Source organism: Akebia trifoliata, chromosome 8 (assembly GCF_017979445.1).
Source record: "Akebia trifoliata isolate Shusen 1 chromosome 8, ASM1797944v1, whole genome shotgun sequence".
NCBI classification, from domain to species: Eukaryota; Viridiplantae; Streptophyta; class Magnoliopsida; order Ranunculales; family Lardizabalaceae; genus Akebia; species Akebia trifoliata.
The window spans coordinates 30,241,842-30,386,020 of NC_141382.1; the positions used below are offsets into that span (position 1 = coordinate 30,241,842).

Consider the following 144,179-nt stretch of genomic DNA (forward strand, 5'->3'; position numbering starts at 1 on the left):
AATCTTCAACAACTCAAGAATCTCCTTTCAATGGCCAACTCCACAATAGCTCGTCAAAACTTAGAATTAGTAAATCTCCGTGATGAAAATAAAGTTCTTAAGTTTGACGTCGATGAACTGCAAAAACAAAATACTAGACTTGAGTAAAACTATACTCATGGAAACTTGGAGTTATAAAAACTTCTAGAAGTGCAAAAATCTTATAGAGATAAAGGAAACTTAGGCAATGATAGGTATACTTCCGCATCACCTCCATCTCCTCTTGTGTTTGGGCATGGAGAGTCATCAAACACTAAGAAAGACTCCAAGAAAGTTATCACATGCAATTTCTGTGGTGAAACGGGTCATATGAAATTTGAATATATCAAATACAAAATCATCTATCACACAACCTCACAGATCTCTATTGGTAAATCTTTATCGGTTGAAAAGAAGAAGCATGATAAGGGAAAGAATACATTGGTAAATAAAGTCGAATAAGCAAAGAAAGAAAAGTCTCCAAAATGGAAGGGAACAAAGAATTCATCTCCTCCCAAACAAAGCAACAATATTGGAAAACTCTTCAAACAGATTACCTACCTAAACCTAAAAGCTAAAGCTTTTGCTGAATCAAGTAGAGGAAATCAAGGTGGAAGAAGGTATTCAACGAAAAATTCTCCTTCAAAATCACCCAAGAAGGGTTGGTCCCCTAAGAAAAGCTCACCTATTAAGGAGAACTCACCTCCAAAATAGAATCCTCAACCCCCCAAAATGACTTTACAATGGAAAGTCAAATATAGGGATAACAAGTGCCTTGTAATTCACACAGCCCTCAAGGCAAGAAATTTTTCGCGATGGTATCTTGATAACGATTGCTCCCGACACATGACGGGCGACCGAAGTCAATTTAGCCACTTGGTTGATTTTGACGGAGGGTCAGTAACTTTTGGTGATTGCAGCATCGCTAGGATTATAAGGCGAGGAACTGTCAGTGACAATGGATTGCCCACAGTGGAAAATGTATTGTGCATAGATGGTTTGAAACATAACCTTCTTAGCATATCCCAAATTTGTGACAAGGATCACCGAGTGAGCTTCAATCGTGAAGTTTGCGAGATCTCCACCCCGACTGAAAAAATTATCATGAGAGGTCTTCACAGTTCTGATAACTGTTATGTTATCGAAAACTCAGGAGAGACCATTGTAAGCAACATGGCTCAAATTGATGAAGTCCAGTTATGGCATCAACGTCTAGGTCACGTTCACTACAAGAACTTGTTTCGACCTACCTCAAAAAGCTTAGTCAGAGGATTACCCAAACTGAGAAAACAAGCAAGAGATGTCTGTGGGGAGTGTCAAATTGGTAAACAAATTCGAAGTACCCACAAAAAGACAATCACTCTTGCAACCTCAAGACCCCTAGCACTTTTACACATGGACCTTGTGGGTCCCACTAAAGTACAAAGTCTAGGTGGAAAGAAACATTTCTTGGTAATCGTTGATGATTACTCTAGATTCACCTGGGTTGCGTTTCTAAGAGAAAAATCTGATACTTTTGATGAATTCAAAAAGATTATAAAGCGTATCCAAACAGAAAAGGAATCTGTTGTTGGTAGAATAAGAAGTGATCACGGGGGAGAATTTGAGGATAGTCGATTCACACAATTCTGTGATGAACATGGAATTCGACATGAATTTTCAGCTCCGAAGACCCCTCAGTAGAAGGAGTTGCTGAGAGAAATAATCGCGTTCTTCAAGAAATGGCCACAGTCATGCTATATAGTAAGAATCTTCCTAAAAGTCTGTGGGCCAAAGTTGTAAACACTGCCTGTCACATCATCAATCGAGTATATCTTCGAGCAGGCCTAAACAAAAAAGCATATGACCTATGGAACAACAAAACTCCAAGTGTCAAGCACTTCAAGGTCTTCGGTAGTAAGTGTTATATCCTTAGAGACTAGGAACATTTGGGGAAGTTTGATTCAAAAAGCGACCAAGCAATCTTTCAGGGATACTCTTCAAACAATCGAGTTTTTCAAGCTTTTAATCAGAGGACCTCCACAATTCAAAAATCCATAAAATGTGGTGATCGATGATCAACCCATTAAGGAGAATGGTCCCTCTGACGCTGAAGGTGAGGACGAGGGAGTGTTCCCTCCTACATCCTTACCACCCCCAACGTCTCAGGTTCCAAAAAAACTACTTGTTATCAAGGATCATCCCGCCAGTCAAATCCTTGGAGATCCTCACATCAGAGTAAAAACCCGACGACAACTTGAGACGTAAAATAGTCATCTCTGCTTCACATCCAAGTTAGAGCCCAAAAATATTGATGAAACCCTCCATGATGAATACTGGGACCAAGCCATGCAAGACGAACTTCTTCAATTTCATCGAAATCAGGTGTGGCATCTTGTACCAAGGCCATCTAATAAAAATATCATCGGGACAAAATGGATTTATAAGAACAAATCTAATGAACTAGGCAAAGTTGTCTGAAATAAAGCTCGTCTAGTTGCTCAGGGATACTCTCAAATTGAGGGGATTGACTTTGATGAAACCTTCGCCCCAGTAGCAAGACTTGAGTCAATTTGGATTTTGATGTCCATTACATGTGTGATGAAATTCAAACTATTTCAAATGGACGTTAACAACCAAAAGGATTTGTTGATCCCAAACATCCTCACCAAGTCTTCAGACTGAAAAAATTTCTCTACGGTCTCAAACAAGTCCCTCGTGTCTGGTATGAAAGACTGACTCAATTTCTACTCAGTCATAAATTTGTAAGGGGGAGCGTTGATAAAACGCTATTTGTTCAAAAAATTGATGGTCACACTCTTATTGCTCAAATCTATGTGGACGACATTGTTTCGGGTCCACTGCCGAAGGATTGGCAAACAAATTCGCCCACCTTATGCAATCTGAATTCGAAATGACCATGGTTGATGAACTCAGCTTCTTTTTGGGATTGCAAATTAAACAACTCGAGAATGGCATGTTCGTTTCCTAGACTAAATATGCGCGAAACTTGGTAGATCGATTTGGTTTAAAGTCTGGTGAACTCACCATACCCCTATGAGTACCACTCTTAAAATTTTTAAAGATCCTTCAGGTAAGAGTGTAGATGAGCATCTCTACAAGAGTATCTTACAGCCAGTAGGCCTGATATCTCTTACAGTGTAGGAACCTGTGCCCGGTTTCAAGCCGATCCTAAGGAATCTGATCTCCTAGCTGTTAAGAGAATTATCAGGTACGTCGTCGATACTACCGAAAATGGTCTCTGGTATCCGTTTGATTCCTTATCCATCATAGTTGGGTACTCAGATGCTGATTGGGCCGGCAACATGGATGATAGAAAATCTACTAGTGGGGGTTGTTTCTACATCGGGAACTATTTAGTTGCCTAGCATAGTAAGAAGCAAAGTTTCATATCCCTTTCCACCGCTAAGGCTGAGTACATTGCAACTGGAAGTTGTTGTGCGCAACTTCTATGGATGAAGCAGAAGCTTGCGGACTATGGGATATCTCAGGATACGATAAGCCTCTTATGTCATAACACCAGTGCCATCAATATCTCGAAGAATCCGGTCCAACACTCTCGCACTAAACACATTGATATTCGGCATCACCTCATTCGTTAACTTGTTGAAGAACACATAATCAGGCTGGAATATGTACCGATTGAAAGTCAACTTGCTGATATTCTCACTAACCCATTAGATTCCTTAAGGTTTGATCACCTTTGGAAATCCATCGGGGTCTGTTCTTTATGAGCTGGGCTTTTCCGACATAATACAAGAGTGCTTGTGTGCACTCGGGATTCAGGATTGCTTCCCACTCTCGCTCTTCATTGAACATTCAGTTAGTTCCTTTTATTATATGCCCTTATTGGGAAATTTGATAAATGTTAGTCTCACAACAACAACAAAAATATGGGAAAGAAATCTATCGGTGGCAGAATGAGCATTTTGTCGGTTCCACCGCCAGATTACTCATCTACAGATGTCGGTAGCACCGACAGAATCTGACGGTCCGACCAACAGCACGCGATTCGTCGTTTTAAACCTTTTTTTTCTTTCCCATTTTCTCTTCGCGCCCTTTCATTTTCCTTCACTGTTTCATTGCTTCGTCTCTCCCTCTTCCTTCATCTTTCTCTGACTTCTCTCTCTGCCTTCCCTCTTTTGTTGATCGCCACCATGATGATTCTCTTTGCTCTCCTTGTTCTGATCTCCATTGGGTTCATCATCGATCTCATGGATTGTCGTCACCAAGCGAGGCCCCCACCAGCCCAAAGGAATGTTAGAAGCAAGCGTGCTTTTACATCATCTGCTCACCCTTCCTCCTCCTCGTCCTCTTCCGTTGATGACGAAGACAATGATGAAGAGGATGTTGATCTGCTACCTCCACAGGGTTCTCGCCATCCTCCTACTTCGGATATAGGCATTGATGATGATCATCGCCAATATATAGAGCGATTGCAGTCCTTTCGAGACCGCCCAATTGTCTGTGAATGCCGCGTGGACATCGCAGTAGTGCACCCATTTGGCATCCTTGATTTACTTCATCAAATAGGCTGGGAGGCACTTCTGGACCTTAGAGGCGATGTCTTTCCTTCGCGAGTTCGTCGCTTCTATGCCAGCATTGTGGATTCTCGTGACTTCCCTCCTTCCCTTGATGTGGTAGCATTCGGCACGCCCGATCAAATCAGTACTCATGTTACAGCCGCCACCATTGCCTCCATCCTGGGAATCACGTGCACTTATGTTGGCCATCCTGATCCCATTTCCGACCTGGGGACTCGTCGAAACGCGTATATGGATGTACTATGTGGGTGCCGGGACATCTAGTGGGTCAAGGACAGTGCTATTCGTCGCACGGATCTCCTCCCGCGGTATAGACTTCTTTACAAACTGTTTACCTCTAATCTCTATCCGCGTGCCGGGAACAAGATCGATGTTGCGATGCACATAGTCGATACTATGTACTGTGTTGCCACCAGACAAGTCATGTGCCTTGCCACCTATCTCCTTCATACAATTGTCGGTTTTGCCCGCTCTGGTCGTACGCCTGGTAACCTACCATATGGCCACCTTATTTCTCAATTGGCCGTCTTCTGTGGTCTTCTGGTTGACACCAGTCCGGTTATTCATGAAGACCTTTTCACAGTCGCTACACTCTCCAAGATGCAGATAGCCCTTCCAGCCGTGCCTCCCCCACCTCGTCCAGCCCGTCGGGCCACCACTCCTCCTCCTCCGGAAGCACCCCTACTCCTCTGATTGCCCCCTCCGACCTTGAGTCACAGTTGGCTGCTCTGGAAGCAGACCAGCTGTACCTGGTACAAAGGCAAACTCGTCTAGAGTCGCGCCTTAAAAAGATGAATCGGTACCTCAAGACCCTTATTTGGGCTTGTGTACTTGGGCACGCCACCTTCAATGACAGCTCTAGCAGTGCTTAGTTTTTATAGTTATATTCTCCAACTGCTTTGTTGTTCAGTTGTATTTTGTCGGGTTGCTTCTGTTATGACATGTATTTATCTCTCTTTTGTACCTTGTATTGTTTATAATAAATATATGTTTACTTTCATTTTCCTTCTCACTGATGCATGCATCCTCACTCTTGGCATATTCACTATTGTGCATCTCTGTATTTGTTCACCCTGCTGTGTCTCTTGTTATTTGGTTTCCTTGTGTGTTGGCTTTTGGGTGGTTCACCCATTGTCAACGACTGACAAAAAGGGGGAGAAGGCGCCCCACCTGTGAACACATAATTTAATGTAGGCATATATGAATAATGCAAGGAGTAAAGGAGAGATATATGTTGTCGTACATACTATATCTATCTGAAAATGTATCTGTAATCTTTTAAGAGTCCTACTACTTTGTATTTATATATCTTGTGTAAGATCTTGTTGGGCTCTACATGTAAGTGATTACTTTTACAAATGGTTCACAGTTGGTAGTCTAGGATTGGTTTTGTCTTGTAATTGACAAAGAGGGAGATTGTTAGTACCATGTTTTGTCAATTCTAAGATTAGTCATGTGTTGTCATGTTGAAACTATTGGAAGACATTGTTCGTATGCATTGCATCAACGACAAATCTATAGTGTATCAAAACCAATCAAGGACAAGGGACATCTTCACCTATGGAGCATCAAGATACGTTTATCGAAGCATCTTGTGCGTATTCTAAGGTCATCCCAAAATCAGTTCTATCTCAAGGGAAACAGAAGCTGTCGGTTGGAGTGAAGGATCCACAGTCAGCCACCAACAAACTAAATGAGAAATCTTCTATCTGTGGTAGAAGCTCTAACCTGTCAGTTCCACCGATGAACAATTTATCGGATCCACCACCATCCATCGACAGATTAAAATGGGATATCTTTTATTAGTGGCAGAAGCACTAACATGTCGGTCCCACCGAAAGAATAGTCATCGGTTCCACCGATGAACAACTTGTCGGTCCCACCGCCAAAGCTAATTGAGAAATCACCCTTCGGTGGCAGAAGCATAGTTGTGCCGGTTCCATCGCTATAATGCTCATCGGTCCCACCGATGAATCTTGGAGGTTCCACCGACAGTGCTTAAGAAGAATCGTTAGGTGAAGTCGAAACCATGCACATCAAGTTACTTCATCTGAGTTGATCAAGATTCACTTACTTCATTCTTCAAGCATTTACTTTATAACATTGAGCTAGTTGAGGAGCTAAAGATTAAGGAAGGAGTAAAGAATCAAAGAATCACAAACTCACCTCATTACTCATAATTATGAGTTTGATTGTTTTGTTTTAATTTCAAAATACTCTTGTAATAGTTTATTTGATTTCTCATTCAAAATCAAGCACTTGATTGAGTTGCGGACTCAAGTTAAGTGATAAAGGTTACTGAGTTCCCAAAGTATAAAACTCAGACATTTTGAGTGGATGTGGTTCATTCAATCTCAGGGTAGCAGAATTAATCCCGAAAAATTCTATGTGCGGTTTAAAGTGAACCAAAAACCTCAGTTTTAGTAAACACCAAAGAACCATCAATTGGGGTTCTCTTGGGAGTGGACGTAGGCACAGTTGCTGAACTACTATAAATTGCGTGTCTCGTGTTTTTCTCTAATTTCCTTATCTTCATGCAAATCTGAATGTATATCATGACTGATCATAGCTTGCATAAATCTTTTGTTCCATGAATGTTTTGGTGAATATATCAATAAAACGAACTCATTAAAAATTCAGTCTTACTTAAGTGTTCGCATTTAGAAGAATTTTTAAATAGTCCTATTCACCCCCCCTCTAGGTCTATACATTGTCAAAGCATGTAATTTCAAAAAGATCCCTTTATTTAGGGTCCTAAAGAATTAAAATATAATTAGGGGGTTCTCCAAATGACTTAAAACTCTTCATTGTACGTAAGAATTAAAATCCTAATTCTAAACCCTAATTCAAGATATCTAATTAAACTTGCCCTTATCTTAAAGAGACCTAGTCAAACTGAAAAACATCCAAAAAAATTCTATAAAAAGGAGTCTCCACAACTTAATATTGTAGGTAAAGAAAAATCCTAGAAAAGAGAGGCCAAAAACTCTTCTCAGTCTTCCCAAAATTCTAAATCTGAAGACTCAAGTCCCTACCTAACACCTAAACCCCATTTTTACTCAAAAAACATATAGAAATCCTCAAAAAAATCTAGAAACCTTCAAAACACCTAGAACATCCAGAAAAATATTTAAATCTACGAGGAGAATACCTTATCTCGGAGATCGAAAACAGGTCTAATGACGGAGACATAAGTAAGAAGACTCATACGAGGAACGTACTCCACCAGGTTTGATGGAATTAACCGTCGTAATCATCTAGGTAAACTAGTTATTTATTTATTTTATTATTTTTAGGTCATTTTTCATAATATAATATTTTTGGGTATAGTAAAGATTGGTGTTCGTCGGGCAAAATTGATGCCTAACACCATCCAATCCCGTAACGTGATCCCCAGACTCTTTCTTTTCGTAGTTTAGAACTTTTGATTGATTTTGAGTCATGTTCTGGTTTATAGACCATAAGATAGGTGGCGACTCCAACCCGTGGAGCTAGGGTGCTTTCAAGCATCTAACAAAATGATGTTGATCTGGACATTTTTGAAAACTTCTAAGATTTTCCCGAATTGTTTACCTTCCTATTATCTTGAAGGTACTGAGGGAAGGATGCCTTGGGCACATATGTAGGGCCTAATGACACACATTGTGGTTCCTTGCCTTTCTTCTAATTTTCTTCTTCAAGGGCCTTGGGTCCCTATATATCAATGGGGTCACTAATGAGTCGTCCCCCGAAACAGCCACACAAAACCCCATGTCAGATCTCGAGGCATTAGATGGCGCCTCGAAATTTTAGCATAATCTCCTCTATTTATGTTAGCATTCCAAGGTGTAGACACGTGATTTCGTCATTACAATGACCACATCTACAATGGTTTGGAGTCGCCACCATTCATTTTTGTAAGAGGGTGTGAATGGTCACCCGATGTGCATTTTTTAGAAAATGTGAAATTTTTGGCATTTAGTAACTCTCGATGGATATGAACTAATTGAACCTTCAGATTCGGGATAAGCGGCTCGATTGGAGAAAATGGAAGGTGTTCGGCACCCTTTTCTCCCCACTAAATAGTGGTAACCTCAACTCAACTCGGTCATTTTGATTTAAAAAATACGAAAAATAAAGTGCCACGTGTTGTGCATTTGTACCCTAAATAGGGATTTATTTTTGGCTTGATTATACGATCATCCCATTGAAGGGGATGATCCTTATAAACCTTTGCCTTGAGAAAAGAGGAGGGGGACGATAGAAGAGGGAGGGGGAGAGGGTGTAGAAAAGATGGGGATTATTTTTGTTGCACCCATCTTGTATCTTCTTTCTTCTTTTATTCTTCTTCTTTGAGTCTTCTTGAGTCCTTAGTATTTTAAGAAAATACAACTCTTTTTTGGTTGAAGGAGTAGAGAAGAGATGATGAGAGAGATGAGTGTAGTATGTGATTTTTTTTTGTGAGACTTGGGGAGGATTAGTGTGAGGGAATTGATAAGATTTTTCTTAGTGAGAAGGGTGATAATTGTCAGTAGAGAGAAAGTCGGGAAGAAATTTTGTAGTGAAAGTTGGGGGCCATTTTTGGGAAGATGATGAGGGTATTTATAGATATTGAGGAGTTATTTTGGGGATATAATAGGGTAAAATGAAGAGAAATGGTAGAATGGTTATGACTTTGAGAGAGGAGTGGATGTAATTTGGAGGAGATATGAGGGTATTTAGGGAGGGGGTTAAATGGGTGAGTTTTGACCTAAATGGTTTGGATCCTACCCAACTTATTTTTGTGGAGTGTTTGGTGAGGTGAGTTTAAGATGGTAGTTGTGATTAAATGGTATTTGATTTAAGAGAATGGAGGATTTAAAGAGGTGGTTGATAATATTTTAGGAGGGTGAGGGAGATGATGCCATGTGTCAAAGTGGGTGGAAATGAAGGGTTGAGATAGGTTGATGGGAGAGGTTGAGTGTTTGACTTGAGAGGATGGTGTATGTTTAGGTTATAGATGTGGGTTTTGTAGGAAATGATGAGGGTAGATTAGGGGAGGTATAGGTTAGGGGTGTGGGTAGATGTGTTTGATTTGAGAGAAAAGGTGATGGGTTGATGTGTGGGTAGATAAGGTTTAAATAAAATTAATGGGGTAGGTAGTTGGGTGAGGGAGGTGAGATGGGGTGATGACATGTGTCATCTTTTGATGATAAAAGCGTGATTGGTTGATGTGGGTTATGGTTATGGGTTAGGCTTATGGGTTGGATAATGAATTGGATATGATTAATGATTTGTGGCATTTGTAGTATTGAGCTTGGGTTTTAGAAATGGTTTTGGGTTTTAGGCATTGATTGAGGGTTATTTTGGAATGGATTTTGAGGGTGTAGGTTGGTTTTAGATTTTAGGTGGTGTGGGATTAGGTTTAGGTTAGGGTTAAGATGAGGAAGATAGATTTTGAAGAATTGAGGGTTTATGGGCCTTAGGTAGGCTTAGGTTTTTTTCGAATTCGGAGATGGAGCGGTGAAGGGATAGGTGTGGTAGGTGTCCCAAGTCTCGTTTTTTAATTTTATTTATTTTTTTGTGATTTTTGAAATCATTGGTTTGATAAAAATGCCACGTGTTGGCAAATCAGACTTTTTAAAGTCCATCGGTAAATTTTATTGAGAATTTATTATTTTTTATTTCGGGAATGGTGCAGTAAATATTGGGAAAGCGTAGGGTAGGTCGATTCCTTTTGGTAGGCCTCTTAGACCATTGAGAGGTCTTAGGGGCCTTGGTTCGATCAAAATGTCACTTTTCAATGACTTGGGCCCTTGAGGCCCGTTGGCCCATTTTTTTGAAAAATCTGTATTTTTGGGCCCTTTCGAGTATGGGTCCGTTCAAATTGGGGTGTCTACACAAGGTATTCAACTTGTTTCACCTGATAAATAAAATCCATAATATCATGTATATACATACAAAAATAGAATAATAGTGAAAATCTATATATATCTAGCCACATAAGATAGATCAGAGTGTGAAAGGATAAACAATATACATATTTTACTGAAACTCCTCATTTTAATAAAAGTCCTAACGCTTAATACAAAATCTATAATACTCATGGACGAACTAACACCGCTAGGGGGTATAGCCCCAATACTCATCAGGTAACGGATTCTAGTCGTTTATCTAACCCACTAGATGGTCCCCACTCACTAATTCTACCCTCGTCTCGTCAACTGTAGGCCTTGAAATCAAAAAAAGAAGGAAAAGTTGAGTAACAATGGTTACTCAGTAGGGAAGCAAATTATTTTTCCCAATAACCTCTTCTAACATTAATGAACTAATATACTGAATCATTTGAACATAAGTAAATTTTTATAAAAGAAATTATGATTGGCTAGCACATATAGTCAGGGATGAGCAACTAAATATTTTAAAACTCACATTACATCAATTAGTAGTACTCACTATAGCATTTTCTTTTTATACAAATCTAATTGACCAAATGGAAATATTAAACATATATTTCATTTTATATATCAAAATAAGACAATAGATACATAATACACAATGGTGGAGTACTGAAATTAGAGAGTTGAGATTCACGATTGGATTGCTCCTAATCGGGACATGATATTACAATACTTTACTGACTTTCAGTTCCTGATTTTGTTGTCAATCGTTGCACTTACCACACTTAGTTGACCATTTATCCGATTCAGGCTAGCCATTTGACGTGACCGTAAGTAATGGGTCTCTTTTTGATATATCAAAACGTTCAATTACTATAAATTGTTAGTGATTACTGACTAATCATCTTCTTCTATGCCTATCAGACATGCACGTGATTCTTAAATATACAACCTCATTCATATACAACTACATTTACAGTATAAGTTCACTGGTAAAGTAGAGAGGAATAAACCCAGATTCTAGTTGTGACTCCATTCTCATACGCGTCCTATACCACGTAGGAGTTTAGTTGTCCCTACCGTACATCTCAAGATAGTATATCACTCCAGATTATATGATAGATTATCTTTTCAAGTATTCACAAGCTCTTTAACAGTTCACAAAATAACTATATATATATATAGGTCACATTCGACACCCAACATTTTGACCAATAATTTGCCAAACATGTTTTGTCTTACATGGGTTAGAAGTTTTGGAATAAACTGATTTTTTGTGAGGATGATCTCTATGGTAAGGAGATCATCTTCGCCAAAAATCAGCCCATTCCAAAACTTCTAACCCCATCACAAATGGTTTACAAAAAATAGACGGTCCACAATTTTTCAACTTGTAAGCATGGGGTTAGAAGTTTTGGAATGGGCTGATTTTTGGTGAGGATGATCTCTACACCATAGAGATCATCCTCACCAAAAATCAGCCCATTCCAAAACTTCTAACCCAAGTAGGACAAAACATGTTGGGCAAATTGTTGGGCAAAATGTTGGGTGCTGAACATTTCCCTATATACATGGGTCCTGCTCGGCACCCTACACTTTACTCTACGCTTTACCTTACGTGTTTCATCCTACATAGGTTAGAAGTTTTTGAATAGACTGATTTTTTATGAGGATGATCTCTATGGTGAGGAGATCATCTTCACTAAAAATCAGCTCATTCCAAAACTTCTAACCCTATCAAAAATGATTTACAAAAAATGGACGGTCCACCATTTTTCAACTCGTAAACATGGAGCTAGAAAGTTTGGAGTGAGCTGATTTTTGGTGAGGATGATCTTCTAATTGTAGAGATCATCTTAACCAAAAATCAGCCCATTCCAAAACTTCTAACCCATGTAGGACAAAACACGTACGGTAAAGTATAGGGTAAAGCATAGAGTGCCGAACATTTCCCTATATATATAGTTTTTCTTTTGAAAAAAAATAAGAAATTACATTACAGAGTTGAGAACGGATATCTAGTTTTTTACTATGCAATTATAGTCACACGGCCTAAAATAACTAACAGTATAGAAAAATAAATTAGTGCCTCGTATTAGTAGAAAGTAAATAAATATGCACGTCACTTCGTGAAAATAGAAAGTAAGTTAACCTTGGATATACATTCATCAACCCACACATAGTATTACAATGTAAAATGCAAACATCACCCCTCAGAGGTGATTCTTATATTTACCGTTTCACTCATTTTTTACTTTTTTCGATTCTTGCACCTTTTACTTTTTTAAACACATCACTCATTTTTTTATATTTATTCACTTAATATGAGTTCATTGAATATTAATTTTTTTTTACACTTTAAAATTCATTTTTATCATTTAAATTGAAATTATATAAAACTTATATCAAAACGGGGTCTGAGCAGTGCATACAACTCAACTGATGGAAAAAACCTGGTGAATACCTTACTTATGTATAATTTGTTATAAAATAAAATTAAAAACATCAAACATAAAGGTCTTAGCATGAATTTGAAATAACGAAAAAAATTCTACATTTTTAATCATATTACAAATTTTCGTTGAAAATCCTAAGTGTAATTTTCACAATCTACAATTACCGATAAAAATTGAGAATCAATACCAATCTCTATGGGATAAAATTGAAGTACATGAGCGAAAATCGATATGATTAGTACTGAAATCAAGGCGGAACGAATGTCGAGGATGATTTTGGGTAGAAAATCTCAATGCCGTCGTCTTTTCTCTCTTCTATAGTAGGGGACGGTTTTGACTTGAAATAGATGAAATTTGAGGTTTAAAAGTCGAAACTCCCATATCTCATATGATTGATTTTCAATGAAATGGGAATAAAGAAAATAGAAAAAGAAAATAAATTGGGTGGGTTTCGTAGAGGTCAATATTATGGATGTTTTTCCATTCTTTGTCAGAAGTCTACGCCAACTTGGTCGCAATGAATCTAAGGTTGAAAGTTGGGAAAAAATCAGATTTTTTAAAAAAGACGCTTGACTGATTTTTATGCGTTAAAAAAGAAGATGAATAGTGATTTTCTTTTTAAAAATTATTTATATAAATTACAGGATAAAATCAGTATTTTACATATTGTTTCGTTTGACGATAACTTGATCGTCCGGACTCCAAAAGTGATAAGTGAATACTCTATTTTATATAATTTTTCTTTTTGGATCTAATGGTATGGTCAATTTTACAAATTATATCTCTAATTTTTTTTTTACTTTTTTGACCCAATGGTATCCTAAAATTGATATCATTTCCATTTTTGACAATAATTCGATTCTCTAGGCTCCAAAAATGATGATTAAATAATCTATTTTCTATAATTTTTCGTTACGAACCCAATGGTGTGATCAAATTTTAAAAAAATTTACTCTAGTAAAAAATCATTATTTTAACCCGATCTGACTTGAAAATTGATGATTTTGCAATTTTTTTTTAGACTCACATTTGAGTATCCTTATAAGCTAATGTATGTTTTTTGAGCATTTTGAATCCAATGGTGAGGTTAGATTTCATTGATCATAAAAAATCTTAAAATTTTACTCTAAGTCCCACTTTCAAAATAATCTCAAATTTCAATTATTTTTTTGAGATACGAAAAAAAAAACTTAGGGTTTTACAACTAACTTGTTCATTGTTCTTTTTAAGAAATTGAACATGTCCAGATCTTATGGTGTGGATGGCTTGGATGGCCATGTGACCTGTGCCGGAGTTACTATTTACCTCATACTGACCCTGGGGTGTTATTATCTTATTGGCATAGCATCTCAAAATTGGTACCATTAGGCTTGGAAAATGATCCCTCTCTCCTTTCCTTATAGTTTGTGCCAACAGTTCTATTTAAACTTCAAACTTAGCAATGTCTTGAGTCTGATGATATTGATCTCACATCATTTTCATTTGTTGGGTCTTGCATTATCTTCATCATGTTAACTATTATGACTTTCATTGATGATGTATGTTGGGGGTAGAATAGTTAGGCATACTATTTGGGACGAGAGTTTTATATTGATTGGGTTGTTGAGTCTGTTCAGACTGATGTTGAGGAATTGGGCCCTTATGATTTTGGGAGGTATTTTTATGGAATCTAGGAAGCCCACCCTTGACTAGGATCATTTTGTTGATGGGAGAAATTACGATAATACCTAGTATTATGGTGGTACGTCTGACTATAGGAGTTAGACGTGGGTCCCTAAATGTACTGTATGAGTTTATGGCATTGGCCTACTTAGCCTAAATTTCGGAAAAGCTTAGACAGTACTCGATCGTATGTTCAATGCTTTCATGTAAAATGCATATAAGTCGATGTTCATAGCGGGGGGTTTGGACTCTTGGAACTAAAATCTGGTTGGAAATGACATATAAAAGGTGTCGATTTTTGAGTTAAATTCTAAACTCCACTAAAGAGATTGTCCATGATATTTTTTAATTCAATGTTGAACTTGACCTCATAGATACCTAGCCTTTGAGTTCTTAAATCCTCTTTATCATAATCTCCACCTATACTACTCTAGTTATGGGTACTAAAAAATCATAAGCCTCATTAGGGGTTTGGTATATGAATTTTTCTTTGTGCATGGACTCAATTAAGGTTTTCTATGTTGCTGGTAATCTCTTATAAAAGGAGTGTACTAGCTACATTTTTTCAAGCCCATAGCGTGGGCACTTAACTTTTAAATCCCAAAATCTCTCCCAAACTTGGGTGAATTCCTCATCGAGTTTTTCCTTGAAACTTTTAATAGCTTTTCTAATCTTTTCGATTTTTGCCATAGGATAGTATTTGGTCAAAAAACCTATTTGAGAATGCATTCCATGCGTAGATGGAATCTAGAATGAGTGAATAGAACCATGCAGTAGGATGATCGTCTAGTATAAATAGGAGTAGGCGCAACTTTACACTATCGTCATCAAAATTATTTTTCTTGAAGATATTACAGATTATTAAAAACTTGTTGAGATGTGTATAAGGTTGCTCATTCTCTACCTTGTGAAATTTGGGTAATATGTTGATGGTAGCTGGGTTTATTTCTAAATTGTTTACCTCGACTGGAGGCAAAACTATACAAGAGGAAAGATACGTCGATGTGGGAGCCAATAGTTCATATAAGGTCTGACCTTTTGCTAGCAGAATGTTTGATCTATCAACAGGGTTACCTTGATTATTTTCCATGGTTTGCTCAAAGAAAGTAGTAGCTAGGGTTTTACAAATCATAAAGAGAGTTTTTTCAATCTTAGGATCTAATGGTAGAATATCATCTCCAAGACTATGTCTTCCAACCATACACCAATACGCATAGAGATGGATCAAACAACTTAGTTGACTTATTATAAGTGCCTAAATCTAGACAACTCCTAACTATTTAAAAATAGTAAATCTAGCCTTCTAACCTAATTTTCTAAAACTAAAATCAATCGGTCAAATCTCCAAATAAGAGGTAGCGTGCAATGCATAGTATGGGTACTCTTAAATAACCTCTAGTCTAAAATAGACGTAGTCTATCCCCCTTGTACAATAAGGTATAATAGGGAAAGATTGTTCTTAAGCACTAATTAGGGTCAAGAAGAACAATTGGGACAACTCGAAACAGAACTCTTATATTGAATTTGAAGGTCCTAAGGTCCAAGTTTACTGAATTTTAATTATTAATTTGGTTGATTTGAGTAATTCAATTTAACCCTAGAAGACTAGGAACCAATGATGAAATATGATTCTTATCTTATCGAGTGTCCTTCCCATAGGAGTGCATATTTACTAAAATAGTGAATAGATGTGAAAATTGGAACAAGCAAAAAATAATTAGAAACTTACTTGCAATAGATTCATGAGTTTGTTAAGTAGGACTTACCTCCCATTTTAGACAAAGAATGACTTAGGTGAGTTGACTTTAGCCACCGACATTAGTTTCGATGTACAAACTCGAGGGGTCGAGTCAGGTACGTCACAGAAAAATAAATAATAAGTTAATAAACTAATTTATCAAAAATTTAAACTTAAATTAATCATAATGTATTTTTAAATTGGTTTTAAAGAAATTTCGATCTTCTTCTTCATCCCGCTTTCAAGATCTGTTTCCTACATACGAAGAAACTTTTAAACCTAAAATAAAAGAGAAAAAAACTAAAACTAGAAAAATTAAAAAACTTCCATGATTTTTTTCATTAAAAAAATTAATTATGCCAATCCCCTGCAACAATGACGATTTGTTTGTCATGTAAAGATGACTCTAATGATTAAGTTTCTCATTTATGAGTATTTGAACATATTCACTTTTTCACTTCATTGAATGAATTCAAGGGGAAAAAGAATCTTTAATGAGTTTCAAAAGGAAATACTTTTTGTTTCATTTTTTAAGCCTAACTCAAAAATCTTCATTTTAATGCTAGGGATCTAAGTCGGTCTTTATTTCACTTTCGATAATTCAAAATATCTTAGCTTTTAATCTGTTTGAAAGGTCATCCATCCTTAGTCTAAGAAGTTCAAAATTTTCCTTTTACACTAGGGGTATTTTCTAACAAAATACGTGCTTCATTTTATGAGGTCCCCCCCTAAAACTAGGGCCATTTTTTGTCTTTGGACCAAAATTCCTAGTCATATTGCACAACTCCAATGATAAGGTTAACTCGAGTTAGGGTTCACCATCTTGATAGCCAATTTAAAAATCTCAAGGTTCAAAGAAAGGTAAAATACCAACCTGAAACTTGCAAATTTCAAAGTTTTTTATTTATCTCGGTTTTTTGTTTCTTACTTTTCAACTTAGAATAGATAAAATAAGATTCCCTCAATTTTGGCTCCTTCTGCCTAGAGAGGCAAAGTAGGACTCTCTCCAAGTTTTAACTCCTTACTTTTTGCCCTGAATAAGTAAAATAGTTCTTTTATTATGCTCAGTTCACTGATAATGCTAAGTTCTTGCTTAGTTCTATGCTTAATTATTCTCAGTTTATATGCTTAATTTTATGCTTAGTCATTTTCTCAAATTATGCTCAGTTAATACACAATTTATTTTTAATTTCTCTCGAATTTATTTGAATTTTGCTCAGATTTTATCTCAATTTTATCTATATTTTAGTCAATTTTAATCGAATTTTACTTTATTGTTTCTTGGATGATACTCTCAAAATTCAAGGATCTAACACTTTTGACTAAGGAGAATTTACATTCGAGGATTTGATCAAATGCTAAAAAATTTACACAAGCATATCTGTACTTTGTTTTATATCTTATCGAAGTCTAGAATGCTTTTATCGTTTTCTGTCAGTAAGAGTTCACATTCCAGGACTTGGCATTTTTAGTATGAGGAGAACTTTACTCTCGAGGATTCAGATGCTTCCACAAAGTTGCCGAATCATGCCATAAAATGGAATGTCATTGACTTTAACATTCGAATGACACACTATCTATCAAAGAGATTTACCATATAAGTTTGTTTACACCCTCTGCCAAAGAAAGACATCTGTAGACACCCCATTTTTGTAATTGCATGATTTGACAAATCATTATCTATTTGCTGTAAAGTCATAATGATGAACGTATCATATATACAAGAGTCGAAAAAACTTGTGAGAGGTCACCCTCATATTTTTTCAATCCTAGGTTGATTTCTTTCTCAGTACTATCATATTCTCTCTTTATTTTCAGAACATGCAACATAGTGTAGACACCCCATTTTTGCATCCGCCTGATTAATCAACTCGTCAACCTGATCGCAATGATTCCCAATGATGGATGTGTATTCCATTGCTTTATTTTGTTACCAGATGTGTTTCAGAAATCCAGATGAGGTATCTCAAACTGACAAAACCTTAGAAACCACGCTACGCTAGGAAAATACGATCCCAGAAACATAGAAATCATCCTCTTGCAAACAAAAAGAAGCTTTACGATAAAAATCACTAAAAATTGATCAAATTACCAAAATACCCCTAACCTCAAAACAACCCTAGAGCCTACGTTACGCTTAGGAAAACTCTCTCAAACACATAAAACAACAAATCGAAATCAAATAAATCATTTCACTAATTTTAACAAAATTTGACGAAATTAGGAAAATGCCCCTCATAAAGTTCACAACCATTTCACACAAAAAATTTCATAATAACAAAAACTAATATTTCCATTGAATTCCTTATGAAAAATTGATTCTAAAACATCCTAGAACATTAAAAATCGACTTAAAACGTGAAAAGTCCTCTCTGGGGGCAAAACGATAATTTCACAATTTTCATAATTAAAAATTCTGAAATTAAAAAATAAAATATTAAATAATTAAAGTGAAATATTGATGAAATTAATTTAAAATTTTGAATTAAAAAATCGATCAATCGGGCTTTCAAGTAAAATTGTTGAGGGTTCGTGAGATATTTCTTTAAAAATCCCTCCATTTGGGGGTCCAAAGAATTAAAGAAATAATGGAGGGGGGTTCTCCAAAAATTAAAAGTAAATCAAGCAAGACTGAAGTCAAGGTATTAAAGTCAATCTAGTGAGACTAAAGTCAAAATTAAAATCAATTAAACAAGACTAAAGTCAAGATATTAAAAGTCAATCAATTAAGACTAAAGTCAAAACATTAAAAGTCAATCAAATAAGACCAAAAGTCATAATAGAGTTTTAATTAAATAATAACTCAATCAAATAGAGTTCTAACTTAAAAACAATTCTACCTAAAACAATTCTAATTAAAACACAATTCTACCTAAAACAAGTCTAACTAAAACACAACTCTAATTAAAAGAACTCTAATTAAATACTAACTCTATCCAAATCAACTCCTAAAAAAATCTATAAATAGAGGTGCCCACACCCTATTTTCGTATCAAATGATAAACCCTAAGAGAAGTAGGTCTAGAAGCCCCCATAGCATCCTATAAACCCTAGTTTTGGAGCCCCAACTCCTTACCTAACATCCCTCCTTCAATTTTAGCCTAGAAAACACCTAAAAGTCTTCCAAAAACATCCCAAAATTCACAACAAACTTGAAGAGTTCAAATCCAAAAATAAGGAGATACCTTACCTCGGAGATCCGAAATCAAATTCGGAGACAAAAAAAGCAAGAGAGTACGGTACAAGAAGCTATTTTTGTCAGATCTGAGGGAACAAAATCCTTGCTATCGAAAAGGTATAAAAAATTTTATTTTTATTTTTATCTAGGTTTTTAGCAATGTGATTTATTTGGGAAGTTAGTAGAGACCGGCTTTGACCGGGCGGAGTTGGTGCCTAACACCTTCCAACCCCGTAACGTGATCCCCGGACTCTTTTTCTCTTTCGTAGATTAGTTTGCCTTTTTTAGAGTCAGTTTGGTTCCTAGACCTTACCAACTAGGTGGTGACTTCTAAACCTCAAGGGTCAAAAGCGGATCCGCGCACCCCGCGGATCGAGGGCGCTTTCACATAGTAATTATGCACGCTTAGGAACACCGTACGTTTATACTTGACGTAGAAATTACGTACGATTAGGATCGTTACACATTTTGATGACCTAGAGACATCGCAATGCTAGGAAAATGAGACATTTAAATTTAAAAGAAATCATATTATGATTAAATAAAAATGTTTACTACAATTCAAAAAAAATAAAAAAATGATAAAAATACCCCTCATGAGTCCCACGCCTCTAAAATGACTCGAAAGTAATGTCATTACTCTCGAAATGTGATTTCGAGTCTAAAAAGACTAAAATCGATGAAAACAGGATAATTTACAAATAATTACAAAATAACCAAAATACCCCTTGACATTCGACCTCTAGCTAGAAATCTCGAATCCTAGGAAAATATGATTCAAAGTAAACTTTCGAAAATATTCACGTATATTGAGAAATTCTAGAGATTTCATGTTTAAGAAGACAAAAAATTATCACATAAATTGATGATTTTTTCTTATATAAAATGACGGATTTTCAGGTAAAATTTGTACATGAAATGACGAATTCCATCCCATGGAAGGATATTAATCATCACATGAAATGATAGAATACAAAAAATCAAAACTTGAAAATCGAAAATCTCAACATTAAAACATCGATCATTAAGTTAATTTGATTAATTCAATCACAAATCCACATTTGATAAATCAAATTTAAATTTTCTCCAATTAATCAAACCCATCAAATTAAACTAATCAATTGATCATTTTTGACCAATCGAACCAATTAAAACGATCACTAAACAAATTATTAATCAACCAATCGATACAAAATTTGAATACAATTAACCAATCAATCGAATTTAAAAATTACAATTTCCAATGATCGAACAATCAATTAAAATTTCAACTAATTAGACTCAATTTTCTATCAAACTTGAATAAAGTAAATGTCGACTACAATCAATCATGAAAATTCTAAACCATTGGAAAACCAACCAATCAAATTAGTTAGGGAGAGTATTACGATGCTTGTGAGAAACGTCGGATCATTGTACTAATGGTTCGGCCAAGCAAGTTTTCACCTTGTGCTTGACCAACAAGAAACAACAAAAAGTCTAAAAAATAAACTGATGGGAAAAGAGAAAATGTAAGAGAAGAGAGAGTTCCATTGGAACTCAACTCTATGAGGTTTGTCCAAGAGAGAGAGTTCCATAGGAACTTGACTTCCTCCTGTTGCAAAGGGAGAATCAATAATAAAAAAAGATCAAAAAGAGAAGAAAGAGAAAGGGAGAAAAATTCACCTTATAGTCGCAAAAAGCCCCCTTCTCCATCTTCATTTTCCAGCAACTTACCATTGTCTTTTCCATATTCGTTTTCCAGCAACTCACCATTGTCTTCTCCAATTTCATTTCCATCTTCGTTTCCTTGTAACTCACCATCGTCTTCTCCATCTTCACCAAACCTGCAACTCACCATTGGCTTCTCTATCTTCGTTTTCTAGCAACTCACTATTGTCTTCTCCAATTTCACCAAACCTGCAACTTACCATCGTTTTCTCCATTCGAACCTGTAGACACCCCATTTTTGCACTCGCCTGATTAATCAACTCGTCAACCCGATCGCAATGATTCCCAATGATGGATGTGTATTCCATTGCTTTATTTTGTTACCAGATGTGTTTCAGAAATCCGGATGAGGTATCTCAAACTAACAAAACCTTAAAAACCACGCTACGCTAGGTAAATACGACCCCAGAAACATAGAAATCATCATCTTGCAAACCAAAAAGAAGCTTCACGATAAAAAATCACTAAAAACTATCAAATTACCAAAATACCCCTAACCTCAAAACAATCCTAGAGCCTACGTTACGCTTAGAAAAACTCATTCAAACACATAAAACAACAAATCGAAATCAAATAAATCATTTCGTCAATTTTCATAGAATTCGACAAAATTACGAAAATGCTCCTCATAAAGTTCACGACCATTTCACATAAAAATTTTCATAAATGACACAAACCAACATTCTCATTGAATTCCTTACGAAAAACTGATTCTAAAACATCCTAGAACATTAAAAACTGACCTAAAACGTGAAAAGTCCTCTCTGGGGGCAAAACGGTAATTTCACAATTTTCATGATAAAAAATTCCGAAATTAATAAATAAAACATTAAATAATTAAAGTGAAACATTAATGAAATTAATTTAAAATTTTGAACCTAAAAATCGATTAATCGGACTCTCAGGCAAAATTGTTGAGGGTTCGTGGGATATTCTTTAAGGACCCCTCCATTTGGGGGTCCAAAGAATTAAAGAAATAATGGAACGGGTTCTCCAAAAATTAAAAGTAAATCAAGCAAGACTAAAGTCAAGGTATTAAAGTCAATCAAGTGAGACTGAAGTCAAAATTAAAGTCAATTAAGCAAGACTGAAGTCAAGATATTAAAAGTCAATCAATTAAGACCAAAGTCAAAACATTAAAAGTCAATCAAATAAGACCTAAAGTCATAATAGAATTCTAATTAAATAATAACTCTATCTAATAGAGTTCTAACTTAAAAATAATTCTACCTAAAACAATTCTAATTAAAACACAATTCTACCTAAAACAATTCTAATTAAAACACAATTCTACCTAAAATAATTTTAACTAAAACACAACTCTAATTAAAAGATCTCTAATTAAACACTAACTTTATCCAAATCTACCCCTAAAAACATCTATAAATAGAGGTGCTCACACCCTATTTTCGGATCAAATCATAAACCCTAAGAGAAGTAGGTCTAGAAGCTCCCCTAGCCTCCCATAAACCCTAGTTTTGGAGCCCCAACTCCTTACCTAACATCCCTCCTTCAATTTTAGTCTAGAAAACACCCAAAAGCCTTCTAAAAACATCCCCAAATCTGCAACGAACTTGAAGAGTTCAAATTCAAAAATAAGGAGATACCTTACCTCGGAGATCCGAAGTCAAATCCGGAAGCAGAACGAAGCAAGGGAGCACGGTACAAGGAGCTCTTTTTGTCAGATCTGAGGGAATAAAGTCCTTGCATCGGAAAGGTATTTTTTTTTTATTTTCTATTTTTATCTAGGTTTTAGCAATGTAATTTACTTGGGAATTTAGTAGAGACCGGCTTTGGCCGGGCGGGATTGGTGCCTAACACCTTCCAATCCCGTAACATGATCCCCGAATTCAGTTTTTTTTTTTGGTTTTAGATTAGTTTTATCCGTTTAGAGTCATTGATCGGTTCCTAGACCGTAATAACTAGGTGGCGACTCCCAAACCTCAAGGGTCAAAAGCGGATCCGCGCACCCCGCGGATTGAGGGCGCTTTCAGAACCAACTCACCAAACCCCAACTCATCACCATCTTCTTCCATAGCCATTTCAATTGAACTCACATCATCTTCTTCATTTGAACCATTCATATTTTTGCCATAGCCGTACCAGCCCCCAAGCTCTTCTCCTCCTTCGTTTTCAATTACACCCCAAAACTCCATTAAAGCCATTAAGCACAGACCATCTTCCTCTCTTCCTCACTCACCCAAAAAATTATTTCCATCCTTTAGAACGAACCCAACAGGCCTCACCTTGCTACAACCATTAATGAACCTATCAAACCTCACTTATTACAGACCTTCGTAGATCTTGTATTAACTCAGGTTCAACCCCCACCATTGACACCATCACATATCTTTCTCCATTATTGTTTTCAACCCACTTCCAAAAGACCTTCATCATTCGATTTTTAACACCCTCTCTTTCACTTCATTTTTCTATATTGCACAACACCTTCTCCATTCAAAATCGAACCAACACCACCTTCTACCATTAAAACTCATGTTAGCAGCACCATTTGGTCACCACCCATCCTTACTGTTAGCAGCTTCAAAGATCAAGTTTTTTTGTAGCACCAAAATAACCATCCATATAGGGGTGTCAATGGATAGTTGAAAATTTGAATTTGAATTCGAAAAATCGGATATTATTCAAAAATTTTGGATATCGGATTCAAATTCAGATAGTTTTATATATTCGAATCCTTATTGGATACAAATTTAGATACTAGCATTTCGAATCCTATAATATCCAATTTGAAATAATATATAATATATATTATTTAAGTTAAATTTTTATATAAATAATATAATATATATTATTTTATTTGATTTATTTATTATATAAATGGTATAATATATATTAAGTTTTTTAATAATGAAAAAGCAATTGGATAAGGAAAAATTATGTTTTTTTTTAAATTATGAGTTAACTCGGTATGATTTTTTTAATTTAATTTAATTTTCAAATTGACTTTGACCATAGTCTCTCCTAGATGACTTTAGGTTAACTTTGACCTTAGTCTCCCCCAATTAACCTTATAACATATCCGACCACAACAAAAATTTTCCTTCTTTTTGTCCATTATTTATTTTATTCTATTTCTTATTTATGAGTTAACTCGGTATGATTTTTTTAATTTAATTTAATTTTCAAATTGACTTTAACCATAGTTTCTCCTAGATGACTTTAGGTCAAGTTTGACGTTAGTCTCCCCCAATTAACCTTATAACATGTCTGACCACAACAAAAAAATTTCCTTCTTTTTTGTCCATTATTTATTTTATTTTATTTCTTATTTATGAGTTAACTCGGTATGATTTTTTTAATTTAATTTAATTTCAAATTGACTTTGACCATAGTTTCTCCTAGATGACTTTAGGTTGAGTTTGACCTTAGTCTCCCCCAATTCACCCTAGGGTTGATAATTTGACCATACTTTGACTATGGTCTCTCTCCATTGACCATATGATAGTCTTGGATCACAATAGAGACTGATCATCTTGATTGGGTGGGCTTGGTGCCTAACACATTCTAATACCCAGAATCTGACGCTTACTCATTATCTCTATAGTAAACTGAATTGAACTCCATTCAGAGTCATTTTATGATTCCTAGATATAAACTAGGTGACGACCCCAAACATTGGGATTTGTGTCATAACGCGGATTTTTTCCCGAGGGCACTTTCATGACCGATCAAGAATTTATAGGTCAACTTAATGATCGATCTATGAAGAATAAAAAAAATATAAGCAACTCTTAGGTTCGGTCGACCAAGAGATTCTCGGTCACCCCATGTAGAAATCTAAAAAAATAATAATAATAAATAATAATTTATTAAATTAATTTTTAATTATTTTAAATGGTTGATTTTTATTTTTTATATTTAAATTGGGGTGTAACAAATAAAGTTGGGTTGCCAATAATAACTTTATTATTATTTTTAATTATGTGAATAGTGAATTAGAGACATGAATAGTGATTTAGAGAGTGATACCCATTGGAGTTCGCTTAGGTTTAGAGAATGATATTTTCTCTAAAGTCAGAGAATATGCCAATATAAAAACAAAGAGTAGAGATTTGTGTTCGAGTTGATCTAAGATTCATGTCAAGTTTTTGCAAATAAGATCAATTAAAAAATTATTTAATGAATTTTGCAATTTCTTTCTAAAGACAACATAATTTTTTTGTCTTAACTTGATAGTGCATTAAGTAAACTCGTTCTTTCTTAATGACCCTCACCCCACTATCAACTGGTGAGATAGATTACTCAATGTATAAAAATTGATGTCTGAATCATTAAGCGATTGGGATAAACATCTGATCCAATCATCAATATCGACTTTTACAATTATCAAATTCCTCTCAAGGTTTGAGCATGAGTCATTAAGATCAACAAATCAAATTGTCAAGATTGATTTATTTACAATCATTGATCTCAACATTTGACCTTTAAATCATTGATATTGGTAATTCAAATTTTAGAAATTAGTAATTTGAATTGTTGATCCCAATGATTTGAATAGTCAATCTCCATTATTTCTGTTGCACGTTTTATCGAGGTGAGGGCATTAAGATAGAGAAAGAAACATTTTAGTCGTTAAAATACCGCCCTCTCTATCACAAGGCCAATTAAGTAATTTTTCATTAAGATTAAACCATCTATTACTATTTGATATCTTCTTCTAAGAATAAGGATAAATTAGTAACTCAACATGATGTCTTCGTAATTGATAATTAGCCTCGTTTGACTCTCTCCCTCCGAAAATGCTCGCATGTTCTTCTTTCTTCAGCCCTTCTCTCATGGATCTTCTCAACTTTCAAAACCCTAGTAATTCTGTTTCCAAAACGCTAGATTTCCCCGTCTTTGATTTTATACGCAGAGGAATCACGGCCACTGAAATGGCAGATATTGCCTTCGATTTTCTCGTCCCGTCATGGTGGGAGATCAAGATCACTGTCGCTGCAGCCATATTCGTGATCGGAGCGTTTTCGTTTTTCTCTACTAGAGGTGGAGGAGGAATAGATGATGGAGATAATGATTGTGCCCTTGGAGATGATTCGAGTGGTTACGTTCTTGATGATAAAGACAAGGTTAATTATCACATTGAATTCTTAATCCCCGTAGAAAAATTTGTTTTTTTTTCTTTTTTTTAGTTGGATTATCAATCGATTTATTGATTTTTTATTTATTTTATTTATAAATTTGATTCATACTTGGTTTAGTCATGGCGATGAGAGATGGCTATGTTCAGTTTTAACTTTTTTGTGGAATTGTGTATGTTTGGATTTTGTTCATCGTGCAGAATTTTTTGTAATATCTGTTTGTAATTTTTCCTATTGTAAACATGGAAGTTTTGACCTTTATGGGAAAGACTCATCATCTGTTTGAACCTTCAATGCCCACGTAATTCCCATATAAGTTAGAGCTCACATTGTATAAACTAAACATGAGAAGCTATGGAATAAATGATTTTCCCAAAGACTTGAAGTATATTTATCACTTTTGTACATTATTTCATGTTGGTAAGCTGTGATTATATGGGAACCATGAGACAACTACAAAGTTTGCTACAATAGCCAACTATATCCTATAATGTATAAATGCAATCAGGAAATTAAGGAGGCATGAAGATTCAATTACATTTTTAGAGATGGTAACTAATCTGCATACTGCAGCCCATTTCTATTCTCTCCAAATGTGCTTAGTCTAAAACCTTCATAGTAGAAGAAGCTTCAATGACTAGAACATAAATTGGTTACTTAACTACTAATAAACAATTGTATTGACAACAATAGAGGTGCTGTTTGGGGCTTGCGACCATAGTAGAAGTGCTGTTTGGGACTTGCGATCATTGCAGACCCCTTTCTTGGAGGCTGTGATTACTGCAGACCCACTTTTGGAGGCTGCGATCACTGCAGACTCATTGTTTGGAGGCTACAATCACTGCAAACCCACTTTTAGAGGTTGCGATCACTGTAGACCCTTTGTTTGGAGGAGGCTACGATCACAACATCTTGGTTCGTTCTTGGCTAGTTACATCTATGCAACCACACATTACGGTTAGTTTCATATTCTCCAAGACTGTAAAACAGATATTGGATTTCGCAAAGAGTATTTACTCGTAACGTCAAAACAATGTCTGGATATTTAATTTAGAGCGTGAGAGTTTTAGCCTTTCACAAGGTAACTTTCAGTCACCACCTATATATCACAACTACGTGTTCGATGGGAAGAGTTGACCTTCTACTCCTTATCCTATGCTTAGAAGGATTTTGTTGATGAGGTATTATATGTTTTAATTCTGGATAAAAATTCGAGTTTTTCAATTTTTAGTTGGGCTTTGGGATGAGTTTGAGTATGCAAGAGTTCATTTATTAGGTATGGATCCCTTTCTGTCTCTATAGACTGCGTATTTGTATGTCTTAGTTGATGAGACCACTCTGTTATACTTGCTCACATACCATCTCCACAGCCTTCCAGCAAATCTGTCTCTATGTCAACGATATAAATATGATCATTGTGGAAAGTTGGGTTACGTGAAGGCTCGTTACTATGCACTTCATGATCCTAATCAGCAGTGTTAACTGTTTGACCGATCCTTAGCTCATGTTGTCTCTTAGTTGACTACTGATCAAGCACTCCTTTCTACTGCTATCTTCTCATCGGAGTCGGTATCTATGTCCTAGGTTGAGTCTGACAAGTTAAAAAAATTCTTCAATCAGATGGAGATTTCATCTAAGCCGGTCTTTATTTTTGCTTACTCAGGTACCTTTTCATTTGTATACAGTGTTTCCACCACTTTCTCACCCTGGATCATTGATCCTGGTGCCTTAGATAACATGACTGGTACGTCCTCCTTCTTCAAAACCTATAGTATTTACTTTGGTTATCGCAAGGTTTGCCTTGTTGATGGTTCTTTATCTTCTATTGCTGGGCAAGGTCATTTTTCTATTACACTTTTTTATCCTAAACTCATACACCGCATGTTCATCAACTTACTACTAATCTTGTTTTTGTTAGTACCATTACCAAACATTTGAATTGCAGTGTAATCTTTTATTCCTCTCATTGTACCTTTCAGGATCTAGAGTCGAAGAGAACGATTAGCACTAGATGTGAAGTGAATGGCTTGTATCTCTTGGACATTCCTGCTTTACCTACCACTCATTCTGTTTCTTAGCTTAGTAGTAGTAGTCAGTCTAATAAGACACTTGTGATGCGTTGGCACGTACGCTTAGGCCATATTTCTTTTGGATATTTGAAACACATGTTCCCTACTTTATTTAATAATAACAATTTACTTGATTTTTCGTGTGAAACTTGTCAATTAGCTAAACATGTGCATCCGCATTATCCTATTAGTATGAATACTATTGCGCCTGCTATGTGTGGGGTCCTTCTCCTATCGTTATTTGTTTTTGTTCATCGATAACCACAGTTATATTACTTGGGCCTATCTTATGAAACACAAGAGTGAAGTATATGGGATCTTCAAGCAATATCTTGTTTTGGTTCATACCCAGTTTGGTGGTACTGTCAAGACTTTCTGTTCTGATCATGGTACTAAGTACACCTATAGTGAGGTATTAAAGATTTGTTTAGAGTCTGGCATTAAGTATCAGATGTCCAATGTTAAGACTCCTTATTTCTATTTCTATTTCTAATAGGATTTCTATTTTTACTTCTACTTCTAGTAGGATTTCTATTTCATAGTTATGTTAGGAGTACACTTCCTTATTGGTTTCTAATTTATTTTAAATTCGTTTTTTGTTATTTAGACTATAATTAGAATTGCTTAGAAGTCTCCAATTTGAGTTCTAATAAAATTAGAAAGTTAGTATTATGTTATAGATAGGTTAGTAATATTAATTTTTAGTATTTTATTAGGATTACAAGTTGTTTTGATGAAGTTATCTATATAAGAAGCTCAAAATCCAAAAATTAATAATTAATTCAATTATCTTTTCTCTTTTAATTACTTTTTAGCTTTATGCTTTATTTTTTTTCAAGTTATTGCTTGTTTATCAATTGAATCTATTGATTCAAATTGATTGAGTGTTCCATTGAATACTACCTATCGAATCTATTGATTCACACGCTTCCGCTACGTCAAGTGGTATCCGAACTCTTCCTACGATCCATATTCATGGTTGGTGAAGGAGAATTCATCACTAAAACTGAATTGGAAGTCCAATTCGAGAAGTTTGAAGAAGGTGAACATCTTAGTTGTATTATCTGCAACTTATTGCCACTACAACATGTTGATTCTTCAACTTGACATTGTTTTTTCCGAACTACATGTAAGGTTCAAGGTAAGTTGTGCCAATTAATTATAGATAGTAGAAGTTCGGAAAATAAAATTTCAAGTTACATGGTTGATGCACTCAAGCTACCTACTACGTAACACCCTACACCTTATTTTATAGGTTGGGTGGACGATGAATGCAAGAAAAATGTGACAAGCTAATGCTCTATTTCTTTTAACGTTGGGCAATATAAGGATGATGTTATTTGTGATATCGTCTCAATAAGAGCATGCCACATCCTTTTGGGAAGGCCTTGGCTTCATGATAATGATGTCACCTACCTATGTAAAGCCAACACCTATTCTTTCATGCATAATGGTGTCAAAGTGATCTTACACCCTTCCCATTCAAAGCCCAAGGCTACCCAACCAGCCAAGGAGAATGGAAAATGCTTTGTTTCTACTAACATCAATGAAGATTTAAAAGAAACAAGTCAAGTGTTCCCGATGGTAGTATAACCTTCCAATCGAGACCCTCCTACTCAAGTTTTTCATCAAGTGTAGTCCCTTCTTGATAAATTCCCTCGTATTCTTTGTTTGGAAATGTTGGATTCATTGTTTCCTATGAGGAATATACAATACCACACCGATTTGGTGCCCGATGCAAGTCTTCCAAATCTACTTTGTTATGAGATGAGTTTGAAAGAACATGACATATTGAAGGAACAACTGAAAAAGAACCTTGAAGCTTTTACTGACAAATATAAAATCGGTGTCGATCGAAGATTCAAAAGGTATGAAAAAGGAGACTTGGTCATGGTTTATCTTAGTAAATATCGTTTTCCTACCATAATTTGCAAGAAAACCAAGTTGAAGAAAATTCAACCCTTTCATATCTTGGAGAAGATTAACAATAATGCTTATGTGATGGATTTACCAGATGATATAGTATGGTCAATTAAATTATTTAAACAAAGTCTGAAGAACGGATATAACTGGAAGTGGATTAGAGTGAGAGATGAATGGAAAACAAGAAAAATAAAAAGCCTTCAAGAAAAACTCGAGGATGAGTTTTTTTCAAAGAAAGGGGGCCTAATGTAGGACATCTACAGTTTTAAGTAGTGTTCTAATTCTATTAGATGTCTATTTCTATTTTTAGTAGGATTTTTATTTCTACTTCTAGTAGGATTTCTATTTCATAGTTATGTTAGGAGTACAATTCCTTTTTAGTACTAATTTGTTTTAAATTTGTTTTTATTATTTATACTATAATTAGAAGTGTTTAGAAGTCTCTAATTTGAGTTCTAATAGGATTAGAAATTTAGTATTATGTTAAAGATAGGTTAGGAATATTAATTTTTAGTATTTTAGTAGGATTACAAGTTGTTATGATGGAGTTATCTATATAAGGAGCTCCAAATCCAAAAATTAATAATCAATTCAATTGTCTTTTCTCTTTTAATTACTTTTTAACTTTATGCTTTATTTTTTTTCAAGCTATTGCTTGTTTATCAATTGAATCTATTGATTCAAATTGATTTTAAGTGTTTTATTAAACACGGCCTATTGAATCTATTGATTCACATGCTTCCACTATGTCAGATTATCAGAAGACATTTGCTTTGGTTGCGAGGATGACCACCATTCGAGTTATCTTTTCTATTGCCACTATCAGAGGGTGACCTCTCTTTCAATTAGATACTAAGAATGCATTTCTCAATGGTGATCTTCAGGAAGAAGTCTATATGGTCCAATCTCCTGATTTTCTCACATTTGTTTCTCCTGCACATGTTTGTTGTCTTTGCCATTCTCTCTATGGATTGAAGCAGTCTCTTTTTGAATGATCTGAGCGCTTTATTAGGGCAATACATCAGTTTGGTTTCGATCAGAGTTCTACTAATCACACCCTTTTATTGTGTCACTCCAAGGACAAAACTGTCACTTTGATTGTTTATGTGGATGATATAGTCTTTACTGGAGATGATAGTACTGGTATTACCGAGGTAAAATCTTACTTAGGACGTCAATTTGAGATTAAGGACCTTTGAATTTCTTCACTATTTTTTGAGTATTGAGGTTACGCGGTCTCATTCTGGTATATTTCTCTAAGCGTAAATATGTCTTTGATTTATTCAGTGACTCCGGTCAACTTGGTTCTCGTCCTGTTGATACTCCTATTGAGCAGAATCACAGGTTGGCTGATTCTGAGGGGGAGCGTTGGTTGGATATTGGTCAGTATCAGTGTCTTGTGGGAAAATTGATCTACTTTACTATGATTTGCCTCGATATTACTTATGTTGTTAGTGTTATAAGTCAGTTTATGCATTCGCCTCGAACATCTCATCTTATTGCTATTTATTGTATTCTTAGATATCTCAAGGGGTGTCCTAATCGAAGTATTTTGTTTAGTAATCATGGTCATCTTCGTGTTGAAGCATGGACAAATGCAGATTATGCAGGGTCAGCGACTGATAGAAGGTCCACTTCTGGATAATGTACTAAAGTTGATGGCAACTTGGTAACTTGACGTAGTAAGAAACAAGATGTGGTTTTTCGGTCCAATGCTGAGTCAGAATATAGAGCTATGGCACTTGGAGTGTGTGAGTTGTTATGACTCAAGACCTTACTAACTGACTTGTGTCTTCTCATGATAGCCCCATTTTCACTATATTGTAATAATAAATCAATTATTAACATAGCAGAAAATCAGGTTCAGCGTAACAGAACGAAGCATATCGAAGTTGATATACATTTCGTTAGAGAGAAGATTGTTTCTGGGAAGATTTGTACTCCCTTTATTCCTACATCTCAGCAACTCATCGATATTCTTACTAAAGGTATTAGCAAAATCACTTTTGAAGGTGTCTTGTCCAAGGTGGGCATTGTTGATATTCATGCACCAACTTGATGGGGAGTGTTGAATAACTATTTTTATTTAGTACTTTATGTCTTTTATCTTTTTTTGTCTTTTCCACTTATTAGATTTTTTAATCTCTTTAAAGTCTAAGTAGGGCTTTGTAATTAAAAAGAAGTTAGATTTTTCTCAATTCAATTGGACCATAATAGAGTTATGATGTATTTTTCAATGCAAATTTTATTAAATAAAGTTTGTTTACTTTGTTAAAATTAATCAATTATAAGAGAATGTATTTTTTGCTAGAGATAGTAAGTGGCAATGGAGTAGGTAAAACATTGGAAGCATTCAATAAGAAAATTGATATTGAGTATAGTATATATAAATCAATATATAATGATTTGGAGACGTTCCACACCCTAAGATATTTTTGAACTTACTGCTCCTCGCTCCCGCTCTCATCCTTGTACTCGCACCCGCTCTCGTCCTTACACTCGGACCCGCTCCCGTCCTTACACTCGGACCCGCTCCACGCATTGGTCACTTGACTTGTGCCTATATAAGGCACTTAATTTTTAAGTAAAAAATGACATGTCCACGATGTAACCTAGCTGCGTCCTTGTCATACTCAGGTGACATAGACCTCACACTTCCATCCTTAACCCTTTGTTATTGAATTTTCCTTATACTCCAGAGTGGAAATTATGGTTGTTGCCACTTGCCATGACCTAGGAAATGTATATGGAGGATTATTATTGAATTTTGCCACTACTCAATTTTATGTTTTGTCACTTTCATTCAACTTCTTGTTATTTAAAAATCGAAGGGGTGAATGCACCACACACCAGTCAAAAGTTAGGACCTTTTAACTAGGTATTCATAAAGTGCCCATTATAAACAGCATTAATATTATTTTATTGTCCAAACAAGAGAAACACAAAAAGGTAAATGACTACTTGATATAATTTCATAATTGTGCTTATGATTAGAAACTCTTCAAAATCTCTACAAACTTCTGTATAGAGTAATTTTGTCAGTATTTTGGAAAAAGATGGGGTGATCTCTAAACATTAAAAAGAAAACAACTCTTCAATTAACACTGCAAAAATCCTCCTAACAATCTCCTTCTAAAATATTCATAGTTAAAAATTGTTATCATCATTGTCGTTGCCACCCCTAACCCTTGTCCAAACTATTTTGGATGGCTAAACAAATTCTTTCTCCACATTCCTTTCTATAGTCTTATTACCTCTAGGAGTGTTTATGCCCCCAAATTGTCTCTCATTACTTCAAACCACATTCTTTTCAGCTTTGCCCTTCTTCTCTTGAGGCTTTAATCTAGATCAGTTTTCACCATTGACGTAAGTTGTCTTAGTTGGACATGCAAAACCACCAACAATCAACTAACATAATTGGGATCCCCGACGACTCGATTTCAAAACTCTGTTTGACATCTCGTCTCATCCATGGATGAGACCGAGTTGTCTCGGACGAGTCAACTTGTCTTAAACGAGATAAACCCTTTAACTTGTTGTACAATTATTTACTAATGTATATTTTTATGAAAATAATTATTAACTTTTTTAATAAAATAATGTTGATTAGAAGATGTTTAATCATAAAGCATATTTTATTTAGATAATTTGTATTTAAATTATAAAAAATTTAATTATTTTAATTAAAACATACACAATCCCGGTTGACTTGGATGAGATTTACTGATTCAGACGAGATTTTCAAAATCTCGGCCCACTAATCTTGTTTATCTTGTGAGATTCTGCAAGCTGAGACAAATAAAAAAAACTATCTATCTCGTTCATGGACGATTCTGAGATGACTCGGGCAAGATTTAAAACCATGCATAACAATCAACATCTTATTCTAATTCCCCTTTTTCTCACCTACGGGAAGTATTGTGAGTCTCCTTTAGATGTGTGATTTAAAACCATGCGTGACGATCAACATCTTATTCTAATTCCCCTTTTTCTCACCTACGAGAAGTATTGTGAGTCTCCTTTAGATGTGTTCATTTATCACATAGCCATCTCAACATCCGTTTCCTAGACACTTGTTCTTACTGTCAATTTAGACACATCACTCATACATATCAATATTACTATTATTACAATGCTTATTCTGTACCTTAAAAATCTAGTTTTACCATGACGACAAATTTCAAAATAACAAATATTCATAATGTTTTCATTTTTCAATGCATAAGACATAGTAGCTATATAGAACAAACCCATAAGGATCAAAGTACTTTTAAAAAATGATTCTTGCATGAATTAAATGGACACAGGGAGAGGCTGGAGCAAAGTTGATTCTTAAATACTTGGGTATGTCACTGAAACAACATGGCTATAACATATTACCAAGGGCGGAGCCCAGATTTCTTCCTAGGGGTGGCAAATCATAGGTCATGGTAATGTTGAAGAGCTTGAAGATCACCGATTTTGGAGAGAAATTAAGTGTTTTTGGTTAGAGATTAAAGAAAAGGGTATTTAAGTCATTTCTCATTTGTTTAGGGGAGAAGACCCAAGTCAAGTGATGCAATGCCATTAGTTAAAAACCATAATATTTTCCAAAATGCCATGCCCCACTTAACCTTGGTCTTCTCCAATAGACAAATGCAAAATGACCAAACTACCCTCGTTTTCAATTTGAAACCAAAAACTGTTTGAATTATCTTCGCAAAATCAGTCATCTTCAACCTCTTAGATAATTTTTTTATATACCAAGTTTAACTAATTCAACCTAAAATCGAAGGAAAAAGATAAACTTTTTGAACTAGAAGATGATGAGATTTGTGATAGAAAACTCTTAAGGTATTATACGAGGAATTAAAGCAATGCTCAAATGGATGGATTGAAGAGGAAATTAAATAGATTAAAATTAATTTTCTATAGATGTTAAAGTGCTTGAAAATGAATGATTTTATGAAGTAAAAAAAGGTTTTTTTTTAATTACAAGTTGAAAATGAGTGTATTTATATATATTTTTATCATTCTAGAAAAGAAAAGAAAAATTAAAGAGGGAATGTCTTTGTCTTTAGCTTAAAACATATAATATCCAAATTTGATGAGGGGGTGTCTAAATCACCCAGAAAAATTGTGCGGGTGGGAATAAGGTGAAGGGGGTGTATTATCACTTTGAAAATAAATGTGGTGTGTCTTTAAATCCAACAAGTCTAGAAGGACCTCTAATCACCAAAAAAATTCAGGGGAAGGGGAGGGCAGGGGCAAAAATTGAATGAGGGATGGGAGAGGGAGAGAGGGAGGGGGGGGGGGGGGGCAATAAGGTTTCAGGGTGTGTGTAAAGATGTGAAAACATAGGGTGTTTCTCAAATTATCCCAAAATTACATGGTGTAAAAGTCAACGAAAAAGTTGAGGGGGGTGGCCCCCCACTGGATCTGCCCCTGCATCTTACACATAAGTTTTGGATATGTGTGGGTGTGTGGCTTCCATTTGAAATTTCTGGGTAACATAGGCCTAATCCTTGCATAATGTAGTGCATCTGCAGCTACATGCGTTTAACATAACATTGATTCATCAGTTGACATTACCAACCCCAATTTCTTCTTAGTCATTTGTTTTTTCTTCTTTTTGGTCTGAAAAAACTGTTATCCTCTGTGGTATTAACCGGATGATCTCCATTCTCCACTTGTTTCATTTCTTGTGCATTTTTTTTCTTCTTATGTTTATCTTTTCTTGATCTAATCATGGAGCAGTTCCTTGTCTTCTTTTGAATTTTGATGTTATCAAATGACCAGGTTCATGGTGCAGCCTTAATTTTGGTCGAAAATGTGATCTTCCATCACTAGGTCAAGGTTTTGATCACCTTCCCCTTCAGTTATGATCCATCCAATCATTCTTGAAGTTTGGACAAGTAGGAAACTTGGAAATCCGAATGTTATAAAATAACTACAGCTAGTTGGGACCCCATCATCAGTCCTTTCTTGCACCAATCTTTTCTATTTCTATATGAAAATGTGCATTATGTGTTGCTTACAAAAAAATTATGTTGTATATTGACCTGTCCTTGCACAAGGTTATGTTGTTTTGTCTTTTTTCCTAGTTTCATATCTCAAGATGTAAGCTGATATTCTTCCTTTTATGTTCGTTAGCGTTGTCTTCATTTTTCTGCACTCCAATCCCCTGCTCTGCTTGTATCTGTTTCATGAAGTGATTTTCCGTTTGTTTGACGTGCAGTTCTGCACTTATTTTGTAGATGGGCCAGTTTAAAGGAGATTCACAAAACAATTTTGCATATGTTATCAAGGTATTTCCTATCTTCTAGAAGATGTATTGGTCTCGAATTATTATGCTTGACCTTTATCTGATTTCACGCTTTTTATGATGAAAAATATTATCAGATGTGAATAGATTTCAATGCAGCATGCTCTTCACCTTATATACTAAGCTTGACAATGGAATAAGTTATGGTGGCAGTTCATTTAGTTAATGTTTTAACCAATTTTCTGTATTTCAGTTGGAACTATTAGCAGCCAAGAATCTAATTGGTGCAAACTTGAATGGCACGTCAGATCCTTATGCCATCATTACTTGTGGTGAACAAAAGCGATTTAGGTAACTGGATAGTAGTTCTCATAAACCTATGTCCATAATGGTTGATGATTTGATGCAATGAATCTAGTCTATCTTATGTGACCAACTAGTCCTCTCTCTTCCTCACACTCTCTCTACCTCTCTTTTGATTGGTGAAACTAAAATTTATTAAAACTGAATGCCAAACCAATAATTACTTTAACGAAGGCTGTTCTCTAAATAGGGAAGATAATATGAGCCGTAATAGTAAAAGAGAAATATTTCTTAAACTTTGGGCTTCCATCATAGAAATCTCCAACCCAACAAATATCCAGGATCTCACAACTATCCTTTCTTTTTTTGATAAGTCCAATATTTCATTTTAAGGAGAAACAATAAATTACTTCATTGGGTGGTTGAGAAGACCAACATAAGCCTCAAGACACAATCTACAATTCCCTAATGAAATGAATATTTCCTGCCACCGTACAAATAGTTGTACCACTTGACACAATCTTAAAAAATACCCCTTGAAAATCGTTGTGTAGCTTGGGCCACATGACGATGAGTGCTTCGATAATCATTGTGATATCCTTCACCAAATTCTCTTTTTGGTCGAAGATTCTGCCAATTTTTTTTTCTGTCCAAATATCCAAACAAACTGCAAGTGGTATCAATCTCCATAAAATCCTACCATCAGACAAAGGTTTGTGACTCCTTACATTGAAACACATTGATACAATGGATCAGAATCAGCATATATCGAAGATATTGCAAAATGGAATTGAATTTGAAGCTAGATTACAATGGATTGGGTGATGATTGATTAACTAAATGTACCATAATGAGCTCATGTGGTATTAATTCAATTGTCAATATCTTCTCTAAAGTGATTATCCAAAACAAGAAAGTTCACCGTAGAAGGGATTTTGACATCCCAGATTAAGAAGGCCGGATATTTATGTCCAAATTTAGTTCTCGTATTTCATTTTAATTGTGCCACCATGTTCTGATGGGATGCTTTCAGAGTCCTGTCGGTCTTTCGTGTTCCTATTCCAGGTTTTATGCCCAAAATTTTTGATGCTTGTTTACTATGAGGACTATATAGATGAAGAGGATTATGACAATGGTGGTGGCATGTTTTCGAAGTGTTTTGTTGCTTAATCTTGGATGATTTCTACAATAGAGTGCAGACATCTCGGTGGCATTTTATTGGGTGACAACTACTTCAGGACTCCTAAAGACATATAAGAATCCTTTGATGGATAAAGTGTCTCAAAGGAGTAAACTATGTGGATGGTAGATAGTCTATGAGGGATCTAATTCTTCTGGAAGCAAATGAAAGGTTTCTGGATTGCATTTTGGAGATTGAGCTATCGTTGGGTTTATCTTTCTCTAATAAAGATAATGAGCAATACTCTTTCTAAAATTGAAGTTAGAACATAAGGAGCTAGGGATAGTGTTGAGGAAAAGGATGTAGCCACTTCAACCATGATCACTTCTTTATCCCTGCAGGAAGAGTACATCCAAGTACCTAGATGTATTTCGAAGATTGAGCTATCGTTGGGTTTGTTTTTCTTTGATAAAGATAATGAGCAATACTCTTTCTAAAATTGAAGTTAGAACATAAGGAGCTAGGGATAGTGTTGAGGAAAAGGATGTAGCCACTTCAACTATGACCACTGCTTTATTCCTGAAGGAAGAGCACATCCAAGTACTTAGATGTCTTTCGTATAGATTTACGGGATCAACATTAGTCCAGGGTGATTGGTATCATCAATGTAAACCCTAAGGGGTTTTACATTTATCGGATAGGTCAGGAATGGAAAACAAGATGGAACATAAACCTAGCTACCTAAAGAGGTTCAAAGTCTGAAGAAAGACTTATTGGGGCTCCTAATTAGAGATGGGTCTTAAGAAGTAAAGGGAAGGTGTCTAATTTTGTGGATGGTGGTTAAATCTTTTCATGGAATGTTTGTGCATTGGATGACAAAGATCAGAGGACGGTGGTCAAATCAACGATTAAATAGAAACAATCTCATATCGTTACTTTCCAAGAAACAAAGTTAAATGAGATTATGGGTAGAGCCATCTTGGAGTTGTGGGGTGTAAGAAGTGTGTGGTTGCTTGCTTTTCCTTGGACTGTTTCCTCTGGGGATACCTTTGTTATGTCCGATCCTAAATTCATCATTGTATTTGACCAATTAATAGTCTTTTTTGTATCAATTTTATGTAATTATGTGCACGATGAATTTTAATGGGCTTTCTTTGGGATTTATTGTCACACCTTCAATTTAGGATCTAGATTTTTCCAAATCTTGAGGATGGGGCCAAAAAAAAAAAAAAATCAAAATCAAGATCTTCAAATCTTAAATACGATGTGAATTTCTTCCAAATAATTTTAATAGAGTTTTCCCTAAAAATTGGACTTATTAAAAATTTCATCTGTATAGAAATACATGTATAATCAAAACACATGTATCCACTACATCCTAACAAGCATTCCAACCACCATATCACATCGAATATATATATATATATATATCATTTCTAAAAATCATAATTATAAGTACAATCCAAAAGTGTTACATACATCAACTACACATATCGATCGATAATTATTCACAACATAAATTATTAACTCTCACTTTCTCGATTTATACATACAAGAAGACACAATACACATGGTACTAATATATACAAAAAAGTCCGAAAGTAGACAAAACTAATTTCACTAAACTCCAATCTCAGCTCACATATAACAAAAATAATGCTCATCATCCTGATCCTGCAATCCCTCTATATAATGTTTCTCATCAGGAAAAAGCATCTCGGTAGCTAGGACATCTGTAATGTTTTGTTTGTAGGGTGAGTAACATGAAAGTTACTAAATAGTAAACTCACATTTCAAATTAATAGTCCTAATATGAATGGATAAACAAGCTAATCTATTACAAATAATGCAAGTTTTTAAATAAGTAAACAAAATGAATAAAACCTGAAAACATGAAAATCTTTAATAAAGCAGTAATGAAATATCTCCCATCTCATAATTAAATTTTTTGTAAACATGCCATAAGAACATAAATTCTGGTGGTGTATTTGATAAAAAAGATGAGGTAAATGACCAATACAAAAGTATCGATCTGTATATCAATGTTGCAGTACTTAACCAATGTGGAACTCACCGTTAGTCCCTGATTTTATGGTCGGTCTGGCAATTTACCATAATTAGGTGATCGTGTTTTTCGGCTCAGGTTGGCCGTTGATCTCTAATGGAAATCAATCGTTTGACTACTATAGATTGTAAATGATCATTTGTCAAGCCATCTTCATCATATCTCTTATTGGAAATAATCTAGTTATTTTATTCTTAGTTATTATTTTAGTAATAACTTTTATTTATTTCTTATATGTAACGGTAGTTTTGTCTTTTGACTATTTTATTATTATAAATTCCTACCAAACTCTCAGATTGAGACTTGACGATTATTCTTTTCAAATTCTTCTTGGTATCAGAGTCACGGAATTTCGCTCTCTCTATTTTTTTCCTCTCCTTTTCCTCCTTATTCACTAAATCCTAACCTTAAGCAATCTCATTCGATCTTCTCCTCTTCGAGGGTTTTTTAATTTTCTTTTTTCCCTTTATCGCATGTTGTGATAGAGATTTAATCACATGCTGCGATAATTTTTTTGCGCTGTGTTTCTATCCCACGTTAGGGGTGGTTCATCCAAATTAAACAAATTTTTTTTTGCCCTACGATAACAACATTGGCTATTTTTAGGGTGTGCGATAACAACTATTAGCATCTTTCTTGCCCAACGACAACAGTAATTGCTGTTTTTTGGTGCTGCAACAAAAGTTAGCAACCTTTATGATTTTTTGGTGCTGCAACGGCTTCTATTAGTGCCTTTTCTATTCTATGACAACAACAGTTGCTGTTCTGGGTGTTGCAACAACCTCTATATTAGCATCTTTTCTGCCCTACGACAACAACAGTTGATGTTCTGGGTGCTGCAACAACAACTGTTAGCAACTTTTTTGCCCTACGACAGTAGTAGTGGCTGCTTAGGTGTATGTGACAGCAACTAAGCTAGTGCTTGGTGTCCTAAGACAACAGCAATGGCTGTTTTAGTGCTGTTGATAGCGATCATTAGCAGTTTGGTGCCCTACGATAGCAGCAGTGGCTGTTTTTTTGTGTTGCTGACAACAATCAGTAGCAGTTTGGTGCCCTAAGACAACAACAATGGCTGTTTTTAGTGTTGTCGACAGTAATCATTAGCAATTTTTCTGCCTTGTGATAGTAGTAATGGCTGTATACGACAGTAATAGAGGTTCTTGTTGCTGTCCTTCGATAGTACTAGTATGGGAGATCTCCCTTCGATCCAAAGTTTCTTGTTGTTCATAGTGCACAATGACGACAACTAATGAGACTACGGATTCTACCACAACCCTTGGGGAAAATTCCTCAGTCCAGTGTATAACCAATACCTTACTAGAAGGTCGGAATTTCTAGTCCTGGTCTCTGTCTGTGTGATTTATTTGGGTAGTAGAGGTAAATTTGGATGGCCTTTAGGCACCGTCACTAAACCACCCCTCACTGATCCAATATTTGAACAATAGGAGATCGATAACTGCACTATTCTTGGATGACTATTTAACTCAATGAACCAGCGGGTCTATATCATGTTTATGTATCACGAAACTATTCCATTTTATGGTTAGTCCTCACTCAGACATATGCTCACTCTAAGAATGACTCGAAGATGTATGAGCTTTATCTAGACATTGCCCAAGCTTCCCAAGGAATATAAAGTGTAGCTGATTATTTTGAATTTCTTCAGTCTCATTGGGAACAGCTCTCTTATTATGAGTTTATGACTGAGTTATCTGCAAAAGCAGCCGGGTTTGGGGTTAAGAGGATTGCTTGACAGTAGACATATCAGTTTCTCATAGGTTTACACCTTGAGTTTGAGGTACTTTGGACCCAGATCCTTAGTACCACTCCTTTACCTCCTTTATTTGAGATATTTGCCATTATTGATAGTGATGAGCGTTGTTGTCGAATTGTTCCTTCTCAAACTTAGGTCCCTGAAATTTTTTCTGCTTTAACTACAGATCAGATGGCTTTAGCAGCCAACTCGAGTTTTCCCAATTCTCGTAACCCTAAATCTAGAAATTGTGGCCGTGGCAACTGTGGTCGTGGTAAAGGGAGTAGTCTTACTTACAGTCATTGTGAGAAGGATGGCCATGAGAAGGCCCGCCTTCGGTCATTCCATCTTTGGGACAGTTTGCTCCCCATGCCGCTGCAGTGGAGTCATTATCTATTCCTCTCACTGATCTTCTTTCTTCACTTAGCACTATTGATTTGCAACAGTTATAAACTTAGATTGCCTTTATTATTCGAGATTAGATTCATGTTCACACTCATTCATCTTCGACTGTGGCCTTAATTACTACTCCTCTAGATACATTTTCTGTTTTTCATGTCACTCAGTTTGGCTCTGCTCCTCTGACATGAGTTGTTGATTATGGTGCCTCTGATCATATTACCGGTGAGTCTAGTCATTTTAATTCTACTTTTCCTACCACTCGTAGGGCGGTTCACCTTGCTGTGGATCTCTTACCTCTATCCACAGTAAGGGTATCATCCCCTTATCCTCTGGGATTTCCCTAGATTCTGTGCTTCATGTCCCTCACCTATCTCTTAATTTTTTGTTTGAGTAGTATTACTAAATCTCAAAATTGCCCAATTATTTTTTTTCTACTCTGTATTTTTCAAGACCCGAAGGACCCTCGATTTCTCGGACCTAGGCAAGTGGAATTGCCTCTATCCACTTGGTGAAGTAGTCGGTGGTGGCCAGAATGAATATCCAATTCCAGGAGCCTTTGATAGTGGTCCAATGATGTCCAATCCCCATTTAGCAAAAGGCCATGGACTAGAAAGAAGATTCAGTTCTTCTGCTAGCTGACGGATCAACTTCTTAAGGTGTCTCTTACACTTGTCACACTTATTGACATACTTCTATGCGTCGGCCTGCATGTAGGGCCAAAAGTTGCCCTGTGTGATAGCTTTGTGGGCCAGGGACGTTCCTCCTGAGTGGTTTCCACACTATCCTTCATTTATTTTATTTCTCCAAGGATCTGCCCAACTTCCTTGGGCCTCACGCACTTCAGATGTGGTCCCCCGAATAACTTCTGGTGTGAGTCCCAAAGGGTCCGAAGGAGAGAGGCTGAGCTAACAAGCTGGCTGAGTATATCGTGGAGATGCCCGCTTTGTGATTGAGCTAGCCGATAACTAGCTGATAAGTAGGATGATCTCTCCGGTCTGACATGAGCCACTCCATTCTCTCCTTAACAGCCAACTTACGTTCCTACTTCCTCAATTACATCCTCTTTTGTTGCGTAGGCACACATGGTGTCTCACGCTTTAGTGGAATTTTACATCAATTTACTTCCCTTCAAACTCAGGCCCAATAGAGGTGGATACCAAGCAATCTCATTCCGGGTTCGGGAGAGATCCAAACAATTGCTATTGAGTGCCCGCCTCCTTTACTTCATCCTCGAAACCGGATACGAAACGATCTAATTCCAGGTTTCTCTATTCGAATGCGGGCGATCTCACTCTAACTCGTAGTTGCTAGAGTTGTTATTGAGAAGCACGCCAGAGAAAAGACACTATATACGTAGTTTTTCAGTTGGGGCTTGAAAGCCTACATTTGCTACTGGCGCACTACGGCTTTTTAGCTGTCACTTGTATTTGTTTCTGGTTGGTGATTCCTTCTTTCATTCATTAATCATTCTTTCTGGCTTGGTTGAACTAGTCCTTTCCTTGGGACCCACTCCCCTCGTTCAAGCAAGCGATCCTGCCCTACTTCCTTCTTTCTTCCCCAACTCTGCTGCTTCAATTGCAAAAGAGTAATTGTCGCTAGTGAAACGCACAAAGATGGGGGTTTTCACTTTCATATCCCTATTGAAACGCAAAATGCATCCAGGTACATGGCCACGAAAAAAAGAAGAGAGACCTTCCCTGAGTATGAGGGGAAGCAAATTGATGTAAAATTACACAAAGCGTGGGACACCACGCGCTGCCCTCCTTGGAGGAGATTCCAAGCTGTATTTGCCATCAAGTGAAGTTGAAAAATGTGATAGACGTGCATGCTTACGCTTTGGCGTGCAACGACTTTTCTATAAGGCTCACTTAAACAACCTTGAGCGCTGCGGTGCCCTTTAAGTTTAGAGGCACCTATATTTACTAGCAAACAAAAAACAACCTGACGCACATAAGAGGGGCCTACGTTTGCTATTGGTGCGTTACGGCTTGACTTGACTTCGAGGAGGATTTTTGGCAAGGGGTATGAGAGACATGGGTTGTACTTGTTTGGATCTTAGCCTATTGCTATTCTGGCTTCTGTCCTCTAGAAGCCACACGTTTTCCTCTCAAACTTTAGATTTATGGCATGCTCGCTTAGGACATACCAATTTTCAGTACTTATGTTCTTTATTTCCTATTTTAAAAATTATTTGTAATGGATACAAATTTCAGTGCTTTGTGTGTGAACTTTCTAAACACACACACTTCTTATATTCCTCGTATGAATCACGTTAATGCAATATTTAATTTAGTTCATTCTAATGTGTGGGGGCCTTTTTCTGTTATTACTTTCAATGGTCATAAATTAATATTATGTTACATTTATAGATGATGACTATTTTTGTTACACTTGGGTTTATCTGATGCATTCTCATTCTAAGGTGCTCCTTATTTTTGTTAACTTTTTAAAAATGATTTAGATTCAATAGAATATCACTGTTAAATCCCTTAAGTTTGATAATGAGGGGGAATATATATCTGATGGAATTCGTTCCCATTTTCACGAGCATGGTATGCTTCACTAGTTAACTTGTCTTTATACTCGGGAGCAGAACGTGATGGCGGATAGCAAGAATAGCCATCTCATGAATATTATCCGCTACCTTTTTCGCAGAATGCATGTTCTTAAGACATATTGAAATATGGTTGTGTCCTCACTGTGGCTTTTTTTCTTAACCACGTTCCGAGTCGTACCTTGGAGGGACAGATACCTCTTCATGTCCTTCATTCTGATAGTCTTCTCTTTCCAATTATACTTCGAGTCTTTGGGTGTACATGCTTTGTTCAGGGAAGGACTCTCCATTGCACAAAATTGGATGACAAAGCTATTCGATGTGTTTTCTTGGGTTACTCCTCTATGTTAAAGGGGTATCGGTGTTATGATCCCGTTTCTCACTGTGTCATACACTCTCTTGATGTTACTTTCTTTGAAAATGTTTCATACTTTTATCTTACATCTATTTTGCAGGAACCGTCTCTTATAGTGCTGCCATCTCCAGTTTTTCCTCCATTTTTGTCGACACTTAAGGTTTGCACTCGTTGCTTTTGCCCCTCTACACCCTTGCCAACTTCCTCCTTAGATTCAGGCAGATCATCTCCTACCTCTACACATATACCTGATTTTATCCTTTCTATTTCTGACTCTCACTTACCTATTGCCCTTCGCAAAGATAAGTGGGGGTGTGTTACTGATTATCTTATTACCCAATTTGTTTTCTATCAGGGTTTTTATTCTTCTTATCAGGCCTATTTTGCAGCTATTGATTTTATTTGAGTTTCTTGGTCTGTATCAGAGGCTTTGCAAGACCCTTACTGGATTAAAGTTATGATTGTTGAGATGGATGCTTTATAGAAAAATAATACTTGGGAGCTACTTACTCTCCTATCTTGGTAGTGGACCGTTGGTTGTAAATGGGTCTTCACTGTAAAATATCTTGCCAATGGCATTGTTGATTGGTATAAGGCCCGCTTAGTTGTTAAAGGGTTTACACAGACTCCAGGAAAATATTTTGGTGCCATGTTTACTCTTGTTGCCAAATTCCCCATTGTTCGACTTCTTATTTCTTTAGTTGCTTGTAACTCCTAGCCACTTCACTAACTTGATGTGAATAACACCTTTCTAAATGGTGATTTGGCTAAGGTGATTTATATGGACCCTCCTCATGGGTTTAATCTTTAGGGAGAGTATTTTAAGAATGTATGCCGTCTTCTTAAATCCTTGTATGGCTTGAAGTAGTCCTCACGAGCATGGTTTCGTTGGTTTTCTAAGGTTATTTTATCTATGGAGTTTTTCAGATGCCACTCAGATCATACTTGCTTTATTTGTCGAGGAATGGATGGTCATTGCACCATTGTCTTGGTTAATGTGATTGATATTATTGTGACCGGAGATGATGCATAGTGGATTGATAGAGTTAAGGTGTTATTGGGTTGTGTTTTTGAGGTTAAGGATTTGGGTTCATTCAAGTACTTCTTGGGGATAAAAATGGTCCATTCTCGCCGTGCTATTTCGTTTTCTCAGCGTAAATACATGTTGGATTTCTTCAAAACAAGTTCGAATTTAGAGAGAAGAAGATTAAGGGAAAAAGAAAATTAAATTAATTAGCCCTAATTAGACTATATAAGTATTACATAATATGAGTAAAGGGAAAAGACCAAAAAGGATACAGACTTGACACAGACTTATTTAACATTCCCCCTCAAGTTGGTGCATGGATATCAACAACGCCCAACTTGGACAAGACATCTTCAAAGGAGGCTTTACTAACACCTTTAGTAAGAACATCAGCGAGTTGTTGAGATGTAGGAACAAAGGGAGTACAAATCTGTCCTGAAACAATCTTTTCTCTAATGAAATGATGATCAACTTTGATATGCTTCCATCTGTCATGCTGAACCGGATTTGCAGCTATGTTAATAGTTGCCTTATTATCGCAATATAGTAAGAAAGGGACCGGCACAGGAAGACATAAATCAGTTAGTAAGATCTTGAGCCACAACAACTTACATACTCCAAGTGCCATAGCTCTGTATTCTGACTCAGCACTCGACCGAGAAACCACATCCTGTTTCTTACTGCGCCAGGTTACCAAGTTACCACCAATTTTAGTACAATACCTAGAAGTAGATCTTCTATCAGTCATTGAACCAGCATAATCTACATCTGTTCATGCCTCAATGCGAAGATGATCATGATTTTTGAATAAAATACTTCGACCATGACATCCCTTAAGGTAACTAAGAGTACAATAAACAACAGTAAGATGAGATGTTTGAGGCGAGTGCATAAACTGACTTACAACACTAACATCATAGGCAATGTCAGGGCGAGTCATAGACAAGTAGATCAATTTTCCCACAAGACGCTGATATTGACCAATATTTGACAAAGACTCCTTAGAATCAGCTAACCTATGATTTTGCTCAATAGGAGTATCAGCTGGACGAGATTTAAGTTGACCAGAGTCACTAAGTAGATCAAGGACATACTTACGCTGAGAAAGAAATATACCGGACTGGGACCTCTCAACCTCAATACCCAGAAAATAGTGAAGATGTTCAAGGTCCTTAATCTCAAATTGACGTCCTAAGTAAGTTTTGACCTCGATAAGGCCATCGTCATCATCTCCAGTAATGACAATATTATCCACATACACAATCAGAGTAACAATTTTGCCTTGGGAGTGACGCAAGAACTAGGTGTGATCAGTAGAACTCTGATGAAATCCAAACTGATGCATAGCTTTAGTAAGCGCTCAGACCATGCACGAGGAGACTGCTTCAGGCTATAAAGAGACTGGCGAAGATGACAAACATGGGCAAGAGAAGCAGAAGTAAGAAACCCAGGAGGTTGGACCATATAGACTTCTTCCTGAAGATCACCATTGAGAAAAACATTCTTGACATCTAACTGAAAGAGAGGCCACCCTCTGATAGCAACAACAAAAAGGAGAATGCGAATGGTAGTCATCTTGGCAACCGGAGCAAAAGTTTCCTGATAATCAAGCCTATAAGTCTGAGCATAACCCTTGGCTACCAGACGGGCTTTATAACGAGCAATGGAACCATCTGGATTATGCTTAAGCATGAATACCCAGCGACAACCCAGAGCTTTCCTTCCAGGTGGAAAAGGAACAAGTTCCCAAGTTTGAGTCTTTTCAAGAGCAGTCAACTCATCAATCATAGCTGCTCGCCATTCAGGATGGATAATAGCATCTGCAACAGTAGTAGGAAAAGAAACAACAGAAATAGAAGCGAGGTGGAGCTGAAGGCGAGCTGGTCGGATATAGGAGGGATGGTAGTATCACGTGGACGTCGAGAGTAAACCTGCAATGGAGGAGGGGACGAACTGATGGGGGGTGGAGAAGGAGGAACAGGCATGGGAAGGGGAAATAAAGAAGGAAATGGATCATTAGGTGAATATAAAGAAAACCACTCAGATTGAATGCCAACGGACCCATTATAGTAAGGAGTATGCTAAAAAAAAGAAACATCTTGAGAAATGAAACATCGTTGAGAAGGAGGATGGTAACAACGGTATCCTTTCTGGGTAGAGGAATTACCCAAAAAGATATATTTTACGGCCTTAGGTTCAAGTTTAGTATGAGTTTGGTCAAGAATTTTAACAAAACAGATAATCAAAAACACGCGGAGGAAGTGGAAACATGAGACGATTTGGAAAAAACTTAGAGAGGAGTGTGACAAACTGAAGAATACTGGAGGGGGTCCAATTAATAAGGTAAACAGCAGTAAGAACTGCATCAGCCCAATAGGATTGGGGCATGTTCATGCCAATAGAAATGGCACGGGCTAATTCTAGAATATGGCAATTTTTTTTTTCTAATCTACCGTTCTGCTGAGGGGTCTTAACATTGGACATTTGATGCTCAATGCCAGATTCTAAACAAAGTTTCAAGACCTCACTATGGGTGTACTCAGTACCATGATCAGAATGGAAGGTCTTGATGGTTCGATCAAATTGGGTATTAAACATAGCAAGAAATTGCTTGAAGATCCCATAAACCTCACTCTTGTGTTTCATAAGATAAACCCAAGTGGTGCGACTGTAATCATCAATGAACAAAACAAAATAACGAAAACCAAGAGTAGATGTGACAGGGGAAGGACCCCACACATCAGAATGAATTAAGTCAAACATAGCAGGTGTAGTAGGATTCATACTAATAGGATAAGAAGAACGCACATGTTTAGCTAATTGACAAGTTTCACAGAAAAATCAAGCACATTGTTATTATTAAATAAATTAGGGAACATGTGTTTCAAATATCCAAAGAAATATGGCCTAAGCGTAAATGCCAACGCATTACAAGAGCCTTATTAGATTGACTACTAAAACTACTAAGCTGAAGAGCAGAATGGGTGCTAGGGGAACCGGGAACATCCAGGAGATACAATCCATTCACTTCACGTCCAGTGCCAATCGTCCTCTTCGACTCCAGATCCTGAAAGACACAATGAGAAGAATAAAAGGTTATATTGTAGTTCAAATTTTTGGTAAGATTATTAACGGATACAAGGTTAGTAGTAAGTTGAGGAACATGTAGTGTATTAGTTAATGATAAAGATGATGTAACAGGTAAGAGATCTTGACCAGTTATGGAAGACAAAGAACCATCAGCCAGGTGAACCTTGCGATGACCAGAGCAAACACTACAGGTTTTAAATAGGGAGGACGTACCGGTCATGTTATCTGAGGCACCAGAATCAATGGTCCATGGTGAGGAAGTGGTGGAAACACTGTGTGCATATGCAAAGGTATTTGAGTGAGCGAAGGTAGAAACCGGCTGAGATGAAGTTTTTATCTGATTGAAGAATTTCCTAAACTTGTCAAGCTCGGCTTGGGATAGAGATAACGAATCCGATGGGGAGGTAATAGTTGAAGGAGGTGCTAAATCAGTTGTCTGCTGAAAAATTACATGAATTGAAGATCGTTGAGACTATTGACGATGCTGATTAGGACGACCATGAAGTGCATAACAGCGAGCTTTCAAATGACTCAACTTTCCACAATGATCACACTTATGTCGTTGACGGGTAGGCAAAGACCTGCTGGGGAGCTGTGGAGAAGGTAGATGAGCAAGCATAACGGATTGATCTCTCGAAGAAAGGGGAAGGACAGCTACGTGACGACTTTCATCAGTCAAGACATAGGAATATGCAGTCTGTAGGGACGGAAAATGATCCATACCCAATAAATGAACTCTCGCATACTCAAACTCATCTTGGAGACCAACTAGAAACTGAAAAACCCGATTCTTATCCAGAATGGACGCATACAATGTCTCATCAAGAGGGTCCTTTCAGGCATAGAATAAGGAATAGAAGGGGGCATAGAATAAGGAATAGAAGGTCAACTCCTCCCATTGAGCACGTAGCTGTGATATATAGGTTGTAACTGAAGAATCACCTTGCGAAAGATGAGAAATCTCACGCTCTAAGTTAAAGATCCGAACGTTATTTTGACGTTACGAGTAAATGCTCTTAGCAGACTCTCATATCTACTTTGCTGTAGAGGAGAACATAAAATCAGTTGCAATGTGGTTGCATAGATGTAACCAGCCACGATCGGACCATAGAATCATTAGCAAACCAATGGGAGTAAGAAGTGTCGGTTTGTGCAGGTTCTTTGTCTGTCCCTGTGAGGTAATCGATCTTTCCCTTTCCACCAATGAACATTTCAATTGATCGCGCCCAAAAGAGATAATTAGGACCATCTAATTTTACGGTAGTAATTTGAATGCTTGGAAAATCGGTTGAGTGAGAAGGAAGGCCATTCGATCCATTACTAGTAATCGAGGAAGATGATGTCTCAGAGGCCATCAAGGGCTCCGTGTACTTTGGTTTGAAGGGAGTTCAAGTAAAAAACAAGAGGCATGATTGTAAAAGCTGCGAAAGCTAATCAAACACTGATGTGGGTGACCCGAGTTGTCATTACCGCAAGCGAGGAATCAAGGATCAATACTGCTGTAAGAACAGCACCTTGCTGTAATAAAAAAAATAATCTCTGTAGGTGTTAAAAACGACTGCCACCACTCTCGTATAACAACCAATGATGGTTAAAGATCAAAAAACAGTCATCTGTTGTGATCGCAGGGTTTAAAACAGCAGTCTGTTGTGTCGCACAAGCCAGAGCAGCCTCTTACGATGTAAAAAAAAAAAACAAAGAAGGTCACCTGCTGTGATCGCAGGTCTCGAACAGTCACCTATGATGATCGCACAACTCATACAGCCACCTATGATGGTCGCACAATACTAAAAATGCTACCTTGAGTGTCGCAATGCCCATAGACAGTCGCCATGGGTGTCGTAGGGCTTAGATACAGCTATTGCTGTGAGAATAGCCTGATTGCAGGCTTCGATTAGTTATTAACTCCCTATCGCATGATGCGATTAGGGTTTGTAGTGACAGAGGACCCTCGTAGGGGTGATATGAATTGAAAATGAGAGGGTTTGGGTGATGATTTAAGGAAGAATAAGTCAATGGAGTTTGTAGTAGTGGGTTTCGATGGAGGTAGAGAGCTTAGCTCTGATACCAAGTTCGAATTTAGAGAGAAGAAGATTAAGGGAAAAAGAAAATTAAATTAATTAGCCCTAATTAGACTATATAAGTATTACATAATATGAGTAAAGGGAAAATACCAAAAAGGACACAGACTTGACACAGACTTATTTAACAAGACACTAGGATACTTGGTTGTTGTCTTGCTTCCTTATGGATCAGAATCGTCTTCAAACTGACTCTGGTGATCTTTTATCGGATCCTTCTTCTTATTAGAAACTTGTAGGCCGTCTGATTTATCTGACTAACACTAGACCGGACATTTCCTTTGCGATCAGTCAGTTCATCATACTCCGCGTACTTTTCATCTTAATGCTGCTTATCGTATTCTTGGCTACTTGAAGTCGCATCCTAGTCTTGGGTTTTTCTACTTTTCAACTGCTCAGCCACATTTGTCTTGTTTTACAGATATTGATTATACTGATTTTCTCATAAATAAGAGATTTATCTCTGGTTTATGTATTTTTTATGGTGATAATCTTATTTGGAGATTGATATTCACTTTCTCAGAGAGAATTCGACCTGGTGATCTTCATACAATTTTCCTACCTTCTTCAAATCAGCTTGCCGACATGCTTAAGAAGTCTATTGGTCCTTTTATTATTAATTCTCACATTGTCAAGTTGGATTTTGTTGATATATTTACTCCAGCTTGAGGGGGAGTATTGAAAATAATTTAATTAATATTAGTCTTAGTTATTATTTTAGTAATAGCTTTTATTTATTTTTTATATGTAAGGGTAGTTTTATCTTTTGACTCTTTTATAATTATAAATTCCTACCAAGCTCTCAGATTGAGACTAGACGATTATTCTTCTCAAATTCTTCTACTCTATGGTATGCATGTGTCTTCAATCAATCTAGTCATCTACAAATCATCTTTACATCACAATTTGTTGTTTTCCAATAAAGATAATATAGGAATTTCTTGAATAGTGGGTATAATGGTATTCTCTAATGGTATCCCATACTATCAGAGAGAATATCAAACATCTATTATTTTAAATTAATTGGTTATTTTTGGAAAGAGCTATTGATTAATTGTATAGTCATTCATTATCCCCTTAATGGATAACAAAAATTATAATAATATTTTTCAAAATTCATTTGAAATAAATTAAAACAAATTTGCAAGTGTGATGACCTCCCAGGTATTTTAGAATTATAAACGTATAGCAGTATATCGAAAGCAATAAATCATAAAGAAGTAAACATACAAGTAAACTGTCCCACAGTTACTATCCATCCTAATTGCATCCCATGCTCTATTATATAATGCTCAAAAGATCTCTAAACTTGGAAATTCTTCAACACAAACTCATGCAGCCGAGAATCCTATTCTTAATTCCAACCAATCGAGAATTCCATTCTTGATTTTAAACAATCGAGACATTCATTCTCAATTTCAAATTTAAACTTAAACATTTCATTTTTTTATTATAAATTGTTATCTAAATGAAAATACACGTTCAAAACAGTACATCCTAACAATTTTTGAAATAAATACTCTGTGAAAATCAATTTATTTCAAATTGATTTTCCAGTTAAACTCACCCAAGTTCCACAACATTAAAATATCATAGAAAACATTTAAAATGAATTATTCTACAATTTGATGCATGGATTTTAAATTTAAATTATAATAAATTTGAAATTAACTATCAAAATGTAAATAAAATAGATTTTCCTAAAAGCTATACTACGAATTTGAAATTATAAGTTTCCTACCTTCGTAGCTGAGTTTTACTTGTCCTTGATATTAAAATAATTTTTCCCATTAATTTCCTCTGTGATTTGACAAAATATTTCGGTGACCAAGTAGATCTCGACGTCGTGGATATTTTGTTATTCAGTGTCGGATCTTAATTTACGTTTGAAATACGTTTAAATCTCAATCAAAGGTAACGTACACGAACCCACTCCTACCCGATAGGTTCAATCAAATCAATAAATAAGATTCCCACTTACCTGTGAAGGCTATCAAGTCGACGTTCCTTAGGACTTGCCCAGAAGGGAGAATCAATCTCTCTTTTTGATGCAATATCCAATATATGATGTGATTTGCTAATTTATCCCACAGGTTGGAGCTTGACTAATTAAGGCGAGTTTCTTGATTTCATACCTGCATTCGAGAAAAGCAGAGCCAATCGAGAGTATCAATAAGATATTCGATCACTTGTTAAATTGACATCGTACAAAAAGGATGACATGGAAGGTCATGTACAACAGAAGAGGTAATAGTTCCATCTGCACTTCGCGATCAGATGTTTCAAGATCAACAGGTCGTATGTCAACAGGACAAAGAAAGTTTCCATCATCAGTTGTTACAATAGAATCAGAAGTGATGTGGATTATTCAAGAATCGAATTAGGGACTGTTGATAATGAATGGGAAGATAGAAAAATTGGAAGAAGAAAGGATTTTTTGGTTAGACGCATGGAATTAGCTAAGCATTTTATTCGAACAAATGTAGAACCAGAACGGATGGTTTTGTGCCTATTACCAGTTCTTCCTCCTGAATTGAGACCGATCATTCAGATAGATGGGGGTAAACTAATGAGTTCGGATATTAATGAACTCTATAGAAGAGTTATCTATCGGAACAATACTCTTACCGATCTATTAACAACAAGTAGATCTACGCCAGGGGAATTAGTAATGTGTCAGGAAATCTAAACAAAGCGGTTCCGATAACCCTAGAATTTTTTTTTCTGTTATCTCTCTTGCAAGAATGAATTCGATGCCAGTAACATTATTATATTAAATATTTACATCTGGATATCAATTGTTAATAGAACACCTTTATAACTTATATTATAACATAATAATATAATATATAATAATATAATAATATATAATATAATGTAATAATAATAATATTAATATTAATTATATAAATTTTTTTTAACAATTTAATAATTTCAAATTAGACCCTCTTTTATGAATAATTATACTTAAACCCAATTTTAAATAAAAAATATAATTATTCATAAAAAATGGTCTAATTTGAAATTATTAAATTGTTAAAGGGATTTTGTATAATTAATGTTAGTAATAATATTATTATTATTATATTATATATTATAAATGTGTTGTGAACAATAGGTATCCAAGTGTTAATATTTTATATATTATAATATAATATAATATAATATATCATATTTTATTATAATGTTACTAATGTTGAATTCATTCTTACGAGAGAGAACAAAAATCAGAGATGAGTGGGTTTTGAGAGTGATTTGTGTACGTTACCTTTGATTGAGATTTAAATATATTTCGAACGTGAATTAAGATTCGACATTGACGAATAAAATATCCACGACGTCGAGATTTACTTAGTCACTGGAATATTTTGTCGAATTGCTGAGGAAATTAGTGGGAAAAATTACTTTAATATCAAGAACACGTAAAACTCAGCTACAAAGGTAAGAAATTTATAATTTCAAATTCTTAGTATAGCTTTCAAATAATTCTGTTTATTTACATTTTGATATTTAGTTTCAAATTTATTAATATTTAAATTCAAAATTCTTAGTTTAGTGACATTATTGTAATAAAAGAGTAAAGAGTATGATCAGAGTATGATCGATCTCTACTTTTGATGTTTCCTTTTGGAAACTTAGAAAGACTTAGCGTACTCATTATAGGAAGGGTGTCTTTGGTTCCAATTCCCAACCTACACCCACGTTGACTTTGAGGCCTCGCCCAAGCTACATGGCGTCCCTCGTGTACTAGATCACTAGTTGCTTGTAACACACCTTATTAGCTTTTGTCACGTGGTACTTCGTGTAATTGCATACTATATCAAAAAGTTGCCTCTGGGCTTTGTCTCATGTTTCCCTCGTTCTCTTGTATTGCTAGCAATGTTTTGTGTGCGTGAGATATTTTTGACAGGCTTGCAGGTTTTCACCTCATGCGCCGCACTACCTCGCTTAGAAAAAACACGACCATGACAGTTGGTATATCTAATTGTTAGGGTATCTGGCAAGAACACAATGGCTGCATCTTTTAAGGGAAAGTTTTTATGATGGAAGGATCAGTTATTTTTATTTTGAAGCTCATGTAATCTTGGAGCAAACTTTATAAAGAGTTCAAGGGGTTTTCTTTGAAGATTTTGTTGTGCGGTGGGATAGAGTTTGTTCGTTGCCGAGATAGTAACTTGTTCGCGTTTTGTTGATTTCTTTCCTTATTTTGTTGTGCTGTTTCCCTTTTCTTGTTGGTTTCCTTTGTTTGGTTGGTCACCCCGACCCCCTAGTTCTCTTTTTAATAAATTATCTTTATTGATAAAAAAAAAAAAAGTAATTTTCATAGAGTATTTATTTCAAAAATTATTATGACGATTTGTTTTGAAAATGTTTTTTCATTTAGATAATAATCTATAAAAAATGAAATATTTAAGTTTAACTTTGAAATCGAGATTGGAAGTCTCAATTTTTAAGAATCAAGAATGGGATTCTTGATTGGTTGGAATTGAGAATGGGATTCTTGCCTGTATGTGCTTGTGTTGAAGAATTTCTAGGTTTAGAGATCTTTTGAGCACTGTGTCTCAGAGCGCGGTATTAGGTCTGCATGGGATATAGACCTGCTCTATTTTGAAGATTTAGTTGATATCACAATTTATGATCCAAATATAGAAAGGGATCAACACCAATCTGGGGATGAGCTAAAGAATGTAGCCATGTATTGGAGTATACCATGATGTCTTGGAGGTGATTTTAATGTGATTTGATTTTCTTCCAAGAAAAAAGGAGGGCAAGAATCAAGTAGAAGAATGAGACTGTTTGGGGAGTATGTTAATCTTCACACGTTGGTGGATATCTCTATTTGTGCTAAGGCTTTTACTTGGTCTAACCACCAGGAATACCCAACGTTGTCTTGGCTAGGCTAATTTATGATCTCAACTTATTGGGAGGACCACTTCAATTTTGTGTCTCAATTATCAATCTCAAATCCCCAATCCAAATTTGGATCACATTCCAATTAGATTACAAGTAGGGTTGATGGCTAGTCGCCTTATTATGTTTCATTTCGAGAACATGTACTTAAAATCAGAAAGCTTCAAAGAGAGAGTTGGGTCTTGGTGGAATTCTTTCTCATTCTCAAGGAGGCTAGATGTTCAATTTAGATGTAAAGTAAAATTATCAATGAGAAGCTAAAAGTTTGGGGCAAGGAAACTTTTGGTAAACTTAAGGGAAAAAAAGAATTATCTCTGAGATCTCGATAATTGGGATATGAAGTAAGAAATTTCCATGTTGTTTGTTGAAGAATGGTTATAATTTTAGAAGTTGGCTGCAATAAAAGATGTTAGTTGGAGACATGAGTTAAGGGTAAAATGGTTCAAAGGGGATAACAATACCAAATTCTTTCATATAATGACATGCTTTTATAGAGGAAACAACTACTCAAATCTTAGAGTCAATGGGGAGTTCTTGGAGAATGAGGTTGTGATTTGGAAGGGAGTGGTGGAATACTATGAAAAATTGTATTTAGAATCATATAAAATCTGGCCATCATTAGACAATCAATAAGTATGTCTAGAGAGACCTTTTGAGGAAGATGAGGTATGAATGGGGAGAAAGCATTGGGACCTGATGGATTCTCGAGTTTTTTTTCAAAGAATACTGGGAGCTTGGTCATAATATCATTTTGTTTCATACAAAATGTTTTAGTTTTTCAACATCTTGAAACAAAACAACCTTTTTTTTGGAAAGTTAAAATTTTATTAATGGAAAAAAGGGACAAGATGACCTCGAAGTACAAACTTATGAAAATGAAGCCACTTAGGCCACCTCTAAGTTACTAACCATATCCCACCGAACAACAAAATCCTAGAAGAAAATTCCTTTAAACTCTTTGTACACTTCCCCCAAAAGACCAAAAGCCCCAGAATGGACAACAAGAAATCATAAATCAAAAGCTCCTTGCATTCAAAAGTACACCCATTCTTCTCTTTCCAAATACCCCAACAAATGACAAAAGGAAGAAGACTCCAAAGAATCTGTTTTGAAGCCTTAAAAGAGCAGCCCCATGAACACCAAGACTCAAAAAACCCTTTGATAGTACTCGGAAGGGATCCCACTAGACCCAAAAGGCCAAGAAAGTGAGACCAAACTTCTTAGGTTATGCCATATGAAAAAAACAAGTGATTCGATGTCTCCCCATTTCTCAAGCATATCAAGAAACAATTCGGAGTTTGAAAGCCTCTCTTGATTGACTGATCCATTGTGGTTAGTCTCTCCAATGCTGTTAGCCACACAAGATTTGAGACTTTCAAAGGTACCTTTGTGCCCCAAACTAACGATGTTGGGAAAGTAGAACTCAATGTAGGTAAGCCCGAAACATACATAGATCTCATTGAGTAAACCCGTTTCTTGTACTATCCCAAAGTCTTCGGTCTTCCCTATCTGCACAAACATTTATCATCTCTACCAACTTCAAAAGCCCCTTCACACTGATAAGTTCCTAGTCATTAAAATTCACCTGAAGCCAAAATCCCATGACTTCCAACATACCGCTCTCAACTAGAAAATTTTCTATTGGCCTCCCCTTATTGGTAGATATTGCAATAAATCAGGAAAGAGCTCCACCAATGGAAACTCCTCACACCACTTATCCTCCCAAAAATGGATTCTATTTTTGCTCCCCACTTTAAGCTTCAACTTCTTATTGAAAAAAGGAATTCTCTTTAAAATGCCTTTCCACATTCCACAACCTAATGCCCCTCTTCCCCCTTCACTTTCCCACCCAAATTCCTTCACCCCATATTTTTGTGTTACCACATCTTTCCAAAGACCATCATCTTCTTCCCCAAACCTCCAAAGCCATTTCTCCGATAAATCTGTATTCATAAGAGTAAAATTTCTAACCTCCAAACCCCCCATTTTTTTTTTTTTTTTGTGCTTTGGTAAACAAATTTTCTTCCAACTCACCATGTAGTATTTTCTATTGTTATTCTTATCATGACAGAAAAAATTCCTACAGATCTTGTCCAACTTCAATTCCACTTTGATGCAAGGAGAACAATGAAAAGAAGTAGTTCGGTATACTGGCAAGCATACTTTTGATTAAAGTTAACTTTCCCCCTTTTGATTGGTACTTTGCTTTCCACGAGCTCAACCCCTTTCCCCATTTTTTCAAGAACTGTATCCCAAATCTCCTTGCTTTTATCGAACGCACCAAGAGGAAGACCCAAATAAGTCGTCAGCAAAACTCCCACCCAAAAACAGATTGAAGCCGCAAACAAGTCCATCCCACTCTCTACATTTACCCAAAATTTTTTGTTTTTCTTCAAGTTGACTAGAATGCTTGACACCGCTTCAAAATAACCAAGAATACCCCTAAGGAATCTCAACTGAGCAGTTGAGTGGTCTAGAAAAATAAGAGATCAACAGCAAAATGAAGATGTGAAACAGTTTGACCCTGGCTCTCCACTTTAAAACCTGATATGTTCCCACTCTTCCCGGCTATTAACACCATTTTGCTTAGTGCTTCCATAATCAACAAAAAGTGGTAAGGTGAGAGAGAGGGTTCCCTTGCCTCAATCCCCTTGAACTTTTAAAGAAGCCTTCAGGAACCCCATTGACCAAGATAGAATATGACGGGGAAAACACATTTCATTATCCATCTAATCCAATTCTCCCCAAAACCCGTTCTTCTTAAGACATACTTTAGAAAGAATCAACATACATGATCATAACCTTTCTCCATGTTGATTTTACACACAAGCCCAATTTTTCAGACTTTATTTTGGAATTGCTACATTCATTAACGCTTAATGTTAAATAAGTCAGTAGGGATATTTTAGTCTTTTTCATTTATTTAGTTATCTTATGTAATTCCTATATAGCCTAATTAGGGCTAATTAATCAAAGTTAATCTTCTTCTCTCTAATTTGAACTTGGTATCAGAGCCAAGCTCTCTACCTCCATCGAATCTCTTAAAAAAAAAAAAAAAAAGTAAAATCACATTATCTTCCATTCCAAACCCAAATCGCATCATGCGATCAAGCTGTTTCATCTAATCGAAGCCTGCGATTAGGCTGTATCATCTAACCGAAGCCTGCGATCAGCCTATTCTCACAACAATGGCTGTATCTAAGCCCTACGACACTCAAGGTAGTGATTTTGGTAGTGTGCGATCATCGTAGTTGCTGTATGAGTTGTGCGATCACAGCAGGTGACCTGGTTTTGTGTTTTTGAACATCGACAGAGGTTGTTCTGGCTTCTGCGAAACAGCAAGTTGCTGTTCTGGTGTCTGCGACCATAGCAGGAAGCTATTTGGTGCTTGTTTTTGGTTTTTTGAACATCGTCAGAGGTTGTTCTGGCTTCTATGACACAGCAGGTTGCTATTCTGCTGTCTGCGACCATAGCAGGAAGCTATTTGGTACTTACGAACACTGTAGAGGGCAGTTTGACGACTTACGACCATAACAGAAGGCTGAGTTGAGGCATACGATCATTGCAGAGCTGCAGTTAGAGATCTTTAGTCACTGCAGAGCGTAGTTTGACTGTTTGCGACCATAACAAAAGGTTGGTTCATCTTTTTGAAGCCGTGTTTGAAGCCTGCGATCAGCACAGGTTGGTATTTGGATCTGGTTCGAGGGCTATCGTTAGCATAGAGGCTGTTCGGAGCCTGTACTAATAGCAAAAGTGCTGTTAAGAGCTTTTCCTTGTTCTCTTTGAACTCCTTTCAAACCAAAAATACGGAGATTTTTTATATACGTATTTAATATGGCCTCTGAGACGTCATCTTCCTCAGTTACTGGTAATAATAATGACTCAAGTGGTCTTCCTTCTCACTCAACCGACTTTCCAGGAATTCAGATTACCACCGTGAAATTAAATGGTCCTAATTATCTTCTTTGGACACGATCGGTTGAAATGTTCATTGGTGGCAAAGGAAATATCGGCTACCTCACGGGAGCTGATAAACAACCTGCATCGACTGATACGTCCTACTCCCATTGGTTTGCTAATGATTCAATGGTCCGATCGTGGTTGGTTACATCTATGCAACCACACATTGCAGCTGGTTTTGTGTTCTCTATAACAAAACAGATATGGGATTCTGCTAAGAGCATTTACTCGCAACGTCAAAATAACGTTCGGATCTTTAACTTAGAGCGTGAGATTTCTCGTCTTTCGCAAGGTGATTCTTCAGTTACCACCTATGTATCACAGTTGCGTGCTCGGTAGGAGGAGTTGACCTTCTATTCCTCGTCCTATGCTTGGAAGGACCCTCTTGATGAGACATTGTATGCGTCAATTCTGGATAAGAATCGGGTTTTTCAGTTTCTGGCTGGTCTCCGGGATGAGTTTGAGTATGCGAGAGTTCATTTATTGGGAATGGATCCTTTTCCGTCCCTATAGACTGTGTATTCGTATGTCTTGGCTGATGAGAGTCGTCACGCAGCTGTCCTACCTCTTTTTTCAGGAGATCACTCCGCTATGGTTGCTCGCCTACCTTCTCTACCTCTACAACCCTCCAGTGGGTCTCTGCCTACCCGTCAGCGACATAAGTGTGATCATTGTGGAAAATTGGGTCATGTGAAGGCTCGTTGCTATGCACTTCATGGTCGTCCTAATCAGAATCGTCAACAGTCTCAACGCTCTTCCGCTCATGCAGTTTCTCAGCAGACGACTGACTTAGCACCTCCTTCAGCTCCTACTTCCTCTTCGGATTCAGTATCTCTATCCCAAACCGAACTTGACAAGTTCAGGAAATTCTTCAATCAGATAGAGACTTCATATCAGCCGGTTTCTACCTTCGCTCACTCAGGTACCTTTGCATCTGCACACAGTGTTTCCACCACTTCCTCACCATGGATCATTGATTCTGGTGCCTCCAATAACATGACCGGTACGTCCTCTCTATTTAACACCTATAGTGTTTGCTCTGGTCATCGCAAGGTTCGCCTTGCTGATGGTTTTTTGTCTCCCATAGTTGGTAAAGGTCTTGTACCTGTTACATCCTCTTTATCATTAAATAACACATTACATGTTCCTCAACTTACTACTAACCTTATCTCCGTTAGTCGTCTTACAAAAAATTTGAACTGCAGTATAACCTTTTATTCCTCTCATTGTGTCTTTTAGGATCTGGAGTCGAAGAGGACGATTGGCACTGGACATGAAGTGAATGGATTGTATCTCTTGGACGTTCCCGATTCACCTAGCACCCATTCTGCTCTTCAGCTTAGTAGTAGTAGTAGTAGTAGTAGTCAGCCTAATAAGGCTCTTGTAATGTGTTGGCATTTACGCTTAAGACATATTTCTTTTGGATATTTGAAACACATGTTCCCTAATTTATTTAATAATAACATTTTGCTTGATTTTTCTTGTGAAACTTGTCAATTAGCTAAACATGTGCGTTCTTCCTATCCTATTAGTATGCATCCTACTACACCTGTTATGTTTGACTTAATTCATTCTGATGTGTGGGGTCCTTCACCTGTCATATCCACTCTTGGTTTTCGTTATTTTGTCTTGTTCATCGATGACTATAGTCGTACCACTTGGGTTTATCTTATGAAACACAAAAACGAGGTTTATGGGATCTTCAAGTAATTTCTTGCTATGGTTCATACCCAATTTGGTCGTGCCATCAAGACATTCTGTTTTGATCATGGTACTGAGTACACCTATAGTGAGGTCTTGAAATTTTGTTTAAAGTCTGGCATTGAGCATCAAATGTCTAATGTTCAGACCCCTCAGTAGAATGGTCGATCAGAACGAAAAAATTGCCATATTTTAGAGTTAGCCCGTGCCATTTCGATTGGCATGAACGTGCCCCAATCCTATTGGGCCGATGCAGTTCTGATTGTTGTTTACCTTATTAATCGAACCCCCTCCAGTGTTCTTCAGTTTGTCGCACCCCTCTCTAAGCTCTCTCCAGATCGTCTCATGTTTCCACTTCCTCCATGTGTTTTTGGGTGTGTCTGTTTTGTTCAAATTCTTGATCGAAATCGAACTAAACTTGACCTTGAGGCCGTAAAATGTATCTTTCTAGGTTATTCCTCTACCCAGGAAGGATACCGTTGTTACCATCCTCCTTCTCGACGACGTTTTATTTGTCGAGATGTTTCCTTTTTTGAGCATACTCCTTATTATAGTGGGTCTATTGGCATTCAATCTGAGTGGTTTCCTTTAGATTCACCTGATAATCCCTTTCTTTCTTTATTGCCCCTTCCCATGCCTGTTTCTCCTTCTCCACTCCTGGTCAGTTCGTCCCCTCCTCCATCGCAGGTTTACTCTCGACGTCCACGTGATACTACCATCACTCCTATGTCCGACCCGCTCGCTTCCAGCTCCGCCTCCGTCTGTTTCCTTTGATGATCGTCGTATTGCTACTCGTAAGGGTAAGCGCACTTGTACTTATCCTATTTCTAATTATATATCTGATTCAGCACTCTCACCCTCCTATCGGAGTTTTCTTGCTTCTGTTTCCGCTGTTTCTCTTCCTACTACTGTTGCAGATGCTATTGCCCATCCTGAGTGGCGAGCAAGTATGATTGATGAGTTGACTGCTCTTGACAAGACTCAAACTTGGGAACTCGTTCCTCTTCCGCCTGGCAGGAAAGTTGTGGGATGTCGTTGGGTATTCACACTTAAACATAATCCGAATGGTTCCATTGCTCATTATAAGGCCCGTCTGGTAGCCAAGGGTTATGCTCAGACTTATGGGCTTGATTATCAGGAAACTTTTGCTCCAGTTGCCAAGATGACCACCATTTGCGTTCTCCTTTCTGTTGCCGTTATCAGAGGATGTCCTCTCTTTCAGTTAGATGTCAAGAATGCTTTTCTCAATGGTGATCTTCAGGAAGAAGTCTATATGGTTCAACCTCCTGGGTTTCTTACTTCTGCTTCTCTTACCTATGTTTGTCGTCTTCGTCGGTCTCTTTATGGATTGAAGCAGTCTCCTCGTGCCTGGTCTGAGCGCTTCACTAAGGCCATGCATCAGTTTGGATTTCATCGGAGTTCTGTTGATCACACCTTGTTCTTGCGTCACTCCCACGGCAAGACTGTTGCTCTGATTGTGTATGTGGATGATATTGTCATTACTGGAGATGATGACGATGGCCTTATCGAGGTCAAAACTTAGGACGTCAATTAGAGATTAAAGACCTTGGACATCTTCGCTATTTTCTGGGTATTGAGGTTGCCCGGTCCCAGTCTGGTATATTTATTTCTCAGCGTAAGTATGTTCTTGATTTACTCAGTGCTTCTGGTCAGCTTGGATCTCGTCCAGCTGATACTCCTATTGAGCAGAATCATAGGTTGGCTGATTCTGATGGGGAGTGTGTGTCAGATATTGGCCAATATCAGTGTCTTGTGGGAAAGTTGATCTACTTATCTATGACTTGCCCTGACATTGCCTATGCTGTTAGTGTTGTAAGTCAGTTTATGCACTCGCCTCGAACCTCTCATCTTGTTGCGGTTTATCGTATTCTTAAATACCTTAAGGGATGTCCTGATCGAGGTATCTTGTTTAACAATCATGGTCATTTTCGCATTGAGGCATGGACAAATACAGATTATGCTGGTTCAGTGATTGATAGAAGGTTTACTTCGGGGTATTGTACTGAAGTTGGTGGAAACTTGGTAACTTGGCGTAATAAGAAATAGGATGTGGTTTCTCGGTCTAGTGCTGAGTCAGAAAACAGAGTTATGGCACTTGGACTATGCGAGTTGTTGTGGCTCAAAATCTTACTAGCTGATTTATGTCTTCCTGTGCCGGTCCCCTTCTTACTATATTGCGATAATAAATCAGCTATTAACATAGCTGCAAATCCGGTTCAGCATGACAGAACGAAGCACATAGAAGTTGATCGTCATTTCATTAGAGAAAAAATAGTTTCTGGACAGATTTGTACTCCCTTTGTTCCTACCTCTCAACAACTTGCTGATGTTCTTACTAAAGGTGTTAGTAAAATCTCCTTTGAAGATGTCTTGTCCAAGTTGGGTATTGTTGATATCCACGCACCAACTTAAGGGGGAGTGTTAAATAAGTCAGTAGGGATATTTTAGTCTTTTTCATTTCTTTAGTTATCTTATGTAATTCCTATATAGCCTAATTAGGGCTAATTAATCAAAGCTAATCTTCTTCTCTCTAATTTGAACTATTAAAATACCATCTAAAATTTGCCAACCTACCACGAAGGTTCCTTGGGAAGGGCTAATTACAAAGTGGACCACCTTCTTCAATCTTGATGCAAATAGCTTGGATAAAATATTATACACGGAGCCCACAAGACTAATAGTCCTTTGATCAGAAATCTCATCCGCTCCTTTTTTAGGGATCAAAGCCACAAAAGTGCAATTCAACCCATGATCCAACAAGCCGTCTTTGAAGAATTCATCAAGAAAAGCCAACAAGTCTAATTTGATTAAATCCCCACAAACCTTAAAGAAAGCCCAAGGAGAATCCATCCGGCCTAGGAGCCTTATTATCAACTAACCCAAACACTGCCAATCGAACTTCTTCATTAAAGGGTCTTTCGAGCCAAATCTTTTGCACATCTGAGATACTGTCAAAATGCAAATTCCCGAGAGTAGGTCTTATTGGAACTTCTCTAGGTATAAATCCATGTAGAACTCAACTCCTAATGTGGCTACGTCTTCATCCCCACTTCCATTCATCATTCACCTTTAAACTTGCAATGTTATTCATCCTATTGTGATAATTAGCCATTTGATGGAAAAAAACGAGTATTCCCACCCCCCCTCCTTTAGCTACTTCACCCTCAACTTTTGCTTCCAAGAAACTTTATTCATTACTGCCACTCTTTGAACAAGGACCCTTAAATCTTCTCTCTTTATCCTTCCTTCCCTATCCAACTCTCCTCTTTCCGCTTTCTTATCCAAATTGTCAATCTCACTCATTAATGCCTTTAACTTCGTGTCTACTTGCCCAAAAGGTTCTTTATTCCACTTCTTTAAGATTTCTTTCAGAGCTTTCAATTTACTATGAAAAACCACCCCTGCTTTTCCCACAAAATGCAATTCATTCCACCAAGACTAAACCAACTCCTTGAAATTTGGGTGCAACAACCACATGTTTTTGAAGCAAAAGGGAATCAAATGCTTACTAAGCTCTCTTGCCTTCAAGCAAATGCGACAGCAATCCGAAAACGTGTTTGGAACAAATTCTTGAGATACGCATTTGAAAATCTCTTCCCAGTTTGTAGTGATCAAGAACCTATCCAACTTTTTAAGAACCAGTGTTTCTTGTCTGTTAGACAAAGTGAATTGCCCTTTACACAAAAGGAGATCCAAAAGACCATTCTTGTCCACAAACTCTCCAAACTTCCTCATCTGGCTAGTTAATCTCGAATTGCCTAGGTTCCCAAAATAGAAACAAGTCACATTAAAATCCCCTCCAATACACCTAGGAACACTCCAACAGGCATTGATGTCATCTAGCTCCTCCCAAAATTGTGACCATTCACTATGGCTAGTGAGACCACATACTCCAGTGAGCACCCAGTGAAAATCCTCCCCCACTCGTTTGCAAAGAATTGAAACCGAAAAAACCTCTTAACATATCATTTTCCACCTCTAAGTACTTCTTGTTCCACATGATAATAACTCCCCCAGCCATACCTACAGAGGGAAGAAAGCTCCAACCCTTATCATGAATACCCTACAAATTCTTGATGGTAAGATCATCCATCATTTTGAGCTTGTTTCCTGCATAACCACCAGCTGAGGAGCTTCACAACGAATAAGAGCGTTTGCTTCCGCGTTTTTCGCTTTGTAATTCAAACCATGAACATTCCAAGAAATAATCTGAATAGACACCGTTCACCAAAGCCCTTCTCCTTGCCCTTCTTGAATATGTGAACTTTATTGGAAATTCCTCAACATCTTTTTGCAGTTCTCTTGATCATCTTAGGTTCTTTTTATCAGGCAAGCTTGACACCCTTGGACATTTCTTCTCAAAACTGGGCCCATAAGCTTTTTCAATGCCAATCTCTTGACAAACAATAATTTCTGTAGACATCGACAACGTGATCATATTCACGTTCTGCCAACAAGCCAGTTCCCTTTTCATACAATAACTCACTTCCCTATTATTTTTAAAAGCCACATTCAAAAGAGTTACAGTCTTGCTACCTTGCTTCTCCAAGGTGACTCCCACAATAAGTCCCAACTTCCAGCATATTTGGCAGGAAATTATTAGTCAACTCTTCAAACTTCTCTTGAATAGTATTACAGAGAGGCGAAGCATCAGCAAGAATAGATTGCTTATGTCCCTTCCCCTTCGTGATTTCTCATGATTTACAAATCTGAGAGAGAGAGAGAGAGAGAGAGAGAGAGAGAGGAGAGAGAGAGAGAGAGAGCGAGAGAGAGAGAGAGAGAGAGGTACTTCGGTGGATGGGTAAGGTCATTAGAGTTTCGATGGTTAGTTTCATCTTTTTCATCGTTTTTTTTTTTCCTAAAGAAATGAAGGTTGTTTTCAATGGATGACATGCCCTTCACTTTATTCTTTTCTGGATGACTGAGTTAGTTAGATAAGACTTTGGTAAATATTTGAGATACCCTGTGTTCTCTAACTGATGACATGCCCCTTGACCTCAGTCTTCCGTGAAAGACTTTTTAAAACATCAATTCAATGTATCAAATGTTTTGTAATGTTTTAGTATTATTTCGATTTTGAAAAAAAATCTAAACACTGAATCAGAATGAGGCTTTAAACCATGATTGGGAGGTTATAGAAGACAATTTAATGAATTGCATTAAGGACTTCCACGATGAAGGTTACCTTGATTGTTGTTCTAATGCCACTTTTGTTTCATTGTTCTAAAGCAAACACAAATTATGTGGGGCTGCATCCAAATCATCTAATTTTTTTTGCAACAAGATACAGTGGTTATTACATCAATTATTGCTCTAGAACAAGGGGCTTTTATTGGCGCCAAATTTTGGGTAGAATATTGATTGCTAATGAGTGCATTGATTAAAGAATTCAAGGAGTGTCAGGTGTGGAAATTTGATTGGGAAAAGATATGTGATGATGTTAATTGGGAGTTCTTGAGATAGATGTTCTCAATCATTTTGATAGATAAACAAAATATTCTATTGATAAATAAAGAGGAAATGGTGGTCAAGAGACCAGCTAAGCAACGTACAATACATTAGGAATTACTTGACTCAATAAAAATTGAATCCCATCCAAGAGAAAATCCTTGAAAATGGCCCTTTTTGAGCCCTTTGAGATCTTGACCAAAAAAAAAAAAAAAAATTAGCAATCCAAAGAATTCCAATAAGCATCTCATGGGGTGGATATCCATCAAATGAACTGTTTTTTTCCCTTCCAAACACCCCTAGAAATGGACAAAGAAGCTTTATTTATTATTCTTTTTGTGATAATGTAGGGTGCCCTTTTGGAAGAAAGACTAATCCCCTCGGATATGCCCAATCACCACAAATTGGCGTATTGGGTATAATCACAGGAGGAGATTCGATATCATGACCTTAGGGAGCACATCCAAGCTGCTCAATCAATATTCTCAATATTGATCAATGGTAGTCCAATTGATTTCTTTAGAAGCTCTAAAAGTCCAATAAGAGGTGATCTATTGTCACCCTTCCTATAACATGTGTTGATGGGCCAACTATATCATACCTTCAGCTTGCAAAGGGCACATTGGTGTTCTTTGATGTATCTCTACAGAATTTTAGATTCTTTAGAGGTCTATTATGCTATTTCAAAGCAGTATTGGGGTTGGCCATTAACTTGCATAAGATGAAAGTGTTCAGTCTGGGTTCAACCTGTAAGATTGACATTCAAGTAGGAATTTCAGGATGCCAAGTGGTTACTTTCTAGCTTCTAATCTAGTTTTTTCCCTTGGGGCACCCTATAGAAGTAAATCTATATGGGATCCAATTATTGAAACAGTGGGGCATTTCTTTAGCTCTTGGAAGGTTAGATACTTATCCAAGGTGGGGAAGGTGACATTGATAAGGATCACTCTTGTCAGTATCCTGATGTACTTTCTCTCGCTCTTCGGGATATTCTTTGGTGTGTGATAAGACCAGGAAACATAAAATCCACTTGGTTGGAAATATATTTTCAAGCCTAAATGAAAGGGGATTGGATATCTGAAAAATTAGGCAAACAAACGCGGCTCTATTAAGAAAAGGGCTGTGGAGAATCGGTGAGACTATCATTGTTTACGGAGAAGGGTCATCGAGACTAAATTTGAGGATAGGAATTTTGGATGGGAAGTGGAGAGACAAAATTGTGTTTTGTGTATGGGGTGTGGAAATGTATAACTAAGATCCCTCCGTTCTGCAGAAGGATATAGTTCAGGTTTGGGAAGGTGAGCAAAATGAGGTATGTGCAGATATATGGTGTGGCGTGTCACCTTTGCAAGAGTAGTTACCTAACTTATATGTATTTCATCAAAATAGCGGTTGCCTATGGAGAGATTCACGTTTCATTATGGGATCGAGTTATCTTGATACTTTGGCTTTAAGCATCTTAATGATTAGGAAACTCATTAATGGCTGCCCTTAATGCCAACTTTCTATGGTATCAATTTCCCCCTTCGAAAAGGATCTATTCATTTGGTGGGAGCAAGGTGAGTTTCTGGATAGATAGATGGTGTGGTGTGCCACCGTTGCAAAAGCTGTTTCTAAACTTGTACTCCATTTCATAAAAAAAGGATTGTTGATTGAAAGGTTCATTTCTCAAGATAGGAATGTGTTATCTTACTATTTAGGCTTTAGGATGCATCTTAGTGATTAGGAATCCCATTGATAGTTGCCTCATTAACCAACTTTCTATATTGTCTATTGTCCCCTTCGAAGAGGATCGATTGTTTGGGATGACACTCAGGACCATGTTTTCTCCATTAAATAATTTTATAAAAACTTAATGTAATGCTAGTCTCATGCAGAATTTCCTGTGGCTTGCTATTTGGAGTTGAAAAATGTCCATCCAAGGTAGCCTTTTTCATTTGGTCTGCTTCCTTGAATCGGATCCTAACCTTGGATAACGTCATTGCATGCTGTATTACGTATGTTAGTTATTTAATTATTGTAGTATGTGTAAGACTTGTGGTGAGTCGATTGATCATATCTTAATTCAGTACACTTGTGGCAGATGTTTGGTCTCACTGCATGTCATTATTTCACAATCTTGGTTGTTTCACTAGTTCGGTCATTTCCTTGTTTGAAAGTTGGCTTTAAAAGAAGTGATACCATGGTGTTTAACCCCCTTTGCCTTTGGAAGGAGAGGAATAACCAAGTATTTGAAAGGAAAGCACAACTGCTAAAGGAAATTATTTTTGCCATTCTTGGTTTGGTGTTACCTATTGGGGTACATTGTTGAAGGACTGTAGGGGTGTCTTATTTGAAGACATTTTATTGAGGTGAGATTCACTTTGTAAGTTGGTTGATTATGGTCTTTGTTTTGTAATGACCAGTCATCTCAACCATATATTTTTTTTAAATTCTTTATATTAATAAATACATTTATACCTTCAAAAAAATATTTATCCTGTTCCGAATATCTCTCCGTTCCCACTCCCATATGACAACCTCACTCTTCCCCTCGATGTTCCTGCTCCACGTATTTGTTACTGATACTCTTCGACATGCGTTAGTGGGTTCAACTCTAAATCTCTGAAGCCACTTGTCCATTAGAGCTAAGTTCTCAAGTTATAAATTTCTATCCCCAGCCCACCACCTTTCTTTGGGGAATAGACTTCCATTCATTCAAATGAAAATTTTAATTTCTTTGTTTATCATTCCACAAAACATTTCTTACCAATTTGTTAATCTACTTAACTATTGCCATCAGGATAGATTAAATAGGCATGAAATATATTGGAATGCTTGTCAGAGAACCTTAATAGGGACTCTCTTGCCACCTTTTGATGGAAACCTTGTCTTCAAGTTGCAAGTTTCCTTCTTCTTATCCCACATTACCTTTGACATATACCGGGTACCTAATGGGAGCCCCAAACTCCACAATCCTCCCAAAGTTACACTTAATTTATACGTGGAGCCATCCTCGGTAAGTTTTTTAGGGTAAAATGTTTTTGAAATATTTGTCGAAGAAATGTTTTAGGCTGCCTTAAATTTATAAGAGAATATCACCAAATGGCACCCAAGTTTAGATTTTCATCAATTCCCTTTTAACTTCCTTCAATATTGTAAAGACTAGTTGTCTCATGAACCTTAGACATGTTGTTACTACCATGATGCAACCAGTTATTGAGAGATAATGAAAAGCATTGAAAGCAAGAATATGAGTTTGAGGTCCTCAAATTTCCCTTTACAATCAATAGTATGGGGGATGGCTAGCAATTTCCCTTGTAAGGATTTAGATATTTATTTTTACCTTTATGACTGCAGCAAAAATGGTCCAACTTACATGACATAAGGGTGTTTCCATCTTTGCAATACTGCTCCTGAAATAAATTGGGGAACCTTGCCATATTATGTAGCATAATTTTCATTGCATTAAATCTGTTCAATATTTATGTTAAAACATATATCATTCAAATTCCTTTTGACTGCTCATAATTTTTTTTAAACTTGTTAGTGTTGGTTTTCTTGCCTCAATTATTGAATGATGCATTCTTTTTAAACTATGAGACTTTACACCTATTTCCCTAATGCATGTCTATATAGACCAGCACAGATTCATTTGAACAACTTAAACCCTACATATTTTGTTTCCTTTTAGCAACTTGACTTATCATATACTTTTTATTTATCACCTGCAACATTATGGAACAGATGAGTGGAAAGGCTAGGGAATATAATATTAGAAATGAAGCATCCGTGAAAATGTAGGAGTGGCTCCTGTAGATGATAAACTAAGGGAAAATTGACTGAGATGGTCTGGTCATGTGCAACAAAGACCGGTTATGCCCTAGTTAGAAGGAAATTGCAAGTTGAAGGTTCTAAAGATTGAGAGGAGGAGCAAAGGGAACATGAATTGAATTAGTGAAATTTGATATGTCACACCGTAATTAATCAAAGGCATCACTTTAGACATAATTGAATGGAGGAATAAGATTTATTCTGCCAGCCCAAAATTTAGGATAAGGATTTGGTGATTATGATAACCTGTGAACATCATGGAGATCTTTTGCTTGCATTCATCATGTTATTTATTATTTGTTTATTTCATCTTTGTTCTTATCAAATATCTTTTCACTCTTTTGGCTGCTGATGTAGTTCCATGGTTCCTGGTTCAAGAAATCCAATGTGGGGAGAAGAGTTCAATTTTTTTGTTGATGAGCTTCCTGTCCAGGTAGAGCTTATGGGGTAAAATATTCATAAATTGAAATGTTGAAATTCGAAGCGTAAAAAAAGTTGTAAATTTTTTTTTTCGTAAAATAATAATGTAAAAAAAAAGAGATTTATTGACTTTTGACACCTAAAAAATATATTGACTTTCGACACCTGTTTGGATGACCTAATCAAAAAGGGATTTCAATAGAATTTTACATATGGGCTTATATGGAAGTCTACTTACAAATTATAGAAGTTCAGTAAATTGAGAAAAAATCCAACCTTAAGTTTTGTGTCTATGATTGTTTAGAGACAAAATATGTCTACTTCAAAACAGAAAGAAAATAGGGTATTACTAATTGTAATCATTTCTGTAGTGTCAGATATTTATTAATAATAATAATATCTATTTTGTATAATGTGTAAAGTACATGCAATATTGAGTTTATTGAGACCCTAAGTAAACAATATTATATTAGTGCTTGCGTAGACCCTATTTTAGGCAATTGGGGTTTTGGCCGGGTAAAGCTTTGGCTAAGTTTGTAAAAAGCATACTCAATTTTTGTTTTTTGCTAAATAATTGTCTCAACTCTCAATTGTGCTATACATACTTCTTTGCCTATAGGGGAAAGCATTTACTTTTATCTTTCCCCACTCTTATGGAAAACATTAATTTGTAGCAAATAATTTTTTTGTTGTCATCATCTCAACTAGGCCTTATCCCAACAATTGGGTTGACAACATGAATCCTATTTCATCATTCAACTTTATCTTGAGCCATCCCCTCTACCAAGACATGTATTTTTCTATTTTACCATCTCTATCCGCATTGTTTTCTTAGTTCTTTCTCCCTTTCAGAGCTTTCAACATTCACCGAAGTGCCTTTTTCACAATATTTTTATTGGCCAAACAATCTCGTCGATTTTTCTTCATTTCATGTCCTGCCTTTATTTCTCATCGATTTAGTTATTTGAATCAAGTTGTATTCCACATTCAGATGGGGACCACATATGCCATTTAGATAAGGGTAAAACTTCTGAAAACTTATCAATACATGAAGCCAATTCCTCAAGGACAAGGAAAAAAAATCCTCTAGCACAACTCAGAAGAGCTTGACCAAGTGTTGGGGTGGCTTTGCTATTATTGCTTAAGATTCTAAATGTTGGGGTGGCTTTCTTTAGGCATCCTTTGCTAAGGCAACCTATGCCATCGTTGTGTAATCATTGTCTTCTTCGCCACTTTAGGTCTCTCTCTGCTTCCACTCTATTGATTCACTAGACTGCACAAAACAAACAATCTCTTAAACTCGAGAATTCTAGAGTTGGGCAGACTCTGAAGAATCAAAGAAGCCCGCAAGTGTTCGACGGAATGATTCAAAGCGATTCCATCACTTGGAACTCTATGGTCAATGGGGGCTTGATATACCTTTAGTCCAAACTTACCATAGCCTAAGAAGTCTTGACCAAAGCAATGAGCTTGGGTCCAAATGCACTAAAATTCAAGTTTGAGCTCATTCCTAGACACATATCTTTATGATTTTTCTGCCATAATGCGATTCTGCCTCTGGGCGATGTTGCCCAAGTGTAATGCCAGTGTTGCCCAATGCGATTCCGCCCCAGTGCAATGTTAATGTCGCCCAACACGAAGCCACCCCAATGCGATGCCAATGTTGCCCAATACGATTCCGCCCTAATGAGATCCCGCCTCCGGGCCATGCCTCCCTAGTGTGATGCCAGTGTTGCCTAGCATGATTTCGCTTCCAGGCAATGTCGCTCCAGCACGATGCCAATGTTGCCCAAGGCGATTTTGCCTTAGGTTGCTACTGCCCCAGTGTGATTCCTCCTCTAGGTGCTAACCACCCTAGCTCGATGTTGCTTACCTTTTCAATTGCTTGTTTTTGCATCATTTACTTGTGCGCCGTCCTGATTTGCACCAAGGATTACCCGCCTAGAGGTTGTCATAACCTCTACGCTGTGGAAGGGGCTAAATGTAGATGGTGCAAAATGAGAGGAGGGCATTTAAGTCATTTCATTCCCTTCTTGCATATAAATAATAAATTAGGGATTGACTGATTAGTGGATGACTTCTCTAACCCTAATTTGATTTCCCTTTCTCTCATCTTTAGCCACAATCTTCCTTCTACCTTGATTACCATCAACATCACCATCACCATCTAAGACGTTATCCATCTTCCCCATTTACAGCCTTAAAAAAAGGTCTCATATTTCCTTCCTTCAAGAGACTTGAAAAAATTGGGAAAGGAAGACATCCACTAATCAGTCAATCTCTGAGCACGATTGTTGGTTTCTAAATCTTTGTTGCCTAACCTTCTTGCATTGCGTGACTCTATATTCAACATCATTGGGTAACTAGAGAAGTTTCTCTCTATGCATAGCTTCTGATTCTTCCCTAATGTTCTTTTTAAAATCTTCTTTGAAATTCAACTTAGGTTACTAGTCTCGCCATCTTTATCTTATTTTTCAGTCGGACTTCTCCCCACTTGAATATGCAATTGTGTTATGAGATTTTGGTTTCTACTACACCCACCTATATCTGTTGTGATGTGACCATTTTTCCTAATCTCAGTTTGATCACTGACAAGCAGATTTCTTATTCCCCTCTCCCAGTCTTTGAGCCCCCTACATTACCAACGTCATTTCTTACTTAACCTTTATGCACAATATAGACAAAAGTAAGGAGAGCAGAGTCTCTCTCTTTCTTAGAGGAAAACAAAGAACCCTACTCTATCCCCATTCTCACAATATTATTATCCTGGTTTTGCTATTTGTAACTTCTATGCTTGAGCTGTAAACTTTTATGAACTCCCAGATTTTTCATTTTTTTCTGGCTATACACAGTGACATTATTTTTTGGTTTCCCATAACCTACTATTTTTTTTTTTTTCATAGATAAGCAGAATTTTACTTAAGAAATGGATGGTGGTCAAGAGACCAACCAAAATAGGGTAGGACCCAATCTCAATAGCTACCAGAATCAATACAAACAAAACCCCATTTAAAAAGAAGATACTAAATAAACACCCTCTCGAACTTTTTAAATGCTTTACACCTAAGATTAGCAAACCAAAATTACTAATAAACACCTCAAGGGGAGGCCGTTCCTTTCCATTTATCAAAAGACCATCTGGTTTCTGCCCTGCCAAATCCCCCAAGCAATGGACACAAACTCCTAATTCGATTGTTTGTATGAAAAAAGGCTTACATCTACCAGCTTTGAAATAAACATACTAATCTTAGTTTCAATTCCTTCATCTACATTCCTTTGAATAGTATTTGAACCCTGTTGGCCTAGAGTATGTGATCCTTTGTATGCTGTTCCAACTAATTGCAACCCACCCTTCCCCCACCCCCCAAAACCAAAAAAAAAAAGAAAAAACCAAAAAAGTGTTGTGACCCAACTCCGAAATGGAAAAGAAAGGATGATTAATGCCGAAGTAGGGTCAAACGAATCAATTTCTTTGTGGAAATTTAAAATTAAAGACACCAATCCCTGTTATGTATTTTAGATACCCATTATAGGAATGATAACATTTTTTCCAGAAGGTTAGGTATGAAAAAGATTTGGCATCCCTCTTGAACTGAAACAAGAGCTGAATATCAACCTTGTTCTTTCTCTAGGATAGGCTTTTGTAGTGATTGGAATACGTTGCATCCTCCTTATTGTGGGACCTCTACTCGTTCTTCCCCTTCTCTCTTTATTGCTTGAACTTGATCTTTGCATTCCCCTTTTCTAGATACTCTATCTACTTGATTCTGCATTCCTTTTCTGTTCCTAAAGCACCATGAAGGAGATTTTAATTTTTCACATATAAAGCAGACACACTTGCTCTCTCACAACTATTCTGGTTAGGGATTTGTTTCCCCAAGCTTGGGCGAGTGGAGGATGATTCCTTGTATCCAATTCTTATTATCTAAAAAAATTCATCATTGATTTTCCACCTGAAATCTTGTTATGAGAGTTCTTTTTCACCGCTACATTCTCTTCCTACTTCTAGTTCTCCGATCGATCTAAGGCATAGACCTCTCATTTTCCATTTTTCCTAGCTTGTTGTAGTGATTTCGGTGATTGCTGGACCTTGAACATTGATCCGACTCTTGTTGACTATTTTAAATATTTCATAACTGCCTTGCTTCTTGGCTAGGCCCTTAGGTGATATATTGTAGAGTGTGGAAATTCAAAATACTCTTGAACTTTCACCAAATGACTGCCACATGTTACATGATTGTTGTGTATTTTTTATGGAACTTCTTTTGAAATTATGGAAAGATCTAAAACCATTATCCTTTAATCACCTTTTGTAGTTCCAGTGGCCCTTGATGTGCATGATATTTTTCACCTTCCTGCACTCTTTTAGACACTTGTTAGCTTTAAATTGGAATGTGCCAGGTGTCAAAATTCTAATACTCGGTGTCCATCTAGCCCTCTTTGACCATCTGGGTTTATACTAAACTTATGTTCTTTATTTTTTTTCTCCATGGAGAAATGCCTCCTTACCCTCCATTTTAACGCCCTCCTTTGATTCTTTGGTAATTTGGACTTCTGATCGGTAAAGCATGTGGCAGCTCATGACAGTGTCTTATCTTCAGTGTTACCTTGGCCCTCCCAATTTTCATGTTTTTTCTATGTCGGCATGTCGATACGACACTTCATGGCACGATATGATGTCACACTTCTAGGCATTTTTCATATTCATGGTAGAACAAATTTTCCGTAATTTTTTTCTCAAATGAATTAAATTATGAATGTGGACCATGGACTCAATTAACTTGTGTAGTTATCTAACTCAAATTTTCCTTCATGTGCACAAATTACTAGATTATTTGTTAGAACATCTATTGTATAAGGTACCACAAGTTAATATTTATACGGCCATGCTGCCGCATTAGAATTTTTGGAGGTTGCTATGTTGGAAACCTTTGGACACCTTGACACTTTAGCTCCTTACCACGTGTCGGTGTAGCATTGCTTATCTCCCCTTTTCTTTATCTCTAAATCTGCCACATTAGTTAGATCCCTGTAGATTCGGGAGATCCTCTCATTTTTTGGATCTCTGACCGTCTTCCTTAGGTATCGAGGCTTTTTCAACAGGCTAGCATTTTTCCTTGAATGAGAAGTTTAGCTCAATTTTGTTCTAGTTAAGAGTTTTCCTGTTAATTCTCTTAGTGATTGCATTATCTAAGTGGCTTTTGTTAATTTTCAAGGTCTTTCAGGACTCACCTATGATTGCACTAGAAACTTTGTATGGTGATATGGATGAAAGAGATCTAGCACAAAACTTTTCAAGTATATATAGTTTGGATCTCTAATTTGTAGTTTATGCTTTCATTTCTGTATAATATGCATTATTTTCTTGAAGTATGCAATCTATACCATAAAAGGTACATATGTATAATATGCATTATTTTCTTGTGGCATGAGATCAATACCATACAAGGTACATTCCTTTTTATATTGTGTGTGCTTATATTGTCTTTCATAGAGTCTGGTTGAATTGAACTCTTTCTCAATTGCACTTGTAGATCAATGTGACAATATATGATTGGGATATAATTTGGAAAAGCACAATACTTGGTTCTGTGACTGTTCCAGTTGAAGGTGAAGGTCAAACTGGAGCAGTTTGGCATACATTAGATAGCACACCGGGGCAGGTAATTTTCCTCAATAATTTTTGTTATAATTGTAGGAATCCTTTCTGGTTTTTTCTCACAGTGAATCTATGTTTTAATTTGCCAGGTGTGTCTTCATATTAAAACGAGTAAACTCCATGTAAATTCTTCCAGGTATTGGCTGTTTTGATTCACGGTTTTATTTTTATTTTTTATACTTCGCTATTTTCTAATATGCTAGGAACCATTTGCTTACATTCAATAGGAAACCTTGCAGTTGCGGTTAACAAGACATTTCTCATATGTATGACATACTATTACTTCCTTGGTTCACTAACACACTTTTGGCTTGTTTGCTCAATTGATTGAAGTTTCTTCTTTTCCATCTAGACAAATAAGAACATCTCCTTTGATGGGTTTGGAGTGGTCGTCTTTCCCCTTTTCTCTCGTGTATGTGTGGCATGTGTGTTGCTTTTTTGGTCGGTGGTGGTATTCATGGTTGATGTTCAATGATTTTGAAAGGCATTTGAAGCCCATGCCTTGATATGCACCTCAGGTTGGAGATCAATAAAAACGTATTGAGACACAAGGAAGAAACTTAAAAACAACTGAGACATAGGCCTTAGACCAAAGACTACTAAAAGATTTCTTTCTTAATGTGAGGAGTGCCTAAGGCTTAAGCCTTTTGGCCAAGGCATATGTCTCATTTTAATTTTCCTGTTTTATTTTTTTTCCCTATTTTCATAGAAAATATATATTAACTTCTTTTAATTTTTTCCTCTGTTTTTTTTTTTTTTTTTTCTTCTTTTCCTTCTTGTATTTTATTTCTTTGCTGGTGTTGACATGTAGTATAATTGGAGCGTTTAAAAATAACTAATATAATTTTTTTTTAATCAGTTAATATAAATTATTTTTTAATATCAAATTGTAATATATGCAAGAAAGCTTGAATTGGTTCTGTTAATAAATAAAATTTTGCAATATTTAGTATTTTCAGAAAAAGTTATTGAAAAAACACTATTTAGTTTTATTATTTCAATAAACATAAAATAACTATTTACTTCATAAATTTTCAATTACTCGAATATAAAATATTTCCTTTTTATTGATGTATAAAATAGTGATATTTATATTATATATTATTATCATCATTCTCAATAAATTTTGTATTGCTAATGTAGGGATTAAAACTTGATATTCGATTATGTGAATTCGAAACTTGAAAATTGGAAATATGTGGCACCTACCTTAACTTCCCCTATTTTTCAATAGAAATTATTTATTTGTTTTATTCTTCATGTAAAAATTCCATGCATGTGAGACTTACTCCTCGAGTCGTTGGCAGTCAACTGTCTTACCTCATGGTTCAACATTTGGAAACATTGGTTGTGGTAGGGTCGGCCATGGTGGTATTCACAATGTAAGGAGCTCAATTCACCACCACGAGAGATATAATGGATAAGAAGTGTAGCCCTGTTGATTCTAAAGCTCTACCCACCTGTTGTATTATTTTACCATATTTTAACAAATGAAACTAAAAATAAATCTTGGGCTTTACATTTATCAAAACTATATCTGTGCCGAAAATTCACTAACTTTTCTTGCTATTCAATATCCTATTACGGGATTTTGAGGTTTAACATTGAAATACTTAATGCTCCCGTTATTACCATCATCAATGTTTTTAGGATTTTAACATGAATCTGGTGCGGATTGATCAAGATCTTGAAAGTGGTAGTAAGGCAGGAATTTTTTAGGTCTATAACTGGAGGGATTCCTTGGGTAGATATTTCTTGTAGATAAAATTAGAACTATCTTCGTCATACTACAAAAATTGAAGTGGGCATGCGCATGAGGATAACCAGAGTTAACTTCGCTTTGATCTTAAGTCATTCAAATACGAGAGAACAAGATAACACTATAAAATTCCCTTGTCTTTATATTTAATTGTTGATTTTTCATTAGGGTTAGAAGTTAGAACACCCCCCTCTTAATCTTGTGATGGACCAAGTACATCAGCTTGTTAATCCGCTAAGGTTCCAAATAAATTACTTGTATATTTTGAAAATCTTCATGTTTAGGTTTTTATTGCATGCCTTAATAATTTATTATGTCTAATGTGTTCCATTAATTAGTTGAGTGTCTAGAAATTATTTTATTTAGAACTCATACTACATAAATGGACTGAAGGTGAATTAAGGCGTTGAAGCTATGGTAGATGTACCAATCACAAAGAAAAGAAAAGAAAGAAATCTAATAACCTATGGTTGACACCATGTTGCTTCTAGACAAGCTATGGTGAAATAATACTATAGGAAAACGATACCTTACTAGTCCCTAACACCATGTTGCTTCTAGAAAGAAATCTAATAAGCTATGGTTGACTGACACCTCCCTTTGAAGACCCATCCGATATGATCCTTCCATATTCCCCAACATACTACAAATGGAGTAATGGACCAAAGTAACCGCTTCGACTCTTTGAAGGGGAAACCTCAACCATCCTGAGACTCAAACAGGTCATAGATTGATCTTGGCTAGCAACCAGTGATACCAAATAAGCCCATAACACGATCCCAAACACTACGAACATAAAGACAATGAATCAGAATATGGTCAACAGTTTCCCCATTGGCTAAACAAATAGAGCACACGATAGCAATGAAATGGTCAAATTTTTGAGTGATAGTGTGATTGGATGCATGGTAAGTGGGTTGGAGACATGGCAATCAAGTCTTACATGCAAGACTATATGTAATAATTTGCAACAATGATGTTGATGATGTAATCAGTCAGTTTGAGGTGACTAGGGACAAAATTTTCTATTGTATGTTACATGTAGTAACATACAAAGTTACTCCCGATGGACAAGATTTCGGATTGCTCTCTCGAACTTGTTTTGAGTCTGATTTTGATTATCTAATAATCAATTCTTATTTATTCGACGAGATCTATGCAATGATTTAGTTCAATCTCATCGATGATGCTCCGATCGAAGATTGAGCTTTCAAGTAGTTATGCGAATCTTGAGGCAATGTCTTGAGGTCCGATTTACGTGATCTAATAATCTATCTTGTTTAATTTCTCTATATCTTTCTCTATATCTTATAATCCATCTTAAGAAGTTTAATTTTTTTTTATTCTTTATTTTTGATAGGTAATCATTGGTGATGTTTGTTTGCTCAATTAATTCCCTGGTTAACCTTTAATTCTTATTTAATCCTAGCGCATATGTTGAGGAATTGTTGAAAGACAATTATGATTGTATAATCATTCCTTTTGAGACTAATAGCTGTATAAACAGTAAAGTAACATGAAACAGCTAAATTACAAGTTTTTTCTTTGCTCATCTCGATCGACGGGTCTTGGCATGTGTTTCAAGAAAATTCTTGATAACTAAAATCAAAAATCTGAAAGTGATCCGGCCTATCTAGATGAGCGTCGATTGAGGTTATCGCAACCACTTTCCCAACCTGAACCATCCACCGCAAACTTTCCCTCAATAACTTTTCTCCATGTATTATGCACCTTAATCCCAAATCTCCAAGGCCACTTACCAAGGAGCGTTGAATTCATCATACTCAAACCTTAGGATACTAAGCTTACCATTCTTCTTGGGAGTACACACCTTATCCCACCTCACCATAAGAAATTTCCCTTTCTTGTCCTTGTAACGCTACAAGAAATTCTTGAAATTCTGTCCAATCTAACCTTGATACTCCTCAGCAGGGAGAACAATAGGAGGAAGTAGCTCAAAATGCTAGCCAACAAACTTTTTTTTTTATCAAATCAATTTCCCCCTTTCGATAAATGCCTTGCTTTCCACGAACTAAGCCTTCTACTAGATTTTTCCACCACAGGATTCCAGATAGCTTTACTCCTGTAGGGTGCACCTAATGACAACCCCAAGTACAATCACGGTAAACAATCAACCTGACAACCTGAGCATGTAGCATGATATTAAAAATCGACATAATTCCTATATTTCGGTCGAAATATGTTGGTTTCGACAGCCACCGACAAGAAATTTAGATAACAATGTCTACTTCTCTATATTTCGATTGAAATTACTATTTTTTCGACCGAAATTTTGGCAAGCAATAGATTTCGACAGAAATAATAAAAAAAGACTAGGAGAATGCCATTTTTTTGGTGGAAATATTTTAAAATATTTTTCTTGAATTGAGAAAATAAAAGAAAGGGTAAAGATATTTCAAAAATCATAGATAAGTATTTCTAATTTTAAAAAAGATTTCTAAAAAAGCAAAAATTTAATATTTTTTAGGAAATAAAAATTTGCGTATCTAAGGTTATAGAGATAGAGAGATCTTTGGAGGGATCGATTTCATCGCCGTTTGTTGAAGGTTGTGATCGTTCCCTTGAAACCAAGAGAGTAAAGAAGAATAGGTTTCCAGAGTAAAAATATGTTGTGTTGGGTATTATGCTATCAAGGAACAAAGCCTAGAGTAAAAATTTGTTGTGTTAGGTATTATGTTGTAAAAGAACAAATTATGCCACATGGTTAGTAGGTAGCTGCTGTTAAGTGGCTTGCTGTTAAACAAGTATGTTAATTTGTCAAAAAGTTTCGTGTGTCCACTTTTAACTTCTAAGAACAGGTGGATGTTTTCTGACCTCATTTGTTAAAATAAAATTCTTAAAATTATTAAGAATGTACCCTCCACCTTTTATAAAATATTTGAGATACTCCCTTGACTTTGGTCTTCTCTAATCGACTGGTGTAAATAACATAAATGCCGTCATCTTCAACTTGTAAATGAAAAAAGCTTTTCTTTTTTTCAACCTTTTGTAAAATTTGATCTACTTCTACCTCTCATTTATGATTTATCATCTTATGAAGTTGGAACAAAAAAATTATATCCTCTTCACTACAAACACTGTACTCCTAAAATTCATTGCCAACTTAGCCATCCTCAAAGCATCAGAAAATCCCACTAAGAACTCGTCTTGTTGACTCCACAAAAATTAAGGTGTCATTTGCGGAAACTGAGGCCATCTCTAACCTGTTGAGAATCCTCTGAAGTTCCCATTCTTTACTGCTTTGCCAATCATTCTCCCAAAAGCTTTCACTATCACAATAAATAGAGAATGCGACAAAGGATATCCTTGTCTCAATCCTTTGGAACTCCTAAAGAACTTGCATAGAGAGCCATTCTCAAGAATTGACAAAGATGGAGTTGAAACACACTTCCTATACCAATGGATCCACTCCACACCAAAAACCATACAATTAAGTATATCTCTAAGAAAATTCCGACTTACATGATCATAAGCCTTCTCTAGATCAACCTTGCACACCACCCTCGGGATCCCAGATTTCAATTTAGTGTCAATGCGCTCCTATAAGCACACCATCCAAAATCTCTCTCTCCCTTGGATAAAAGTGCCTTAAGATGGCCCAATAATACTATTCAGAACGGCTTTATCAATGGCATTTGCAATTGTTGAGATTTATAACATGGATTTGTTGGTTGCCTCGATTGGTTTTCAAGTTGGGTCACTCCCATCCACATACCTTGGGTTGTCTTGGGGGGTAGCTTATAATAGTAAAGAGTTTTGGGATCCGGTGTTGGAGCGGGTTGGGAGAAGGCTTAGTTCATGGAAAACTAGATGCTTTCGATGGGGGATGACTTATTAAGAGTTCTTTTTATTTTGAGAAGTATGGAAATAAAGCAAGATAAATTAGTATGATATTTTTCTGGCACTATCAGGATGGGAAAATGAAGTTTCATTTGGTTGGTTGGCACTGTTTTTGTCCTTCAAAAGTGGTGTAGATAGGATTGCCAACACTTATCTCAATGCCCATGATCAAGTTAAGAAGCGTTGAAGAAAGAAATCAGCAACATTGACTAAGTCAAATCAGTCAAAATCGAGTTAACTCAGTTTGAACGAGTCAACTTAGTCTAATCTTTGACCAGCCCACAAGACCTAGTCCAACTTCTCTTAGGACTTTTTATTTTATTGAGGTTCTATTTGTTAAGTTGCTTAAGTAGTCTTAGTTAGTTTCTATTTCAATTTTGGAAAGTTTCTTTTTCGAATTTGTTTTATGTTTAAAATTCGTTTTTATTCTTTAAGTTATAATTAGAAGTCCTTTTAGATGTCCAAATTGAGTTCTAACAAGATTAGAAGGTTAATAATATGTTATAGATAGATTAAGTAGTTGCTTTTTAGTATTCTTAAATGTTTCTAAGTTGCTATGGAGTTATCTATATAAGGAGCTCCAATAAAAAATTCAGTGCAGTAAGTTTTTTTTAAGATTGATTAATAAAAGAAAAAAGTAGAGACGTTACTTCCCTTTCTTTGTTTTTTTTAGCATAAGAGCCCGATATTGGTTCTTAATTTTAGTGTTTGCTATTGATTTCCATCAATCTCAAACGTAGGTTGAAGTTTCTAATTTATTTTGCTCAACATAGAGATTCTTTATTATTTTTAGTTCTTGGGATTTCACCCTACAACCAGATTTTTAATATAAACTCCAGGTTTGTGTGTTCTACCCACATCAAAAAGAGTGGTGGGCTTGGGTTTAGAAGAGTGGGTTGGATGCATGCAGTTCTTCTGAGTAAGCAGCTTTGAAAATTTGGTTTGAATTTGTGGAGGGGGGTTATTGTTGAGAAATATTGGTTGTGTTTCAGGTTGGGAGAGTGGGGAGGGTGGTGGTGCTTTTGGGTCTAAAAAGGGATTCTTAAAACTCTACACATGTTCCACAAGGTAGTTTGATTCAAGGTTGGTAGAGACAATAGGGTTCACTTTTGGGAGGATTATTGGTGTGGGGATTTGAGACTTAAAGTGTAGTTCCCTGTTTTATTTACATCTTAAGAAAGGCCAACCTACCCATTTCCAAATTATTAAGGGAGAATGGGGAGTATGCTTAGGATTTTGGGTAAGTTTCAATGATTGAGATTGGATAATGTTGGAAACATGATTAGATGTATTGAGTTGAATCCGGTGATTATTGACTTGGATGATTGTAGGATTTAGGAGGGGTCGCAACTTGCGAGCTGGCATATTCTTTGTGAAATCGTGTTATCACCTATATGGTCAAGCAAATTGCACAAGTTTTCCTGTCATTATTTGGGGTTTGAAGGTTCCAACCAAAGTGTTGTTTTTCATTTGTTTGACGGTGTTGAGGAAAATTATTATATTGGACTAGAGTATTAGGAGAGATTACCCTTCACCAAACTTTGGCCTTATGTGTAAGGAGAGTGGGGAGTCAGAGGTTCATGTTCATATTCATTTCTTTGTGGCTCTCAAGATGTGTTCCCACTTCTTATTTTTAGTCTGTGTGAGTTGCCTTCCCAGATCCATTCGCTCTTTGAATCATTTGGTTGACTTGAGGGCTTTCCTTCTTGCCCTCTAAAAGGATCCTACGGAGCCTCTTCCCTTTTGCAATACATTGGAGTCATTGGAAGGAGAGGAATTCTCACATTTTTTAAGGAAATGAATAGCCTTTGCAAGATTTTATAGTTTCCATCTTGGGGTTGCTGTTTCGTTTTTTGGGATAAAGTTTTTAAAGAATTTAAGGAGTTTTCTTTGAAGGTTTTTTGGTTGGACGGGAGTGGGTTTGTAATTTGTCATTTGAGTAGTATTTTTTCTTTGTTGGGATGCTCTGTATTAGGGTTGGTCGTCTCGATCTCCCTCTCATTTGCTTCTTCTAATAAATACTCTTTATTCATCACAAAAAGATGTAGACCAAAAAAATGTGGATTGAGGTAGTGAGAGAATACTCTTGAATTAATTAACATTATGGATTTGGGAGCATGTGTGTGTGTCTGTGTGATAAATTCTTTAACATGAACATCCTTATTTCTTCATCGTAGATTATTTTTCATTTCATAGAAATGCATTAGGAAATTTTATATGGAGAGGATGTTAGATGTTCTTGTTGATGTATCCTTTTAAACTTCAAAATTTTCTTAAATAATTGTTTTCGATTTATGTCGAAATTCAAATTGTTACCAAAACTTTAAAATAAGCAGAGCTTGTGCTCTTCTAGTTAAAGATCCTCGTGTTGGATTTTCCACATGGCTTCCTACTTCTTTCTGGTTATGACACTATGAAATGTATAGGGTTCTGAATGGCTACGTTGGGGCTAATGCTCGAAGAAGAATATCTTTAGATAAACAAGGTCCCACGGTGGTTCATCAAAAGCCTGGGCCTCTGCAGACTATCTTTAATCTCCTTCCAGATGAGGCAAGTCCCAGTAAACTGCTATTATCAAAAGACAGGGTCATATACTGAAATTCATTTCCGATTTATTTCACTAGATCCTAACTTATATAGTCTTCCGGAGGGTACCTCCTGTTGTTGCAATCTGTAGTTTAATGAATTCTTTTTCTATTTTTTAATTCTATTGTTTCAGGTTGTAGAACACAGTTATTCATGTGCCCTTGAGAGGTCATTTTTGTATCATGGCCGCATGTACGTCTCTGCATGGCACATATGCTTCCACTCTAATGTGTTTTCTAAGCAAATGAAGGTTAGCTAATCTTTCTCATCATAAAGGTCTATGGTTTTATCCAGGTCCAGTTGAAAAGGTTGATTTAGGTGTGGATTAGTTGTTGATGGTCATACTAGTTTTTTTTCTTCTTGTATAGCCTTTTGAAGGACATCTTACCTGCTGTTCAAGGAAAGATCAAATGTGATCCAACAACCATATACTCAATGTTCACCCAGGTTGTACTTTTTGTTGGGATTTATCCCCTTAATAACACTTCCTCCCCCACCGGCCACACACCAAAAAAATAAAAATAATATGGTTCAATGTATTCACAAAATGAAACTATGTTTTCCCCTTTCATGTGAGAAATTGTGAAATGATTTTTTAATATTCCATTAGTCTTGCATGCTGGTTAGCACCAATCTAATTGTCTCAGTCCATTTATGTATGTATTTCAGTATTTGTATGGCTGTCCACTTCATCGTTGGCAATAGGTTTTCTGCAAGTTTGCAACATTATGCACATGCATGTTTTTTGGATTTTCATTTGATCTTTACATGCGACTTGCGGCCTCTATCCGCCTCTCTTGTACTCAGTTTTCATGTTTGTTTACCCTTCCACCAATATTTGTACTCTTATTCTCTTGTGCAACATTATTGCTTCATAGATTAATGACAGATAGAAAAATTTGTAACAAGCACTTCTTTGTGGCACTTGTGCTGTGATTAAAGAACAAAATAATATAATTCTAGATTGATAGTTTTGCAATTTTGAATGACATCGAAGATGAATTCATGTGCCACTATCTCATACCTAAAAGTTCGTTTTACAAAGTGGGAGCAGGTGCTGTAAGGAGCTTTGTTGTGGGAGTTGGGAAGCAATTGTTGCAACCTTCTTTGATTGAATTATTTTAGGAAGTGGGGCTTGGAGCTAGTGTTGAAAGTTCCTGCAACTATACCTAAAACAATGAAGTGCAATAGGAATAGCTCACTTTTTGGTTGCTATCCTAATGAAGTAACCTTTATATTCTAGTAAATTTCTAGGGACACTTTTTGTTTGGGTATATTGCTTTCTCCTTCGTTCATGAACTCATTATATTAAATAGAGGTGTTAGTTTATATTGGTGGTCAAGAAAAATTAAAAGCCAAGGGTTGGCTGAGAGAAGGGGTCAATAATACGAGGTTCTTCCTTTGCATGGAAAATTACCACAATTGTGTTAACCATTTATCGAGATTCAAGATTAGAGATGAATGGAAGGTGGGAGATGATGCAATGGCTGAAGGCGTGGTGGACTTTTATAAGGGCTTTTATTCAAAAGAATTTGTGGATAGGCCTACTCGTGATCAACTCCAGTTTGATTGCATCTCCCAAGAACAAAATAGTTGGTAAGTAATACTGCTTGAGGAGGAAAATGTGCTTGGTACTGTTAAGGGGATGGCTAGTGATAAGGCTCCAGGTCTGGATCATTTATTGGGCCTGCTCAGGAGGCTTTGTTGCAGGGAGGCAGATTGTAGATGATGTTATCATTGCAAGTAAGTGCATTGACTCGAAGAGGCTGGGTTGGTTTGCACGATTGATTTAGAGAAAGCTTATTATCATGTGAACTAAATTTTTTTGAAGTACTTGCTTTGGCGTATGGGGTTTGGGTCCAAATAGTGTGTTGGATAATGAAGTACATTTCTGTGGCTTCCTTCTCAGTTCTTGTTAATGGCTCTCTTGTTGGTTTCTTTAGGAGTATGAGGGGGGCTTAGACCAGGGGACCCCTTATCCCCGTTCCTTTTCATAGTGGTGGTGGAAGCATTGGTGTGCATGTTGGGGAGAGCTATTGCTAATAAAAACCTGGGCGGGTTCAAAGTGTATCAAAGTGAGCTGTTGAGCTCACATCTTCAATTTACAAATAACACATTGGTGTTCTTGGATCATTCTTTGGACCAGTTGAGGTTCCTTAGTTAACTCTTGGGGTGTTTCGAGGCAATTTCGGGATCCCTATTAATCTACGAAAAAGTAAGGTCTTGATAGTTGGTGAGGTCTTAGGAATTGCGTTGTTGGTCTTCAGTAGGGGTGTCACCAGCTTCTTATTTGGGCTTAGCTTTGGGGGCTGCTTACATATCAAAGAAGATTTGGGATCCAGTGATTGAGAGGATTGGAAGGAGATTAAGCAAATGAAAAGCTAGGCACCTTCCAAAGGGTGAGAAGTTGACCATTATTAAAAGCTCCTTGGCCAGCATTCCTAACTATTTTCTATTCCTATTCTCTATCTTAAGGAGTGAAGGTAAAGCTTGATAGAATCTGTAGAGATTTCTTTGGGCCTAACAAATGAGTAGGGGAAGCATCATTTGGTTAGTTGGCATAAAATTTGTATTCCAAGGAGATGGCTTGTGTACACATCTAAGAATTTTTATGGTGAATTTTGAAAATTAAATAATATTCCTACTTCCTTTATTTTCACCCTAAGCATCCATGATTTTGAATGAATTCATTATTTATTTTATAGATTAAGATTAATTCTTTCCCAATATAAATTGTTTTATTAATGTTTAAAAACTATATAATTTTGCAAATGTTAGAAACTGGGTAGAGATAGAATTTGTAAAATGCACATTATTTGTTCATTAGTAGAAATAATGTGGTTTATTAATTTCCTAGAGTCCTATGGGGTGTTTCATTCACACTACATGGCCGGTTGCCAAACCTAGATGGAGGAGGTTGCATAAGGTTGGCCGTCAGTGTTAAAATTTGCCTCTAACATAGTTAAAATAAGAGAATAGTAAAAAGTATCTCATTACTAAGCCCTAATTAGGCTTTAAAGAGAATTACATGGTCTAATAAGTAAAAAGACGAAAAAGGACAAAAGATCTGTAGAACTAATAAAATAAGAGTTATTCAACACTCCCCCTCAAGTTGGTATATGGATGTCGGCAACGCCCAACTTGGACAAGACACCTTCAAAGGCAGCTTTGCTGACACCTTTAGTAAGAATATCAGCAAGTTGTTGAGATGTAGGAACAAAGGGGGTACAAATCTGCCCAGAAACAATCTTCTCTCTAATGAAATCTTGATCAACTTCAATATGCTTCATTCTGTCATGCTGAACCGGATTTGCATCTATGTTAATAGCTGACTTATTGTCACAATATAATGAAAAAGGGGTTGTCATTGGAATACACAAATCAGCTAATAAAATCTTGAGCCATAACAACTCACACACTCCAAGTGCCATAACTCGATATTCTGACTCAGCACTGGAGCGAGAAACCACATCTTGCTTCTTACTGCGCCAAGTGACCAAGTTGCCACCAACCTTAGTACAATACCCCGAAGTAGATCGTCTATCAGTCACTGAGCCAGCATAATCTGCATCCGTCCATGCCTTAATGCGAAGATGACCATGATTACTGAACAGGATACCTCGACTAGGATATCCCTTAAGGTATCTAAGGATACGATAGACAGCAGTAAGATGAGATGTTCAAGGCGAGTGCATAAACTGACTTACAACACTAACAGCATAAGCAATATCAGGACGAGTCATAGACAAATAGATCAGTTTTCCCACAAGACGCTGATACTGACCAATATCCTCCAAACACTCCCCCTCAGAATCAGCTGACCTGTGATTCTACTCAATAGGAGTATCAGCAGAACGAGAACCAAGCTTACCAGAGTCACTGAGTAAATCAAGAACATACTTACGTTGAGAAATAAATATACCAAATTGAGACCTCGTAACCTCAATACCCAGAAAATAGCGAAGATGCCCAAGATCCTTAATCTCAAATTGATATCCTAAGTAAGTTTTGACCTCGGCAATGCCAACATCATCATCTCCAGTAAGAACAATATCGTCTACATAAACAATCAGAGCGACAATTTTGCCTGGGAGTGACGCAAAAAAAGAGTGTGATCAACAGAACTCTGGTGGAAACCAAACTGATGCATAGCCTTAGTAAAGCGTTCAGACCATACATGAGGAGACTGCTTTAATCCATAAAGAGAACGACAAAGACGACAGACATGGTTAGGAGAAGCAGATGTAAGAAACCCAGGAGGTTGGACCATATAGACTTCTTCTTGAATATCACCATTGAGAAATGCATTCTTGACATCTAACTGAAAAAGAGGCCACCCGTTGATAGCGGTAACAGAAAAGAGAACACGAATGGTGGTCATCTTGGCAACAGGGGCAAATGTCTCTTGATAATCAATCCCATAAGTCTGAGCATAACCCTTTGCCACTAACCTGGCCTTATAACGAGCAATAGAACCATCCGGATTGTGTTTTAGAGTGAAAACCCAGCGACATCCCACAGCCTTCCTACCAGGTGGAAGAGGTACAAGTTCCCAAGTCTGAGTTTTTTCAAGAGCATTCAACTCATCAATCATAACTGCTCGCCACTCAGGATGGGTAATAGCATCTGCAACAGTAGTAGGAGGAGAAACAGCGGAAACAGACGCAAGAAAACTTCAATAAGAGGGTGAAAAGACAGAATCAGATATATAATTAGCAATAGGATAAGTACAAGTGCGCTTACCCTTACGAGTGGCAATAGGACGATCATCACATGCGACAGGAGGCGAAGCTGGAGGCGAGCTGGTCTGTCATAGGAGGGATGGCAGTATTGCGAGGACGCCGAGAGTAAACCTACAGAGGAGGAGGTGATGAACTGACAAGAAATGGAGAAGGAGGAACAGGCATAGGAAGAGGAAGAAAGATAGGAGAAGGATCATCAGGTGAATCTAGAGGAAACCACTCAGATTGACTGCCGACGGACCCATTGTAATAAGGGGTATGCTAAAAAAAGGAAACATCCCGAGAAATAAAACGGCATCGAGAAGGAGGGTGGTAAGAACGGTATCCTTTCTGGGTAGAGGAATAACCCTAAGAGATACATTTGACGGCCTTAGGATCAAGTTTTGTACGAGTTTAATCAAGAATTTGAACAAAGCAGACACACCCAGATACACGCGGAGGAAGTGGAAACAAGGGACAATCTGGGTAAAGCTGAAAGAGAGGCGTGGCAAACTGAAGAACCCGAGAGGGAGTCCGATTAATAAGGTAAACCGCAGTAAGAACTGCATCGGCTCAATAGGATTGAAGCACGTTCATGCCAATAGAGAGGGCTCGGACTAACTCTAGAATATGGCGATTTTTTCTTTCTGATCGACCATTCTGCTGAGGAGTCTTAACATTGGACATTTGATGCTCAATGCCAAACTCTAAACAAAGTTTTAAGACCTCTCTGTAAGTGTACTCAGTACCATGATCAGAACGGAAGGTCTTGACGGTACGACCAAACTGGGTACGGACCATAGAAAGAAATTGCTTAAAAATCCAAAAACTTCACTCTTGTGTTTCATAAGATAGATCCAAGTGGTACGACTGTGGTCATCGATGAACAAGACAAAATAACGAAAACCAAGAGTTGATGTGACAGGGGAAGGACCCCACACATCAGAATGGATTAGGTCAAATATAGCAGGTGCAATGGTATTCATACTAATAGGATAAGAAGAACGCATATGTTTAGCTAACTGGCAAGTTTCACAAGAAAAATTAAGTAAATTGCTATTATTAAATAAAGTAGGGAACATGTGTTTCAAATATCCAAAAGAAATATGGCCTAAGCGTAAGTGCCAACGCATTACAAGAGCCTTATTAGACTGACTACTACTACTAATCTGGGAAGCAGAATAGGTGCTAGGTAAACAAGGTATGTTCAAGAGATACAAGCCATTCACTTCATATCCAGTGCCAATCGTCCTCTTCGATTCCAGATCCCGAAAGACACAATGAGAGGGATAAAAAATTACACTGCAATTCAAATTTTTTATAATGCTACTAATAGATATAAGATTAGTAGTGAGTTGAGGAACATACAGTGTGTTAGTTAAGGATAAAGAAGATGTAACAGGAAAATGACCTTAACCAGCTATAGAAGATAAAAAACCATCGGCTAGGCGAACCTTGTGATGACTAGAACAAACATTATAGGTTTTAAAAAAAGAGGACGTATCGGTCATGTTATCGGACGCACCAGAATCAATGATCCATGGTGAGGAAGTGGTGGAAACACTGTGTGCAGATGCAAAAGTACCTGAATGAGCGAATGTAGAGACCGGCTTAGATGAAGTCTCCATCTGATTGAAGAATTTTCTGAACTTGTCAAGCTTAGCCTGAGATAGAGATACCGAATCCAATGAGGATGTAGGAGCTGAAGGAGGTGCTGAATCAGTAGTCGGCTGAGAAACTACATGAGCTGAAGATCGTTGAGACTGTTGACGTTGTTGATTAGGACGACCATGGAATGCATAACAACGAGCCTTCACGTGACCCAACTTCCCACAATGATCACACTTATGTCGCTGACGGGTAGACAGAGACCCACTAGGAGGCTGTGGAGAAGGTAGGCGAGCAAGCATAGTAGAGTGGTCTCTTGAAGAATGAGGTAGGACAGCTGCGCGACGACTTTCATCAGCCAAGACATAAGAATACGCAATCTGTAAGGACGGAAAGGGATCCATACCCGATAAGTGAACTCTCGCATACTCAAACTCCTCTCGTAAACCTGCTAAGAACTGAAAAACTCGATTCTTATGCAGAATCGACGCATATAATGTCTCATCAAACGGATCCTTCCAGGCGTAGGACGAGGAATAGAAGGTCAACTCTTCCCACCGAGCACGTAGCTGTGATATATAGGTGGTAACTGAAGAATCATCTTGCGAAAGACGGGAAATCTCACGCTCGAGGTTAAAAATCTGGACGTTGTTTTGACGTTGCGAGTAAATGCTCCTTGTGGAGTCCCATATCTGTTTTGCTGTCGAGGAGAACATAAACCCAGCCGCAATTTGTGGTTGCATAAATGTAACCAACCAAGAACGGACCATAGAATCATTAGCAAACCAGTGTGAGTCTCTGTGTAGGTTGTTTGTCTGCTCCCGTGAAATAACCAATCTTCCCTTTTCCACCAATAAACATTTCAACTGATCTTGCCCAAAGAAGATAATTAGGGCCATCTAATTTCACGGTGGTAATTTGAATTCCTGGAAAGTCGGTTGAGTGAGAAGAAAGGCCACTTGAGCCATTAGTACTACCGGTGATCGAGGAAGAGGACGTCTCAGAAGCCATTAAAAAAAAAATAAATAAATAATCTATGTACTTCGACTTGAAGAGAGTTCAAGAGGACGAGGGTATGACTCTTAACAACAACTTTGCTGTCAGTATAGGCTCCAAACAGCCCTTGTGTTGATCACAGGCCTTAGACAAATCTCCAAACAGATCCAAACAGCACCCTTGTTGTGAGGACAGACTCCAAAACCAACCTCTGTGTTGATTGTTGACCTCAAACGATCCAAACAGCACCCTTGCTGTGAGGAAAAACTCCAAAAGACAGCCTCTTTGCTGATCGTTGATCTCAAATGATGTCCCTACACTAGTCGTAGGCTTCAAACAGGGTCCCTGTAGTGGTCGCAGGTCCAAAAAATAGCCTCTGTGCTGATCGTTGACCTCAAACGAGTCTTCAACAGCCTCTGTGCTGATCGTCGACTTCAAACGATGGCCCTGCTGTGGTCGCAGGTTCAAACCAGGTCTCTTATAGTGATCACAGGCCTCAAACGATGGCCCTACTGTGGTCGCAGGTTCAAAAACAAGTCTCCTATAGTGATCGCAGGCCTCAAACGATGGTCTACAGTGGTCGTGGGTTCCAAACAGCAACCCTGCTGTCTTCGTAGGTCCCAAACAACTCCAACCAGCAGCCCTGCTGTGACTGTAAGTTCAAAAAATTATTTTCGTAGGTTCCAAACAGCAACCTTGCTGTCTTCATAGGTCCCAAACGACTCCAAACAGCAGCTCTGCTGTGATCGTGAGTTAAAAAACGATCTAGAACTTATTGTGGCCAGCCTCTAAAGCCATTAGTTGGCCTAAGAACAGCAACCCTGCTGTTGTTGTAACGTTTCAATGAGTTTTAACAACCCTATCGCATGTTGCGATTAGGGATGGAGTAAAACAACCCCCGTGGGGGTGAGTATTTACAGTGAACCGAGAGGTTGTGATGTAGATTTAGGAAGGATTGAGCGTTGAGGTTGTAGCAAGGAGGAAGGAGAGGAGATGCCTCTGATACCAAGTTAAAATAAGAGAACAATAAAAAGTATCTCATTACTAAGCCCTAATTAGGCTTTAAAGAGAATTACATGGTCTAATAAGTAAAATGACGAAAAAGGACAAAAGATCTGTAGAACTAATAAAATAAGAGTTATTCAACAAACATGAACCCTGATAAGTCATTTCATTTATGGATAGAATTTAATGAACGAACATATTTTGTTTAGCAAAGTTGACTCAATCTGACCATGTCAACTCAGTTTGACAGAGTCAACTCAGCTTGACCAGGTTGGTTCCATACTCAACCCAATTTTGATTTCAGTTCTATGTGTTTAGTCTATTTTAGTTTTAAGAAGTTGTTTAGTTAGTTTCTATTTCAACTTTAGGAAGTTTCTATTTTGTCTAGCTTCTAATTTGTTTTCAAGTTTCTATTTGTTTGTTTAATTTCATTTGTATTCTGTAAGCTATTATTAGAGGTGCTTAGAAGCTGAGTTACCAGATTCGCTTTTGATGAACCGAATCGTGAACCGGTTTGAATCGAACCAGTTCGCAGTATGATTCGTTATTGGTATGTGAAAAGCAGCAAACCTAGCAAACTTGAATGTTTTATCATTTTTTTACACACCCCTCCACAGTTTAATAATATTTGAGACATACCCCTAATATTCCAAACTAATTGCCTGCTCATTTGACCTTAGTGTATACGAATTGACTAATGAAAATTGACTAAACACCTTCATCTTCAACCTATTAAAGAAAATTCAGATTTCTTCTTCCCAAGATCTACCATCTTCAACATCCTTTTTACCATATTCATTACTTCAACCTTCAAAGACTCAACTCTGTCTGCCCCTACTAATCGGGTTCATTCTTGATTGGCAAACCGCAAATATATGAACCCAAATTCGAACGAAGCGAACCAACGAATCAAGTAACATAGCTTAGAAGTGTCCAAATTGAGGTATGATAAGTTTAAAAAGTTGGTATTATATTATATATAGATTAGAAAGTTGTTTTTAGTATTTTAGAACGTTTCTAAGTTGTTATGATGAAGTTATCTATATACGGAGCTTCAAAAACGAAATTCAATTAGTTCAAAATATATTAATTTAAATATTCTTTTATCTCTTAGTTACTTTCTTTGCTTTATCTTCTTTAAGGTATTACTTGTTTATCAATTGAATCTATTGATTCAAACTTATGTTGTGTATTTCATTGAATACGATCTGTTAATTCCTTTTGAATCTATTGATTCACACGCTTACACTACGTCAATTGATATCTGAACTCTTCCTAGGTTCCACAAAAGCTGGTTGGTGAATGTGATTTTATCACAAAATCTTACTTAGTTCTTATTTAGAAGCTCTATTAGATTGATTTGAGAGGCTTGAGGCTAGAATTGTGGCTAAGTTGGAGTCCATATTCTAGGCATGGCTCTCAATATCCTTGAGAATGAGGAAAATAAGAAAATCATTGGAGGTGAAGACCCCGAGGATTCCCACCATCCCTCCCTATATTCCCCTCAAAATTCAACCCTTAGGATACCAATTAGTGAAACTGAATCAATCAATTTTAAAAATTCTGCACAAAATTTTAATTATACCTAAATCGCACCCTCCCAAATTGCATCCCAAGTCTCCTAAGACCCTAAAACCTATCCTCTTCTACCACTATCCCATCAAAATTGTTTCAATAGTTCGCTTCCCTAATCCCTCCCCACACCTCATACCACCCTTTATCAACCTTCTAGCCATACCGGCCCTACTCACACCCTCAAACTAAAAATCCTCACCCTTCAACTAATAACCCCAACCCTTCATATGACCCTCAAAACCCTTCTTAAACCTAACCAACCCCTTATACTGATTCTCTTGATGAATTGGACCGCTACTCTACTCCACCATCCCCACAAATTCATCAGATCGAATATGGGCTTAAGGCAGACATTCCACAATTCAATGACCTTCTTCACATCGAGGATTTCCTTGAGTGGGTGTTTACTGTTGAGCGTTTCTTCGAGTATAAACATAGGGGTTTCAAATCTTATGAAGAAGGAGATTTGGTGATTGTGAACCTTAGTAGGATCGTTTTCCAATGGGCACCTTCAACAAGATTAAGTTGAAGAAGACAGGACAACTCCGCATCCTCAAGAAAATCAATGAATTAACTTGCGTTGTGGACTACCAGAAGATGTGCACATCTTTCCTTACTATCCTGACGATGGAGTTTCTTTATCAGTGCTGAACTCAAGGACGAGTTCTCTTCAAGAACGGGGGCCTGTTGTAGGACATCTACCTGATGTAGAACAACTTGCTCTTTCGAGAAAAGAAGAGAATTTTCATGGCCAAATCAACCTACCTAGATTTAGTCAAGTTGATTCAGTCTCACAAAGTCAACAGAGTTTGATCAAGTCAACTATGTTTGACCAGCCTGGTTCAGGTTGGCCAAGTTGGGTCCCATGTGTTTAATCTATTTATGTTTTTATTAGTTGTTTAGTTAGTTTCTATTTCAACTTTAGGAAGTTTCTATTCTGTCTAGTTTCTAATGTGTTTCAAGTTTTCTATCTTTTTGTCTAATTTCGTTTTTATTCTTTAGTATATTATTAGAAGTGCCTAGAAGTATCCAAATTGAGTTATAATAGGTTTATAAAGTTAGTATTATATTATATATATATAGAAAGTTATTTGTTAGTATTTTAGAAGGTTTCTAAGTTTTTATTATGAAATTATCAATATAAGGAGCTACAAAAACGAAATTCAATAAATTCAAATACTCTTTTATCTTTTAGTTAATTTCTTTAATTTATCTTCTTCAAGGTATTGCTTGTTTATCATTTGAATCAATTGATTCAAAATTATTTTGTGTGTTCCATTTTACACAATATCTTTATTCCTTCCGAATCTATTGATCCACACACTTTCGTTACATCAAGTGGTATCAGAGCTCTTGCTACCTTCCACAAAAGATGGTTGTTGAGTGTGATTTTGTCACAAAAGTTTCTTTCAAATCTTACCTACCTCAATTTGAGAAGTTGAGGCTAGAATTATGGCTAAGTTAGAGTCCAGTGTTCAAGGTATGGTTCTCAACATCCTTGAGAAGGAGAAATGTAAGAAAACCCTAGGAGATGAAGACTCCTAGGATTCCCACCATCCCACCATCAATTACCCTCAAAATTCAACCCTTGGGATACCAATTAGTGAGATTGAACCTACCAATTTTCAAAATTCCGCACAAAATTTTAATTATACCCAAATTGCATCTTATGTCTCCCTAGACCCTAAAACCTTTCCTCCACAATAAAAATCCATTCAATAGTTTCCTTCCCCTCCCTCCCCACACCTCATACCACCTTCTATCAACCTTCTAGCCATACCGCCCCACTCATAGACCCTCAAAATCAAAACCCTTGCCCTCCAACTAATAACCCCAACACTTCATATAACCCTCAGACCCTTCTCAAACCCAACCAGCCCCTTATACTGATTCTCTTGATGAATTGGATCCCTACTCTACTCCACCATCCACACAAATTTAGCAGATCGAATATTGGTTTAAGGCAAACATTCCACATTTCAGTGACCTTCTCCACATCGAGGATTTCCTTGATTGGTTGTTTACTGTTGAGCATTTCTTTGAGTATAAACATATGCATTTCAAATCCTATGAAGGAGATTTGGTGGTGATTGACCTTTGTAAGGATCGTTTTCCAATTGTCACCTTCAACAAGACTAAGTTGAAGAAGATAGGATAACTCCCCATCATCAAGAAAATCAGCGAAGTTGCTTACATTGTAGACTTACTGGAAGACATGCACATCTTTCCTTATTGTCCAGACGATGGAGTTTCTTTACCTGGGGGGGCGAGTTCTCTTCAAGAACAGGGGCTTGGCATAGGACATCTACCTGATGTAGAAAAAAATGCTCTTTAGAAAAGAAGATAATTTTCATGGTCGAATCAACCTATCCAGATCTGGCCGAGTTGACATTGTCTAACAAAGTCAACTTAGTTTAACTAGCCTGATTTGGGTTGACCAGGTTGGGTCCATAATCAACGCAATTTTGGTTTCAGTCCTATGTGTTTAGTCTATCTCAATATTTGGAAGTTTTTTAGTTAGTTTCTATTTCAATTTTAGGAAGTTTCTATTTTTTCTAGTTTATAATTTGTTTTCAAGTTTCTATTTGTTGGTTTAATTTTGTTTTTATTCTTTAGGCTATTATTAGAAATGTCTAAATTGAGTTATAATAGGTGTAGAAAGTTGGTATTATATTTATATAGATTAGAAAGTTACTTTTTAGAAGGTTGTTATGATGAAGTTATCTATATGAGGAGCTTCAAAAACGAAATTCAATCAATTCAAATACTCTTTAATCTCGTAGTTACTTTCTTTACTTTATCTTCTTCAAGCTATTGCTTGTTTATCATTTAAATCTATTAATTCAAACAGATTTTGTGTGTTCTATGGAACACAATCTCTTAATTCCTTTCAAATCTATTGATTTACACGCTTCTGCTACATCAACGACGGCGTTGATGAAACTAGGAAAAACCATAATGTACCTAAGACATGCATATAAGATGTATTCTAAGACTGATATTCATTAGTTATGTTCTAGTTAGTTTCATTTATTGAAACTTAAAAATTTAGAAAGCATTCAAAGACTTAAAACATCATTCATTGTGATCTTGCTAGTAGCGTGCCACCACACCAACCCTAGGGATATCTTTGTGCCTAACTGGAGCTGAGGAATGTAGGTGGAGTTGGGGTTCTGTAATTTCTCGAATGATGTAGATGTTGGCATACCAGGGCATTATCTCCTAGAGGGAGGATTCTCTCCCATTTATGTGGCTTTGGGGCCTGTGGAGTTGAAATAAATAGGATGGTGTTGTTAGGCAAAGAAAAGGCCTCCCACAGAGCCATCCTTTATATCAAAGCCCTATTGTTTTGTTTGTCTTTTTGGTCATGCAAAGGGATTTTCTTTGAAGGTCTGTAGAGGGATAATATTGTATATGACATGGTGTAGCTTTCCTTTTTGTTCTTTCTTTACATTTGAAAACTCGTCTACTTTCCCTCCCCAAAAAGTTGTTTAATATCAAGACTGGTCTTTGGTATGCTTCTGTAAATTGACTACTGCTTTTACGCCTTATGATAGAATTATTTTTTTCAAATTTCTTCTTATAAGATTGTACCTGAATTTCCATTTGATAGGTGATCATTCCATTTGAAGATATAGATGAGGTGTGTAAATATTTCCCATGCTCAGTTTTTTGCTCTTTCTATGGGTAATTGAGACTCATAGATTGAATATCATTGGAATCGTGAATGCCTCTACAAATAATACATTATTATTGATGCAGATAAAGAGGAGCCAGCATGCATTCATCAATCCTGCTATTACGATTATTCTTCGTATGGGTGCTGGTGGTCATGGTGTACCCCCTTTGGGAAGCCCAGATGGTTAGTGATTAATTTGATTGAGCAGAACTCTTTTTGGGGTTTTCATGTTAGAGTGTACCGCTTGGTTCTTTATTTTCAACATATTTTGTGTGTAACTAATTTAAAAATAAAAAAATAAAAAAAATTAACTGCCTAAACTGCCCACAATAAGATATCCTATGTCTTCATTGTGGTCAATTCGTCTATAGTACAACAAAGTAGGCTAAAGATTTGGAAAACGGAGTTTTGCCGTCTGCTCTTAACAGACACCTTTGGAGTATTTGGAGTATCTGCCAAAGGATTAAGCCATAGATGCTGTTGGATCTGTGACTGTTCACTTTGTAAGCCTAGAGATGTGTATTTGACAATTAAACTTTGAATAGAGTACCTGATTACTAGTTATTTTTAGATAGATCACCTAAGAAATCGATTGAATCACAAAATCTGAAGGAGTATTATTCAAATTGATTTGGGATTTAAATTGTTGGATAATAAGATTTATGAAGTACTTAGAAGTTAGAACTAATAAGAAAATATTAAATAATGTCTTCAAAATGTAAAAATTATATAGTGTACATAACTACTCCATAACTTATTATATATTGGCAAGATGATTATACGAACACTTGAAAATAATGACCAATGAATCTATCTAACGATCTTGATATGCTTCGAGAATGGCACTAAAGAGTCATTCTATTTGCACCTACTGTTTAACACATTTTTTGGGTGGGGTTATCAAGTATAACTGATATAATCTTAGTTTAACCGTTTTCTGCAATAGGCTTACGATTTGTAATTTTTTGAACACTAAATTCTGAAATTTCTTATTACCTTCAATAATATTCTCTTCTAATGTATGTATGTGCATCATTTCATTTATCTGCATTTCAGGTAGGGTCAGGTATAAATTTGCTTCATTTTGGAACAGAAATCATGCATTAAGAGCTTTACAACGCTTGGCAAAGAACTTCTCTGCAATGTTGGAAGCTGAAAAGAAGGTCCATTTCATAACCTTCCATTATTCATGTAATGTATATTGTTTCTATATATATTCTCTTACAGATTGTTATTTTATATATCATAGAAAACATGTCACAATCTGTATAGAAAACAGGGTACATAAATCTTGACAGGATAGACATGGCCCATTGACAATCCAGGTCTTTGTAGAGTGATCTAAAACAGAAAACAGACAATCTAAGGATATCACAACATCGACTAAAAGTGTTCAATTCTTAAAATGGTATTAAAAGAAATGCAATCTTGCTATAAATTGTTTTTGACTGCAATATTATGAGGCCTTGTAGATTCATCCTTCTAGATGGTATGATTTCTGGCTTTGTATTTGTTTTAATATTCTTGACCGCGTCAATGTTTATTGGAATTAAAGAAAGGATTTCTGTACCTTTTTATCAATATTTGTAGCTCTTCTTAAAATTATATCGACATAAATGTGATCGTGATATAAAATCCTTTTTGACTCCATTAATATTAAGCAATGTAAGGATTCATTCTTCTGGATGGCTTGATTTCTTTCTGTGTATTAGTTTTAAGATTGATTTCTTGAATTCCTTATTTGGAACCATCTGTACTCACTTTTCTCTAACTAACTGTTTTTCCCTGTATTACTAGTTGGTGCATGATTCTGATCCATGTTTTTTCTCAATTTGAATGTCTCAAAATTTTCTCACACGATGTCTTGTAGTACTGGTTCACACTTGACACTGATCCATATGTATCCCCAATTTTTTATTTAATTTTGGATAGGTATGAGGTTAGTGGTTAGCAAATGAAGTTTGGTTCAAGGGGTTTTGAACCTAGGACGTGGGAACAACACTTCACATGTCTAACCACTTAGCTAATTGAGAAAGGTACTTACAAGTGTGTAACAACTCTTAAGTGGCCAACTTATCTAAGTTCGCAAGGCATGTGCAGTGTGATCACATGACCCGGGTTCAAAACCCGTTGATCCCCACTTTCATGTCTGCTGACCATTAAACCTTGCTTGCCTAGCAGGAAAAACGTGTGTTACAACTCTCTTGAGTGTTACTTCCCAATTTCATTTGCAAACGTGATCACAAAGATTGTCGCTTTCTACGATTTATATCAGATAAAATGCCATAAACTAATTTTCTTGAATAGATGAAAAAAGTTTAGGTGTTTGTCGATTGATTTACATTGAGGAGATCCAATGACTAATAAATGTCTTCGTTTATCTTTGGACTTCAAATCATCCACACTTTTATCTATTTTAAAGTCCGCCACATTTGTATCCATCTTTAAAGATAGAACATGAGGTTATCAAAACACCTGAATGACTGAACCTATAGGGGTTGAATCTCACACTACATTATTGACACTCTACTCACAAGTTGTACAATATCTTTTGGTTCTTTTGCTGAACTAGTTCTCTGAAAAGTTTGTGAATCTAAATCGGGCCCTATTGCATTTGCTTCTTTCTTTCATATATTTTTGGAAAAATAGGAGAAAGCTCAGTCTGCATTGCGTGCACATAGCAGCTCTGTTAGAGCAAATAGGAGACAGACGAAGATTCCTGAAGATAGTGTTCCGAAGGCTGTAAAATCCCAAGCTTTTATCAAAGAGCAAGCTCTAGTTGGTATATACAATGTATGTGTCAACCTTATAATTCACTATTCAGGTTTGAGTTCATTAAATTTTCTTCTAATTAAATATTTTAACTTTTTCTCCCCAGGATGGTTTTACATGCACAGCTGAACAATTCTTTAATGTATTTTTGAGTGATGATTCAAAATTTACAAATGAGTATCGGTCGGCACGGAAGGATACAAATCTCAATGTAAGTGTCAAACAAACTTATTATACTTCTATTTTATTCTTTTTATAACCAAAGGAAATTTATTATCAAAGGACAAGGAGTCCTCAAAAGCAAAGCCCAACAAAGGAGCAACAACAACAAAGAAAGACAGAGAAGCATAAAAAGCACACCACAACAAAACCACTCCAAAGAGCTCACACGCTACAAACAGACTCCCACCTAAACAGAAAATCTTGAAAACGTAAAAAAACAAAAAAAAAACCCACAATGCTAAATAAATACTTTTATTTTATGGTAATAGTTCAAATTAGAGAGAAGAAGATTAACTTGATTAATTAGCCCTAATTAGGCTATATAGGAATTACATAAGATAACTTAAATAAATGAAAAAGACTAAACTATCCTACTGACTTATTTAACACTCCCCCTCAAGTTGGTGCGTGGATATCAACAATGCCCAACTTGGACAAGACATCTTCAAAGGAGGTTTTACTAACACCTTTAGTAAGAACATCAGCAAGTTGTTGAGAGGTAGGAATAAAGGGAGTACAAATCTGTCCAGAAACTATCTTTTCTCTAATGAAATGACGATCAACTTCTATGTGCTTCGTTCTATCATGCTGAACCGGATTTGCAGCTATGTTAATAGCTGATTTATTATCGCAATATAGTAAGAAGGGGCTGGCACAGGAAGACATAAATCAGCTAGTAAGATTTTGAGCCACAACAACTCGCATACTCCAAGTGCCATAGCTCTGTATTCTGACTCAGCACTCGATCGAGAAACCACATCCTGCTTCTTACTACGCCAAGTTACCAAGTTACCACCAACTTTAGTACAATACCCCGAAGTAGACCTTCTATCAGTCACTGAACCAGCATAATCTGCATCTGTCCATGCCTCAATGCGAAGATGACCATGATTGTTAAACAAGATACCTCGACCAGGACATCCCTTAAGGTATCTAAGAATACGATAAACCGCAGCAAGATGAGATGTTCGAGGCGAGTGCATAAACTGACTTACAACACTAACAGCATAGGCAATGTCAGGGCGAGTCATAGACAAGTAGATCAACTTTCCCACAAGACGCTGATATTGGCCAATATCTGACACACACTCCCCCTCAGAATCAGCCAACCTGTGATTCTGCTCAATAGGAGTATCAGCTGGACGAGATCCAAGCTGACCAGAGGCACTGAGTAAATCAAGAACATACTTACGCTGAGAAATAAATATACCAGACTGGGACCGGGCAACCTCAATACCCAGAAAATAACGAAGATGTCCAAGGTCTTTAATCTCAAATTGACGTCCTAAGTAAGTTTTGACCTCGAGAATGCCATCGACATCATCTCCAGTAATGACAATATCATCCACATACACAATCAAAGCAACAGTCTTGCCGTGGGAGTGACGCAAGAACAAGGTGTGATCAGCAGAACTCTGATGAAATCCAAACTGATGCATGGCCTTAGTGAAGCGCTCAGACCAGGCACGAGGAGACTGCTTCAGTCCATAAAGAGACCGGCGAAGACGACAAACATAGGTAGGCGAAGCAGAAGTAAGAAACCCAGGAGGTTGAACCATATAGACTTCTTCCTGAAGATCACCATTGAGAAAAGCATTCTTGACATCTAACTGAAAAAGAGGCCATCCTCTGATAGCGGCAACTGAAAGGAGAACGCGAATGGTGGTCATCTTAGCAACTGGAGCAAAAGTTTCCTGATAATCAAGCCCAAAAGTCTGAGCATAACCCTTGGCTACCAGACGGGCCTTATAACGAGCAATGGAACCATCCGGATTATGCTTAAGCGTGAATACCCAGCGACATCCCACAGCTTTCCTGCCAGGCGGAAGAGGAACTAGTTCCCAAGTTTGAGTCTTTTCAAGAGCAGTCAACTCATCAATCATAGCTGCGCGCCACTCAGGATGGGCAATAGCATCTGCAACAGTAGTAGGAAGAGAAACAGCGGAAACAGAAGCAAGAAAACTCCGATAGGAGGGTGAAAGTGCTGAATCAGATATATAATTAGAAATAGGATAAGTACAAGTGCGCTTACCCTTACGAGTAGCAATAGGACGATCATCACAGGGAACAGACGGAGGCGGAGCTGGAGGCGAGGAGGCGAGCGGGTCAGACATAGGAGTGATGGTAGTATCACGTGGACGTCGAGAGTAAACCTGCAATGGAGGAAGGGAAGAACTGACCGGGAGTGGAGAAGGAGAAACAGGCATGGGAAGGGGCAATAAAAAAGGAAAGGGATCATCAGGTGAATCTAAAGGAAACCACTCAGATTGAATGCCAACAGACCCACTATAATAAGGAGTATGCTCAAAAAAGGAAACATCTCGAGAAATAAAACGTCGTCGAGAAGGAGGATGGTAACAACGGTATCCTTTCTGGGTAGAGGAATAACCTAGAAAGATACATTTTATAGCCTTAGGGTCAAGTTTAGTTCGATTTCGATCAAGAATTTGAACAAAACAGACACACCCAAAAACACGCGGAGGAAGTGGAAACACGGGACGATCTGGAGAGAGCTTAGAGAGGGGTGCGACAAACTGAAGAACACTGGATGGGGTCCGATTAATAAGGTAAACAGCAGTAAGGACTGCATCGGCCCAATAGGATTGGGGCACGTTCATGCCAATCGAAATGGCACGGGCTAACTCTAAAATATGGCGATTTTTTCGTTCTGATCGACCATTCTGCTGAGGGGTCTGAACATTAGACATTTGATGCTCAATGCCAGACTCTAAACAAAGTTTCAAGACCTCACTATAAGTGTACTCAGTACCATGATCAGAACGGAAGGTCTTGATGGTACGACCAAATTGGGTATGAACCATAGCAAGAAATTGCTTGAAGATTCCATAAACCTCGTTTTTGTGTTTCATAAGATAAACCCAAGTGGTACGACTGTAGTCATCGATGAACAAGACAAAATAACGAAAACCAAGAGTGGATATGACAGGTGAAGGACCCCACACATCAGAATGAATTAAGTCAAACATAGCAGGTGTAATAGGATGCATACTAATAGGATAAGAAGAACGCACATGTTTAGCTAATTGACAAGTTTCACAAGAAAAATCAAGCAAACTGTTATTATTAAATAAATTAGGGAACATGTGTTTCAAGTATCCAAAAGAAATATGTCCTAAGCGTAAATGCCAACGCATTACAAGAGCCTTATTAGACTGACTACTACTACTACTACTACTAAGCTGAAGAGCAGAATAGGTGCTAGGTGAATCGGGAACGTCCAAGAGATACAATCCATTCACTTCATGTCCAGTGCCAATCGTCCTCTTCGACTCCAGATCCTGAAAGACACAATGAGAGGAATAAAACGTTATACTGCAGTTCAAATTTTTTGTAAGACTACTAACGGAGACAAGGTTAGTAGTGAGTTGAGGAACATGTAATGTGTTAGTTAATGATAAAGAGGATGTAACAGGTACAAGACCTTTACCAGCTATGGGAGACAAAGAACCATCAGCAAGGCGAACCTTGCGATGACCAGAGCAAACACTATAGGTGTTAAATAGAGAGGACGTACCGGTCATGTTATCGGAGGCACCAGAATCAATGATCCATGGTGAGGAAGTGGTAGAAACACTGTGTGCAGATGCAAAGGTACCTGAGTGAGCGAAGGTAGAAACCGGCTGAGATGAAGTCTCTATCTGATTGAAGAATTTCCTGAACTTGTCAAGTTCGGCTTGGGATAGAGATACCGAATCCGAAGAGGAGGTAGGAGCTGAAGGAGGTGCTAAGTCAGTCGTCTGCTGAGAAACGGCATGAGCTGAAGAGCGTTGAGACTGTTGACGATTATGATTAGGACGACCATGAAGTGCATAGCAGCGAGCCTTCACATGACCCAATTTTCCACAATGATCACACTTATGTCGCTGACGGGTAGGCAGAGACCCACTGGAGGGTTGTAGAGGTAGAGAAGGTAGGCGAGCAACCATAGCGGAGTGATCTCCTGAAGAAAGAGGTAGGACAGCTGCGCGACGACTCTCATCAGCCAAGACATACGAATACGCAGTCTGTAGGGACGGAAAAGGATCCATTCCCAATAAATGAACTCTCGCATACTCAAACTCATCACGGAGACCAGCCAGAAACTGAAAAACCCGATTCTTATCCAAAATTGACGCATACAATGTCTCATCAAGAGGGTCCTTCCAAACATAGGACGAGGAATAGAAGGTCAACTCCTCCCACCGAGCACGCAACTGTGATATATAGGTGGTAACTGAAGAATCACCTTGCGAAAGACGAGAAATCTCACGTTCTAAGTTAAAGATCCGAACGTTATTTTGACGTTGCGAGTAAATGCTCTTAGCCGAATCCCATATCTGTTTTGCTGTAGAGGAGAACATAAAACCAGCTGCAATGTGTGGTTGCATAGATGTAACCAGCCACGATCGGACCATTGAGTCATTAGCAAACCAATGGGAGTAGGACGTATCGGTCGATGCAGGTTGTTTATCAGCTCCCGTGAGGTAGCCGATCTTTCCTTTGCCACCAATGAACATTTCAACCGATCGTGCCCAAAGAAGATAATTAGGACCATTTAATTTCACCGTGGTAATCTGAATGCCTGGAAAGTCGGTCGAGTGAGAAGGAAGACCACTTGAGTCATTATTATTACCAATAACTGAGGAAGATGACGTCTCAGAGGCCATATTAAATATGTAAAAAAAAAAATCTCCGTATTTTTTGTTTGAAGGGAGTTCAAAGAGAACAAGGAAAAGCTCTTAACAGCACTTTTGCTGTTAGTACAGGCTCCAAACAGCCTCTATGCTAATTGTAGCCCTCGAACCAGATCCAAACGATGAACCCGGCTTTTGTTATGGTCGCAAACAGTCAAACTACGCTCTGTAGTGACTAAAGATCTCTAACTGCACCTTTGCAGTGATCGTATGCCTCAACTCAACCTTCTGTTATGGTCGCAAGTCGTCAAACTGCCCTCTGCAGTTATCCGAAGTATCAAATAGCTCCTCTGCAGTTATCCGAAGTACCAAATAGCTTCCTGCTATGGTCGTAGACAGCAGAACAGCAACTTGCTGTGTCGTAGAAGCTAGAACAACCTCTGACGATGTTAAAAAAACAAAAAACAAGCACCAAATAGATTCCTACTATGATCGCAGACACCAGAACAGCAACTTGCTGTATCGCAGAAGCCAGAACAGCCTCTGCCGATGTTCAAAAACACAAAACCAGGTCACCTGCTGTGATCGCACAACTCATACAGCAACTACGATGATCGCACATTACCAAATCACTACCTTGAGCGTCGTAGGGCTTAGATACAGCCATTGTTGTGAGAATAGGTTGATCGCAGGCTTCGGTTAGATGATACAGCCTGATCGCAGGCTTCGATTAGATGATACAGCCTGATCGCAGGCTTCGATTAGACAAAACAGCCTGATCGCATGATGCGATCAAGGTTTGGAATGAAAGAGAATTTTTTTTTTTTTTTTTTTTTTTTTTAGGATTCGATGGAGGCAGAGAACTTGGCTCTGATACCAAGTTCAAATTAGAGAGAAGAAGATTAACTTGATTAATTAGCCCTAATTAGGCTATATAGGAATTACATAAGATAACTTAAATAAATGAAAAAGACTAAACTATCCCTACTGACTTATTTAACAGTAATGATATTTGAAAATCTAAAAGTCTGTCATGTGCTTAGTTCTTATATTTTCACATTATCTAAAATTCTTGTTCAATTCTACCTAGAGTTGTGTTTGTCGTAATTCAAGTGCATCCATATTCACTCTCGTTACTTTAACCCACATCATTTTTCATCATTCTCTTCCTCCTTTGCAACCTCCAAGTTCCATGTTACCTTCTGAATGGGTTTGTTATCAGTCTTTGTTGTACATGACCAAAAAATCTCAATCCACTATCCATTACTTATCACATATTGGGCTACTCATACATTTTCATGAATATGTTTATTTCTAATTTATCTTTCTTTGCCTACCACTCATCTATCTTTACATCCTTTGTCTTTACTATGCTCAATTTGTGTACATGTTTCTTTGTTTCCTAACATTTAGCTCTGTAAACATAAATAGTCTTTCTGCCACCTTATAATTTTTTTTTTACTTCATTTCGATTGGGTTTTGTGTTGGTCACATGACACTCCATAAGCATTCCGTCACTACAACCATGCAGCTCAAATTATATGGACAAGAACCTTCTCAATCTCCCATCCTTACTGATTATGTGATGGCAGATAGATCACTAAAAAATTAAGGCATAAAGAATTGAGAACTAAGGAAGGAAGATAGGCAAGGTTAACCCAAGAAACTCGTTAGATTTGGAAAGAAAGCACGTAACTTCCGGTTTACAAAGAAACCTCAAACTTCAAGATTTGGAGAAAATCTCTAAAACAATCAAATTTTTATTCAAACTAAGGATGCCTCCAGGGAGCTTATAGGCTTACATTACCTACTAGACAAGGCTTGTAGACTTTGGAACCTAGAAAATATCAATTTCCAACCCTCAACCTCTATCCACTTCTTAAAAGAATTAAATCAATGTAGAAAATGACAAGTATTTCCTTAGGATATTACAAAAAATATTTAAAATCAAACAACCTATGTTAACTATGCCTAGGAAATTCAAATAATTGTCGACGAACTTACAAAAGCATTAAATCCAAAACAACCTAACTAAATAAACCTATGAAACTTTGGCCTTGAAACATTCAATGCTTCAGTCAGCTCTATTTTGTTTTTTACTGATTGAAACATTGCATTGAAATGAGATTTTAAACCTTGGCCATAATCACAAGGTGCACCTCAAGTATCTCAACTTGAGGAAAAAATGAAACAAACAAATATAGAAGGTGCATCATCAACAAACTACGCAGAAGAAAGTGAAGGTCCATCTTCTGTTCTTCTTTTTACAAAAACCTTCAACTAATCCTCACCCTCCTTTGCTCTCATTGACACCCTACTCAAAGCCTCCGCCAAGACAATGAAACAATAATGAAGACAGTGGATCCCCTTTCCTCAGACACTTGCAACTCTTGAAGTATCCTATAGGCGACTCATTAAGCATAACAGAGAACAAGGAACCCATCTCCACTCTTGGTCAAAGTCCATTCGGTCTAGAATATAATTCAGGAAACTCCTATTAACATGGTCTCCATGTTGATTTGGGAGCTCTTATGCATTCATTAGCAGTAAGAATTCCATTGAGAATCTGTTTCCTCTAAACTAAAGCAATCTAAGTTGGTGAAATCAATAAATAGGACCTGATTATTGAAGTTAGCATTTTAGCAATGATCTTGTAGGCACTGCCACATGCTCCTTACCCTTTTATTTTATGGGGCAAAGGGCTAGCAAACCCCTTATTGCACATGTGAACATATGGTTAGAGCAGTGACATTTTATAAGAAAATATCCCATGATCGAATGTATTACTTATAATGAGGACATCTAAGCAGCTAGGACTACTGAGGTATCTAATCCCATTCGCTCCCCTAGCTTTCGCCTCTCAGTGTCAATGTTGGCCTATATATCACATGGCTTGATATGAGTTGCCTGTGGGTGGAACCTTCCATATGATTGTCACCACTGAGGTATTAATCATGTGATCATGACCAATCATTCTCTCACGTTCTTGTGGTGAAAGATAAGTAAAATGACCCACGAACAAAGTATTTGGAATGAATGGCTACAATTAGCCCATTGGTTGAAACTTTGGTGTGAGAGTCTCCTGAATGGTGGGTTCCAACTTCCCATTTATGCAATGTGGAGATTGTACTGTCATTTTGGTTGACACTCCATCCTTTCATAATATTCAAATGTTATATTAGGTTTTTCAAGCATTTTTAGGTGACATTGTAAGTTTGGACTCCCAAACTTCTTGACTTTGAAACTGCTTCCTGTTAGTATTTTTGACATTTTCAATGTTATGTTTTTGTGGTTTCTAGTTGGGCCAGTGGCACACTGCAGATGAATATGATGGTCAGGTCAGAGAAATAACATTCAGATCCTTATGTCATAGTCCAATGTGCCCTCCAGATACAGCTATGACTGAGTGGCAGCATGCTGTTTTATCAGCAGATAAGAAAACATTGGTGTGCACCTACTAATCTAACCCCTTATTTTACTTGTTAATGTATCTCTGTTTGTACTCCCTCTTGTGGGACCCAAAAGGATAATATTTTTGACAATCGAACCATACATGGAGTCATTCTCGACATTATGAGCATTATCACCAAAAATCGGTCCAGTATTAACATCTTTTACCATATAAAACTGCCCTACTTAAATTAACGGTTCAAATGAACTATCCAGATTTTTCAAATTCAAGTCAACTTTTAAATAGGTTAAGTATGCCATAATGGATTGAAATTTTTTGAGGATAGTCTCCAAGTCCAAGGTATGGAGAATTCATTATATGGTTGGATCGGTTAACATGATATCCGTATGGGTCCAACAATATGGATTGAAATTTTTTGAGGATAGTCTCCAAGTCCAAGGTATGGAGAATTCATTATATGGTTGGATCGGTTAACATGATATCCGTATGGGTCCAACAAGCGAATATGTATATATATATATATATATATATATATATATATATATATATATATATGGGTCCCGTTCAGCACCCTAAGCTTTACCACACACTTTAACAAACGTGTTTTGTCTTACATGGGTTAGAAGTTTTGGAATGGGCTGATTTTTGGAGAGGATGATCTCTATGATGAGGAGATCATCCTCACCAAAAATCAGCTCATTCCAAAACTTCTAACCCCATCAAAAATGGTTTACAAAAAATGGACGGTCCACGATTTTTCAACGTGTAAACATGGGGCTAAACATTTCGGAATGAGCTGATTTTTGGGGAGGATGATCTCCTCACCATAGAGATCATCCTCACCAAAAATCAGCCCATTCCAAAACTTCTAACCCATGTAGGACAAAAAACGTTTGTTAAAGTGTGTGGTAAAACTTAGAGTGCTGAACATTTCCCTATATATATATATGGGTAGCGTTCAATGGCTAACTTTTTGGCAAACTTTTTGGCAAAACATTTTTCAAAACATGAGTTAGAAGTTTTGGAATGGGCTGATTTTTGGTGAGGATGATCTCTATGGTGTAGAGATCATCCTCACCAAAAATCAGCCCATTCCAAAACTTCTAACCCATGTTTACAAGTTGAAAAATTGTGGACCGTCCATTTTTTTAAAACTATTTTTGATGGGGTTAGAAGTTTTGGAATGGGCTGATTTTTGGCGATGATGATCTCCTCACCGTAGAGATCATCCTTACCAAAAATCAGCCCATTCCAAAACTTCTAACTCATGTTTTGAAAAATGTTTTGCCAAAAAATTAGCCATTGAACGGGACCCTATATATATATATGATGTTTAGATAATTTGCTCATTACAGTTTTGACATTTTTAATCCACTTGTTTCAGGTTTTTGAGACTGTTCAGCAGGCTCATGATGTTCCATTTGGATCTTACTTTGAGGTATCTAATCTCTCTCAAGTTCAAGCTTACCCTTGAAGTCCATATTTTCTTTTCATTGTGTCATTCTCCATTTATCTTGTACAACTGTTCATTCCTATTCTTCTTTGGAACATTAGCAAGGATGATTTGGGCATTGAGGAAATGATGCAAGAACATTTTAGGTGTGGAGCATCCCCACACTAAGGTGGGTCCCACCTTGATTGACTGGAACCTGGGCTATAGGATAAAGGGATTTATTCTGCCTTTCCCATAAGTCGAGGTTTTTGGGATACATGGTTGGGTCTCCCTGCATCAGGAAATCTTCATCCACAAAAAGAAAATTCAGAAGAGCATTGGACATTATTAACCATACTTAACTATGAACATAGATCAAACTGGTGGAAAGTGTAAGGGTGAGAAAATGAGGCTGGCTGAGTTTGTGGTCTTCCCATTCAGTTCAGTTGTTTCATCTTCTGGAATTTCATGTCGGAACAGCTTTGGTTCTCCCTTTGAGTTGACTTGGATCTTGGCAATTGGGTAATGGGGCGACTGTTTTTTAAAGTATGAGAAATTTCATTTTCCTTGTGAAAACTAATCACTTTAAGAAATTTACATAATGAGGTTAAGAAATTTTCCAGATCCAAGGAGGGACCCAATGAAAGCTAAGCTAGGGTTGTAACAAGGCCCAGTTACAAAACACCTGGTGGTCCTATAAAATAGCATAGCTTCTCGTTCCAAACTGGATTAGTGCAGTCAAGGATGTTAGTCCAAGAGTCTAAGATATCTCTTGCCACTTGGAATGTAAGGAGATGATGTATAAGAACTTAAAATTAGTCAAACTATTTTATTGAAAGAATTAGTTGATATTAGACACAATGAAAATGAGGAAAATCGACATTAAGGGTGTCAAGGGTACCCGAATAACCTATACACAACTAAAATTGGAAAAAAAAAAAATTATGCCTGTTTTTTGTCTATCTATTTTAGCACCAAAACAAGATCCACTGGAAGCCAGAACTATTTTAAAATAATAGGTTGTTGTTCTGAGTATTTTGGTATCCAAACTGAATTAAAACCAAATCAATGGGACCTGGAACCGGTGTGTAAATAGTGCCAAGGATGTCAAGTTTCCTCCGACAAAATCCTTTTCCCTTTTATATTTTTGACTTTCTAATCTAATACAAAGGTCAGGTACAAATACATGATTGAAAGTCAAAACTGTTATCCCAGTTTTAGGCTTACCATTTTCAATGCAAGAGTTGGAGTTGCAATTGTTTGGGACTTGAAGACTTAAATAATCTCTACTGCTGTGATACATTTACACCTTAACTAGCACCACCTCATTGACACTGAGTCAACATTGTTTGCTGTAGGCAAACTAGAAAGGTTCAAAAGCCAATGAAATTGATAGCTAAGAATTTTGGTATGAAGGAAAAGTTGAAAATGAAAGTGGTGTACTTATAACAGCTGATAGATATTTAAAGAATAAATTGTAGGTGTTGAGAGAATCGGTGGCTGTATATAGGCTATAAAACTAATGCTAGATAGGGAGATAAATTAACATAACATGTATGTACCCTATATTGGATTAGGAGAAAAAATAGGGAAATAGTTTTTCGAAGATATGGTTTGAGTAATTCAAATAATTAATGATGGAGATAAGATATTAATAGGAGACCAGAAGTCCATAATAGAACAATCTTGCTTGATCCAAGAGTTTGAAGCAACTGAGGAGTCTCTTCAGGAGATGGCTGCTGCAGGTATAATTTATAGACATGCAGTCTTGGTAGTTTGGCTTCAGCCCGACAAGAGTAAGCCTTGAAAAGTGGGGTTGAAATGCTATAGGGTTTTTTAGTCGAGCCATAAATCGACTAGTATTTCCCTCACTTCCACGTAAGAACATGAACTAGGACCAGACTATTAGCCTTAGTAATTAGACTTAACACAATTGATCATCATGATCATCAAATCCTCATCCCAGAGATTTTGGGGGTCATCTAAACGAATCTTGTTCCTCCATTCAATTCTGTTCTGAACATCTGTTATTTAAAATGTTCATAAAACTTCAATTATTTTGATTTGTTTGAAAGGGGTGGAAAAACGACATAATCTCTGTCCTTAATATTCATCATAATGTCCCATGAATCTCAATGACCAAAAATTAGCAATTGACGCAGGAAAGAATTGTGCAATACCTAGAATCCCCCCTTTTCCAATGAATTGATATCTGAATTTTGATGAATTGTTCAATGAATTTCAAATAAGAATCAGTAGAGATAGATAATATTTTGAGGATGAATGAAATATCGAGTGAATGATAAAAGGTTTTGATGATGAGAGATGTAATGCAGCAAAGAATTAAGACAAAAGCCAATGTTATCTGGTAACCGATTTTATTTTATGCCAAAGAGGTAAACGTTGAGGTAATATTCACAATTGGAAAAATGATAGTGAAATTTTTTTTTAAAAAGAGATTTTTTACATGACTTTTTATTGATGTAGATAGATTTGCCAACACTTATCTCAATGCCTATGATTGAGTTAAGAAGTGTCGAAGAAAGAAATCAGAAGCATTGACTGAGTCAACTCGACCCAAGTTCTGATCGGTCTTCAAGACCTAGTCCAACTTCCCTTAGGACTCTTTCTTTCATTGAGCTTCTATTTTTTAAGTTGCTTAAGTAGTCCTAGTTAGTTTCTATTTCAATTTTAGAAAGTTTATTTTCCTAGTTAGATTCTAATTTGTTTTGTGTTTTAAATTCCTTTTAATTCTTTAGGTTATAATTAGAAGTCTTTTTAGATGTCCAAATTGAGTTCTAATAGGATTTGAAGGTTAGTAATATGTTATAGATAGATTAGGAAGTTACTTTTTAGTATTTCAAAAGGTATCTAAGTTGTTATGTAAGGTTTTTATGAAGATTGATTAATAAAAGAAGAGACTTTTCTTCCTTTTCTTTGTTTTTTAAGCATAAGAGCCCGATATTGGTTCTTAATTTTAGTGTTTGTGATTGATTTCTATCAATCTCAAACTTAGATTGAAGTTTCTAGTCTGTTTTGGTGGGTTTGTAGAAAGAAATGATTACCAAATTGTATGAAGTGGACTACGTAAAGAAATGTTGATTGTCAGCAACTTTTTGAGTTGCACACTCCTCAAGACATGAATCAGTGACTAAATTTTCTTCTCTGGTGAACTTCACTATTTTGGTCTTATTTTCTAGTGAGTTTCACTAATTCCGGTCTTTTGCTCCTTTCAAGAGACATTTCAGAGCCCAGTTGTCCCAATCAGATTGAATGGGATAGTTTATCATTCTGAATCTGTAAAATCAGAATATCTATTGAATCACGCATGGCTTTTTAATTATTGGGTCCAACATTGGAGATTTAAGACCTAAATTCATTACAATCTTTGGGACAATTAAAAAATTGTGGTTGACACAATAGATAAATATTGTCAATCATATAATTAAATATTGGTTATTCGGTCAGGAATATAATTAAATATTGGTTCTTCGTACCTCCTAATCAGTTTCTTGTGATTCCTCATTTAATTATCATGGAAAGGGATTTTATCTCTAGTACTGACAGCAGGAATACTGGCATTCTTTCAGGTCCACTGTAAGTGGTCTGTGGTAACCATCTCAGAATACTCTTGTACTCTTGATATAAAAGCCGGTAAGATTCTAGTTTTCTTTCTTCCCCCATTCTTTTCAGAAGTTTTTACCTTGATTTTTATCATTATGTTTTCTTATGGTGTTACTGGCTAAACTGTGTGCTGATGTGATGTTTTTTTTTTCCCATTAATTTTACATGAATTCCTAGTGACAAGGGTATTTAGGTCAGACATAATTGTCATATGGAAGCCAGGGATAAAAATGGCTGACTTAAAAAGCTATAGATAGAGATAGATGGATCAGACAGGATTGTCAAAACAGTTAGAATTTTTGGCAGTATCTCCCCGTCATACGGTGTTCTCTTGATGGATCTCAAAGCTGCCAAAGTCCAATAGTGTAGCAATAATATGTGATTCTACATTGTTAATGATAGCTGGATCTTCATGTCAACTTCTAGGGCTGATAAGATTTCCTTCCGCAAGTTATCTCACAGTTCTCAAACAGTAAAACTTCTTGTTTTTCTACAGGTGCACATTTTAAGAAATGGTGTGTGATGCAATCTAAGATTAAGACTGGAGCAATCAATGAGGTCTGTACTCCCTCTCCACCCCCAACCAAACTATTATTTCCTGGTCTAACTGTGCTTTATCCTTGGCAGTATAAGAAAGAAGTAGAGATAATGTTGGAAGTGGCCCGCTCATATCTAAAGTCAAAGACTCCTGATGGTGAGATTAACAAGGCCGACATCATTCCAACCACAACTCAAGATGACAACAACTAATAATATGCTTTGGATCTCTCGGAGCAGGTGATACTGTATTATATACCTGGAGTGATTGTGGCCACCATCCATAACTAAACATTGATCTCACATATTTATATGATGTATGTTGTCATCCTATCCTATGCTGTTGTAATAGAAACAGTGGTGTGTGTGTGCGCGTGTGTGTTGCTAATCTAATTATTCACCCTTAACATCAATCTTGGTTAAGATTAAGGGTGCAAGAGAGAGAACAGATTTACTTCATTTTTGTCAATATTGCGGTATCAAATATGTTCTCAGGATTTAATCTGTTTTGACTACTCAGACCTTGGGTTCCAAACTCTATAAATTTGTGTCAACTCAAGGGCTCACAAGTCTTGACTCATGCAAATAAAAAAAATATATGTATTATATTTGTTAACTATTTTAATATATTTTCAAATTGGACTTGTAGGGTGAGCACAACCCCCTTGTGCCAGAACCATAAATTTTGTGCTTTGAGAAAATTGTGTCTGCACATTATCAATCTTTGCATATATTATCCACATGGGGCCTTAAATGAACAAAATCATCTCTTCTCTATCAGCATCAGCAAATGAGAGATCCTATGGAGATACCAAAAATGCCTGGGCCTCAGACTTACCCATCTAACTCTACCTTTACTTTGCACATGAAAGTCTTGCCACTCACTCAGTGATACACAGAGCAAGACTTCAGAAATTAAAATCATCATAATTGAAGTCTTATCACTATAACTTGTGGTTGGCTAAACAAATCGTGTTCATTTATTTCTATTCAAAGTAGTGTTATTGTTAGCACCTTCAACTTGCAATCAGCATATTCATTAAACAATCTGAATCAACTTTCTTTTAATTTATTGTATTTATATATATATCCGTTGCATCCATTTTGTCTTTCCTAGTGTGGGTAATCGAAGAGGAAACAAATAAGTTCTCAATTTTGAGGAAAAAAAATCTATGGCTCTCTGTACACCACCATGTCAGCACAGTGGCAAAGGAAGTCAGTTTAGAGCGACTCTATTATCAATTTTGACAAATGAGTTGATGTCTGTGCCCACATTTCAATGTCTCGTTGGACATCAGCTCTTGGAGTTTATTATTGGTTAGTAGGGTCTGGATTGGATTGGGGTCAATTTGGTACCAATCCGATAAGGATCAGATTGGACCTGAAACTTATTAGATAAGCATCAGATACTTAAGGCTAAAGATAAAGCATAAATATGTGAAAAGTTGATACATGTTCCTTCTTTTTCTGTGTTTTCCAATTAGCTTCCACCAAATCAGACCCACCCTTTGGAAAAGAAAATAACAGCTCAAGCACATTTCCAGAATTAAAAATGAAGCTTAATTGCTAATAGAGAGGAACACTTGGTGAAGGCTACAAATCATTCAATCAAAAAATGCTTCTCTCCCATTATATATTTGGTTTCCTTTCAAGTATCATCTCTAAATACTGTCATCAGTCTCACCACTGTGAACAATTGCAGATCATTTGGATTCTCTTTATAGGGCACAAGCCCTACAAATTACCAAAAATAAACAACCCAAAAGGAGATTAAAAGGGGGTTGGGGTGGGGGCGGGTGCAGATGAATGAATACACTGAGAAAGAGAAATGAGAGCTGTATAACAGCAAATTAAGTCATTTGTGTTATTGATTTAGTTCCGTTTTCATAATCAAAAAAGAAAATCATTTATGTCTCTAATTCTTCCATAGGACTTAACCCAGCTTATTCAAGCATTTTAACAGATTGGAATACTTGTAATTTAAATGTGTCAAATATTTTTATGTGGCCTAATGCATACACAAGTAGTTGCAATTACAATTATTGGATTGTAAACTATCCAAATCAGTGAGGGTAAAACTGAATCAATATCTGCAATCTAATTAGGATCCCAGCGTCAAAAACTGCTGGGTTAGAGGTAATCCTATTATAACACAAACATGCGATACCCCTCTAATGGGCTATTCACTTGTCCTCCTCTCTACACTTAAGGGCAGTTTAACAAATCTCGTAAGTGCTGATCCTTGACGAAGAATGCCTTCACATCCACCATGAACTGAGTACCATTCCTCCCCCACAAAACCCATCTCAGCTTCTTTAAAATAATGGAATCTTAAAGTCCCTAAAGGACATGAAAATGAATACAACACATGATACAAAACGAAGAGTAGGTACAAAAGCCCATTTCCTCCCAACATTTTCCTCTATATATGTGACAACCTAAAATTCAAGGCCACGACCCGACTCATAGTCTATGAGTCAGGATGTAGATCCAAATATTGAATGTCAGAAAATTTTAAATTATTTAAGATATATAAAAAAAAATATGTATGATTTTAATCAATTATTAAGACACCTCGATATAGTGTGTTCTCTAAACTGTAAGATTCTCTACTAAATCTATTTTTCATAAAAAAATACAATAATTACAAGTTATAGAAAAAAAATGTGAGAAAATTTCAAAAAAAGTTAGTAAATGTGTGTTGTCCCATTGTAGACAGAACAGACCTATTTTAAAGAAATAGTCGTTGCAAACTACACGCTCAATATTTTCGCGAACGATCAGTAGGGTTGGAAAGCTAACACATAAACCTAAAAGTTGTGTTTTGACCATGTCTGGAAAATATATATATATATATTTATAGGAGAAAAATGGGCCTTGACAGAATTTATTTATAAAGACAGTAGAAATTCAGATTCCAATGGTTTATTTTAAAATATATATATATATATATATATATATATATATATATAATTTAATACTCATCCGATTTCAATGATTTTGCCCATTTTAGAAATATATTTTTGACCTTTATCAAATCACAGTGATGGAATATTTTAAAATTAATAATTTATTGAATGGAATTTAATTTATATCTAACATACTCCACACTTATAAATAAATAACAATAAAACATAATCTTATTCCATTATTTAAAGAAATTAATAAGACCAACCTAACATTGTTCTTGGATGATTCATCATATAGAGTTCACAAATAAAATAAAATAAAAACTAAATAAATAAATCAACATGTGTTTATTAATGTTTCCACCATTTATTTCAACATAAAATAAAACTGAAATAAGAACATAAAAATGAATTGCTCTGAAAATTTGACTAAGGCACTTCCTTGTGATGAGTATCTGAAAAAAAAAATTAAACAAAAAACATGAGAAAAATCTCAATGGGTACTATTATACTTACTCATGATTTAATTGAGATAATAATTATATCGAGTAAATAAAAAATATTGTAAATCTTCTATTATCTAACTAATATAAAATTTAAATAAGTAAATAAAATATGTCTTGCAATATAATTTATGTAAAGGTCTCATCCACATAACATGGGGCATGCATGCACTAGGTCATATACCCCCCATAACACATGGTCTTCCACGGGATGTTTGGGGCCTTTTACCCTAGGATACTCTGACTCTTTCTTTTTCAATCAAGGTTTTTATCATCCATTATGCCTATGCAAAAATATCATTTTGACACCTCATTATGATGATCCATTGATCATTAGTAATTCTTCTCCCATAAACAATATTAGGAAAAAAATAGATAGTTTTTCTTACATAAAAAAAAAAAAAAGATGCACAAGAAACTTTGGTAAAACAAGACAACACTATTATAATGAAAATATCAAGAAAAAGTATAGGTGTGTACCTATCCAATATTTTGATCTAATAAGTATGTTCTAAACCTTGATTAGATGAAGAACTTTTGTGTTTGGTCCAAGAGCAAACGACTTCAACAGATAAAAATTTTAAGAACTTCCTTGATGGTGTTTTTTTAGGAAATAATAATATTTCTCTAAGTAATTTGGAGAGACCTCTAGGATTTTTAAAAGTTCAAAAGTTTGTTTTTCTCATCCCCCAATAGTTTCTTAGGTTCCCAACAAATTGGTGTGGTCTTGATCTTACAATTTGCACTCATTTAGACTCAAATACTCCCTACCTCATCATGGTCATTGATTATAGGTTTTTAGCACACAATGGAATCATTTTAAAATTCAATGTAATCGACCAATAGGATTAAAACACATGTCACATTTTGATTTAAAAGAAATAGAGTTATATGCAATAGGGAAATGACATATGGAATGAGAGAGTTTTACGAATTCAAAATTATCAAATTTATAAAATAAACATCAATTAGCCACCCCATTTTCTCTCTCACAATTGAAAAATAATTTAAAATTCAAAAATAATATGTTGAGGCACCCTTTGAATTTTTTAAAAATTTAAAAAAAATCCCTCCCTGTTAGACTTTGAGAAAAAAGACCAAAATATTTTTTTTACAAATTTTAACTAATAAAACCATCAATATCATCACATTATTTTTAAAACTTTATTATATAATATATCATGATAAAATATAAGATTATAACAAAATAAATCATATAGAAAATAAAGAATTCATAAAAATATGTGTGAAGGGCAAAATAGTTCAAAAATCTTTTGTCTCCTAAAATTTAGAAAATTTGATATATTTTATAAAATTATATTCTAAGCATCTTTTATGTTTTGGTCGAAGTGATATTTTGACGTTTGGATGTTCAAAAATACAAATTACTAAAATTAAAATGACAATTACGTCCATAACATAAACAAATTCTTATTTTTCGATTAAGCTCTGATTTTACAGATTCAAGAGTTCATCAAACTCATGTAAAATGATAAATATTTTTTTCATAGAGATATGTTCAAAGTTACTAAACTATGTTTGGGTAAAATTATCTTTTCACTCCTAAAGAGAAAAAAAAATATTATAAATGCAGAAAATGATAGAATTAAAGTTTATATCTATATGTCAACTATATTTTACCAAACATACCTTCATACATTTTATTATTTTCACAGTATTGCACATGCTTCGCACGTGCAAACTGTATGGATGTACCGTAAGCTTAAAACTTATATTTCAGTTTCTTGTGTCTTGTATGGTAATACTGAAATAGTTGAGGAAAAACATGTTTGCACCTTTTGTTACCGATTCAGAATTTTGAGAAGTGGATTGAGAAAGAACCATCTTGGGACTTTGATTTTAGGATGAACATCAATGAGTGAAAGACCAATTCTGTTTGCCAAACTTATTAGGGCCATTCTCTTAACATTCCAATCTCTCCATGGAACGAGGATGCTTGGATTTTCCTCGTTTTTTTTATTCAGTCTAGCTAGGATAATCTTCTCATCCTCCTTATAGTTGTCCTGTTTTTTTTTTTCGTCTTAGTAAAATCTTATACTGATCAAAAAAAAAAAAAAAATAGAATCATGATGAATGCACGCAGTCTTCTTCCTATGTATCCCAATGAAAATGGTCTATGGTTCTGTGCTCTTGCCACAACAGCCACGTACCCAACTGTGTACCAAAGACAGTATGCATTCATCACGACTAATAAAAATATTGCATAACGATGATCAGAAAATGCACCCAATCATCTGATGACCAACAATAACATTACTACCTGGTTTATGGTGCAACAATTACCATCTAATTCTTCTTATTGGCCCCTCAAGATAATCAATAACATATGTTACCTATGCCTACCAAGCTGGACATAATAGAGCAATTTTCCATGCACAACAACTAAACTTTAGTTCTATTAGTAAATAAGATCAGTTGACAATCAACTCTAGCCGTTTAGAGATTGATACAAGAACTTATTTTCTTGCCCATCGCTCCCGTACAATGAACAACACCTAATTCTTCATCTAACACATTGACATCCAAAGTACTCAAACCACCACACTTCAACTTAGTATTGCAGTTCTTCTCAATGTCATTTTCAACTATATTTTCGCACTTTACAAAAACAGAAAGTTTTTAGAGTCCTGAATTATAATAGATTAAGTATAATAATTACAATAGACTCGGAAGTTGAAAACTTCAGTTCTAAATTAATATAGCTATAAAATCCACAAAAGTAGAATCCTAATCCTTCAGCTAAACAAAGTGGAACCCATATCTCATAATACCACTAAAAGAAAAAAGAAAAAAAAAACTCATCTTTCAATCTTAGTTGCACACTAACAAAAATAAAAATTTAGACCTTCTCAAATATCCAAGAAAAAGTCTCACTTGATTAAATTAGCAAAATAAAAATCCTAAAAATTCATGTATATAAAAGGGAAATTAGATTACAAAGAGAGAAAAAGAAAACAAAGAACTCAAAGCTATATTACATTCATCAAAACTTTAAGAACTATTCTATAACCTCACTGTTATTCAAAACTTTCCTATACCTTGCAACAAATAAACAAAAATCGACCAATTTCATCAAAACCCTATTAACAGATCAAAATTCAACTGGCCTTTAAGAGTTCTGTGAAAATTGAGATGTAGACGTGGGACTACTCTGAAAATTGGTAAATATTGGTCATGGTTATGTGACTTTATTTTTAGTAATTGGTGGTGGAAATGGAACTTATTTTTACCACTTAAAGATTATAATTTTACTGAATGGGTTACACGGGTCAGATCAAGCTATCTATTTAATAAATGTGTCGGCTTTGGGTTTAAGTTGCTAAGATGCTTATTAAATGGGTCGGGTAAATCCTCAGAATACCCTTACCTCAAGGGGACATGACTCAGCCAATTGCCACCCCTAAGTTTCTTGTTGGGAAAGAAGACCAAATGTCTTAGCAAGCCGGCGTCATGCTTGACGCACCAAATGTGTTGTTCAACACGTTAAACCTCCTTGAACAGCTTTTCCAACAGACCCTACTAAGTTTTGAATTAGATTAAATTTCAAAAGAAGCCCACTGATTTCACACCCAATTAGATAAATAATTAAAACAAAAATCAGATAAATCTAACATCAATTTTATTTACTCATGAAGACTAAAGTGCATGTTAAGTTTAATTTACAAAATCTATCCACAGAAATGGGAAAAAAAATTGAAGGGCGGAAAACAAAATAAAAACAAAGAGAAAATGAAGCTCACCATCTTTTTATGATTGAACATGAAAATCACTCAACTTAGGCATGGGAAGAGACTGCTCTTGTAAAGAAACCAAGTCCCCAACCTTGAACTGTGGCAAAATTTTAATTCCCTGGTTTTCAGGTTGTACTTGAAAACATTCCCTTTATTATCCCCTCCTCTCTCTGCCCCCCAAAAACACAATACCTCTCCACCTCCAAAGGGTAATGGTGTTGCTCCATCCCGACGCACCAAAATATCCAATGCTTCTCGGTTCCTTAGTTTCCTATTGTGGTCGAAAGAAGCCAGAACATTTTGGTTGTGTTTGAAAATTCCCTCCCAATTCACACAGTATCTCTTGACCCATTCAAATTCAAATCTTCCATTATTATCTTCTCCTTCTCTCATGACCCATATCTCTATATTAGTGTTTGTGATCCTAGTATAATGAAGCCCACCAGCATTGCATTCTCCTATCTCCACATCAGGATAATTTTTCCTCAAACGACCGGGAGGAGAAAGCACAAGGCCTGCGCGATCTTTACTAGGGTCGAACCAGATGATATATTCAGTAATTCTCCAATACAATTTCCCACAATTGAAAATTGATAACCAATGGAACCAAAAAAATACATTAGAGAGGACAAGTTTAGCCTTGGATACACGCCAGACACCAGTGTTAGAAGAGAAGACTTCAAATCCAATCTCCTTGGGAATGTCACTAAGAATTTGTAAAGAATATGGTGGATCAGTTCGATATGGGCAGATTATGTGAAAATGTGATGATAACAATGGGTCGAAAGCCAAACCCGCAAATCGTCTATTATTTGGGTTTGGAATATATACAACATTTTGGGTAAGTGGGTTGCACACGTAGAATTTTGTTGATTCATAGAGAGGGTCGATACCGCAGAGAAGTCCATTGGTTGATGCAATCAAACTTATTCGAGCAGGGGGTGTTAGAAAGCTCAGAGATGGGTCGGGTATGTCCACCAGGTTTGGCTCGGCTGAGGTTGAGATGAATTTTAGGATTTTGGAATAATGGTTTCTGTATATAATAATAGAAGAAGAAGAAGAAGTTATCTGAGATTGGAAATGGTATTTGAAGAAGGTGGGATCGTTTGAGATAAAAGTGCGCCACTTCTTACATACTGATTTAAATCGGAAGATTGATTTTACCGGTAATCGAGGAAGGATCTCATATAGCAATATGTCTTCATTCTGCATCTTCACTTCTTTTGTTGTTGTTGTTGTTAGTCTGCGACTGTGATTGTGATACCACGTTCTAAAACTAAATCGATGAAAATTCTTTTGGAGTGTTTAGGATTGAACAACACTACACTGCCCACTGGAGTATTCGAAAGGGAGTGTTTAGGATTGAACAACAACAATGGAGTTGGAGTTGGAGTTGGTTTGGTTTGTGCAAGTCTCAAAGCTGAGAATATATTTCAAGATTCTCCAACAATCTTGTTAGCAAAGATATAAGAAAAAAAGTCTAGAGACTTACCAAATCGAGCCCGAAGAAACAAGTCCTTTACGTAGATGTTGGTTGTTGCCCCCTATTTATTTATAGATAGATATTCCTTCATTCCCTTTCCTTTCCTTTTGGGATTCTGTTTTCGAATATTTCGGAGGTCCGTCCGTCCGTCTCATGTATTATTTATACAATTAGTGAGTCGTGCTGGCGGGTGACACATAAAGTCTAGAGACTTACAAATCGAGCCTTTATAAATTCCTGAGTTCCCTTTTCTTTTGGGATTCTGTTTTTAATATTTCGGAGACCCCTAACACGTCTCATTCGTTATAACAATTCCTTTTTATTTTATTCATAATCAATTTCGTCATTTTCTTTCTTTGTCTATATATGATTTCTCTTTTTTTAAAAAAAAGCCAAATTAAGTGTATCTTGATATGGTCTTCAAATTCATTTAAATTACTTATTCAAGGTTTTGTGGTGAAATCGTCACAAGTAGGAGAGTAGGGTCTTTCTTCTTTTTCTTTTGAGAACCTGGTTAGCTCTAGTTGTATCAAGTTTGGCTGGGCAATATCAATCCCTAGCCTCCAGATAGGTGTTGTTCAAATCTTGAATCTGGATGTCACGTCCGAGGCTAACACGTGTGAAAATTGGAGGGACAACTATCCTGGGTTGGTGGTCCAGCAATACGAGGAAGGGTCCTGCAAATCTGCGTACTTAGTCTACGAGGGTAAGTTTGGGTGTGACATTCAAGGCAACCGGGTATTGAGTGATTGTCTAGAATCGTGCATACCCAACTCGGAGGGGAGTGGAGGAATGGATTCACTGGCTTACATCGAGGATGGATTTGGGCTCGGGTGATGAATAGGTTATCCTTTATGAACCTAGTTTTGGGCTTTGTTGATGGATCGACTTCATTTGTAACACCCCCAATTTTCAATGCTCATCTCGAGGAAATTTGTAGGTCGATCAATAGGAAAAAGTTTCTAGATTTGGACTTCGATAATTTCGATTACACCATTAGATCCACACCGAAAAATTAATCGATATAGACTTTAAGTATGTAAAAATAGGTGCAAGGACATTTATGTTCTTAACATAAATTGACAAATGACTGCTACGTCCTTTTGACTCTATAAATACAAAACCTAATAAAAATTACAGAATTTAAATTTGCACACTATTTTTCTTTGAGAATTAAAACCCTGGAGAATCATAACCTCCAAAAAAAAGTTTGACAACCTAGAGGATTCGTTAGGGTTTGTCATAAGAGATTTGATTCGTCGAGAGCTTTGAGGAGAACTATAAAGTTAGAATTTCCGATCACTCCAAAAAAGAAAACCTTAAGATTCCACTTATATTTCTACGTTCTTTGTGGATTCTCAGTGTCAAACTAGATAGGGAATTTCTATACTTTATTGATGGTTAAGGTTTTTCATGCATTATAGTTTTTAATCCAAAAGTTATTATGTTGTTAAATATTAAGAAAAATATATATTTTTATGAAAATCATGATTGATTTTATTATGTGATGATATCCATTCCACACATTATATGCCTTATTTTATTTTATTTTTCAAAAGAAAATAGTATATACATAGTTATTTTAGGATCCATTAAAGAGTTTGTAGTGCCTAAAAAGATAGTCTGTCATGTCATTTCTAAAATGACATACTATCCTAGGATGAAAAGTTGCGACAGTAAACTCCTATGTAGTATGGGATGTATAGGGGAGTAATATCACAATTGAGATACAGGAAACTTCGTTTTATCTTTACTAGTGAATTGTATTATGTAACGATAGTTTGTGAAAAGTATAAAGAAGTCCTATATAATCATATTTTGCCTGACGGGCTTTAATGAAAATGACTAATCAATGATAATTAATAGTTTAGAGTTGTTGAACATATTGACACTTCATGAAAGGACTTGTACCTTATGGTCATAGTCTACAGCCAACTTGAGCTGGATAAGTGATCACCTAATCATGGTAAGTGTAGCGATCGATCACAAAATCAAGATCTAATGATAGGGCTCCACATAGGTGAAGTTTGAAACATATTCAAACCCTGGCTATGAGGTATCCAATCATGGTTCTCAACACTCTTAATAGGTATACTACCATTATTTATATGTAAAATATGTTTCATATACTTATTTTGATTATGTTGAAATTACACTACAAATTGTTTAATATTATCTTGATTAGTTTTCAAGATGATTATAATTGCTTTTCTTTTACTCTTGTTTAAAAACTGGCATATATTTACAAATGTATTAACATGATTTTCCCCGTGTTAAGTAATTGTTAGTTTGGGATTGTAGTTTCATGTTGGGTAACTTTCCCATTACTCGCCCTATCATTTTCAGTTGCAGATCATTTTCTTGTTGAGGAATAATTAGAAGAACCTATAGAGGAGTTTTAACTATCTAGTAATTTTATTTATTATCATAGTCCACTTCCAAGCGAGCATTGGGGCTATACCGTCTAGTTCCAATGCAATTCAAGTTTAAATTTTAGATTTCTTTCTACTTTCATTTTTGTTTGAGTTGAGAGTAGAATTTGACGTGAGTGTGAGATTTCGCCAACTTTTTTCCTTGGTAGATTTTGAGTTCTAGTTTACTTTTCAGTATTTAGTGGATATTAAAATTTTTTACATTTTAGATTCATTCATTTTTTCCATTGCAATATTATTATTTATCATTGTATTTGTTGATTTATGATATTATCATTGTGTGAGTATTATTTTAGTGCCTTGGATTCTGACATGGAACTTAGGGATTCGTGTTTGAATTTGAAGGCGTTACAGAATGGTATCAGAGCATAACATTAGGTCTGTATGGGACATAGACCTGCTCTATTTTAAGAACCTAACAGATGTTACAAAGCAGTATCAGATAGTCTAGAGGTTTGTTAGAGTCTAGACAAGAGTTAGGTGTAGGATCAAGATGAGTCGGGATTGGGCAAGATTAAAAATCTTTTTAAAAAAAACTTAAAAACTTTGAACTTTAAACATCACACAACTCTTATTAGGAAAGACTCGACACAGACTTATTTTGCATATGCAAAGTTTATCCAAATTTAGAATTTAAAAAAAAAATCGAAAAACAAGTTAATTTTCACTGTTTAATTTTTTTTTTTGTTTTAAGTTTTGAGAGTTTAGTAGCCATTCAATTTCAACACCTACAATCACGCTAAAAAAGGTATTTGTTTTTCAATTTTTTCATTTGAATCCGAGTTTTTCCATGAAAACTAGAATTCTGTGTTGTTGGATTGCTAATTTGATAATCCATGTGGGCTCAATGACCCTCAATAAGAATTGAAATCTTATTAAGGTAGTCATCATACCAAGATTCATTAAGTAAGGTTCGTTCAGGTTACTACACTTCTTTTTCTCTCATAAGAAAATTGCGCCACTTTAAGTGGCGGAATTTAAAAATAAAATAAAATAATATATATATATATATACACCACTTCAAGTGGTGGAAAATTTTAAAACAAATGCATGGCAATTTCGGTATGTTTATGTAATTTCACAAAAATAAGTACTTTTTTTTATAAATACTTACATAATTAGTTTTTTTTTTAAATAATTTTCCCAAAATTAATTAAAATAATTAATTTTTTAATATAAATTGAAGAAATATAATTAATTTTTTAATTTGCATTTTTATAAGTTGTAAGAAGGAAGGTAGGGGGAGTTTTGAATTGATTAGGAAAAATTACTTAAAAGATCCTTGCGGAGGGACTTCTTTCTAAATAATCCCTAAGTTCTCAATAATTGCTTGGCTAGACATTTAGTAAACATTTTCTTTCTAATTGGTCCTTGGACTTCATCTCCCACATTTCTCATGATTAAATGTCTTAACCATTCTAACTCATCATTTTCATCCAAAAATTGGATTTTTGACATCTCAGTCAAGTTTCAGAGACTTCATTCTATCAAAAAGGATATAAGAAAGAAGAACAAATGCTTTTCAAGGGTTTTTTTCTATTAAGTCCAACATCAATTAAGGATTTAGAGTTTCTCTGGGTTAAATATCTATTGGGCCACTCCACCTGATACCAATTGATTTTAGGTTGGAATCTGACATTTTCAAACATTTTGAAGATGTATAAAAAAAAACTAGGGTTTTTTCACCTTTTTTCCTTAGTTTTTAGTTTAAAATTAATCAATAATGGTTCTTTTGGGTTATAATCATTTAAACAAGTTGTTATCTCAAGTTTTTAGTTGATCTTTCCATATATTTTAGTTGGAAAACCTCGAAAATTAAAAATGGGTGGGTTTTACTAGTGTCAAGTTCACCACTTTTTATTTTAAAAAACGGTTAACTCAACAATAATTAAAATAGCGTCGAGCTCGATAGTAAATAAAAAAAAAAGTGGTGAACTCTTCAGTAAATAGTGGTGAGTTCAACATTAAAAAATGTGAACTCAACACTCAATAAAAAAGCGTTGAGTTCGACAATAAAAATTATGAACTCGATCGTATAAGGGACCATTAAGAAAGAAAAAATTTACTAAATATCTTATGAAGCTAAGGAGCAAAACTTAGGGACTCTTTTGAAAGAACCCTTTTGCGATGGTCCTTTAAGTAATTTTCCCATTTGGTTTAACCTAATACCGTTGAAAAGTTGAGGGTATTTAGAAACAAAACCTCTCCACTTCCACTACCAATAGAGAATAGAGATGCTTAAATAATTAATTTTCTCAGATTTTCGGGGCATAGTTTTAGGGGTGTCAATGGGTCGGTTCCTATGAATATTAGAACCATAACCACTATATTTTATTAGTTCCAATTCTTATCGATTCCAATTTTAAAATAAGTGGAACTAGAACTATCAAGAATCATAGGCACTAGTCGATTTTGGTTCTCAAGAATGGACTAAGAAAAATTATTTCAAAATTATCATAAAAAAAAAATTCCTTCTTAAAAAATAACATATTATTTTTAAAGTATAAACTCAGGAAGAATTTTTTTCATTGATTTAATGACTTTAATATTCAAAAATTAAAATTCATCTCCTTTACAAATAATAAATTTAAAAAGAAATAATCCATTTTAAGCTCAAATATGTACTTTATATGAAATTTGAAGAACTTTATATAATATATGTTAATTTTAAAATATAAGAAAATCTTAAATCATGTATAATGTAAAAATAAATCGGTTCCGGGTATCCTACCCATCGGATAGAAGAACCTAATGGTTCCGTTTCCTATCGGTTCGATTTCATATTTGACCTAGCTTTAATCAGTTCCAATAAGGAGGGAATCGAACTGGGTTTAAAATTTTTTAAATGGGTACCTATAGACACCCTACATAGTTTTAGAGAGTCGTCGTATACTAGTATTTGTATGAGGCAAACGCCTTCTATAATTAGAACACTGGGCGTTTTCTTCTACCGTCGCAATCGTATATAAGATGAAAGATTTCATTGTTTTCAACAATGTATAATAAAATATAAAATCTCATTCTTTTAAGGCTCAAAGAAGAGGAAAGCAAGAGAGACGGAGATGGAGATCCAAAATCCCTCACTCGATGTCGATGAAGATATATTGATGGTTGAGATCCTTCCTCGATTACCCATAAAATCACTGTTTCGATTTAAATCAGTATGTAAGAAGTGGCGTAATTTAATCTCAAACGACCCCATCTTCTTCACAAACCATTACCAATATCAGACAATTTCTTCTGCTATGATATGCAAACCAATTCTCAGAAACTTGGAATTCATCTCTACCTCAATCGAAGCCGAACCCAAGTTAAGTCTGGTGGGCGTACCCGACCCATCTATGAGCTATATAGCAACACCTCGTCAAACATCTTCATCTTCTTTGCTTGCTTCAACCAATGGACTTCTCTGCTTCTACCCTTACGAATTTAGGGAAGAGAGTAAATTCTATGTGTGTAACCCAGTTACCCAAGATTGTACATACATCAGAAACCCAGAGGATAGAGGACTTGCAGGCTTGGCTTTCGACCCATTGTTATCTTCACATTTTCAGCTAATCTGCCCATATAAAACTCATGGACCATATTCTTTACAAATTCATCATCCTCACATTGAGAGCGAACTCAGATTTCAAGTCTTCTCTTCTAAGAATTGTGTCTGGCGTGTATCAAAGGCTAAACTTGTCTTGTCTTTTAATCAACATTTACTGTACGGTTCCTTATCCATTTTCAATGGTGGGAAATTGTATTGGAGAGTTAATAAAGATATCATCTGGTTCGATCCTAGTGAAGATCGTGCAGGTCTTTTGTTTTCTCCTCCTGATGATGAGAAGATCAAGTATCCTAAAGTAGAGATAGGAGAATTCAATGGTCGTGGGCTTAGTTATGCTAAGATCACAGACAAACATATCGAGATATGGGTCATTAGAGAAGATAGTAATGGAAGTTTTCAATTTCAATGGACGAAGAGATACTGCGTGAATTGGGGCCAAATCTTCCAACACAACCAAAAGGTTGTTGCTTCTTCTTACAATAAGAAGAAGAAACTAAAGACTAGAGAAGCTTTGGATATTCTGGCGTGTCGACATGAAGCAATACCATTACCCTTTGGAGGTGGAGAGGTCTTGTGTATTTTAGTGCCGGAGATAAGAAGGGGATATTGCAGAGGGAATATTTTGAAATACAACTTGAGGACTGGGGAAATAGAAATATGCCATGGATTAGTGATGGAGAATTGGTTTCTTTACAAGGCTAGCCTTTTCCCATTGCCTAAGTCGACTGATTTTCATGTTAAATCATAAAAAGTTTATGATGAGCTTCTTTTTCTCTTTGATTTTATTTTTATTTTGTTTGCCCCTTCAATTTTTTCAATTAAAGTTAAACATGCACTTTAGTCGTTTGAGTTAATAAAAATTGATGTTAGATTTATCTTATATCATTTTTAATATCTTTGTCTAGTAGAGTGTGAAATCAGTGGGGGTCCCTTGAAATTTTACCTAATCTAGACCTTACAAGGGTCGGTTTGGAAATGCCATTCGAGGACACTGAACTTGTTTGACTGGCTTGGCCAGCATGTTCGATCTTCTTTCCTTAAACAAACTCACTCGCACACCAAAAAAATAAAAAATTTGAGAGGAAAGACCTTGTAAAATGGCGTCATGAACGAGTCTAGGGTTTCTCAAAATTTCCCTTGGAGCTCAATCTCTAAGCTCTCCTTTAGTCTCATTTTATGACGATGTGTTGAAACTTCTTGCTAATATATAGGTGATTCTAATATCATTAAGAGCTTCCCTAGTGATCAGTGTGGCAAGGAGATAATATCCGAGCGTTAGTCCTATTTTATGAAGATGGTTAAACACTTGTGTTTTCGTTGAGTTCGTAAAATAACAATTGATACAATATGAAATTGGGAAATTCATAAATTTTACTGTAGAAGCACCGATTCAGTATCTAGTTGGATAATCCCTTGAATATGCTAATATACTGTTGGAAAACTATATGAGGACCAAGTCCATTTTTATTTTAAAAAAGAAAAACACTTATTCATTCTTGTTTATGAAATTTAACCTTATAGTGCATTCAATATTAGAAAATTGATAGATGGATTGGATTTTATTCAAATGGAAGCTCTTGGTAGATAGAGCTGTACAAAGGAATTGGGCCAAATCTACCTAATCAAATGATCTCAACCACCCGATCTATAGTATGCAAGTCTAAAATTGACTTATGAGAATCTAAAATTCAGTGAACAACGATTCAGTGGTGTTGCTTTCTCCCCCATCTAAATATGTCTTAACAACATATTCCCAGTAATTTGAATTTGATGTGTAATTTGTCTTCTTGCATCAAGAGTTTTCTAATTAGGTTTGATTTTTTTAATTTTTTTTTCTTGATTGGGTTACGTCTATTTCTTAGTCCTTGGTTTTGCCCATATTTTTACTTATTGAGGATTGGTAGCCTTTGGTTACAATAATTTTTCATGAAACTTAGAAACTGATATTAGAATATCTTTGTTTTGATGTGTAATATTTCTGACATTATTTAGAAATTGGTCTTAGAAACTGAGTGATGGTATTTAGAATTTTAGATCAAATAATGAACCAACTTGAATTTTTGGAGTTTGTCATAACAAAATATTGAGATTTTACTATTTTGTGTGCGCAATAGTGGGTTATTTGCCTATACTTTATATGAAATTCCTTTATTTTCAGTTTAGTGCTAATGTTGTTGTGAATGGATGTATTATTAACTTGGGGACTTTTTTATGTTGCGGCCTGCATGTATTCTTCTTGGATGCAATTTTGGTCTATGCTTGAATTTTTTTTTTTTTTCTTTCTATTTGATCTTTTTTGTTGTTTTAAAAAGTATGATATTTTTCCCTGTCTGAAAGTGCCTCAACACTTTTTGAAATGTGGTATTTGAGAATTTTTTGGGAATTGGAGAGCCGCCTCCTAATTATATGTCTAAGAATCAAAGATGACCCTAAATTAGATTTGAGTCAGTTCACAGGTAAGACACAATGGCCAAGGGATCAAGTTACGGGTTGTGGATGGTGTTAAGCCTCGAACCCACCCAAATAAAAAGTTGGTTTCTACTAACTACTACAATCTGAGTCCAAGGTATCATAAGGTCAAAGAAAGAAGACTAGGGTCTAGCTAAGCTCTAAAGTCCTTTTTAGGGTGGTTAATTACATCCATTGTTAGCAAATGCGATCGCATATACCATTTCCAAACTGTATTAAGCATATGCTACCATCGTATCTATAAAAGTATGTTATCTGCACAATATGTGATGTCATACTTTTGTATGCAATGACATATTGTCTGGAGATGGATTTTCTACTTTTTTTTAGCATAAACTCATTTTTCTCTTATAAATAGCCCACTTCTACCTTCGTACTTCTTTTACAACATCTCTTCTACCATCTAATCTCTTTCTTACCCTCACAAAGCCTCCAACTATTTAATCTCATTACATTTTCTAATACATTTTCACATAATTATAAATGTTCCCTATATCTCTGTAGACACCCGAATTTGGACGGGCCCTCGACGCAAGATGCTCCCAAAAATCGAAAATTGGAATGAGCCCCGAAGCCCAAACCTACAAAAAATCCAACACATTTCAATTAATAAATGTCCGAGACCACTCACGTGACCACACTCCTACATCCCTAAATTCAACCCAATACTATTCTACCCAAGCCCAACCACTCTCATCAAACCCAAGCCCATTATTATTACTACTCAACCCTCTATCCAATTACCCACACCCAAACCCAACCTAAGCTAAGCCCATCACATAAAACCCAAACTACTTTCCTAAACCCAACCCAACCTAAGCCCAACTTACAACTTAAGCCCAATTCACTACCCAAACCCAATCCAACTCATCATCATCACATCAAACCAATCACCAAGAGATGACACATGTCATCATCTCCTTCCACCTCCCTCATCTAATCAACCAATTCCATCACTTCCCTCCAAAAATCAACTCAACCCATAACCCTACCCTAACCTAACATATTCCCCATCATCTCATCATCAACTACCAACATCTCAACCCATAACCCTACCCTACCCTAACATATTCCCCATCCTCTCATCATCAACAACCAACATCACAACCCATACCCTACACACCCTAACATATTCCTCCTTTCTCTAACACCATCAACCACCCACATCACTTTCCCATAAAATACTCCCACAAAAATCACCTCAACCCATACCTCCCACCATCACCCCCGTACCCTTCTCTCTAATCAACCAACCACCATCACCAATCAACCAATCTCATCATCTCCCCATTTGCCACATGTCATCATCCCTTCACCTCTCCCAAAATCCAACCAATCAACCTCTTACACTACCCATCCTCTCAAATCTAACACCTTACCTCTTCAACCATTTCTACACTCATTCTCCAAACAACTCTCTTACACCCATCAACCATCACTCATCTCACCCCACCAAACACTCTACCCAAATGGATTTGGGTAAGATCCAAACCATTTGAGTTAAAACACAACCCATTTCCCTCATTACAAAACTACCCTCATTTTCATCTCAAATTTCACACTCTTTCCCTCTAAAATCCATTCCATTATCCAATATTCTCATCCCTCACCCCATTATACCCTTAAAATACCTCCCCAACCTCTATAAAAACCCTTCCATTCTCCCCTTACAATAACTAATGAAAATTTAACAAAAAATCCTCTAAAAAAAATAACTCTCTTCTCACTACTCTCAACCCTCAACTCACCTTACTACTCTCAACACCTCACTCTCAACTCAACTCAATCTTCTACAACCTCAAGTAAGTCCAAGTGAATTCAACTCAATCTTTTACAACCTCAAGCAAGTCTAAGTCAACTCAAGGGAATACATCTTTGAAGATCAACTCAAGAACAAGGTGGGTTCAACAAAAGGAACACCCCCTCATCTCCCCTCCTCTACTCACCCCCTTTCCTACACACTTGCACACACCACTATGGTTTAAATTACCAAAGGGCCCCTTCTTCATAAGGGTGCCCTTAATGATTTAAACCGACATCAAAAGCCCCTCACACTTGAGGGCATATATCAAATTGTTTGTTTATATTATTATTTCATTTTCTCTTTTTATTTTAAAAAATATCGAATCCGAGGTTACCACACTACGTGGATGGAGTAGGGTGCCCAACACCTTCCCTACTCCATAAATGGACCCCCTTACCTTGAATCGAAGGTTGGGCCACGTGCATTATCCAACGAGAGTCATCAACATGTCAAAATGCCATGTTTTTCAAAGAAAAACAATTTCGGGTGACCATTCACACCCCTTTTCGAAAATGAATGGTGGCGACTCCAAAATACCCCAAAGTGGAGGGATATTTCAAAAATATCAAAAATCCCGTGTCCACAGCTTGGCGACTCCACTGGGGACGCAAGACTAGTGGGTCCGACCCTCTTTTGATTCGGTCATTATTTCTAAAACAAAAAAAAAATGTGTTTTCATCTGTTTGTATTTGTGTTTGCCTTCTAACATTTTTCATGTCTCTTTTTTCATTTTATTTTATTGGAGAATGCTTGTAATATTTACTTATTTCGTACTTTGTATATGTGTTTTATCTTGTTGGGCAAGGGATGTAAGGATGGATACGGTTCAAAAAAAAAAAAAATGCACGCACATGTACATGCGATTCATACCCCTATGCATAAGCCACCCCCCTCCTCTTTAAATTTCTAACCCCGGATGCCGGTACTCTCAAGCCCCCGAGATCGCTATTTTGGGTGGCTGGGAGGAGAACATCCACCCCATTCACCAACCTAAGACATGTACACTTCGGTGTACATCAAGGTTTGAAGAATGGGTAGCCGAAAAATCACCTACAAACCGCATGCATCGAAGCATAATTAATAGACAAAAGACACTAAAGCTTGCAAAATCAATTCCGTGTCCATCCCATGTTCATATGTCTTGTATTTTTTTTTTTTAAGCCCACGAAGGCAAGTTGTATAGATTTTAGGATATTTTTTTTTGTTCTCGTTTATATATCCCCCTAGGTAAAAGGGGGAAATCTGTTTTTTTTATGTTATCATGTGCATCATAAAAAAAAAAAAAAAATGTGTTTTCATCTGTTTGTATTTGTGTTTGCCTTCTAACATTTTTCATGTCTCTTTTTTCATTTTATTTTATTGGAGAATGCTTGTAATATTTACTTATTTCGTACTTTGTATATGTGTTTTATCTTGTTGGGCAAGGGATGTAAGGATGGATACGGTTCAAAAAAAAAAAAAATGCACGCACATGTACATGCGATTCATACCCCTATGCATAAGCCACCCCCCTCCTCTTTAAATTTCTAACCCCGGATGCCGGTACTCTCAAGCCCCCGAGATCGCTATTTTGGGTGGCTGGGAGGAGAACATCCACCCCATTCACCAACCTAAGACATGTACACTTCGGTGTACATCAAGGTTTGAAGAATGGGTAGCCGAAAAATCACCTACAAACCGCATGCATCGAAGCATAATTAATAGACAAAAGACACTAAAGCTTGCAAAATCAATTCCGTGTCCATCCCATGTTCATATGTCTTGTATTTTTTTTTTTTAAGCCCACGAAGGCAAGTTGTATAGATTTTAGGATATTTTTCTTTTGTTCTCGTTTATATATCCCCCTAGGTAAAAGGGGGAAATCTGTTTTTTTTATGTTATCATGTGCATCATAAAAAAAAAAGAAAAAAAAATGACATTTTTGTGGCCCAAGCCAAAAAACAGAGGCTATGTGCCTCAAAACACAGAAATTCTGGGTTAAAATGGGAGGAAGGCCAAAAATAGAGCAGGTTTGGAAAGCCAGAAGAGGTTCTGGTCCATGTTTGAAACACGGACTCAAGAAACATATTCTAGTACTTGAAGAACGGACCCAAAAAAAAAAAAAAAAATTTGATGTTCTGGTCCATATTTGAAGCACGGACCAGCCAAAAGGTGTTAGGTCCGTACTTGAAAAATGAAATTTTTTTTTTTTTTGCTCATTTTTATTCCTTACATCAGTCCTGACAACTTTTCTTCTCAAAGTTTTTTTTATTTTGAGTTTTAAAGCTTGAAAATGATCAAATGATTCACTTTATTATAAAACTCAGGGCCTACTACTCATAATCGATCCTACTCAAAATGGATTTTGCCCGACGTGGCTCACTATCGATTTTTGTCATAATCAAGCCCATCCTTCATTAAGTATTCACCTTAAAGCGGGTCAACGACCCAGATTCATCTCAAGTTGGGCCCACGACCCAGATCCATGTCAACTGGGTCCACGATCCAGATCCATACCAAACTGGGTCCACGACCCAGATCCATTTCCAACTGGGCCCACGACCCAGATCCATTTCCAATTGGGTCCACGACCCAGATCCATACCAAACTGGGTCCACGACCCAGATCCATTTCCAACTAGGTCCACAACCCAGATCCATGTCAACTGGGTCCCCGACCCAGATCCATTTCCAACTGGGTCCACGACCCAGATCTGTTTCCAACTGGGTCCCCAACCCAGATCCATACCAAACTTGGTCCACGACCCAGATCCATTTCCAACTGGGTCCACGATCCAGATCCATATCAACTGGGTCCACAACCCAGATCCAACTAAACTGGGTCCCCGACCCAGATCCATGTCAACTGGGTCCACGACCCAGATCCAACCAAACTGGGTCCACGACCCAGATCCAATAAAACTAGGTTCACGACTCAGATCCATTTCAACTAGTTTCGACCCAGATCCATTTCAACCAGATCTATGACCCATATCGAATTAACAAAGATAACAACCGATCAATTAATTCAAATACATGCAACTTTCTCAACAAAAAAAAAAAAGATTTCGGAAAGTACCAATTGCAGTCCTTGATCAAAGTCGGTGCCTAAAAAGATCTTACCCTATTGATACGAGGGGGATAGACTACGTCTATTCAGGGAACAAGGTGATTTAAGAGTGCCATTGTGCGCCGCCTCTTCCTTTGAGATCTGCCTGGCCGACGATGATTTCAGAGAACTGAATTGGGGGCTGCCAAAAACATGGGTTATTCTAACTAAATTTATCTCAGAAATTACATTTTTTCAAAATACTTTCCCGACTCCGTGTCGATGCCAGCTCCGTGCTGATGCAATTTCTTTTCAAAATGTTTTACCGACTCCGTGTCGATGCCAGCTCCGTGCTGATGAAATTACCTTTTTCAAAATGTTTTACCGACTCTGCGTCGATGCCAGCTCTGTGCTGATGTAATTTCTTTTCAAAATATTTTACCGACTCCGCGTCGATGCCAGCTCCGTGCTGATGTAATTTCTTTTCAAAATGTTTTACCGACTCCGCGTCGATGCCAGCTACGTGCTGATGTAATTTCTTTTCAAAATGCTTTACCGACTCCGCGTCGATGCCAGCTCCGTGCTGATGTAATTTCTTTTCAAAATGTTTTACCGACTCCGCATCGATGCCAGCTCCGTGCTGATGTAATTTGTTTTCAAAATGCTTTACCGACTCCGCGTCGATGCCAGTTCCGTGCTGATGTAATTTCTTTTCAAAATGTTTTACCGACTCCGCGTCGATGCCAGCTCCGTGCTGATGTAATTTCTTTTCAAAATGTTTTACCGACTCCGCGTCGATGCCAGCCCCGTGCTGATGTAAGTTCTTTTCAAAATATTTTACCAACTCCACGTCGATGCTAGCTCCGTGCTGATGTAATTTCTTTTCAAAATATTTTACCGACTCCGCGTCGATGCCAGCTACGTGCTGATGTGTAATTTTCTTTTCAAACTGTTCTACCGACTCCGTGTCGATGCCAACTCCGTGCTGATGTAATTTCTTTTCAAATCGTTTTACCGACTCCGTGTCGATGCCAGCTCCGTGCTGATGTAATTTCTTTTAAAAATTTCTTACCGACTCCGTGTCGATGCCAGCTCCGTGCTGATGTAATTCTTTTCAAAATGCTTTACCGACTCCGCGTCGATGCCAGCTCCGTGCTGATGTAATTTCTTTTCAAAATGTTTTACCGACTCCGCATCGATGCCAGCTCCGTGCTGATGTAATTTGTTTTCAAAATGCTTTAACCGACTCCGCGTCGATGCCAGTTCCGTGCTGATGTAATTTCTTTTCAAAATGTTTTACCGACTCCGCGTCGATGCCAGCTCCGTGCTGATGTAATTTCTTTTCAAAGTGTTTTACCGACTCCGCGTCGATGCCAGCCCCGTGCTGATGTAAGTTCTTTTCAAAATATTTTACCAACTCCACGTCGATGCTAGCTCCGTGCTGATGTAATTTCTTTTCAAAATATTTTACCGACTCCGCGTCGATGCCAGCTACGTGCTGATGTAATTTCTTTTCAAACTGTTCTACCGACTCCGTGTCGATGCCAACTCCGTGCTGATGTAATTTCTTTTCAAATCGTTTTACCGACTCCGTGTCGATGCCAGCTCCGTGCTGATGTAATTTCTTTTAAAAATTTCTTACCGACTCCGTGTCGATGCCAGCTCCGTGCTGATGTAATTTCTTTTCACAACGTTTTACCGACTCCGTGTCGATACCAGCTCCGTGTTGAGGTAATTTCTTTTCAAACTGTTCTACCGACTCCGTGTCGATGCCAGTTCCGTGCTGGTGTAATTTCTTTTAAAAACGTTTTATCGACTCCGTGTCGATGCCAGCTCCGTGCTGATGTAATATTCTTTTCAAAATGTTCTCCCGACTCCGTGTCGATGCCAGCTCCGTGCTGATGTAATTTTCTTTTCAAAATGTCTTACCGACTCCGTGTCGATGCCAACTCCGTGCTGATGTAATTTCTCTTCAAACTGTTTTACCGACTCCGTTTCGATGCCTGGTCCATGCTGATGTAATTTTCTTTTTAAAATGTTCTATCGACTCCGTGTCAATGCCAGCTCCATGCTGATGAAATTTCTTTTCAAAATGCTTTACCAACTCCGTGTCGATGCCAGCTCCGTGCTGATGACATTTCTTTTTTAAAAATATTTTACCGACTCCGTGTGGATGCCAGCTCCGTGCTGAGGAAATCATCTTTTCAAAATATTCTACCGACTCCGTGTCGATGCCAGGTCCGTGCTGAAGTAATTTCTTTTCAAATGTTCTACCGACTCCGTGTCGATGCTAGCTCCGTGCTGAAGTAATTTCTTTTCTACTGTTTTACCGACTCCGTGTCGATGCCAGCTCCGTGCTGAAGTAATTTCTTTTCAAAATGCTTTACCGATTTCGTGTCGATGCCAGCTCCGTGCTGATGACATTTCTTTTTCAAAATGTTTTACCGACTCCGTGTCGATACCAGCTCCGTGCTGAGAAAATCTCTTTTTCAAAATGCTTTACTGACTCCGTGTCGATGCCAGCTCCGTGCTGATGTAATTTCTCTTCAAAATGTTTTACCGACTCCGTGTCGATGCCAGCTCCGTGCTGAGAAAATCTCTTATTCAAAAAGCTTTACCGACTCCGTGTCGATGCCAGCTCCGTGCTGATGTAATTTCTTTTCAAACTGTTCTATCGACTCCGTGTCGATGCCAGCTCCGTGCTGATGTAATTTCTTTTCAAAATGTTTTACCGACTCTGTGTCAATGCCAGTTCCGTGCTGAAGTAATTTCTTTTTAAAATGTTCTTCCGACTCCGTGTCGATGCCAGCTCCGCGCTGATGTAATTTCTTTCCAAATGTTTTACCGACTCCGTGTTGATGCCAGCTCCGTGCTTAAGTAATTTCTTTTCAACTGTTTTACCGACTCCGTGTCGATGCCAGCTCCGTGCTGAAGTAATTTCTTTTCAAATGTTCTACCGACTCCGTGTCGATGCCAGTTCCATGCTGAAGTTATTTCTTTTCAACTATTTTACCGACTCCGTGTCGATGCCAATTCCGTGCTGATGTAATTTCTTTTCAAAATGTTTTACCAACTCCGCGTCGATGCCAGCTCCGTGTTGATGCAACTTCTTTTCAAAATACCTTACCGACTCCATGTCGATGCCAGCTCCGTGCTGATGTAATTTCTTTTCAAAATATTTTACCGACTCCGTGTCGATGCCTGCTCCGTGCTGAGGAAATCTTCTTTTCAAAATATTCTACCGACTCCGTGTCGATGCCAGCTCCGTGTTGATGTAATTTCTCTTCAAAATGTTTTACCGACTCCGTGTCGATGCCAGCTCCGTGCTGAGAAAATCTCTTTTTCAAAATGCTTTACCAACTCCGTGTCAATGCCAGTTCCATGTTAATGTAATTTCTTTTCAAACTATTCTACCGATTCCGTGTCGATGCCAGCTCCGTGCTGATGTAATTTCTTTTCAAAACGTTTTACCGATTCTGTGTCGATGCCAGCTCCGTGCTGAAGTAATTTCTTTTTAAAATGTTCTTCCGACTCCGTGTCGATGCCAGCTCTGCGCTAATGTAATTTCTTTTCAAATGTTTTACCGACTCTGTGTCGATTCCATCTCCGTGCTGAAGTAATTTCTTTTCAACTGTTTTACCGACTACGTGTCGATGCCAGCTCCGTGCCGAAGTAATTTCTTTTCAAATGTTCTACCGACTCCGTGTCGATGCCAGCTCCGTGCTGAAGTAATTTCTTTTCAACCATTTTACCGACTCCGCGTCGATGCCAGCTCCGTGCTGATGTAATTTCTTTTCAAAATGTTTTACCGACTCCGTGTCGATGCCAGCTCCGTGCTGATGACATTTCTTTTTCAAAATGTTTTATCGACTCCGTGTCAATGCCAGTTCCGTGTTGAGAAAATCTCTTTTTCAAAATGCTTTACCGACTCCGTGTCGATGCCAGCTCCGTGCTGATGTAATTTCTTTTCAAACTGTTCTACCGACTCCGTGTCGATGCCAACCCCGTGCTGATGTAATTTCTTTTCAAAACGTTTTACCAACTCCATGTCGATGCCAGCTCTGGCTGATGTAATTCTTTTTTCTTAAACGATCTAGCACCACCAACCAAACCACCCAACACATCACTTTCACATCTCATTCGTCCCCTTAGAAAAGGGGAAATTCTGAACAATTGGGAAGAATTCCCTCTAACCCTTGAGGCTACCATAGCTTAAAAAAAAACGCCGTTAGACGACATCAGTTTGCCCGAGGATCATAACGAGCCCTCGTCCTATGGTAAAGACTGTTTTGAGGGCTCCCTATCTTTACTAATGCATGACTGTTCTTCTTATTTCAGATGTCCAGAAAATAGCACTCAAAAACCAAAAAAATCAAAAATTCTTCAAAAATCAAAAAAATCAAAATGTCTGCAAAAAAGAAAAAAATCAAAAAGCTTTCAAAATCTCAAAAAAATAGATATATTTCAAAAACCAAAAAAAGAGTTTTCTTAGAATTTAAAGGATTTGTCTCAATCGAATGGACCTTTGGACAGAACAGAATATGAAAAGGATGAGTATGACTTCGATCTCGAACTCGACTTCGATCTCATGGGAATTGAAGAAGAGTCTGAGGACGAAATGGAATACCCTCCTAAAGAAATCAAGGACCTGTTAGAACGACATGAAAAAGGTGTTCAGCCAAATATTAAGGATACAGACTCAGTTAATCTTGGCATTGAAGATTACCCACGTGTTGTAAAAGTCGAAGCCTTGTTAACCCCTCAACAAAAGGAAGAAATGATTGAACTACTGCGTAGCTATCAAGACATCTTCGCCTGGTCTTACAAAGATATGCCCGGTTTGGACACGGATCTTGTTGTTCATAAGTTGCCGATAGCACCTGGGAGCAAGTCGATCAAGCAAAAGTTGAGAAGACTCAAGCCAGAATGGACACTCAAAGTCAAAGACGAAGTGATGAAACAGTTCCAAGCAAGATTTCTCGCGGTCTCCACGTACCCTGAATGGCTAGCCAATGTCGTTCCGGTACCAAAGAAAGACGGGAAAGTAAGAATGTGTGTCGACTATCGGGATTTGAACAAAGCCAGTCCTAAGGACGATTTTCCATTACCTCACATCGACACTCTAGTCAATAGTACAGCGGGGCATGGTATGTTCTCATTCATGGATGGTTTCTCCGGATATAATCATATAAAAATGGCAGAAGAAGACCAAGAGAAGACAGCATTCATTACACCCTGGGGTACTTTTCATTACAAAGTCATGCCATTCGGGCTTAAAAACGCAGGGGCAACCTACCAACGTGCAATGACAGCTTTATTCCACGACATGATCCATAAAGAAATGGAAGCCTACGTAGATGATATGATCGCTAAATCAGGCATAGAAGAAGATCATCTGGTAAATCTCAAGAAATTGTTCGACAGGCTAAGGAAATACAGATTAAGGCTCAATCCAGCAAAATGTGTATTCGGGGCAACATCAGGCAAGTTATTGGATTTTATTGTCAGTAGAAGAGGCATTGAGATAGATCCAGCAAAAACCAAGTACATTCTCGAAATGAAAGCACCGATATTAGAAAAGGATGTCCGAGCATTTCTGGGTAGAATACAGTACATTAGTAGGTTTATTGCGCAACTCACGCCTATCTGTGAACCAGTATTTAAGCTGCTCAGAAAAGATATGCCAAAAGCATGGAACCAGGATTGTCAAGAAGCCTTCGACAAGATAAAAAAATATTTGCTCAATCCACCAGTCTTGGTTCCTCCTACGCCAGGGCGACCCTTACTGATGTATATCTCGGTGCAAGAAACGTCTATGGGCTGTGTACTGGGGCAACACGATGAGTCAGGTAGAAAAGAACAAGCCATTTACTATCTCAGCAAGAAATTTACTGATTATGAGGCGAAGTATTCGGCACTCAAGAAGACTTGTTGTGCACTGGTATGGGCATCTCAACGACTACGCCACTATCTCCTCAGCTACTCGACTATGCTCATTGCTCGAATGGACCCGCTCAAGTATCTCTTCGAAAAGCCAGCACTAACGGGTCGTACTGCGAAATGGCAATTACTATTATCTGAGTTTGACATCACCTATGTTTCTCAAAAGGCCATCAAGGGACAGGCCATCGCCGACCACTTAGCCGAGCATCCATTGCCTGATTATGAACCATTGAAGACAAACTTTCTTGACAAAGCCATATTGCTCACTGAGATTGAAGACGATGATGAAGAACCGGGCTGGAAAATGTACTTTGACGGGGCAGCAAATCAAAAGGGAAACGGAATAGGGGCAGTCTTGATTAAACCAGATGGGTCCCACGTGCTAATTGCAATCAGACTAAAGTTCCAATGTTCTAACAACGAGGCTGAATACGAAGCGTGCATAGCAGGGTTGAAAGCTGCACTGGATCTCGAGGTAGATGAGATCGATGTTTTCGGAGATTCAAGCCTAGTAGTCTACCAGACGACTGGAGAATGGAAGACTCGAGAGCAAAGATTGATCCCTTACCACGAGTACCTCGAAGAGTTAAGCTCAAGCTTCAATAGAATCTCATTCACTTATATGCCGAGAGCTAAGAATCAATTTACGGATGCACTAGCAACGCTCGCTTCTATGATCAGTATCTCGGAAGACTT

General features: G+C 36.7%; 2 protein-coding genes across 3 annotated transcripts; both read left to right on the forward strand.

The window, feature by feature from the left end:
* The first annotated feature begins 25,879 nt into the window (after nt 1-25,879).
* LOC147396494 (C2 domain-containing protein / GRAM domain-containing protein) lies at nt 25,880-116,123 on the forward strand. 2 transcript variants are annotated; one of them, XM_086451098.1, is made up of 18 exons: nt 25,880-26,254; nt 36,495-36,545; nt 36,756-36,853; nt 71,464-71,539; nt 77,061-77,189; nt 77,275-77,321; nt 85,232-85,355; nt 85,525-85,641; nt 98,910-98,939; nt 99,059-99,158; nt 100,032-100,138; nt 101,625-101,768; nt 101,854-101,958; nt 109,903-110,049; nt 111,400-111,453; nt 115,038-115,101; nt 115,568-115,629; nt 115,699-116,123. In XM_086451098.1, the coding sequence occupies exons 1-18, from the start codon at nt 25,928-25,930 to the stop codon at nt 115,819-115,821; spliced, it is 1,905 nt and encodes a 634-aa protein (XP_086307224.1). In that variant the 5' UTR covers nt 25,880-25,927; the 3' UTR covers nt 115,822-116,123. The 2 variants fall into 2 exon arrangements, with proteins under 2 accessions (XP_086307224.1, XP_086307225.1); XM_086451099.1 differs by having other exon boundaries at nt 26,115-26,254; nt 36,476-36,545.
* Nucleotides 116,124-129,765: 13,642 nt separating this feature from the next.
* Nucleotides 129,766-131,106, forward strand: LOC147396495 (F-box protein At5g49610-like). Its single transcript, XM_086451860.1, has one exon. It carries the CDS (start codon nt 129,795-129,797, stop codon nt 130,986-130,988), a length of 1,194 nt encoding a protein of 397 aa, XP_086307986.1. The 5' UTR covers nt 129,766-129,794; the 3' UTR covers nt 130,989-131,106.
* The last annotated feature ends 13,073 nt before the right edge of the window (nt 131,107-144,179 follow it).

What these genes read in the sequence shown, in the direction of transcription:
- LOC147396494 (XM_086451098.1), top strand. Translation starts at nt 25,928, where the DNA reads ATGCTCGCATGTTCTTCTTTCTTCAGCCCTTCTCTCATGGATCTTCTC. An exon ending in GGTGAACAAAAGCGATTTAG is followed by an intron (nt 36,854 to 71,463) that starts GTAACTGGATAG and finishes CTGCTGATGTAG; the next exon opens with TTCCATGGTTCCTGGTTCAA. An exon ending in TTAATCTCCTTCCAGATGAG is followed by an intron (nt 85,356 to 85,524) that starts GCAAGTCCCAGT and finishes CTATTGTTTCAG; the next exon opens with GTTGTAGAACACAGTTATTC.
- LOC147396495 (XM_086451860.1), top strand. Translation starts at nt 129,795, where the DNA reads ATGGTTGAGATCCTTCCTCGATTACCCATAAAATCACTGTTTCGATTT.